We start from the raw sequence: 122,888 nt of genomic DNA, 5'->3' as shown, positions 1-122,888 counted from the left end.
ACTTGGTCTCGTCAAATATTAAAAAACACGCATGATTTCATTAAACGCGCCATAGATAAGGTTTTCCCAAATGTCCTCAAGACAGACGGTAAAACATGTTTTTGTATAGACCTTTGACCCATGCACCCAAGGAATAGCCTATAGGCTAGTGGTTCTCAACCAGTGGTCCGGGGACCACCAGCGGTCCCTGAGGGGGTTCCAGGTGGTCCCCAGCTAAATTATGGAGAGTTGGAAACCAAGTGGACCCTTGTGGGGACCCATTTTACGCGCTCGACAGTTAGATTATTGTTAAACATCTGCATTAGACTACCGGTACTTGTCTTTGTTAATTGACATTATTAAGTTATTAAGTGGAATTTAGAAAGCAAAAGGTTTGTTATTTCACATCAAAACAGCATAATTGTGGACAAAGTCTTACCCAAAGACAACAAAATATTTTACGTTTTTAATGGACCTTGATGTGGAAAAAGGTTGAAAACCCAAACCGCTGCATGGCCTATATATGCTAATAGGCCTAATTGCGAATTTTGTTTTAAACCAAACCAAAGAAAGAAAAGTTTCATATGACAATGGTCGATCACCCCAAGAAGAAACAAATAACACTAATAATCAATATTCTGTGTGGTGTAAGGTTCGACTCTACAAAGTGTGGCTTCACGCTGATGTGAGTTTGCATGATGTGTCTGACACGTCAATTAATATTTAACCATCTATTTATTTAAAGAGAGGAATCATGTGCTACTGGCGCCAAGTCCAGTGGCTTTATCAGAGGGAAACTATAAGGAACAAACCACTCTTATCCAAAGGCCCGCATCAAGGTAAACGTTGCACATAAAGCAAATGATTACAGCCTTTCTTATCTGAACAAATGCTTAATGCAATCTTCTTTTTTTTAAGGATTCCGAGGTTCAGTTTACAACATGACAAAACCTCTGTCTCTCTGACACAGGGAGCTCGTGACGTCAGCTCGTGGCCCCCAGACAGGGCGCGTGTCAGCGAGCCTACATGATGGGGGTGCGCGGACACGTGCGCAGGCACGGCCATAACATGAGCGCGGGCACGCCAGTGGGATACACGCTGAGAGCGGAGCGCTGGTCTTTCGGTAGTAGAGGAGGGTGCTCTCTGTACGGCGAACCAAATAACCAGCAGACGCAGACACAACCGACCCACGGCCAGAGCAGTGGTTTTTGTGGCACATGCAGTTCTGTGGCGGCTGGCTGGCTGGGACCAAGATCCTTTCTAAACCATCATGCTGGATTGACTGCACAGAGAGGCAACTACAATCAATGGCTCGGCTTTGAAATCGTTCAGAATTTATCGGAAAGGAGTGTGTGAGAAAGAGCGAGAGTGAGAGGGGGAGAGAGAGAGAGGGAGAGGGAGAGACGAGAGCGAGAGAGCGAGCGAGCGAGTGGCGAGAGAGAGGGGTGGAAATAAAGATTCTTTCAACGATGGAACTTACAATGGAAAACATTGGAAATCTGCACGGCGTGTCTCACTCCCATCAAACGAGTGACTTAATGAACTCCCCGCACGCGCGACAGTCTTCGGCGTCGCATCGGAACTTGGTGTCGCACGGGCGGTCGGCGATGGTGTCCAGTATGGCCTCGATATTAGAGGGCGCAGGGGACTACCGCACGGACCACGCGCTGTCCGGTCCCCTGCATCCCGCCATGACCATGTCGTGCGACTCCGGCATGAGCCTGAGCAGCACCTACACCACGCTGACGCCGCTGCAGCACCTGCCCCCCATATCCACCGTGTCGGAGAAATTCCACCACCATCCCCACCCGCATGCTCACCATCACCCGGCGCATCAGCGGCTCACGGCCGGGAACGTCAGCGGCAGCTTCACCCTGATGAGGGACGACCGGAGCCTCGCCTCCATGGGCAACCTTTATGGCCACTACCCCAAAGATATGTCCGGCATGGGCCAGTCGCTGTCCCCGCTGTCCAACGGCCTCGGCTCTTTGCACAACTCCCAGCAGTCGCTCGGCGCCTACGGTCCCGGGGCTCACCTGTCCAACGACAAGATGCTCTCGTCGGGGGGTTTCGAGACCCACGCGGCCATGCTGTCCCGGAGCGAGGAGCACTTGGCACGGGGTCTCGGCGGCCACGGCGCCGGGCTCATGACGTCGCTGAACGGCATGCACCATCACAGCCATCCGCACTCTCAGGCCAACGGCTCCATGCTGTCGGAGCGGGACAGGCAGGCGGTGGGCGGCGGGCAGGGCGGCGGGTCGGGTCAGGTGGAAGAGATAAACACCAAGGAGGTGGCGCAGCGGATAACGGCGGAGCTCAAGCGCTACAGCATCCCCCAGGCCATCTTTGCCCAGCGGATCTTGTGTCGGTCCCAGGGAACGCTCTCCGACCTGCTACGGAACCCTAAACCGTGGAGTAAACTCAAGTCGGGCCGGGAGACCTTCCGCAGGATGTGGAAGTGGCTCCAGGAGCCCGAGTTCCAGCGGATGTCGGCGCTCAGGCTAGCAGGTGAGTGAGGAGACAGCTCTGAATCTGACTGATGTGGACGGATCAATTAGAAGTCAATGTGGCGAGACTGTCGATAGCTGCTCAAACACACATTACTAGAAGTTATTAGTCGATGGCATCGAGTAAAACTTCATCATGACAGTTGGGGTGTTAAATGTTTAAGGAAATCTATATTTTGATTGATGCTACAATCCATGATAGTGTAAACAGGGCGCTTTACTTTGGCAAGCGCATGCTGTGGGGCAAGCGTTGGATTGTAAAAACAAAGGATGGAGGGTTGCTATACTTTCAACCAAACAGATCTCTGCAAAGCCGAAGCCAATTCGGCTATATGTTTTTAGCATATAAGCATCCCCACATCCGCACAGACCAGATCAGCCCAGACAAGACAGACAGACAGACAGACAGACAGACAGACAGACAGACAGACAGACAGACAGACAGACAGACAGACAGACAGACAGACAGACAATATACACAATGAATAGGGAGGGGGAGAGACACAAGAGAGACACAAGAGAGACAGAGAGAGAGAGAGAGAGAGAGAGAGAGAGAGAGAGAGAGAGAGAGAGAGAGAGAGGAGTACAAACAAAGGAAATCAAAGCGAGCTGCGGATTAAAAATGATTGCATCTGAGACCTGTTACTTTAACGGTGAAATAATACTACATACATGATTGACCTTTTAGCAAGCCCCCCACTTCTTACATTGTGTAATCATCAACCCCCCCCCCCCACACACACACACACACTCAAACACCTAGTGTGACTTTTGGGCCTGTGAGCTGGTATATACTGTGTTCCCCTGTCAAATGCGCGAGGCGCAAACAAGATACGTCTGAGGCGTAAGGGCCCGGCCAACGAGTCAGAGGAGCGTGACCTCCTGTGGATCAATACTCCAGGTCCCAGCGTCCCTTTCAAAGTAGCGCGCTGCTGATAAATGATCGATTTGAATGTGAAAGACAACGAAACAAACAGATGCGTCTTCCTCTCCATAGTCTGGCCCCGTGCTGAATATTATATTCATATAATGGCACACATGCTGTCCAAACGCTGGCGCATGCTTATGTCCATGTGTTTTATATCTGCTTGATGTGGAAATGTGCTGTGGTGTGGGTTGTGCACTGTGAAATGAACTATTTCAATTACAGCAATTACAACAGGCTGCAGACTAGGCTACTACGGATTAATAAAATATACAATATATATTGTGGGGCATGCAGCCAGCCAGCCACACACACACACACACACACACACACACACACACACACACACACGCACGCACGCACGCACGCACGCACGCACACACACACACACACACACACACACACACACACACACACACACACACACACACACACACACACACACACACACACACACACACACACACACACACACACACAAATAGCAATTTAAGGATTCCAAACACGTTTGTTATAGTTTGTGACAGGGCATTCGGAATGATGATCGATATCATTGGGTGTCCAGACTCACTGGGATAACTAAAACGAAATGCTGCTGCTATGAAATCTCAAAAGTCAGACTAGACAGCACAACTTCAACTTGTGGTCCACAACAAGAGATTAAGCGCACTCTGAAACCGATTAATGGGACTTTAATGAAAACCAAAGACATTACAATTGGGATAAAAAAAAAAAAAAAAAAAAAACAGTATATGGTTGCGAGAGAGACTCTCATTGATGTTTGTGTAAAAGGCCCCGTTTAGACATGCGATTCCAAACGTCAATCAGCGCTTCTGCGTCGTATTTCAGCGGACAGTTCAATTAAGCAGATATAGTGGCATATTTTAGTTCCAGTCAATGCCCTATTGAAAAGCACTTAATGGAATGTAAATTGTTCCTTTGCGCATTTAGTGGGGTTCTGGTAAATAAAGATTTAAACACTCCACAATTGTCTCTTTAAGTGCCACTGCTGTTAAAGCTAATTGGGCAATGGGGTTTTATATCTTCCACACCCCTGCGCCGGGATAAAACTCTGTTTCAGTTGACATGATGCTGCCTTACAGTGGCATAGAACCCAAATAGAAAACAGAGCTGTTATCTGTGGAATATGGGGTTGCTAGGGAACTGCTTATTTGGTCCAGGTTTATTCCCTGTCATATTCACAAACACTGCAACAGAAAACAAAACCTGGACCCATTTATAGGATGTTTATGTGGACAAGTATATGAAAAGGTAACCATCATCATCTTAGATGCTTATTACAACTGCTGTTTAATTAATGTTTTCTCCACTTTGCCTTTCTATTAACCACTTTTCAACATTGCACCTCTCTTTTGGGCATGTCATTATAGACAAAAACATCTTCACAAAAAAAAAACAAAAAAAACATAACGACTACAAATAAAAAATATAGCCTAAATGCTTAAGTGGTAACAGGAGCACACGTCTTTGTTGTGTGCATGTGAGCTATACCTGCTGTCAGCAGCTTTGAGGCAGAACACAGCTGGGCAAAATGACAAATGACTTGTATGTAAATGGCTGGAGCTACATTTTACTTATTGCATTTAAAATCGCCATTATCCGCGGTGCAGCATGTGGGCTGCATGGGAGGGGAGTGGGAGTTGGGGAGGTTTGTGATGCTGAAAGGGAGGCTGGGCAATACTCGGTCGGCCACATCAATCAATAAATTCAAATTACTATTCCAAATTCATCACAGTCACACAAATCAATGCGGGCTGCCCTGCTTAGCTAATGTGAAAATGCCAGTGTCTGCACACTCACATGACGATCCAGTCGCCGGAACGAAAAACAGAGTAGGGAGAGAGAGAGATAGGCCTATGGGCTATCATTGTGTTAGTGGTGCATGCATGGGGGGGTTCTGACATGCAGGGAATGTGGACGCGTGCCCTTCACGCTCGACGTCTGCTATAATGGAATGAGGCCAACGCTTTTCCCCACTCACCCTATTCTCTCCCTCCAGGTCCAAATGGAAGGTGCAAATATGGATTAGTTGGCCTAAAAAAAAAGAAGAAAAAAAAATAGGCCAAATAAATAGCCTCTGTCCTCCTCGCACCTCGCAACCAGTGGCGTCAGTTCAGAAAAAGCTAAGGTATGGCAACATGACTGGTGTCAAGACACCAGTCATGTTGCCATATACCTTAGCAACAGGCATGCGATGAAAAGCTATGGCAGCTGCCAAGGTATGGCAGCTGCCATAGCTTGCCATACCCAATTGACGCCTCTGCTCGCAACTGCATTGGTTAAGTATTAATAAATAGGCTACCTGTACTGAGCTAACCTTTTGGTAAACAAGAGAGGCTATGTGAGGAAGACGTAGCAAGGTATGGGGCCTAGGAGGCATTTAAAGATTGCATTAACGATGAAAACAATTCGTCTTTGCATCTGTGTTGAATTCCACACTCCATCTCAATGTATTTGGTCGGGTCAATAAAGCTGTGATCGATAAGGATAGCCAGTGCATCTATCAATTATCCCGCCTCAGCACTCTCTCCCATTGGTCTCTTCCCCCGGAGTAGAGGGGGAGGTTTGGTTCAGCAGGCAGGAAAGGAAAGGCGGAAAGAGGGTCGCTTAAAAAAAGGAGAGGGGGGACAAAAAGAAGCCTTATTGCACACCTTTTTCTTTCTCTCTGCCTGTAATCATGTTACATTTGTTGAGTGGAAAGCTAGCTCACTCTCAATATGCCCTTTGGGGTTTCGGTTACACAATCATCAACCAAGTGAACATGTGTTGTTCACTATATGCTATTGCAGACAGATTCTAATAAGAAATCATCGATGCAACATCTATTATGATTTTATGAACACGAATAGTTCAATCTCAATGCATAAATGGTGCAATATGTTATGCTTATATAGTATTATGAAACACATTTTTTTCCATTGAATCTGATTAAGTCTACACACACATATAGCAAATCCAAAGCAATGCATTGCCTGGTTATTGGTTTCCTGCATGTTGTGGTATAATGTGTATAGGACTGCATGCATGCATGCCTTGATATGCCAAGGAGTCTTTCCTCCTGCATGCACAGAGAAAAGCGCATGCAGTTGGTTCATTATCATTTGAATGGCCAGAGCACGTGCCAGGGTGTGTAGGTCAGACCCACACAAGACCCGAAGAAGGGGAAAAAAAGACGGAGCGCGAGGCTGGGCCGCCTTTATTCATGCTTCAATGGGACACACGCCGTTTACATATAGGCCTGATACTATAGGGCAGAAAGCCACCCCCACGCACCCCCCCGCCCGCCATAACTAACAATGCTGCGTACGTCCTTTCTCCTCGAAGCGTGCATCAGTGCCCATTTCCATTTATTCAATAGTAAATACATTTTTATTGACCTGCTCAATAATTAGTCGTTTCCTTGGCTTTTCTTTACTTCGCCTTTAGACGTGGCGCTGGCCATGGTGCTGAAATGTTCCCTGTGCGTATTGTGCTTTCCGCAGTGCTGAAAGGTTCGAAACTATGCCTGTGCACAAACATGGCGCTGTCTAGGGTGCTGAAATACTCCAAACTGTATAGAGCAGGGGTCTTCAACGTGTTCAGGCCAGGGACCCCTTATAGCTGAGAGAGTTATGAAGCAGGGACCCCCACAACCTTTTCTTAGATTCTATTCATTGTTTGACAGTCAATTTGTGTTTTCCAGATATTTAACCACTTGTCTTGAACCGTCAATACTTAATAAACTTGACCTTTCACTCTGTACCTCCCTACACCAAAGCTCTTTGCCGAAAATAGACGATCTACAAGCTTGTAGATCGGCTATTTTCGGCTAAGGTTCACGGAATATGGATATATGGATATGGATAGACAGATAGATAGATAGATATGAAAGATATAGATAATATCAAAAAGGAGGGAAAAAACTTTCTCTCAAAGATTTGAAGACCCCTGGTATAGAGCATCTTCCAGTTTATTTTGCTAATAAGCCTACAGACACTTCTTGTATAGGCCAGAACACCGTATTATTATCCAACATGGCTTCCATAGATCGATATCAGAGTTACGTCAGCCTCACAACCCTATCCTTATAGGATTATATCTCTGAGTCCAAAACCAACTGAGAAATCAAACGTCGCTCTTTGGGGGTTTGAATCAAATGATACGAAATGGAAGACGGTTTATATTAGGCCAGTGGCAAGCCATTCACCAACACAATAAAAAACATAAATAGTACGGAGTAGGTCACTTAAGCCAAGGATAATGGTTTTAATTGGAAAGGGCATTAAGATTTGATTGATGTGGGATCATCTAAAACAGGCTTTTTCATGAAGAGATGGCTTGATGTTAGCCTGAAATGATCGATTGGTACTTTAATAATTGATGTGTAAGGGGGAAGACTGGGGAGTGAACGGTGCAGCTGCGGTTTCAGACTCGCTGTGTTCGTTAAGCACAGCTATGTGCTGTAAATACGGAGACGCAAATGTACACAGAGCACAGACTAGGCCTACATGTACTGTACATCCTCGATGCTGCTATAGGGGCACTATTGAACAGACCTTTCTTAAGGGCTTTTTTCTTTAGGCTATTCTGCTTGAATCTCGGTCCGAAGCGATAGCCTATAGATAAGATGAGATATAGCAATTTGGGGTTTGGAACATTATCCAGAATGAAAAACGGTATGCATGTGCAGCCGCATGGCGCCTCATGGTTCGGCTCTCCCCCGTCCCGTGTGTATGTGATCGGGATATAGAGTGCGTCTGCGCCATATACACATTGTTAAAGCCGATCTGGCGAGCCCTGAATCTGTATCGATTTCCATTCCCCGGCCTCTCCTTTCCATCTCTGGAGCTGCGCCATGCAGCCACACACACAACTCCCGCTAGCCCCGGCCCCCCACCACCCCCACCTCTCCACTGTGCAACACCATTCCTCCCATTAACAGCACACCCTTCATAACACAAAACAGAATGACTAATAAACACTTGCTCTTACACTGGTTTGTTGCACAGCAGGTCGCTGCATGCATGCTGCATGCAACCACATCGCTGACCTTTACCTTTGATAGTAGACACACTATCTCCATATTTCTGGAATCATGCATGATGGCGCAATAGAATTATAGCCACGGCATGAAATCACTTAACGGTCACTCGACCATAAGCTATAGTCGTTGTGCAGGTATTTCACGCATGAAATCAAATAGTAGTGCAGTTGCTATTGCTGTAATCTGGAAGAGTAACGTGAGTAGAATTCAAAAATAGTAAAGTTGCCATATAGCCTATACTGTCCCGCACCTATGCACAGACGTCATCACCTCCTTTGTGTTACTGGAAACGGCCAGCTGTTGGACTCACACGCACACACACACACGCGCACACGCGCACGCACGCACACACACACACACACACACACACACACACACACACACACACTTTGCAATTATAAATGCAGCAGAGCAGAGGTCTGCGCAGCATGGCTCTGTACAGTCTAGAACACCGTCTATTCTATTTTAGATGATCAATTCCTATGTTGCTCCGTCGCCCCCTCGCCAAACCGGATCGATAGGAGAGAATGACCTTTAAATCAAATTGCTCACAGACTCGGCTGAATACGCGAGGCTATATAGCACCAAAGAGTTAAAAGGCTTGGCGTGGTGCACGGTGCACCACATATTATAATCTAAATCTGGAACCGCGTGCCCACTGTTTGTGAAGCAATTGGCTTCCAATCATAAAGAGATTACGTTCAACCTATGGGCTATTAGGCGATACGATACAGCACCCGATGGATTTTAGCTATAGCTGCAGTGTATTATTTAATGTTGAATTACAAAACAGTAAACGATGGCTTTTATTATGGCTATAGCTAACTTATCTGTGTATTATTTCATGTTGAATTATTCAAAACAGTAGCCTAGGCTAAACGATAGCTTTTGACCCGATAGTCATCAAAGGCTATCATGGATAAGCCATTGATTGGTGTTATTGTGCATTTGTTGACCAAAAACAGTGAAGTGACTGACGGCATACCACCAAAAACTAGGCTCCTTGTTCCCCCAAACTGCATGCCCTCAAATTATAAATCTCTGACCAGCACTGGCGCTGAAACACCAAAGTATCTACTCTATGGCGCTTGGCTGGCGGTAGCCGCTTATCTGGAGCCCTGACAGGCCATTGCTTATTAAGGCCCGATAATGGCTTGTTTAATGCGCATGCTAAGAAACACGCGGCAAGGACATTGTCAACGCAATTAAAGGAGAGAAAAGGCGCATATTCAATTTAAGAGTGACTCACCGAGGTAGATTGATAAGAATGGTTTGTGTTGGCCTGATTAAATCAGGTTGCCCATAGACTGTAGGAGAGTAGTGGCGTGCTAATCGTTGCTTATCCCTTTGGTGGAAAATAAAAGAAATAGCATATAATGAGTAAAGCCTTAAGTGGGACACGTTTAAAGGTGTCCGCACTTCATTTTGTTGAGAAGGATGCAGGACAGGTGGGCACTACTGGGGAGTAGGGACCTCTGGGCACCTCGGTTTAGCTATTTTGTCCAAAATGTTAAGACATTTTTTATTTGAACAATGTCTTAAGTAATGTAAAGTATACTGTATACTTTACATTACTGTATACTGTATACATGATGTGAACCATGCACACACGCAGGTAGCCTACATCATTATCAGACTTAATTATCCATCAACTTCTTGTTTATGTGCCTCACAATGACTGGATATGAGGTTTTGTAGTAGCAATGTGTAGCAATTGTAAAATATATACCTTATTGTCGAATGTTTAACCAAGTAATCTTGTTACTTTAAAAGGATTCTCCAAATATTTAGTTATTTAACATTTTGGAAAAATTGCCAATTTTACATCGAGGTGCCCAGATGTCCCATATAGTGCCCACCTATCCTGTTACCGAGGATAAGATCATGTCGGGATTTGAACGTTTTAATTATTCAAATGCACCGCCAACCCAACCGCAGGTAAGACCGTGTTTATAAGATGTCTTATTAATTGATCAGAGATGTTTTCTATTTTGTGATGGAAGCAAGATGGTTTGATATGGAACCTCTGACTGTAAACCACTCTGCACGGTCGATCACAACAAAACCGCAATCACTGTCTCGCTCTCGTTCTCTCACTGACGCACGCACGCACGCACGCACGCACGCACGCACGCACGCACACACACACACACACACACACACACACACACACACACACACACACACACACACACACACACACACACACACACACACACACACACACACACACACACACACACACACACACACACACACCTTGCCGTACCCACAGATGTAACCTGAAACTCCAGTTGGGCAAACCCACACAAATCAACAAAGGAACAAAACGACTGTGAAATCAATTGATGAATTAATCAATGTTAGCCTATATATGTCTTTTGCATAGCATGCTATACATACTGCGAGCACCAGGCCGTTCCAATTTGAATAATCACACAGGCTGCACTGATTGATTCATATAGCCAATTTAAAGTACTAAATTGTTTATTAATTTTATGATTATTTTCACTATTACTGATTTTACTATCTATTTCAATTATTGATGTGTATATGCGCTTGATTGATGTGTGTGTGTGTGTGTGTGTGTGTGTGTGTGTGTGTGTGTGTGTGTGTGTGTGTGTGTGTGTGTGTGTGTGTGTGAGTGTGAGAGAGAGAGAGAGAGAGAGATCCATCACGGAACACATTTTTCTAAATACCAAGAAAAATTAGGCTTCCTAACATTACTTCAAAAAATAAAAAATAAAAATGAAATACAATAATTTAATTTAAAATGTTAGTAATTTAGAATCTACTGTTGTAAACCATCCGTGCACGTTATATCGTTCTATTAGCCTTCCTTTCGTTGCTGCATCGCTATTATTGCTCAATTTATATTATCGTGATATTTTGGCTATAGCCTAAAAATCCCTTCTTGATGTTTTCATGCTGATAATACAGAATGTACAGACTATATCAGACGAAATGCCCCCGCAGTGAACACTCACCATAAACATGAAAATTGATAAAATGCCGTTGACCCACATATTTTTATAATAGGCCTATTGATCTTCCGAATTTTATTTGTTAGTGCATGGATTATAATGATGGCGCTCGTGCGAAAAAGAAACGATTTGAGAAATGAAGACATTAGTATTTTGTGATCCACTGTCCGCAGAGGTGTCTTTTAGTAAAAAAAAAAAAAAGAAAAAAGTAATCACATTTAACTTACCCTCATGAAACTAAATTCAAATAACACTATACAAGTTGAAGCCGTTAGCCTACTGTGTGGTAGCCGTTGGGTAGCCTAATAAGTTTCACCGACTTGTTGCTGATGCGCAAACATAGCCCAAGTCGTAACTGTATAAAGGCCTAAAATATTGTGAAATATTAAATATTATCATTTTTGTTATGACAAAAAGTTATTCCGTTATCCTCCACCCCTATTAACTCTGTTAGCCTACACATTAGCATGATGGAACAATAATTTGGAAAAGCAGTCTATAAGTCCGCAAACTTTCACTCCCACAATAGCCGAGCCCCAGTGGCTCAGTCAGTATTAGCCTGTGTGTCTGAAGGCGCTTATCAATAGTAAGTAGATATTAAAAAAGTAGTGAGGTGGAGGTTGAGTCCCGCGGGTGACAGGGAGACTGTTTCTCACAGGCAGTAGCCTGGCCTTTGCGGGGAAAGGAGTCGCACCGCACCCAATTTCACATCAGCCCCGTTCAGCATCGATCTCTGAGGCCGGCTGGCCAGGCCTGTGGTGCGGTTACCTATCGATTCCCCCCCATACCCTTTACCACCCTCTACTCTCCCACTTCAAATCCAACAGCACACCTACAGCCCCGCTGCTGAGGTAGCTTTCACACGCTCTGATATTGCTTTATTTATTTGCAACCAGGATGTGTTGTCGCTTTTTTTTGTTTTTGTAGCAATGTAGCACGAGTGTGCATGCAGTGCATTGTCTGTTTATTGACTCTTATATAGTAAATGAAAATTACTGGCATTCGAATTACATACATTCAAATTATTTGCAAATATTTTTAGGTCTCTTCATGATTTGCCTACATTTTGTCAAATGACATCTCGCAAAATTATAGGAATAGGCAGGTCTTTGGTTCAACAACCAAAAACAAACACAAAAAAGTATGTATCCATATCTGTTAGTTAGAACTTAGAAGCAACACGAAAAATTAAGAAAGTGAACCCGCAAGCTTAGAAAATAAAGCATTATAATTATCATCATCAACACGCATAACTGGTTCAAGCAATTATGAGTGGAATCAATGATAATCTTAGATAATAGCATATCATGGCTGGACTCACTGCAGCGCAGACTATAGGCTACTACTTGGCAAAACAAATAATGCAGGTTAGAACCCAGTCATACAGTTCTCTCAATCATGCTCTTAAATGGCTGAATGCTTTTCATTATCTAAAAAGTCATAGGCAGAGAGATGATCGCAAACAGCCATCTTTATTGATTATCGAATCGTTGACGCGCTGTAATTTCTCTGGCTTTATCACTATAGGCCACACAGAGGCGTGTATAAAACATAATAGCATTGAATAACACCATATATATATACATATATATATTCTTTTTTTGGCCCTCAGATGTAGACCCTAAAATATAACTTGCGATCTGTGAAATAGATTCAATTATTTATATTTTTGATGATGCTGCATTGGCTGATATAATACGTGTTCACTTTGTAATCGTTCACTGTGTATAATCGTGTTCATTCAATATTAAAATTGTAGGCTGAGAAGGACAATAGAAAATGATATAACATTATAAAAATACAAATTAGACACATTGCAGTGAAAATAGACCTGGTCATATAGGCTATATCTGGACTATAGTGGAATGTATAGCATGGGGGAATGTGAGCTGCTGCCTTCAGATTGAATGTTATCGAAGTAGTGGGGAATGCCTTGCAGCTGAGTAGCGAGGAAGGCAAACAAACAAATTGTGTCACTTTATCAGTATATTAACACCAATTCTCTCTCATTACATTAAGGAGTATTGAACTGGAAGTGTTTTGGACTGGGGGAGAGAGAGAGAGAGAGAGAGAGAGAGAGAGAGAGAGAGAGAGAGAGAGAGAGCGAGCGCTTGGCACTGCCCTGCAGGTTGAACGGAATAAATACTGTACAAACAGCCTTTTAAATTGTAGCCGTGTCGATACCACACTATCAATCTTCATCTAGTAGTCTGAGGATGTTAAAACTATAACAGCGATTGCTGAGAAAAACATAATCCCGTGCCTTTTTTTTCCTTTTGAAGTCACAGGTTTTGACATGGAAACTGGCACATGAGCAGCTATCGGCCTGAAATGCTGATGGTAGGGTAGCCTGTATACTAGCTGAGAAATAACAAGAGCATTAACACGCCGAAACGTAACCAGTAAACTTGTTTATTGGTAGCTTAATTAAATCAGTCGTTAGGGCCGTAACCACTCACCACACGTGTATACCTTATATAGAGTACATAAAAGGACAAAGTATAGGCATATACAATTAACATGGATTGAATTTGAAGCCCTGTGGCGATTTTGGGAAGCGCAAATGAATAGCCTACCATTTGAGAGATGATCACAAATACAACGTGGTCATGTTTTTTAATAGAATGCAAATGACGATCACAAATGACCTGTGTTCAAATCCCTAGACAAATGACATCAGTGCAACATATAATATATATTTTGCAATTATCAATTCAGAAATAGGCCTATGTCTTGCCTATATTGTATATTAGTGATTGTAATAGTGGGTTATGCTGCTCCATTCCATCGTGTGCCAACCAGAGGAGGGCAAAGAAAGGTTGATGAGCAGCACAGCTTGCTTTCCATAGTGTTGTGTCTCCACCCCTCCATGAGTGTGCACTGGGCCTATATAGCCTACTCCCCCTGCAAGGCATAATTAATTGGACGAACTGAATTTCACACACGAATTATTCACGAATCCATCGATCGATATTGAACACACAGGGCCTTTCTCTTAACCCCTCTTGGCGTGTTGTGATGCAAGGAATATTAATGCCATCGGATAATATATAACATAATATATTATAGTATTTTAATTTGCAATATGAACTTACATTTAGGCTATACAGTCGAGTCTACAATTATAGGCCTAAAGTGATGACACATATTTTTATGATTTATATATTATGTTATTTAAATCAAGATCTTTGAGCCTAATTTATGGCCCCAACATTGATGTAAATAAAATAAAATAAAAACTATTAAAAATGCTATATTCCTATACAGCCCCAAATTATGCCTGAATGAAATAACCCAAAAGTTAACAGGCGTAGTAGGCTATGTTGTTTATTATAGCTTAATATGAATGACTCGCTTTCTATAATGAATGGCCCGAGTTATTTTCCTCAGCAGTTGCAGAATATGACCACCGCTCTCTCCTTGTAGCGTATAGGAGTCTAGGAGAACTAAGAAAACACTCAAACACCCCAAATAGGATTCCTTCTAGTCTGGCGTGGGCTGTTCTTTGTGCATGAGTTTTGTGTCGGTCTCTGCGCGCTCGGTGCCCTACTGTAGCTCTAAAAGCTGCAATGATCGATTTTTTTTTCTTTTCTACGCCGAGCTTGGTTCAGTAATCAGGGCCCCCTTCCTCACCAATCGATCGATATTGATTACTAAATCCAGCGCCTGTAGCAAAGGCAGCGCACTGTGGCGCGCCCCGTGCAGCCAGGGCACAGCGAGAGTGACACCTACCGACAGACAGACGATAGAGCACCGTTTCCCAAACACTGGGTCGGGACCCCATTTGTGGGTCGCCGACACATTTGGGTCCCTTCATCCTGTTTTCTACATTTTGTTTTTTAATTATGATTACTCAAAATATTTTCAAAAAACATTCCCCCCCCAAAACCCTTTTTATGCATTAAAAACGAAATTCAATGTTCTTTTTTTCCCAGTAATTTCATGAAGAAATAAAAGGAAAATCAAATAAATTCCATAAATTAGAACACAAATGTTTAAGAAGTAGTGAAAATAGACAATATACAAGCACACAATGCGGCATGAAGCGAGGCGTTGTAAGCTTGTAGATCTGCTGTTTTCACTATAGTTTGGGTCCCGGGGCAAATATCTAATTTCTCTTTTGGGTCACAATGCAGGCTAAAAAGTTTGGGAACCACAGCCTGCGATAGAGCACCAAGCTGGACTCCCACAATGGTTGCTTATATGGCAGGGCATGACTCACCATTGAAATAAGCTGGAGTCTGGAGAGAGAAGAGGAGGGGGAGGAGGAGGGAAAAGGGGTTGTTTTGGCAGAATGTCAGTGGAAATGCACGAGTTTTGTGAGCCCAATATGTTGGCAGAGTGTCAGGGAGCAATACAGTGTTCTTGGAACTGGAACAGTCTCATCTGAGGGTGAAGGTGTGTTGTTTTGAAACATTTATAAACGTGGAAAAAGTATGACAAATGCTGCCTATAATAATTACCTGAGAAATATTTCCTTCCCTATATTTGCAGTTTAGTCATAGATTTGTGAAATTATATATTATTTATAGAATATTATTATTATAGATTAAAATAATCTTTTGTCCAGACATGAGAAAACAAGAAAATGGATGTGTTGCATTTAGACTTTCCTTCCATCAATAACACACATCTTATTCCTTCCTTGTTTTTTCTAGATACACACCATGACCGTAGTAAAATTACCGAAAAGGTAAAAACAAATTATATATTTTCTTCTTAATAAAACGCACCACAATCAAAAGTAACCTTTATAAGGCTTCTGGCATGCATGCTTTGTCATAACAGCTTTGCAAGAGGACAAAGGGCACAACAACAGATAACGGCAAAAGATATGAAATATATAACAAATATTAGGACATGTTGAGTCAGGGTGTGTGTATTAAGTGACCTGCATATCATATAGTGAAAACAAAGGCTCCATCTGTAGAAGCAAAAAGTATAAGTCAGTCACAGAATGTTGGAAGGGAAACCAAGAGAATGCAATTGGTGGCAATATGGTTTTATCACAAGATATTGTTATTTGTAAGAGATACATTTATCACATGATTCAGTACCAATTTCATTGTTGGGTTCAATTCTTATTGATTGTCAAGTTGCAGGATCTTCACCACATTAACCCTGGCATCCCTAATTTGGGCACGTTTTCAAACAAGCTTTTTTGAGAAATCTTCAAACGTGTCAAAAAAATAGCAGAGCTACAATCCCACAGGTCAGATATTTTTGCCAATTGTTGCTCTCACACGCGACAATATCCAGTGGATGTTACTATTTGAGCAAGAACAAATCCACAATCGAGGTCAATAATTCATTCATTAGATGCACCTTTTTGAGCACAGATTGAAGTGAAACATTCAATTCTGATGATACGCCACCACACATTTTGAATCACTTTAGGAAATAAACCACGCAATAAGCTAATCATCTTCATCATCATGGCCAGTGTCAATATTACCTTCACACAGTCAAATCCATAGTGTTAATTTAACTCCTAAAGTAAATAAACAGCATTTTACTGTGCACAGCAACACTTCATCCCCTGCCTTCATTAGTCTGGTCTCCAAAGATACACGTTAGTGATTGATTTGATTCTGCTGCATATACATATACAAGATGAGCATGAGAGTGTTTATTTTTGTGTGCATATCTCTGTGTTTGTGTACAGTATGTGTCCTTGCATTTGTGTGTGTGTGTGTGTGTGTGTGTGTGTGGGGGGGGGGGGGGGGGGGGGGGGGGGGGTGAGAGAGAGAGACACACACACACACACACACACACACACACACACACACACACACACACACACACAGAGAGAGAGAGCTGCAGTGTTGATGTAAAATATGAATATGATGGATGGGCCTGTGCGCAGGTTAGACATCTGTAGTAAACAGATTGGACTGCGATGGCTGATCAATGGGCTCTGCTCCACTGTAATTAGACACACAGCGCCACTGCTTGGCTCCAGCCACTTCAGCACAATCACACGCACACACACAACCACAGACGACAGTCACAGGTGCGTGTGCGCAAGCTCACAGATTCTCTCTCTCTCGCACACACACACACACGCACGCGCACGCGCACGCGCACACGCACACGCACACGCACACGCACACACACACACACACACACCAAATTCATGCATATGCTAGGAAAATTACACATAAGCTTTAAGTGCTTACATGCAGTCATACACACAGCATAAGAGTGACAAATAGTCTAGCGTGAATGATACAAGGCGTAAGTCGAGAAGACAGCCATCTTGTCATCTTGTCAGTGACCTATAGGGATCTGAGAGGGACACACAGTGCAGGACAGAGACACTGGAGAGATGTCTCTGGTATAGGATTAGAACCCAGTAGGGCTGTCACGATATGCCTAATCCACGATTCGATTCAACTTTCGATTCTATGGTCACGATTAGATCCGATTCGATCTTCACTACAATTTTGGATATACTATGTTCTTGAAACCTTTTTTCAGTACTGAGAGCTATATGACTATTCATTTAGGCTATTGACTTGATTTATAAAGAAAAACACTTCTCAAAAAGTCACTTTTATTTGAATAACAAATGAGAATGAGAATAACAAAAGGTTTAACATAAACAATATAAACTTTGGATGTTATGCCCTAACAACTGACATTTTCTTGCACGGAAGTGAATCATGATTCGGCTTGTGATTTCGATTCAATGCGATTCGAATCGGAATCGTGACAGCCCTAGAACTCCAGAACTGGGGTACAGTCTGAACTTCTTCACACCATCTCTGAGCACCGTCTCTCCCTTTCATCTCCACACATCTACCTCTACCAACCCCTCCACCCAATCCCCTACAAATACCGCAACTTATAACAACACACACTTACACTCCATGCAACATTCTATTAACTATTAATTTCTCTGTTCCCTGGCTACAACCCCGCCAACCCCACCACCAACTCCCACGGGGCCACTCGATGTGTTTTCTTTTGAAAATTGCTCTGTGCGTGTTGCGGGCGCTTCATAGCCGAGTCCACGCACGCATCTCTCTGGTGTTTGCGGTGGAAAAGGAGTGGGTTATAAATACCCTCTCGGAGCTCAATAGAGTGGGCTCCAGTGGGGTTCTTTTTGAAGTAGCAGACTGCAGAGCTGCTGGGGGGGGGGTTCTGGCCTACGTCCCCGCGGAGAACACTCCCCCCCCCCCCAATTCCTACAGCAATGTGGGTCAATATCTCCTTCTCTTTCACTCCTCGTTCCTCTCCCTCCCTCCCTCTTCTATAGCTCCTCTCTTTCGGGGTTCTGAGACACACAAAAGTGCTCACTTTGACTCGTTCTTTCTTTCTTTTTTCTTTCTTTCTTTCACCAAACAACCCTTTCTTCCTCGTCTAAAGCTAGTCTCCCTCTCGTCTTTTTCCACATGTACAGACACACACAAAAAAAAAACGTTCAATTTTGTGCAACAGTCACTCAGTCCCCCATTGCGACTCAAACTGCATTAATATTGAATCAAACAGCAGCAGTGTCTCCAGCTAGCAGCCCCCCTTCCCCTTCCCACACGCACGCACGCACGCACGCACGCACGCACGCACGCACGCACACACACACACACACACACACACACACACACACACACACACACACACACACACACACACACACACACACACACACACACACACACACACACACACACACACACACACACACACACACACACACACACACACACACACCTATCTCTCTCTCTCTCACCGCGGGCTGGCTCCCTGTCTGCACTCTGCAGGATGGAAGGAATAGTCCCACTGGGCAGAAGGCATGGATTAGCTTTAAATCAAGTTTAATATACAACCATATAGATGGAGCCGTAGAATCTCTCTTGGTGTATTAACTTGTTACATGTTTAAGCACAGTCTAATAATGTGTGCAGTTGCTTTTCACGCTCGCCCCATGCACCAACCCCATCCCAAAGCTTTCTCCTATACGAACAGAAACAGAAGTGTGTATATTTACCTTGATGTCTGCTTTTCTTCCCTTTCTCTGCTTCCTATCCTGATCCCCATTGCCACCCCTCCCACCACCCCCACCCCCACCACCACCCTCTCCAAGCCTGCAAGCGCAAGGAGCAGGAGCAACACAAGGACCGCAACATGGCGCCCAAGAAGCAGCGCCTGGTGTTCACCGACCTGCAGCGCCGCACGCTCATCGCCATCTTCAAGGAGAACAAGCGCCCGTCCAAAGAGATGCAGATCACCATCTCCCAGCAGCTGGGCCTGGAGCTCAACACCGTCAGCAACTTCTTCATGAACGCCCGGCGCCGCTGCGTGGACCGCTGGCACGACGACCACGGGACGAGTCCCGGGCAGCCGGGCACCTCCGCCACCACCTTCTCAAAGGCCTGAGAGGAGCAGTAGGAGAGGGGCCTTTTATCCCTGAGAGCCACGGGGACACAGGTTGGGAAGGCAGGTGGGGGGAGGGATCGGTGGTTATTTGTCTAGATCCGTTGCCCCCCTACCTGGCCTGGACCATCTGAATGTGTCCTCTGCCTCAAGTTTCATTTGTGCCATGCAATCACCTGGTCAGTGACAAAAACACAATAAACCACAACCTCCAGCTCCTCCATCCACGGGACTGTTATGAAAACCTAAAGGTCAAACGTAAAAAAAAGTCAGGTCCACTTCACATCACACACACACACACACAAGGACAATCATTGTGTCTTTAAAAAAACTAAACTTCAGTTTATGACATCTGCGTTGCTAGCAATTAAAGAGTCACCAAAGATATGACATTTTCTTTTTGTTATTTTTGGACACCATCAGACGGCAAATGCCAGCCCTCATGTCCACATTATTTCCGTCCGATTCCTCTTGCTTTCCTCCCAACTCCCCTCTTTGTGTCTGCCTCTCGACTCTCTTTCTCATCCCTCTGCACCCGGATGCAACAAGGGCATAGAAGAAGATGATGAAGAAAAGAAAGAGCGGCAATAAACCCGATGGAACAGCACATAGCCCTGTTATCAAAGCCCCATCCCGCACACACAAGGCCATCATAAAGAAAACAACAACGCATCCCATGAAAAGAAAATAACAAGGCTTTCAGATTCTTCTCTTCCTCCTCCTCCTCCTCCTCCTCTCCATCTACCTCCCCCCTCCCCTCCTGTACTCTCCTCCACTGCTCGGCCAGAGGTATTCCCTGCTGGCCAGCCATTTCAGAGAGCAGCTCGGTCTGATCATACTGCAAACTAATGAATTGAAAAATGAATCGATGCAGACAGAGAGAGAGAGAGAGCGGGACCTCGACCCCTCCTGAAGGTGAAACTCAAGACGCTCGGCTAGTAAAGATACTCAGGTCTGCCCGGACGAGGTCTATATTTTTTGCACAGATGTCGGAGGCCTGCAGGGAGACTGTCACTGTCGTCGACGACGACGACGACGCTCTCGAAGAGAGAGAGAGCGCCCGAGAGCCGAGGGTCTGCGTTTCTCTTGACCGACATGAGAGGCGGCGCGATATGTCTGGACATGCTCTTTGTTCTGCTGGGAGCCTTTTTCTTTGATCAATAACTGAGAACCAAGCGACAACAACCGCGCTCGGGCATCCAGCCAACTGCATTACAGCTGCACAGGGGAAGCGGGAATGTAAGAAGAGCACACAGAACCCAGTGGAGATGGGGACACAATGGCCTCACAGCAGCAACAGCATCAGCAGCAGCAGCAGCAGCAGCAGCAGCAGCAGTAGCGGCACCTCTCCCTCCCCAGTGCTGTCCGAGCTGGCGGAGCAACAGTGCCCCCTACTGTTAATAGCAGAGACATGTAGCCAGCAGCAGAGCAGAGTGGAGGAGGGAGGCAGGATGGGAGGGAGAGGGAGGGAGGGAAGAGCCACTTGGAAAAGTCATGGCACAACACGTTCAGGCCCTCACAGCTCTGTGAAGGCAGATCAATAACAAACCATTATCCTATTGTTGTTCTTCATCCAACCAGCACTGGTGAAGCCAGAGGAGGGGGGATGGTTGAACTCCATGCTGGAAATGCTGGGAAGTAAAAAAAAAAAAAGAAAAGCAGGGATTTAGCTAAAAACACAAACATTACATGGTTAATAGACAAAGGAAAAATTGACAGCTGTATCTTATAGACGTAGTGCGGAAGATAGGACCCTCCCCCCCACCCACACACCGTAAAGCTAATAACTGATAGATAGAAGGGCACTGAGGGTATTACTACACTGACACATCCGAGGAGCTGTGGAGATTTAATTTCTTACATGATTTCAATCACATTTTCTTTGGGAGGCTTAATGTTTTGACAAATCAAAGGTTTCTGACCCAAATCCCATCATCAATGTATTAATATTTATTAATTTAATGTATTCATTCAGTTATCCTTCTACACACACATACAAATCCTCAGTGTTAATTTATCCATTATGTAACTGAGAATATACATTACAGACGTAACCAAATGGACCCTAATACCGGTCCATTCGGTTACATGTGTACTCTCTCGGATTGAAGTTAACAATCAGGATTTGCAGTGAATTATGACAAAAATAATAGATTTGATCTAATGCAAATCGCCTCCTGAACAGACCCCCCCCCCCCCCCCCCCCCCCACACACACACACACACACACAGGTTTTCAGTCAACTACAACACTCTTGACCGTCAAAATGCTACAAATAATGTGTGCCAATGCTAACTGCCTTAATGCTAATCAGAGAATATGGTACAACGTTCACACACAGCTATACAGTGTGTCCCCCACTCCCATACTGATGATGACGGGCGGTATGTGCCATAGCAACCAACAATCAACTTTTAACTGAATTAGAATATACTTTTTTAGTAAAAACAAAAGAAAAACAACGAACAAGATTTTAAGGCGTACAATACCAAACCTCAACTGACAACAAAAAAGGTACAACAACAAGTATGTGTTACCAAACAACTGGACACACATTTTGAAAACAGAAGAAAAAATCTTTCTCTCATTCTGTCTTTGGTTCTACCTCCTCTGACCCTCTAAATAATCCAATGTTCCCCCCCTCTCTTTCTCTCTCTTTCTCTCTATAATATTGATGCGGGTATTTAATTAGTACCATAGACACAAAGTTTCTATTTCTTGTTACTATTGTGCTCTGTTGTGCAGAAGTAAGGCACCTTGTTGATAAATCAAAAAAAAAGAAAGGACTTTTTAAAAGGAAAAAAAAGGAGGGGAGAGACAAGGACCGAGGCCAATGAAGGACATATTTTTTTGCATTCTATGTGAATATTGACTCGGAGGAGACATTTCCCATGAGAAAGAAAGAAAGAAAAAGAAAAAAACAAAAACAGGGAGCTGTGGAAGAGAAGAATGAAAGACGGATGTGTTCTCTCTCTCTCTTTTGGCATTCTATGTCTGAACTGTGGTCATTTCAGCCGCCTTTTAAAGCTGAGCTCCAAAAAAACGGGGAATAAATGAAAAGGAGGGAGGGAGTGGGTGGGTGGGTTACAAAACACGACCTCCAAATGTCCTTGCTGATTCAGTGTGCATTGGGGGGAGGGGGGGGGGGGGGGTGGTAGGTGAGGGGAGGGGGTGAATAAGGGAGGGATTTAAAAAAGCTATCTGTATGGTCTTAAAAAAAATGCAACTGTAGCATTTCTAACAATGTAGTCAGATCAGATTAGCTGTGCCGATTAGATAAGAGATGGTCATTGTAAAAGGGGGTGGTGGGGGGGTTGATAGAGGGGGAGGGAGTGCTAACTAACTTCATGTTGCTGTAAGCAGTGAGTTAAAAAGTCACCAAAGGATGATGATGAGTTTAAATAGATTTGTGGTATGACGCCGTTCAGCAAGCATAATAGGTACATAGCTAGATTTCAGCTCTAGATGTTATATAGGCTGACAAAATGACATTTGTTTGTAGTGAGAACCAATGTGGCTACCTCACTAAGCTGAGTGGTTTGTGAAACCGCCACCGATACCAAAGATACTCCTGCCTACCGGTCCCAAACTGCCTAGGGGGACAGACACACATACCAAATAGAGAGACCCCCCCCCACCACCACCCCTGTCCAATACCATAACTGATAGACACACTGATTATAACCTAAACCTGCATAGCAACATCCTTAATGTATCCATTTGGTTTTATTTTATTCATTTTTAGCTCTGAGTGTACAAATGTACATGTTATACTCTCACATAGGATTTTAACCACACACACACACACACACACACACACACACACACACACACACACACACACACACACACACACACACACACACACACACACACACACACACACACACACACACACACACACACACACACACACACACACACACACACACACACACACACTACAGTGCAGTCAGACTGCATCGTGCCATACTGTACAAGAGGAGGTGGCTACCTTGCAGATAAGAGTTGAGTGCCTTTTCCCTTCAACCACGGGTGGGACTGCACCGGATATACACACACACACACACACACACACACACACACACACACACACACACACGTTGCATGCGCACACACATGCACACCCATTTATAAACACACATTTAGACAATACACCCCATAATTAGATGGACAGAAATGGGGGGTGAGGAGGGAGGGGGGGCGCAAAGAGAGGGACGCAGAGTGGTGGCTGTGTCAGCATTTTCTCCATATTGACTTTCCATCTTCATACACTAGAATACAAGCACTTTATCATGTAGAAAGTCTATAAAACATTTTCTATACACTATTTATTTGAAACAAAAAATAATGTTACTCCTTAAGCTGTCGATTGTCTTTGTTACTGTATAGTTGACCTTATGGTAGCTCACAGCCTTTAATTATTTTCTTTTCATCGTCCAGTGTTGCTTGAAACGGTCTCTCGGCCACCTTAGCTCGCTCTCCACAGAGATATTTTTGTGTAACAGAAGAGAGAGGAGGTAAGATGGCAGAGGCTGTTGAGCACATTGTAGTTGTTAGTACTTTACCACTAAAAGTATCTCCCTCCTTCTCTCTCTCTCTCTATCCTAGGGATGGGACGATAATCTTTATTATCGTTTATCGTGATAAAAAAAACACTCACAATAATCATTTCGTGGAGGTTTAAATTTATTGTGAAATTATCCTCCGTCACGCACTGGGATCAATTCACCTTTTATTTGCAGAGCTGCATATCTGGTACCAGTTAAACACTCTATAATTGGAAATAACGTACTTGATACAGTCTTTTTTCACTCTTTATCAAATCTCTTTGCCAAAAAGTAGCCTATCTACAAGCTCACAATGCGTCACAGCGTTGTGAGCTTGTAGATCTGCTATTTTTAGCAAATGTTCTGCCCCAGGATAATGGATGTTGGGGATATTTTTGATTATCGCGATAATATCGTAAATCACAATTTCTGGTCACAATAATCGTGGCCATGAAATGTTCATATCGTCCCATCCCTGCTCTCTCCACCATGTGCAAGCACAGAGGCTGCACTAGAATAGTGTGGGACAAGTCATTGACCATTAAAGACACAAATCCTCTCCTCCCTCCACATCATCTGTTCAGTTGAACCTCCATATCCCCCTGGCTAGTGCTTAAGACTCGGTAGGCGTGTGTTGACAATTAATTCTGAAATACCTCAAAAACCTTTCAATGTAAAGTTTATGTAATTTAACTGAAAATAATAACTGCTAATGATAACAATGATTATGAAACTATGATACTATGATAGTTAGTTTTGGAACTTGTGACTTGAAGCTTTATACTGTTAAAAGTTTTCTTTTTATCCGTTTGCTCATTTCTTTTTTCTCTCGTATGTTCTCTCTCATTTTGTTTTGCTACGGCATGTACTTAACTGTTTTCAAAAATGGAAAAGACATTGTGAATGTTTCTGTGAAAGGTAACATGAGAAAAGAAGAGACAGAAGGCATGCTATGAGAGAGAGAGAGGGAGGGAGAGGGAGCTAACCCTATTACAATTCAGACGATATGCTTGTTGCTCTCAAAGGCAGGGATAGTCAGAATGAATCAGACTAAAGAAAACTAATAATAATAATGGATTTGGACTGAATTAAAAACATTTCAAAACATTTGAAGAATAACCCAAAAAAAGGAGGAATAATCTTTGACTCATCGTAAGCTTTCTTCTGCCTTTAAGTCGTCTTTTCTCTGAAGAAAAAGAAAAAAAAAGATTTCACAGTTACTTTTGAAGGTTCCTGGGTGTGTACAAGTGCTCCTGATGTTCTTAGACTAAGACCAGCGCCTCCTACTGGAAAGGAGGTGCACCTTTTTCTTTTCTGCATGGATATTGTATAACTGTATAGACAAACAGGAATGACCTGTGATTTTTGTGGGGAGGAGGAGGAAGGAAGGAAAGCCCTGGGAGTGGGTGGAGGTGGGTTGGGGAATATTTTGGTTATCAAAAAAAGAAAAAAGAAAAAAAAGAAGGGGGGGAAAAAGTGGGTGGGAATTTGGGTTTTAGGCGTTGGGAGGGGTCCTTGTTTTTTTTTAGAATTTCTGTCACTGTTCGATTCACTGGTTGTGTGCATGTATTGTTGCAACCCTCTCCCCTTCCTCCCCCCCAATGTTTCTTTGATGTATATAAATCCAGACAGTAGGGGGCAGTGTGTGCTGGGGGAGGTCAAATTCCTCTCCTCCAATCAATAACATTCAATCTTCATTCCTCAGCTTGGGGTCCTGACTTGGGTTCCTGAAAATGTGTGTCTTGCTTTTCCAAGGACGGGTTGTTTGCTTGGAGTTAATCAGAGGGACACACACTCACACAGGCCCGGGCAGCCCCCAAAATAACTGTATGTCTGTCTTACATGCTTTTTTGATCAGTGTACGTGTGTGCATTTGTATCTATATATGTGGAAAACAAGTGAATTTAATTTATTTTTTTGATTTATGTTTTTTCCTTTGTTCTTTTTTTAATGTTCCTTTACTTTGGGTTGCAATATTTGTCATGCGAAAATTTGCGATAAAACCATTTCTTACTAAATGACTGAATGACCGACCAACCACAGTACTACTTGGCAACTGAGACCCCACCAACCAGAAATGCTCTCATCATCTACTGTCAAACAGCATATGTATGTGTGTCATTTCCCTGTGGGGATAGAAGGTTGCCAAAGAGGACTGATGTAGACACCCCCAGTCGCACTGTGCTCTCCCTCTTCTGTTACCTGTTAATCAATCAGAACCAAGTGTCTTTGTGATGGTAGAAGACAATCAGTTTCAAAACAAGAAAAAGGTAGAGAGAGGGCAGGCCAGTAGGGAGGAAAAAGAACAAACCAAAAGAAAAGAAAATAATAATCACAGGAAAAGAGGCTCTCTGCGTTTGTGCCAAGCTGTGGTGGTGCCCGACTGCCAAAACAACTGCCCCTCTGCCATTGTCACTTCACCAGCCCACACACACTCAAGTCACACACACACACGCGCGTAACTTCCATCAGCTCATTGCCGCCCGGCTCCTAACAGAGCCATCATCAGTTTCCCTGAGCCTACTTGAACGCCCCATGCTAATAACACCACTAACACTCCAGAGCAAAACTCAAGACACGCTGAATCCCATTCCCCTCCCCGTCACATTTCCACCGTGCACTCCTGTGCTCTCACTGCCTATAGCGCTGCGTCAAGGGGACGCAGTCCGGTCCATGCAGTGCATGAGCATTACAAAAAGCCCTGCGGTACAAAGACCACGTTTCCCACCACCCACCCACTGTTTCCTGCTGATCTTACGATGATGTAGCCAGCCGCGAGGAATAAAGAGTGGCTCCGGTTGGTGGCTTTTGCACAGAAAACTATGCAAACACCTGACCCCCCAATCTTAATCGTTGCTGCTGGGTCAGAGTGTACAACCCGTCCCCCCCACCCCGCCTCATCTCAACATACACTTTAGCCTCCATTACCCCTACACTTCTACATCACCACCCAGAAGCCCAAGGTGGGTGGAGCAGTCCCAGTCACTCAGGGTAGAGTAGATGGTGTCTGGGATAGAGAGAAGCACTACAATGCCCAGTGTTTCATCAAACCAGACTGCTGATGTCGTATTATATTAGCTTTACATAAATGTCCCCAACTGCCATCGACATCAAAATGGAGTCCATGACCACGCTTGCATACAGATGAACCCCTGCTCCCCCCCCCCCCCACTCTCGCTCATGGCTCCATTATGTTACAATGTTTGCTTGTCTTTGTCCCCAGAGCCAAGGAAGGGCCACAATCAATGCAAAGACACTTACATTGTATACACTTAGTTTACAACGACATTTGGAGAAGGTGGCTTATATTGCACACAGACAGACTGACAAGACAGACAAGACAGATAGACACACACAGAGGCACATGCTGAAGCAGTTGAGTCTGCCTTTTGAGAGCGTTTTGCTAAAAGAAAAACCAAAGATGAAATCAGAGGTATGACAATCTGGCTACCGAACCAATAAGACAATGTTCAATGCTCTCTGGGCTGCTCTACGGGTCCTGTGATTCAACGGGCATGTAGACATTCCACTTATTGCACTTAGAGAACACACACACACACACAACTTAGGTACACAAACACATGCACAACATACACTGTCCGACAAGATATTATGAAGGATGGACACACACACACACACACACACACACACACACACACACACACACACACACACACACACACACACACACACACACACACACACACACACACACACACACACACACACACACACACACACACACACACACACACACAGCGTATGGACAGAGAGAGAGCCTCTTTTCCCTCCTCCCTCTGCAGAAGCCGGAGAGCCTGTGGAGGACTTTTAGGTTCGCTTCTAGTTGAGACTTTTGAGAAGGAAAAAATCTGAGTAATAACTGTTACAGAAAAATAAAAAACTTAAAAGGATAATATGGGTAAAAATTGCGTGTTTTGAAATAAATTAACAAATAAAAACAATTGTAAAACAACCCTGCCCGGTTTGTCTGATTGTCATTTCAACTTTGTATTGTATATTATTAACAGTTACATTTAGGGAGCAGGCCTTTCTTTATTTTTCTACACAGCTGAAAACTCTTAGTTTAACTCTAAAGGGGTCCAGGTTTTACACTCTGAGATTAAGGAACAACCAGGATTTTACTGTGGATGTATTTTTATTTGTCCAGCATCCACTTCATATTGTGTTAGTGTGTGCGTTGTTTTCGTTGTGTCTTGAAGATCTCAAATAGTAAAGAAATGTGCCTTACGAGAGGAACAAATATGACATGAGATAACCATGTGTGATGGTGAACTGCCTGTATATGAAAATAACGAAATAAGAGTCCCTTTGTGTGTGTATATTTTATGATTTACTTAGAAAATGTGATCATACAAAAGATTGGGAAGAATACACCGTTAACAAATCTGCAAAAGACCGGTATGTCAATAATCTGTTCCGTATCAAGTTAGTAAATCAGATTACATAAGAACATTAAATATCATATCATGTCATATCATGTTGTCACTGTCGGGCGGAAACCTCGTATCTCCAAGTTTCAAATGTGTAATTTTTTTCGCAAAGCAAAGCCCTGCTTCATCATACAAGGCCGTCACACAAAAGTAGTGAAAACAGCAGATCTACAAGCACACAACGCCTCGCGGTGCGAGGCGTTGTGTGCTTGTAGATCGGCTGTTTTCACTAGTTTAAATAATTTTTTTAATGAAAAACGCAAAACGAACGGTTTTGTCCATACAAGGTTTTCACCCGACAACGACGATGTCATATCATGTTTAAATCATCTATTCATAATGCACGTAGTATTGGTGAACCAGTTTTCCTGTGGCTTGGCGCATCCCCGTTCTCCACAGAGTGAGTTTGTCCTTGTGAGACGGTGGGATCATTACTTGCAGGCACCCGTTTCTCCTCTGCAGTGCGGAAGCTGAGCCCTGAGGTGATGATGCGTCCCATCCCTTCGTCCTGAGACACGGCAAACGTGGAGCGGCGGTGGCGACCGCCTTTTTGGAAGGCCTTCGACTTCGGCTTCAACTCCACTCTCTTCTGGATGTGGACCTGCGAACACAACGGCCCCAAGGGGACAAACGGGATCAGTTAGCGGTTCTAAGCAATGCCTTAAAGGGATATTTCACTTTCAAAAAAACGTTTTGTTATTTTATCGTCTAATCATGCTTTTGGGAACACCCAGGACAGTTTTTGAATTTCTTTATTCAGCATTTAGATATTTGATATTCATTTCCCCCCATTTTCCCCCTTCCAGGACCTTCCTATACAAACCCATTATAACTTCAAACTCCATTTAAACCATGATGGATTCAATTAAAACACCTGTCCTTTTTTTCTGGTGACTCCTGACACCCTCCGAATACGTGAGTAGGCCGTGTTTTTTCGATAACCTTTTTCATTTATTTTTTATAGTCTTTTATTGAATTTAATAAATCTTATTTCCCCAAAAGATTAATAGAAATCAATGAAAAATGTTATCGAAAAAATCATGGTTAAATATTTTATCGAAAAAATCATGGTTAAAATTGAGTTTAAAGTTATAATGGGTTTGTATAGGAAGGTCCTGGAAGGGGGAAAATGAGGGGAAATGAATATCAAATATCTAAATACTGAATGAAGAAATTCAAAAACTGTCCTGGGTGTTCCCAAAAGCCTGATTAGACGATAAAATGACACAAGGTTTTTTTTAAAGTGAAATATCCCTTTAATATGCAACACAATGGCGGTGCTTGACAACACACCAAGTATAAACGAGGCTTAAAGGAGTAGTTCACCCCTAAAATGACTTTTTTTCCCATTGATTACTCACGCCACGGAGACTTGTGTTCAATAATTGTGGGCTCGCTGAAAGCGAGCACACGTACTGTATGTTATCTTCATTATTTATCTATCAAGTTCTCCTCAAAATGACGTAATCTATCAGTCAAGTTCTCCTCAAAATGACGTAAGACCTTTGTACCGTACAAAGCCAATGAGGTGCAGCCAAAGGGTAGATCTTTGTGCCCATACATGCTGTTACATGCAAGCCCACACTGTTTAGTAGGAACAGTATTTATATTATTATTTTGTATTTGTCGCATTCCTAAGACAATAATTTGATTACAATAAATGTACCCCCATTGATTCCAGATGGGGACCCAACTGCATTTGGGTCCCCATCCGGAATCAATGGGTGTACATTTACTATAATACATTTACTATAATAATATTATTGAACTCAAGTCTCCACGGCGTGAGTAATCAATAGGGAAAAAAAGTCATTTGGGGGTGAACTACTCCTTTAAGGCAGTACATGTACACAGCACGGGTCGGGCACCACACAACCATGGGAAGAAATCAAATGTTGGCCAGTTATTACGGTTCAGTCCGTTAGTCTCTCTTCCACTAGCTTTATGTTAGACGCTGGTTTTGGACACCGTGCCGATTGGTGATGAATATTCATGTGCATGTTTTCCCATTGAACAACGCTCGTAAAACGCAATGGTTCTCAACCTGTGGGTCGGGACCCCCAGAGGAGTCCCCAAATTATTATAATTGTTTTGGGGGGGGGGGGGGGGGGGTCCCCAGATGTTTAGCTTAATGTTAACATTCTTTTCTCACTCAAAGAAAACAAATAAGTGTATACAGGGTATCTGCACATTTCTAAAGTGACAATTTAGGGACTTTAAAGACCTTTTTGGTTCCTCTGGTTAAACACTGGCAAAATTGTCAAATATTAGAGGCATAAATTGTGAAAATAGCAGCTCTACATGCCCACAACGCCTCGCATTGCGAGGCGTTGTGGGCATGTAGATCTGCTATTTTCACAATGGAACAGTTCGAGTCAAACTAAATGTAATGCCTACTCCTACAATTCCAAGTACATGTTAGGGTGGGGGGTCCCCAGTTGAAATATGGTTATTTTGGGTGTCGCGGACTGAAAAGGTTGAGAACCACTGGTGTAACGGAGTATAAATTCTGCATCACACACACACACACACACACACACACACACACACACACACACACACACACACACACACACACACACACACACACACACACACACACACACACACACACACACACACACACACACACACACACACACACACACACACACACACACAGAGGTATTACCTTGTGTCTACTGCGAGTGAGGAGCATGACAGTGTTGACCAGCACAGAAGGCAGCACAGCCACCCAGGCAGTCAGCATAGCAGTGAGCCACACAACTGGATCAGTGAAGGTCTCAGTAAACACACCTGTCCAGAAGCGCACACACACACACACACATAAGAATACCCCAATCAGCTGAAAACACAATGGAAAACATGTATTTCAATAAATGGCCAATATACCGCAACATATATCGTCTCTGTCGGGTGAAAAACTCATACGTCCAAAACTGAGATTCAAATTCATGGCAAAATTAGCAGATATACAAGCTCAAAACGCGGCACGAACTAGCTTGTAGATCTGCTACTATTGATACTTTTTTGTGTGACGCCGTAGTAAGATCAAGTAGGGCGTTGATTTACGAAGAACACACAAAAAAGTTAAAATATAGGTTTCTGCCAGACAGCAACGATATATATGTATGTATATCATTTTTTGTTCGGAAAAGTTAGAATGCTTAGAAATAATCACTAAGAAAATAACGGACAGTTGCAGTTGTTGTGTGAGTGAAGGAGAGACGTACCAACAAAGAAGTACTCCCTGGGTGATCTCTGGAACAGCACCTCGGTCTGAGTGATGATGGTCCCGATGAAGAAGATCAGTATACTGAGGACCACAGCCGCTATATTCCAGCCGGTCCAGTGTCTGGTGTACTGTATCGCCTGTACACAAACAATCACAAACACCACAGCAGTGTAAAGTAACTAATAAGTACGTTTACTCAAGTACTGATCTACAAGCTCACAATGCGATGCGACACATTGTGAGCTTGTAGATCTGATATTTTCACAAGATCTTTATACATTTGAAAACTTAAAATGGGACATTCTGCCTAACGAGTACTTTTATTTTTGTTACTTTAAGTAATTCTTTTTATGCCAATACTTTTGTACTTAAATGTTTACTGATACACGCCTCTGATTTTGATATCTTCCCTCTCTGGTTATGCATTTTTATCGAGTGGGGTTATGTTTCATCACTGCTTCTGGTCAGACTGAAATTAAATACATGATGCATTTCCTTTTTGGGAAATGTAGACTGTCTGAGATATTTATGTTTGAGAAATGAATATCACAATCTAATTATATAAATCATAATCTGGTGGATCAGCTATTTTTTTTTTTATCCCACAATTTTGTAACGCATTTTTCACCCAGTGCCAATTGCTTAAGCTGTAATCCTGGGCGCTGCTCTCCCTCTGACAACCTGGGGAGACCCCCGAACTGAGCTCATGCTTCCTTCAGTGCATGAGGAGTGGGCAAGCCGCTTCTTATCACCTGACAGGGGGGAACTTCCCTGGTTGGACGTAGCACGTGGAAGGAACGCGTTATTCGAACCAGTTCCTTTCCCCTCCATCAGGCGCCCCGGCTGGCCAGGGGAAGGCATTATAGAGACCGGGATTACTGCATGTTTTCAGCTATTGTCAAGGAAGAAGTATTTAATGGTTAAGCTTGTAGATCTGCTATTTTTGACAAATGTTCCCCGTACAATAGGCATGTTGGGGTTCAACTCGTTAACAGCAAAGCAAAACTCCTTCGCAGAAGCTTCAGTCCAACCCAAGAAACAGTTTGACCTCTGACCTCAGTGTTGGCCGTAAAAAACGCTGACATGGCGACGGTGAAAGCCATGGACTGGTATTCACGTGCTTCGTCTTGCCAGACTCCATAGGGGATGAAGAAGAGAGCGAGGGACGTGTAAACGGAAAACAGGAGTGTTGCTGACATTATCCGCGCGTTGAAGTGCCCACTTTTCTGGCCAACATGGTACAACTCTGGCCATTTCAGGCTGCTCTTCGCCCCAACATCCTGAGAGAGAGAGGAGAAAGGAGAGGGGAGAGGGAGAGAGACAGACGGAGGGAATGGAAGATAAATGAAGCAAAGCGTTAGTTTATGCAGGACACGTGAGTCTCGCCCGCCTCAGCTGTAATCAGCTGTCAGTCAGATCCTTACCTATTCCTCATTCACAGATCTGCTGGTCATTACGTCACACTGTCATACTCCAATCAGAGCACACGCTCTATAAGGGAGGCTCCTTTAAATATGGCTTGCATTCACTATAGCTCCTCTTGTCTTGGATCCGAAGCTTTGGATCCGCTATTGCTTAGCTGCCTCCTCCACCCCAGCCTCCACCTTTTGATCAGAATCTGGCATAGGCTCAAATACTTGTGATTTTATGTCTGCTGATTCAAGCTAACATGTCAATGTATTGCTATTGTACTACTATTGTAGTATGGGGGATGTGCTTAACGTTCCCTGATTTTGCAGAGCTGCTTGAACAAAATTCAGGGAACATCTGGTAACGCAGAGTAACTGTATTGCATTTGTTGCAATAAATGGTTAAATCTACTTTGACGTGAGTGTTCCTGACTAAACTGGTCTTTTTGTTGTGTCATAGTTCATGTTAACACTAATATATGTTAAAGACTAGTGAATGTTCAGTGAGTCAAAAGGGGACACAAGGAGATGGCCAGTGCAGTTGGACCTTCTCAGTTTCTGTCTCACCTGATCAAAGATGGCCACGGCCATAATTGGATATGACGTGTAGAAAGCTGTGTAGAGAGCAATGTACCAGAACTCATACATGGTCTGCAGGAGAGGAACAGAGGAAAGTGGTCAAGGTCAACTTGACTGTACCCATAACTTGTACTGCAGCAGTCAGTTTTTAAATTATTACGTCCTGTTAAGTCCTGGATATTTGCTCCATGTTGAATCTTTTCGCATTCTTGAAACATTTCACTTTCGGCCTCTTGTGTTATCTAACCCAGTGGTTCTCAAACTCTTTGGGCATCAGTATCCCTTTTCCTGATTGCTGAAGTACCCCCTTTAATCGACAACAACATTTTGATTAGGAAATACTGACATCAAAAGTCCAGTTTTTATGTCATGAAAACAAGTAGCCTCTTTTCTATTCAGTAACAGTTGTGCTAGTCAAAATTCTTACTTAATTTGGTTTAAAGCTTTAATGTTTTCTAATTAAACATAACAGTAAAATACATTTATTCCGTTTTTCATTTTCTCAAGTACCACCCCCTGTACCCTTAGGGGTACACGTACCCCCCATTTTGAGAAACAAGGGTCTAACCTGAGCACTGAAGCCGTTGTAGAAACCATACCAGATCTGGACCAGACAGAAGCAGGAGGTCTTATACAGGAAGTAGCGCAGGAAGAAGGAAATGCGACGGTACGACCAGCGGCCATGGACCAGTAGCAGCCTCTGTAGGAACCTGAACTGGGCCAATGAAAAGTCTGCATTCTGTACGGCCTGACCTCCCTCCACCCCCATCAGCCCTACACCTATATGAGCCGCTAGCAGGCCAGAGAGAGAAATTACATGAACAATTTTGAGTTACTTTTACTTTACTGAGTATTTCAACATTTCCGTACATTTTACTTATACGCCACTACATCTCAGAGGCAAATGTTGTATTTTACTCCACAAAATATTTTGTTATTAGTTACTTTGTACAGTACATTTTGATTATTATTGCAAAAGTAACAGTAAAAAAATTGCGAAGTAACCACTTCAAGCTCACAATGTGCCACGATGCTTGTAGATCTGCTATTTTCAAAAGATGTTTAGACATTTTATACAATTGAAAGCTTGTGAATTCCAGACTTTTACTTATATCAGAGTATTTCTACAGTGCAGTATCGATACTTTCCCTTAAGTAAAACATTTGAGTACTTTTTCCACCACTGATTACATTTGATCTAGGGCTGTCACGATTATGACATTTTACATGACGATTAATTGTCACTCAAATAACTGCGATTAAAGATTTAATTGTGTTTTTGTCGTTGACAATTACATTTCTGTTTGGCTTTTAGGCTTTGAAGTTGCACATGGCAATTATGACACTTAACTTAAATATACAAAGAAATTACTGACATATTTAACTTAATACTTAAAAAATAACATTGATAGATGCGACGCGTTGTGAGCTTGTAGATCTGCTATTTCCACTACTTTTTTAAAGTGTTTGAAACTATATATTAACATTTCTCAACATGGAAACGATTATGACTATTATGCAAAATAATTGCAATTACCTCAAATAATTGCGATTAGAAGATTATGTAATAATTGTGATAACCCTAATTTGATCCATTCATCCGACTTACTCTTTATCATATTGACATCGTTGGCACCGTCTCCGATGGCCATGGTGACTGAGTTGGTGTGTTTTCTGATCAAGGTAACGATGTCAGCCTTCTGACCAGGGGTTACCCTGGAGCACACAACCGACTGGCACTGCTCCGCCAGCTTCATGAACATGGCACCCCACTCTGGTTGGCTGTCAAAATCATGCTGGGAAAGAGCATCAAAGAAAAGAGAGTTAAAGTTAAAGGGATATTTCACTTTTAAGAAAAAACAACGTTTGGCCATTTTATTGTCTAATCAGGCTTTTATGAACATCATGGACAGATTTTAATTTGCTTGATTCAATATTTAGATATTTGATTTAGTAAATGTTACCAGTCCTCCTCCTCCAGAGGTGGGCCCCATACACACCCATTGTAACTTCAAACTCCATTTTAACCATGATAGATTCATTAAAAACACCAGTTATTTTTTCTGGTGACTCTTAACACGTCGACTGCCCACCAGGTGGCGCCAGTCATCCCCTCTGAGTGCCCCCATAGCACTTCCATAGAAGAATACGAGGCCCTGTTGCGTCAATGCATGTGTGATGACGTCACTTGGTCACATGAGCGCAGACAGGATGTTATTGTGTAACTTACTGTATGGGCTAGTGTTGATCATAGCTGTTCACTGCCGATCAAAATTTGGACATTTTGCCGCACGCGGCCACAGTTTTAGCCATAAAACAAACATCGGAGATAAAGGGCTTTAAAGATGGGGAAATGCATTGGAGTATACGGAGAAAAACGGCCGCGCGATGCTCTCAGCGTCGACTCGAAGCGACTAGCGGCTAATGGGCTACATCCAGGCGTAGCCCCGACCTAACGGTGAGATATAAAGTTATACTGTAATTACAGTAAACGCGTCTAACGCGTCGTGGGCCTCCAGCGACATCAAAGAAATTGACGCGTAGACACCTCGTGGGCACCCGCTGTGTTAATACGCTCCTAATACGTGAGCAGGCCATGATTTTTTTGATAACTTTTTTATTTTTATTTTTAATAATTCTTTGGGAAAATGGAAAAAAATGAAATACAATAAAAAGAATATTAAAAATAAATGAAAAAGGTTATAAAAAAAGAACACAGCCTGCTCACGTATTAGGAGTGTATTATGAGTCACCAGAAAAAATAATGGGTGTTTTTAATGAATCTATCATGGTTAACTCATACAGTGCCAAACGACTTTTAGATCAACTTTCTCACTATGGACTTCCCTGCCAGACGACTTTTGGCGACTTTTACTTAGAAAAAACCCCAAAAAAAACGTTAATAGTTGTGTTTGTTACATAGCCACAAAGCGATGCAAGGTGATTGTAATGAGGCTATCTGTGTGTGTGTGTGTGTGTGTGTGTGTGTGTGTGTGTGTGTGTGTGTGTGTGTGTGTGTCTGTCTGTCTTTATGTATATTATGTCAATGTAAGTACAAGGATCTATACTTCCCTCTATATCACAAAGAATAGCTACAAGCAAAAATAAATATGCTAGGGTTCATGTGGTTAACTCATTTCCATAAAAGTAAGGAAATAGCCAGCACACTTTGAATGACCTTTTCACAACTTTTATTTATGTTAAAAGGACATTCATTGTGTGCTGGCCATGTCCTTACTTTCATTAAGCCGTGCACCTTAAGACTTAAAGGAGTAGGTCACCCTCAAAAATATATTTTTTCTATTGATTACTCACGCCATGGAGAGTTCAATAATACTTTTAGTTTTTTGTCGCATTCCTAAGACAATAATTTGATTACAATAAATGTACCCCTATTGATTCAGAATGGGGAAATTTACTATAATAATTTGGTGTCTTAGGAATGCTTTCAGTGGGAGGCTAAATATGTCTTTTTAGACATAATAAGCCGGAAATGTCTTTGTTTCCATTTACAACAGCCCCCATAAGTCACATCTGCCCATGAAAGATTGCGGTGCATCTTGGGAATGGGCTTATTGTGTATACACATTTAGCCACTTGCAGCATGCAAATCAAAATCAAATCAAATCAAAATCGTTAAAATCACTAAAACGATAGAAAGAAGTGAATGAAAACATTTTAACACTCATCTTTTCTTTTCTCTAATGACTATAATGAAACCTTGTTGTAAAAAAACAAAGTTGTCCTTTAAGAGTGAAGAAGGCCTGCTTTGCAGTAATTTCTCTCAGGTTAATTCATCCCCATCCTGCTAAGAAATACTTCTGGACATTTTTAACTATGGTACATTCATTGTTAAATGCAGAGGTCAGCGTCACATCACAATACAAATGAAATATTAAGACTTGTGACGATTGCGGTGCAAAACTGTTGCGTCTGCATTTTAGCCATCGTTTTCTGGAATTCTGCTAACTGTCCACTCCCCTCTCCCCAACACCATGCTCAAAGGTACTTTGATCACATCGAGTCATTTGAAAAATATATGAGCAGGCTATTTGAAGCTCACTGTTTACCAGCTGGTCTCCGGTGAGAACGAGAGCAGTCTTCTCTCCAGCCGTCTCCCTGTCTACACACCACATCTCTGTCTGCCGGGTTTTAGACAAACTGACCCCTGGGTCTGAGGACTGGAGGATCTGTCTGTGGAGGCAAACACACAGAGATCAATGTGTGTGTGTGTGTGTGTGTGTGTGTGTGTGTGTGTGTGTGTGTGTGTGTGTGTGTGTGTGTGTGTGTGTGTGTGCGTGTGTGTGTGTGTACACGTGTATTTTTATCATTGCTAACCTCAGCTCCTGCCCTTCCAGTAATCTGGTATCAGGATCCAGTAGTTTGCAAGAGTATCCAATATTCACTGCCGTCTCTGTGTGGAAAGACAGAGGGAGTGGGAAATGAGAGAGAGAGAGAGAGAGAGAGAGAGAGAGAGAGAGAGAGAGAGAGAGAGAGAGAGAGAGAGAGAGAGAGAGAGAAGAGAAAAGGAGGACAAGAAAGAGACTTTGTTTGTTCAGACACAGGACCCGGTGTGTATAATGATACTGCAGACTGAGAACCTAAGCCCCTTGTGTGTTCCTTTCCTGCTTCTTTTACAGTACCTTTTTTGTCCCCAGTCAGCACCCATACTTTTATCCCAGCCTCTCGCAGCAGAGCGATGGTCTCAGGAACCCCCTCCTGAAGCCGGTCCTCTATGGCCGTCACCCCCAGCAACTACACCCGAGGATAAAGCACAGGGGTATGGTTTCCTCTGGGGACTGGACAACACCATGTTTTTGTGCTACTGTCAGAGAAAGGACATCAAAGGGGGCTTGAGCCCCTGCCCTTTTACCCGTCTGTAAAAAGTGCCCTCTCCAGACCATGAATGCAGTTTTTACTATGGTGAGAAAAATTGAAATGCCCCCTTTCCATGCCATGCGACGCGTTGTGAGCTTGGAGGTCTGCTATTTTCGATATTTTCACCAAAAGGTCCTTTTAGAAATATCAGCCCCTGCCTCTCTAACATTCTCTGCACGTCCCTGCCCCCACATCATTGAAAAGTAAAAGCATAATAGTTAGCTGCTCATATTATGAGCAGCTAACTTCTTTTTGCAAGGGTCTTTTTCTAAAAGAACATAATATATTTCTAGAGGAACAACTTTTAAAAGACAAAGATGATGTTCTACTTGACTACTCTTCATCGTCTAACACCAGTGGTTCTCAAAGTAGGGTCCTCGCACGGGGTCCCCAGCTAAATTAGTTAACGTGGCATTGCAACCACTTCAGCTCTATTTTGTTCTTCAGATATTTGAAAATAGCTGATCTACAAAGCTCACAACACACCGCAATGTGACACATTGTGAGCATGTAGATCAGCTATTTAAAACATTTAAATAAATGTAAATAACATTGAAATATTTTAATATAAATCTTCTCTTTTGGGGATCCCTGACACAAAATATTTTAAGGTGGGGGTCTGCGGCCAAATACGAGGGTCAATTCGAGGGTCCTTGACATGAAAATGTTTGAGAACCACCACACTTCTGCGCATCCTACTCTCATATTTATAAGACAAAAAAAAAGCACAGCGCTATAAGCTGAGCACATGCAGGGTTCACACCACAGATGACCATCAGACATGTTGTATCACGGTAGGCATGAAGGCTACCTCCAGGTCTTTCTCCATGTCATCATACAACTCCTCCAGTGCCTTATCACGGTCAGAGGTTATCATGGTAGCAGAGGAGGTGAGGGTTTTGCTCCATTTCCCCCACAACGCCTCGGGCACGGATCGAACCGCCACGCACAACGTCCTCAGGCAGACCTGGGCAAATAACTGAGACGAGAAAATATAACACATTATATTGATATGTTACAACTGTAAATTGTGCTTGGTTACACTGTGGGATCTCCTCTGAGGTACTGAGTTTTATCAATAGAAAGAGGGGGGAAAGAAACAACAACGCGTGATAGGTCTTCAATATGTTATGCAGGTATGCATCAATTGCCTCAGTGGGAGTGCTGATCAGGGATTACAAGCCTCGTCTTGCTCTTCAAAATTGTATTGATTGTGATGTAAAAGTTTTAACTGATCCTTAATTAGGCTTTGCATACTGACTGATTGACAAGCTGGCTATGATTTGCAGGGCCCAATTTCAGCTTCGAGCACAAAGAAGAGGACAGGGAAAGATGCCACGTGAGTGTGATTTTTCTTACCACTTTGGTTTGATTCATTATTTAGGTTTTAATAAATAAAGACATTTTACTTTAGAAGTGGCCTCTATTTTCTGAAAGACGCGCAAGATAATTTGGGGGATTTTGGCACCTACAACATTCATTCGTCCTTTTTTATTTTAATGTTATTAATCGTAGTATTTTGCCAATTGCTTGGGGGCCCACTTGTAACAGCAGTTTGAGAATCACTGGTTTCACCTCCAGGGATTTGTCGGTGCTCTCCCGATGTGGATCATCTGCCTGGAGTCTCTCGAAGATCACATGGTCAGCCCCTTTAGAGTAGAGCTTCAGCTGTCCCTCTGGGTCCCGCACTGAAAACAATGCACAGAGCACCGGTCACTGTGCTACACATACATATCAATACATTATGGACTATTCATCAATAGGAAAAGATGATTGACAGAGAGAGGGATCCATTAGCATGATTGGGAGATCACAGATTAGAAGAGAGAAATATGATTTGAAATGAAATTTCCTAAAGATCTGTGAAAACACAGTAATTAAGGATACAGTATTTTATTAATTGCAACCTCTATGTCGCAGTTTAGTATGAGAAACGGCACATCTTGTCTCCGTGTCACTTTTTTTACGGTCTATGGGTTTGACGCTATGATCATCACTGTGATGTCAGGAGAACCACACTAACAGAATGGGGATGCCCATATATGGAGGCCACATCGGCCACATACCACACTAACAGAATCCATATATGGCCAAGACAGATGGCCAAGACAGCCCATATCTGTGTGGCTGGATCGAAACAGTGTGGGCTCGCTTCAAGCCAAAAAATAAAGGTATAAAAGTACAAACTGTCAGGATCCCAGGCTCTCTTTCACGTTACTGACGTAAAATGGTAATGGAACCACAATGCAGACAAGCAATGTTATTACATGAACTGAACAGTAAGGACAATTAAGTCAAAATAAGATCAAAACATAATGTGGACATGTAAACAATAAACAACACAACCATGGCATGTGGTAGGGCATTCACAAATAGTGATTTTTAGTATTCGAATTATTCGACCTCAAAGTATTCGAATAGTCGAATATTCGACAGGACTGGCCAAACTGTCAAATATTAAGTAAGCAGGAGGCGAACATTGTGAAAATAGCCGATCTACATGCTCACAACGCCTCGCGTTGCGAGGCGTTGTGAGCATGTAGATCTGCTATTTTCACAATAATTATCTGTGGAACTGAGTCACATTAAATGTAATACCTACAATTCCAAGTGCTTGTCAGGGTGGGGGTCCCCAGTTAAAATATGTTTATTTTGGGGGTCACGGCCTAAAAAAGTTTGAGAACCAGCGAATATTCAACTTCGGTGAACAACGTCGAATAGTGACTTTGATATTCGAATATTCGAATATTTGGTGAATGCCCTAGCATGTGGCAAGATATATGATCCACAATAACAACAACAACATATTATCTTCTTGGTCCTCTCTCACCCAGTACAGCCATGCGTCTCCTCTGGCTGGTGAAGTCCAGCAGTGCCAACAGCTGGTACTCCTTAGTGACTCCCATCTCACTCATGGTCATTGTTTCTCTGGTCCGGGAGAGAAAGACGAAGCCCAACTCTCTGGCTGCCCCAACAAGAGCCTCCTCGTCTGGGGACGCAGACTGGTAGACCAGTTGCCCTTGGAACAATAGACATATACAGTATAGTCAGGGATGCAGACTGGTAGACCAGTTGCCCTTGGAACAATAGACATATAGTCAGGTGATGCCGACTGGTAGACTGGAGCAAGTGGAACAATAGACATATATACAGTATAGCCCGTGGTGGAAAAAATACTCACATGTTTTAATTAAGTAAAAGTAACCTCGCCCACCAGGCTTTCTGAGAGAAAGCCTGGTGTTCGTTCACATTCACAACAGACCGTTTGGTTTCCGCCTAAAGCGCGGAAACCACTAGAAGAAGCGGCGTCGCTTTGATTTGGTTCCCTTCGTTGGTTTCCCCAATCCCTATCAATACTACAATGTAGAAATAGTATTTTACGAGTAAAAGTCTGGAATTCAAAATCTACTTGAATACAAGTATGAAAGTGTTAGCATCAAAATGTACAAAAGTACAAAAAGTGCAAAATAGGGCTTAAGTATTTTATGTATGTTTTATAATATTTATATCTGTATTTATATCAATATCTATCCAACTAAAGTTTAAAAAAATATAGTGGAGTAAAGGTACAATATTTTCCTCTGAGATGTAGTGGAGTAAAAGTAAAAGTATGGAAAACTGGAAATACTAAAGTACAAATACCTCAAAATTGTACTTAAGTAATGTATTTAGTTACTTTACACATGGAGATGAAGGAGAGCTACACAGCTCAAAACTTCACATGTAGCGGAGAGTGGAATTTATCTCCTTTTGTCGAACTCTAAATGCCTGAAATACACGTGCACACATGAGCCCTCACCTTGCTTCCATTCGGTCATGATAGTGTGGCAAAGAGCCAGCCCATTGAAGAACTCTCTGGTGAGGTGACACTCATTCTTTCTCAGACACTCCACCAGGTTGGGAGCTGAGAAGGCCATTCCTCCGCAGGAGTAGGGATTCCAGCTGAGGTCCATTGGCTAGGAGCAGGATGGAATGACACATTTAGGACTGACTAGGGCATTCACCAAATATTCGAATATTCGAATATCAAAGTCACTATTCGACGTTGTTTGCCGAAGTCTAATATTCGTTTTTTTCTCTCTTTAAAAAATATATACTTTATAAAACTTGGCTAGATAGTAAGTCATAAGAATGACACAGAATGACACAACGCCTCGCAACGCGAGGCGTTGTGAGCATGTAGATCGGCTATTTTCACAATGTTCGCCTCTTGCTTACTTAATATTTGACATTTTGGCCAGTCCTGCCGAATATTCGACTATTCGAATACTCTGAGGTCGAATAATTTGAAAACTAAAAATCACTATTCGTGAATGCCCTAGGACTGACAGATGTTTGTCACTATACTGGAGTAAAAATGTAATACAATGAATGAACCAATATATTTTTCAGTGAATGAATGAAATTCTATTCTTGCATGCTAAGCCCACATAAGCTAATGATACCATAAATCCAAACGAAACCAGGGCCAGAGTATACTGTCAAACAACAACACAAAGAAACTAACGAAACTAAAACATCTTTCATTTTCAGACCATCATTGAGGATGGCGGCTCATAAATCAAAATCACTGACAGAAGCTTAATAAGAAAGAGAAGCTGAGCATCAGCAATGGGTTTTCTCAGTGGAGTGCTAGACCCAAAATCCAGTGTCTATACATAAAAAGTAGGAATTGAAAATCCCAAAAAGCACATCTATTTAAATCAATGGAGGACAAAGTACTCACGCTTTTCGAATATGAGCCTTCATCAGAGAATTCACATCACATAGATTACTTACTATTATTGGAGCTGTGTGAAACACAGGCTCCCTATACGTGGCCGTGTGGGTCTGTGTGTGTGTGTGTGTGTCTGTCTGTCTGTGTGTATGTAGCCTGAACTTCCTAAACTTCGGCACGCCACTAGTCCCACAGTTTTGCCACCACACACTCGCGCCATATGTCAAATCGACCAGCTTACTCAGGAATCGTGGGCTATTACTTTTCTAAGAGAAAGGTTCTATAGTTTAATTGATATTAATTTATTAGTGAATTAATTTTCCCCATTGACTTATAATGGGAATTGCAAAAACTCACATTCAATTATTTGTCTCTCGCAAACCATAGGGGCTAGAGTTTCAAGACTTGGAGAGGAGGTTCATAATGCTTTCAAGGATTAAATAAAAAATAATTGTGTCATTTGGCCGCATGGTGGCGCCATAACACCCCACTTTACGTTTTGGCCTGTAACTCTTGAACCGTAGGTCGGAAAATTAAAAATATTTTTTCCCTGGATTCCTTGGGTCATGACGCATCTCCCCATATAGGCCACGCCCATTTGCGCCATGATAGATTTTCCGCCATCCTGAATTTTCTCCAAAACACACTTTTTGCTCCTTTTCCTACATATTTTCTTCAAATGTCACAAAAATCGGTACACATGATCCACACACACACACACACACACACACACACACACACACACACACACACACACACACACACACACACACACACACACACACACACACACACACACACACACACACACACACACACACACACACACACACACACACAGCTCCACTTCACACGGGTGTGATTTTTTTTTTCTCCAGCCTGTAACTACTATTAGGCATACGTGATGTTTATTCCATTCATTTTTTAAGGTATGTTTACAATTTAAAGGTTTTATTTTTGTCAAAACAATTTGAGGAATGACTGCTTACAACGCAAAATAACAATGCACAAAGTACATAAAGTGGAAGTGTAAAAAGGTGGTAGAGAATATCCAAAATAAATACTAATGGATTGTGACTTTGTGAGATGAATTAAGTAGACTTAAACATACAAATTAAAGTCAATCCTGTTTTTTCTAATCATAAAACCATAATTTTTCACCAAGTGGAGCTTATGGAATATTAATCACTAGTAAGATGCCCTAAGGGCGAGAAGCGACCTCACCTAAAGGGCGAGGTCGTGTACACATGCACATGGGCATGCATACAAAAAAAACATTTTTATTCTGTCCTCTGCTATTTTGATTAGATGGTTATATAATGGGATCATACAACTGTGGCATACATATACTATATGTGTGATAATGATGAGAGGGGGGAGATACAAAGTAGTTGAAAAAGCAGAGGGTTGAACAAAAAAGTCAAGGCTTGTGGTCAATGAGAAGTCCCTTACTTCCTCACTGACTCCATGACTCAGGGACGTGCTGGGCCCCTGATTCAGCCCGGGAAAAAGAGTTGGAGTTTTTATTGAGTTATATTTCGTCGTTGTCGGGTGGAAACCTTATATGTCCAAAACTGTTTGTTATGTATTTATAATTTTAAAAATGATTTAACAGCCGATCTACGGGCACACAACGCCTCGCACCGCGAGGCGTTGTGTGCTTGTAGATCTGCTGTTTTCACTACTTTTGTGCAACAGCCTTGTATGATGAAGCAGGGCTTTGCTTTGTGAAAAAATGTATAAATTTGAAACTTGGAGATACGAGGTTTCTGTCCGACAGTGACGATTTACTTTGTTGGCCGCACAGCCCCCAAAATGGAACGAAGGCCGACATTTTATTTTGTATTTTTTTCCTAATGGCCGGCCTGGACAGGCCGGGAATGAACCGGCCGTTCGGGAGTTGGCCCGCTTTTCCCAATGGCCAGCACGTCCCTGAGAACAGGGAATGAGAACCAATGAGATGCTACGCAGGTTGGGGGGCCGGATATTGTCGGTAGGGCAGAAACCTCGTACTATAGTATCTCCATATTTCAACTTTTTTTCCCAATAAAGTAATATCCTACTTCATCATACAAGAGTGTTGCACAGAAGTGCAGATCTACAAGCTTTTAATAATAATAAAAAGGAACGGTTTTGGACAGATGAGGTTTCCAAACAACAACGACCATATGTTTTATGCAACCTTTGCCTTTCTAAGGATGTCATGGAGTGTGCACCAATGTGAACTATTATTACCTTTACTTCCTCAGCTCTGCAGCATGCATCACCTGTGAAAACACTAAACATTAAAAGTGCCTGAAATTATAACGATAAAATGTTGTTAAATTGTCTTGAGTCAATGATGGCAACACAATAAATGCAACAAATCTCTGTGAATATGTGCCCAGCTTATCTCGAGAACCGTTCGTCCCACCGGCTTCAAATTCGGCACGCGTGTTCCCCGCCGCAGCGGGGAGTGCAGGGTCCGGCCTCGACCCACCCCGATACACGGTTTTCCGGAACCGGTGCGAAAGGTTCGGAATCTCCGTATGCGGAGCTGATGTCTGACTTCAGGCTGTTCCGGAACCGGCACAAACGCTGACTCATTCTGACATCACTTCTGCTGACTCATTTTAAATTAAAAATGAAAGAAAACAAAAATAGCTGGATGTGGTGCAGACACAGGATAGATGGTTGATGTGATTCTCACAAGGTTTCAATTACACGTTGCCTCAGTGGACTGAGCCATAACATTTAAATAGTGGTCTCTGTGTTGGCTGCTAAAATGCAGAATAGCCATCAGCCCGTCTGCACAAGGTCTACAACCGGCTACAAATAACTGTGTTTCTCCCAGGGATGGGTCAGAATAACCAAATATTAGAATAATCGTTTTTGTTCAAAGATGAAGTCGATAATTAAAAGAATAGGTTTTTTAGGTTGTATCTTTGCAATGGATAGATTGTCATTCATAGCTAGTATGCATGTAATATTTATTCTCTTTTCTTCTGCATTAGAGTTGCCATGTTAGCTAGTAGGCTTCTTTTTTTTTTAAGGGTGTGATTTTCAGTTTTTTGTTATTGTCTTTTTTATGGATTTGTCTTGTGTTTTTGAACGTATTGTCTGAGTGGTTGTATGTAATTAAAAAAGTTTAAAAGAATAAAATTATATAAAATAGGAAGAACAAATTCACGAGGATACCAGAATAAATTCACCGTTGAAGCTTACGTTTTCTTAATGGTTTAGTTACAATAATGTAAAAGATGCACATGCTACTGTCTTTGTTTATTTCTGAAAACCAACCCAATGCCGTTATTGTAACCTAGGATGGTCATTTGATTACGGTAGTCCTATGCTCCATATTATAGCCTACAAGAGAAGTGAAGATTCAGTGCATTATCATTGATCTCACCCTTGTTATGTGAGCATCTGTGTTAATATTTTAGGAGGCACATCAGTGAGGTGAGGTCAATTGTTATGGTTCAGCGCTACGCGCCAAAATAAACATGTAACTGGAGCCACAAGTTGTGTGCCTGTCCGCACGTGCACAGGCAGGTGTCAAACAAGCATGCTTGAGCAACAATGATGTCTTGTCCTCGGTGAAACATTGTGCTTTAGTGTTATTATAAAAACATAATTGGCACTGGACGAGGGCGAAGCCCGGCTGAAGTGCAAAGAAGCATGTATTATTTGATGCACAAATAAATATTTGTGCATAATAATTTGAGGGTCAAATAGTGGTGCAACTTTGCACACGCATCAGAAGTGGTGAAAATGTTTACATTGTATGGCTCTTGTAAATGGACAAACAAAATGGATCAATAGCAAAATGTCAGAGTTGAAGCCTCACATTACGGTTTCACCGACATGTGCAAAGTTCGGGACGCACATGATATGAACGGTATCATGTCTTCTTAAAACGTCAGCCATTTTTGTGTATTTCTTTCTCATTTACATGTGCCGTAACAAAATCCTATGAAGGCCTACTCCTAGAAATATTTATGTAGGTAGAAAAGTAGCTAGGACCCTGCACAAATTCAAGTTCAAGAGTGCATTACTAACCGCATCTCTAACCCCAACCGCACGCGTAGCCACGTAGTCGACGTAATGAGACGTCGATAGCATGCGTGCATGCCATTGTTTGTGCTTGTGTGCTTGTCATTTGTGTCTGTGAATGCAATGCAGTTCACATTTTGAAAATTGCGGTCTGCAGCCGAATACAGAGATGATTAGATGATTTGAACAATCATAAACAAATGGCTCATCAATGGCAGTTTCAGTACATGATGGCAACTGAATTTCCCCCGCGGGATCAATAAAGGTCTATGTATCTATCTAGTTCATTATGCCACCTCGTTTATAATGTAAATGTTTTATAAGGCGGTCTGTGTCAGAGTAGGTGTAAAAGAAAATAACTATCAATTTCTTAAATTATCCTTTGATTATATGTTCTGGGCCTTGATATAATGGCTTAGAAACAAAATTGTGTTCTTGTATAGGTTAAAAACTACATCAGAGTAAAACATGGCAGGCAGCTAATAAAATATTAATAATAATGGGTGTGTTAGTGTTAGATAGATAATAGGTGTGCAAGCGTAAACAGTACTGTCTGCTTGCACATTAGCACCCTTTAAATCTGAAGCTGCATTGCTTTAATACAACACAGAGTACTACGGTTATGCAGCCTGTCATGTGTAATACCCTTCTGTTGTTTCTAACCTGAACTGGAAAACCAACTACAAAAAAATCAGCCTAGGGTTTCCTTTAAGCTTAATTGATCTCATCTCATCTCAAGTTGCCTTAAGAGGCAACACTTCTGCCTCTTTTAAGAGGCAACGCTTCTGCTTCTTTTAAGAGGCAACTAAAAACACACCTTTATGACCTTTGTTTTAATCGATTTCCTTTGGACTGATTTTATCCCTTCTTAACATTACTGCTTTTAATTTCACCTTTTAATAGGTCCTAGCCTTTTATTGCTGTTATTATGTTTCATTGTAAAGCACTTTGAACCGCATTTATTGTTTGAAAGCTCTATAGTAAAACATATTATTAAAGCTCATTGTCATCATCTCATACCGTAGACTTCCCCAGCAATGCAGCACTGTCTGAAGAGCAGCCGGTTCTGCGTTAGCGTCCCCGTCTTGTCACTCAGCAAGTGACCGACCTGGCCCAACTCCTCATTCAGGGACGTGTTCCTGGCCTGAGCGGGTGACTTCGGGTCCAGGCGCATCTGCACATCCCAGCCAATGAACTTGCTGTGTATCACGTGGATCACGTCAAACCTATGGACATTTGCACAGTATACAACAACTCACACAAGTGTACAATACAACACACACACACACACACACACACACATAGCATGTGCTTGTGTAACCAAACATGCACACACATATAATGCTTTACTGCGTGCATGCACACGTGGTCACGTTCTTAGATACAGTATATGCATGCATGCGTGTGCAGCCCACACACACACACACACACACACACACACACACACACACACACACACACACACACACACACACACACACACACACACACACACACACACACACACACACACACACACACACACACACACACACACACACACACACACACACACACACAGTACAAAAGTACTCACATTCTTTACTTAAGTAAAATTATCAATACTGCAATATAGAAATATACAAGAAGAAGTCTGGAATTCAAAATTAACTAGTGTAAAAGGTCAAAAAGTACTTAAATACCAAAAGTAGTAAGGACTCATGCATTTCACAATGTCTAAAAATGTAAAAGAAAAAATGTAGATCTATAGGTGCACAATGCGTCGCATCATGAGCCATTTAGAAATGGGCCAAATGCATAGGGCTGAAGTGGTTAATGTATGTTTTGTCATAATCAGTTTTCAAATAACTGTATTGGAGTAAAAGTACAATATTTGACTCTGAGGCGTAGTGGAGTAGAAGTAAAAGTACAAAAAAAAGTACACTATTTGAGTAAATGTACGCAGCAACTTTACACCACAGCACACACACACACACGTACTGTAAACAACTGCACATAAGGGTTGGTCAACTAACGTGATATAGAGTGCTATGGGCATAGCAGGGCTTAACAGCATGATGTAACTGAAGAAGTTAAGGAAGCCGGTGAAGATGGGATCGTCTCGGATCCAAAGGCCTCTCAGACTCTCGATGTTGGGCGACACGTTGCTCTCAAACCATCCAGAACCGATAGACAGGAGCAGGGCAGACAGCAGTATGGTCGCTACTATCTGAGGGTGTAGAATATAGAGTTGGACACGCGTACGTCAGAATGCTCACACATGCGTTAACATGCGATAACACTTGCACATACTACATGCCCTTGACAGCTTAGAAGTCTTGAAATACTTTTGCACTAAACATCTGGATTTGAAAACAGTTGTGCATGTCCTCACTCACCACAATTACTGTTTTGTTAAGAGTTTGTTCAACTTGCGTCCTTTTCAATCTCAGTTTGCCACCGTTCCTCATGATTTTGCTGTCAGAGCCTAAGAGGGAGTAAATATACTGTAGTGTTATTTCATCGACCTTTCTTCTTCTTCAGTGAAAATAGGTGAATTCTGCAAAAAGATTTGCACATTTATAAGCTCCCAATGTCTCACAACGAGATACATTGTGGGCTTGTGGATCGGCTATTTTTGGAAATGAGATTTGTGTGGAGGGGGAAAAAAGAGGTGTCAACTAATAGACAACTGGGGGACCACAAAGTACAGTATATAGAGTTTAATAAGAGTGATTGTTACGACAGCAAAGTAAAACTGAAAGTACTGGCCTTGTGTCTGCATTTATCTTTGGGCTCCCCAAGGACAGAGGGATAGAGCATGCCGACTTACAGGCCTCCTACGACAATCATTTCTCAGAGTCTTTTAATTGTATGTCAGCCGTGGCCGTGCAGTCTCGGAAACAGGCCGTGTCAGTGAATGTGATAAGGGTTAGAGTTATGGGGCTGAACCGGGGTCACACCAATAGACAGCTTCTGATGATTGGTATTAAACCCCTCTCTGCATGCGTTTGATCTATTGATCCACCTTACCAGAACTGAAAGGGTCACTGCTGTGGGCTCCATGACACCTCTCACCAATCCAGTAATATCCGATCAATGATTACTTAAAGGACAAAGGGAGGGGGACGGTCGGCCATCAGCTTGATATTAACATAGGCCCCCCGTTTGGGACAGACACAAGAGTTAGTACTGTTCATAATTAGCAGTACAAAAAAGACAAATTTGTCATTGAAATGACTGTGTAGGCTAATTCAAGAAGGTGGAATGGACAGAACGCACAGCAAGAAAATGTGTTCAAGGATATAAAAAGATTAGATTTAGATAGCATGTTATGTAGATAGATGCCAGGTCATGGCACCCCATCATTTCAATGTACAGATTATATTTTTTGTTGTTGTGGATATTCTAATGTTACGCAAATCAGTACACAGTATGTCTACACTCATCTCATCAACATGGATCTGTCCCATATAGCGCCACCATAAGGCCGATTTTTTCAAACACATTTTTGGACACTGCTCCTACACATTTTGCCCTAAAACCACACTGCGACCTGAAAGTCGCTTATCTCCCGATTAGGGAGTCTTACTGGTGTTAAGACTGACAATAGGCTCTTGGTTTACTTACAATCCTAGATTACTAATGCTATGCATTTCATGTATTACCATGTGTTGTCCTTGCTTACTGTAAATCGCTCTGGATTAAGAGCGTCGGCTAAATGCCTAAATTGTCAATTGCATAGATTACCTTTATGAAACAGCTGTGAGCCCAATGCTCATCTCTCTTTCTGTTTCCGTATCCCATTCTCTTTAGACCACTGATTCTCAACATGTGTCCAGGGGACCCACAGGGTCCAGGGGGTCCCCAGCTAAATTATTGACAGTTAGGAACCAAATTAGACCCTGATTGTTTAGCTTGCTTCCTTCTTAACATTAACCGTTTTTCACAAATTCCTTCCGGCTGTACCCAGATAAATGGCCAGGCCGTAGACGGTTTCTGTGTTGCGTAGCGTGGTTCCTCTCAGCAGGATGTGTCCCGTGTCCAGAGGCAGGAGCTGTCCTCTCCAGTGGAGTTCTCCTCTGAAGGTGTAGAGACGACTGTTGGGCTCCTCACAGAGCAGAAAGCCTAGGGAAGGACAAAGGTAGTTTTTTTTTTTTTCAAATCCAAATCTGTGATTCATTAATTCGTTGTTTTTTTTAGTTTCACTTTGGTACTGTAAATATATTCTGATGCCAACATTGCTATAGTTTTGTAGTAGGGCTGTCACGATTATGACATTTTACATTACGATTAATTGTCACTTAAATAATTGCGATTAACGATTTAATTGTGTTTTTGTCGTTGACAATTACATTTCTGTTTGGCTTTTAGGCTTTGAAGTTGCACATGGTAGATATGACACATAACCTAAATATACAAAGAAAGTACTGACATATTTGACAACTTCATACTTAAAAAAGAACAAGCTCACAACGCGATGCGACGTGTTGTGAGCTTGTAGATCTGCTATTTCCACTATTTTTTACATGGAAACGATTATGAAGATTGTGAAAAATAATCACGATTACGTCAAATAATTGCGATTAGACGATTATGTAATAATTGTGACAGCCCTATTTTGTAGTAACATTTTGAATAAAGGCATTTTACTTGTAAGGGTGCCCTTACACCAAAATACCTATGAGAGTGGAATCCGCGTTCCGCCAATGCATTTCAATGAGAGTGAAGCGGTTTCATGCCAGCAGAGGATTTCTGCAAAAAACGCTCCCTTCTCATTGAAATGCATTGGCGGAACGCAGATTCCACTCTCGTATGCATTTTGGTCTGAGGGCACCCTAACAGAGCATTTCTATCCGGTGGTGTTACTGATACTTTTACTTAGGTAAACCACCCGAGTACTTCTTCTTCCACCACTGGTTATCTCATTAAAGGTCATCAGTTTGTGAGTGCATTACCATCGAAGGCAGCAAGGCTCTTTTCGGAGGGTTGAGAGGTCAGTTCATCGTGCGTTTCTGTCAGGGCCTGGTGGAACTTAAGGTTGGTCTCTCTGTACACAGAGAATGATCGAAGTAATGAATTAATGAATTAATGAATTAATAAAAACTGTAGCCACACTTCATATCCTACTATGCTAATGGAAACAGTGTTATATTGGTGTTTTGATCATACTACTTGATCATACTACAGCAGGGGTCTTCAACATTTTCAGGCCAGGGGACCCCTTAGCTGAGAAATAGATGAAGCAGAGACCCCCACTACATATTCTATAAAATGTTGTTGCAGATTAAAAATGTTCATAGATTTCTTAGACAGTTGAACCGTCAAATACTTAGTCTGCCCTTTTCCCTCTACAAACCTCTTTGTCAAAAATAGCAGATCTACAAGCTTACTTTAGATCTGCTATTTTTGGCTAATGTTCCACTCAGAATAGGGATGCTAGGGTTCAAGTGGTTCATGTAAAAAACATGATTCTATCACACAAAGATTCGGCGGCTCCCCTGTAGTAACTCTGAGGACCCCCTAGGGGTCCCGGACCCCCTGTTGAAGACCCCTATACTACAGCGTCACACAAAAGTAGCAGATCAGCTTGTAGATCTGCTACTTCGGAATTTAAATCCTGAGAGGTTTTTGACATTTGTCCACACGACAGAGACACATGGCGTGCGTGCATATAGACATGTTCATCATGCACGGGTCCACTGTGACACTCATAGACATTCAAAGTGTTTAATGCAGTGAATGAAATTTCACAATCAATTCCTGGGGTTTCAGCCCGGCTGGCGTTGTGTCCCTACCCATCAATATCAGCTGTCTCCACATAACACAGGCTGTGAGCCTCCGAAGTGCACAGGATCAGAACGTCTGCCTGGAAATGAGGAAACCGGACACAGCACAACACGACAACATGACACAACAGAACAACACGACGCAACACGACACATTGGGGAGATGAGGAATTTAATCGAACATTATGAAATCACGCTGTATTTAACTATTGATGTTCTGCACTTCTCTCAGTGGTATTGTACATACTGCGCGCATCAGCGATTCACAACCTTTTTCCCCCATTTCAAATACCGACCAGTTTGATATGCATTAGGCCACGGGTCCTCAATGTTTTTCAGTCCAATTAAGGACCCCTTAGCTTAGAGGGAGATGTTAAAATTGTGTTGCAGATTCTGTATTTTCATCAATTTAATTAATGGCTTCATAGACTTGTTTGACTGCTCTATCATCAGTGTTGTGTGAATTAAGTATTTTTGTTACATAGTATACATAGTATATTTTCAATGAATATATGGATTCATGTTTATGTGCATTTTTTTAACCACTTAAACTGTCAATACTTAAAGGGCCAGTTCACCTCTGGGGCAACCAGATCTTATTTTATTGTTGTTTGGGACACGACCAACACAATCCTGAGTTATTTCTTATGTTCAGTCTGTGTTTTGAGATATTTTAGTATATCATATGATGCAGCATGCATCATCATTCATGCTGAAATACTAAAATATCTCAAAACACAGATTGAACACAAAAAATAACACAGGATTGTGTTGATCGTGTCCCAAACAACAATAAAATAAGATCTTGTTGTCCCAGAGGTGAACTGGCCCTTTAACTTGACCGTTGGTTCTGTATTTGGACAGCTCTTTTTGAGTGGTGCTCCTGCTCCAACATCTGGCTTTGTCCGTTTGTCCAAAGTTTGTTGTACGCCCAGCCCAGGGTCACACGAAGCTTGGCCTACATCTGGCCTACATCTTTGCACAAAGCGCACAAAGTGTACACCCAGGCCAGGGTCACATTGGCCACGCTTTGCAGGACGCTTAATGAAATTAACTCATTAATAGCACCGCTCACTTCACACTAGGTGTGATTTCTTTTTAACCTCTACACCAAACCTATAGCCAGACCCCATGTTGAGAACCAGTACTGTATCAGCTCAGTGGCCAGGTCACGTGGGTGAGTTTCTTTATGAATGAAGTACAAAGGACCCCAATGCAAACAAGTCATTGTGCTTTCTTGGGTTTAAATCCTATTAGTAGACCTTGTATCTGAAATGCACTGCCCTGTGCTGTGCATTATATTCATAATTCTCACTCCCAGCACCATATATTTATGCCATATTTTAATATTACTTTAGCATAACAGTATGATCTAACATTTTTTTAATTAAAATTATTATAAGATGATGACAACATCTGAATGAATTTGTGTTTAATTAAGTAAATAAGTATCGCGTTGTACATTAAAATAAATTCACCTCCCTATAAGGGCATTTTGTCATTATTCTCCCCGAGTATATGTTGCGAGGAAAACGTTAACTTGAGATAAAAGCCATTTTGGTCAGAACTGATCCCTGACCCCTCACCCACTTAAAAAAAACCTGGATATCCAAATATTCTTTACATTGAAACTGCCTGATACCACGTAAACAATTAACCCAGCTAAGTAACATGCTATCTAAATCACATTCTAAACATGCTATCCAAATATTCAGTACAATAAAACAACAGGATACCAGGTAAACATTGAACCCAGCATATGTCTACATAAAATCTAAATCCCATTCTTAACAATTGTGGTCGAGAAAAACAAGTCTCCGCCAGGCCGGATTGCCCACAAAGGCCTGCGAAATGTGGAAATTTGGTCATAGTGAATTGGAAAGGAATCTGAAAATCTGAAAAGCTTTAGCCCAAAACGTGAATGGGGCTGTTATAACGCCACCATAAGGCCCATTGGGGTCCATTGGGAGTGTGTGTGTTCAACGTTTCAAGGCAATCTGACACTGCGTTCATCCTTTCTGGTATTTGTGCAAAACGGGTCCCTCAAAGAAGGTGTAAAGGGAGACACAAAGTGAAGTTCACAGCCAGAGCAGCTTACCGGGATGACCTGATCTTTGTGGATCCGCAACACATCTCCTACCAGCACATCCTTCCATTTTGCTGGGCGGAATCTGAGACGGCAACAAATGAGAAGAGAGGAGTGGGGGCGACATACGAGAACAATCAATACGAATTTCATATAGTAAAAGTCCATATCATTTGCTAGTTACAAATATACTGAATCTGCGTGCAAGAGAGGATGCAAGTGTGTATTTATAACACAGATTAGCCTTCACTAAATGAAGAAAAACATTATCATTACTCTTCATTCATCGGAATGAATCAAAAGAAGCATAAGTTAAACGAAAGGTCAAGGATTCCCAATAGTGATTTTCTCTCGGCTTAGACTAATTCTACAGTATACAAACGTAACCTGGTTACATTCACGCCGAAAAACACGTCTGTTGCATATCAGACTACTGCTGCTGCTTCTACGGTATATTATTAAAAAAAGAGTTATTTCTCTTCTTACGTATTACCTGAATTTCGCAGCCAAGATACCCTGAATCTTGACAATTTTGAGCGAACCATTTCCTTGAAGTGAGTTACATTCGTATACTCACACAGTTTATACACTCTCAGTGTTAAACTAACACACATGAGTTTACTGTGTAGGTGCCTCCTCTTGTGGGAGCACAAAGTGACCATCTAGGGACTCAGTCATCCACACTTCATTAGCGCCTCATTAAGGGATTTGATTCAGAAGGAGTCGAGTCGAGTCCTGAGAGAATAAGCCAGCCAGCGCCTTTGGGCTCACCTCTGAGTCTTGTTGACGAGCACGTCACATTTTCGAGTGTTAATCTGTTTGTCACTGCGTCTCCTCCCCTGGACGAAAGAGATGGAGAGAGATAGAGAGAGAGAGAGAGAGATAGGGGGAGAGAGAGGAACGAGATAGAGAGGAGGAGGAAGAAAGAGGGAGATAGATTGAGCAGTGGTACAAGGATGGAGAAAAAAGGGAGTGAGACAAAGAGTGATAGACAGAGCCTACATTACAAGGGGGTGGTGTGCATGCGTGAGTGTGTGTGTGTGTGTGTGTGTGTGTGTGTGTGTGTGTGTGTGTGTGTGTGTGTGTGTGTGTGTGTGTGTGTGTGTGTGTGTGTGTGTGTGTGTGTGTGTGTGTGTGCGCCGTGCACATAATATGCATGTTGCGGGGGAGTTGGCCATGAAAGGTTGAACTGTGGAGAGGAGAGAAAGGGGAAAACGCCATTACGGGGCTCTACAGTGACACCAGCCGGGAGATTTACACCCACCACTAAATGATTAGTCAATAGAGAGGGGTCAAGCAAGCGTTTCACCCAAAGCTGTTAACGACCGTAACTCAGTGATGCACTTAACCAGAGAATTCTCCATGCAAAACATCACGCCTGCATTTAAAAAGGAAAAGCTTTAATGATAGGAGAGAAAATTAATGCTACTGGGATGACTGGTTTGTCAATGCGGAGAGGACAAGGAGTCAATGAGGACGATGAAGGAGAGGAAACGGGGGAGAGAGAAGGGCACGCAGGCCAGGCCGTGTTGTTGAGCGCGCCGGCAACCCTGCCATTGAGTGCGCGCTAAGTTAAGGGCATGTGTGAGCATGTGCATACACAGCTGTCATACATCTCTCGGCGACGATGGTGTGTGTGTGTGTGTGTGTGTGTGTGTGTGTGTGTGTGTGTGTGTGTGTGTGTGTGTGTGTGTGTGTGTGTGTGTGTGTGTGTGTGTTGTGTGTGTGTGTGTGTGTGTGTGTGCAGGGGTGTCACACCAAATTCTGGGCCCTGGGTACAAGGATTCACTGTGGGGCCCCTGTGCTTTAACAATTGAAAAATAGCAGATATACAAGCTCACAGCGCGGCACCGAGTGCCGCGCTGCGAGCTTGTAGATCTGCTATTTTTGAAAAATCGTGAAAATCTTTGAATATTTCAAATCCTTTTATGTTTCTATGTCAGTGGTGCTCAGACTTTTTCATGTCTATTTGGCCACGGACCCCCATCTCAAAATATTTCGTTCCAGGGACCCCCCCCCCCCCCCCAAGAAGCAAAATTTGAGTTACAAATGTTGTCTTAAAAAATACATATATTCAAAGATTTGCACACATTTTCACGACTTTTCAAAAATAGCAGATCTACAAGCTCGCAGAACGGCACTCGGTGCCACGCTGTGAGCTTGTATATGTGCTATTTTTCAATAGCTAAATAGCTATAAAATAATCAAGGCCCCTCCACCTTGGGCCCTGGTAACTCAGTCACACTTCCCCTCAGTGTGTGAGAGAGAGATAATCTCACCAGGTCATTGAGCAGGTCCTTCAGTCCTCTCACTGACAGGACAGCGATCAGAGGGATGAGCGCTACAAACCAGGGGACAGCCGAGATGACGGGGATACTCTGGAACACAGCATGTACAAGTTGGGCACATAATATACAATTATATGCAATTTGCAGAATAATAAACAAGAGTTCCAACTGCAAACATTAGGCGACAAACGCGCATGCACTCATGCACACACACAGACAGACACAACACACACGTCTCGTAAGATTGGTTGTCACAGAAACCTCAAACATAAGCTATCCTGAACAGATGTGTGTACTGTATGACCTTTGCGCGACTAAATTATTTTGTCTTGAAGGGATTTATTTTTGTCGCATTCCTAAGACAATAATTTGAGGAGACTTCTTAGGGCAGGGGTCTTCAACAGGGGGTCCGGGACCCCTAGGGGGTCCTCAGAGTTACTACAGGGTGTCCTCCAAATCTTTGTGTGATAGAAACTTTTTTTCCCTCTTTTTTATATTAACCACTTGAACCCTAGCGTCCATATTCAGAGAACTTTAGCCAAAAATAGCAGATCTACAAGCTCACAACGCCTTGCGCTGCGAGGCGTTGTGAGCTTGTAGATCTGCTATTTTCGGCAAAGAGCTTTGGTGTAAAGGGGAAAAAGAACAGACTAAGTACACGGTGAAAGGGCAAATGCATTAGGTAATGACGGTTCAAGTGGTTAAATATCTGAATACACAAATTGACATGAATCCAAAATACACTGATGATTGTGCTGTCAAACGATGAAACTATGTGGAATCTACAAAAAGGTTGTGGGGGTCCCTGCTTCATCTCTATCTCAACTAAGGGGTCCTTGGCCTGAAAACGTTGAAGACCCCTGCCTTAGGGAACAAAGGAGGTGCTTTGTGTCTCCACAGGAACCACTGCTGGTCATCGCATTATTGGCTTAGGACAAACATGTGACCAAACCTCAAAATATCCATGAATTCAAGTCTCCATAGGGTGAGTGAAAAAAGGTAATTTTTGGGGGTGAACTATCCGTTTAACCACGTGGTTCTTAAACTGCAACTTTGTCAAGGATTACCAAATTGCTATGTATTTGGACAGGGACCCCCCCCCCCATGCAAAAGATGTAGAAAAGAAGTAGATGTTGTACCTAGGGCTTTCACAATTATTACATAATCGTCTAATCGTAATTATTTGACATAATCGCAAATATTTTGTCATAATCGTCATAATATTCTGTCATAATCGTGAATGTTGAAAAATGTTCATACATTGACAAACATTTTCAGAAATAGTGGACATAGCGGATCTACAAGCTCACAACGCGTCGCATCGCGATGCGTTGTGAGCTTGTAGATCGGCTATTTCCACTATCAATGTATTTGTCGAGTAGAAAGTTGACAAATATGTCAGTAATTTCTTTGTATATTTAAGTTATGTGTCATATCTGCCATGGGCAACTTCAAAGCCTAAAAGCCAAACAGAAAAGTAATTATCAACGACAAAAACACAATTAAATCGATAATCGCAATTATTTGAGTGACAATTAATCGTCATGTAAAATGTCATATCGTGACAGCCCTAGTTGTACCAGGGAACCTCAGAAAAAAACTTGTCTTGTAGATGGTTTAGTTTAAAAATAGATTTAAAGTCATTTTCCTGAACTGATCTGACAAAGGTCGAAGTTATAAAAGATGTTTTGTTCATAAGCTGGTCCAGCCGGCTCTCATTGACATCAATGCATTCCATCAAATTCCAGCTCCAGTTTGCCTTGGCTAGGAAATGTTTGATTGATTGAAAACTTTATTTACAAGTACAGCAAGTACAATTGCACAAGCAACAAATGCTAAAAGGCGCTATGGCAGGGGTCAGCAAGTAAGTTTGATGGTGGGCCAGAATACAATCAATGGCTAATTTAGGACCAGGAACATGCAACAAACAACATTAGGCCTATATAAAATAATAATAACTACCGTATTTTGTTACAAAAAAAGAATGTGTGTGGTATAACAATTAATAGAAAAGCATGTGGAATCAAATGTTACAGGTGCACAGAGAACTGCTAATATAATCTTTTTTTTTCTTTTTTTGTGCAGTTGTCATCCTTGAATGTGGCACTTTAAGAGAAACAATGTATTATTTAAGGCATGTGAAACACAGCTTCGGTTTGTGAAGTTTTTTCCATCCAAAAGTCTCAAGAGGAAAGATGACAGTGAAAACATAACATTCAAAGAATGGAAATGGAACTATTTGTACATCCTACCAGGTTATCATTTTAAAGATATGGCTGTCCATATCCTACCTGGACTGTCAATCAGCTATTGTAAATGATTAACAAAATAATTTGTCGGGCCAGATATTATCACTGGCGGGCCAGTTCGGGCCCAGAGGCCACCCATTGCCTACCACAGTGGTTCTCAACCTGTGGGTCGAAATTATTTCTTCTGATCCAGGACATGCGTTTTTGTGGGCATGATTTATGTTGGTTGAAATCAGGTGATATTCTCAGATGATTAGCTTGTTCTCTCACTTAACAGTAAACAAACGAACAAGTTTAAGTGTATAGAGGCCTAGAGGGTATATGCACATTTCTAAAGTGACAATATAAGGACTTTTTAATTCCTCTAAAATGAAAAATTAAACATTGGCCAGATTGTCTAATATTAGAGGCAGAAATTGTGAAAATAGCCGATCTACATGCTCACAACGCCTCGCAACAATAGAACTGTGTTATTTCAAATGTAATGCCTCAACTCTTAGTGCTTGTCAGGGTGGGGGGGGGGGGGGTCCCCAGTTAAAATATGATTATTTTGGGCGTCGCGGCCTGAAAAGGTTGAGAATCACTGGCCTACCACTGCCCTATGGGCTTGTTTCCATTGTGGTGGTCCTATGTATTACATTCATAATCAGGACAAACAATACAATAATACAAATCGTCATCAATACCAGGAGCAATATTGATGATGATTCCACTTCCTTCTGTAAATAACCGTGGTATGAAGTAACACCAAAATGACCATAAGGTTGCGATGACAACCCCACACTGCCCAGTCAGAAACCTACCCAGTCAGAAACCTACTGAATTAATCTGACAAAGGTCGCAATCATTAAAAAATATTGTTGGTTCGTAAGCTGGTCCAGCCGGCTCTCATTGACGTCAATGCATTCCATCCAGAGCCAGAATTCCATTCTGGCTCTCATAGTGTCAATGGCGCATGCCACGACTAGAAGGTTTCTGCTCCTTCTTTACATAGAGTAAGAAACCAAGTAAAGTAAGTACCCAGCAAGCACGGTCAGGACCTGGACCAATCAGTGACGGTGCCATGGCATTGGTCCGAAGGTTCATTAGTCCGAAGGTTCATTAGTCCGAAGGTTCATTAGTCCGAATTTGTTAAGAATACTATGCCTAAATCAAACCCTAACCCTAACCTCAGTAACCCTAACTAAATTCGGACTAATGAATCTTCTGACTTATGGGCAGTCCCCTCAGTGACGTCTCGATTGGGGCCAGATCAAGTCAAACCATAACTAGTCAGATCTGGCCTAGAATATCACCTGATTTCAACCAACATAAATCATGCCCACGAAAACGGATGTCCTGGATTAATCAGAAAGGGTCCGATCAAGGCCAGATAAATATCATAACTAGTCAGATATGTCCCAGAATATAACCTTACATGCTCATATTTCAACTAATATTACAAACAATAATCCTGACAAACAAAAAAGTCAATATAACGTCCTGGTAATGACATCAAGATCATCCCCATATGGGCTGTGATCTGGCCAAGTTCTGAACATCATCAGAGTCACCAGAGGAGGACATTATCATCATAACGTCATTTGGCTTGCAGGGTTGGTATGAGTAAGCAGCCAAGTAAGTAAGTAGCCTTGGTATGAAGTAAGAGCAAAATGGCCACCGTGTGAATAGGGTCAATGCAAGGGCAAACGGACAAGCAATATATATATACTGTAGACAGAGATCTGACCTGTATCACCAGTAAAAAGAGGAAGTAGAGGTTGGCCAGGCGCTGGAACTGTTCATATAGTGACAGCGGCAGGAAGGTCAGGAGGGAGTACTTATAACTGCGCACCACATTGTCCTGGCAACCCACGAACACAGCGGATGAAAGAGATACGAGGGAGAGAGAGAGAGAGAAACACAAGGGAGAGATGAGTGTTATCAGTTATCCTGCTCTGGAGGAGTACATCAACGTGCCAACAGGTGTTAGGTTACCAGCTCCTCCGTGCGCCGTGAATCACTCACCGCATATCGGCCCCAGCGGAAACACAAGAAAGATTTCTTCTGTTTGTGTTTGTGGAAGTGGCGGTCGTTGGCTCGCACCTCCCATGTGAGATCTGTCAGAGACATGTAGTCATGTTAGCCGGGCCCGGAGACAACGCCGTGTTTTGGTGTATCGTTTTCACCAGACGGAGCAGAAGGCCCAACACAGTAAAGTCCTTAGTGTAGATTTAACCCTGAGTGTGTTACACGTGGAACCGTAAGGGTCCATTTGGTTTCATTTGTACACAAATGGATAAATGAACACTGAGGATCTTATTGTAATAGGGTGACTCCTTGGGTTCGCGTGTTGTGTCTAGCGTGTGTCTCTGTATATACTGTATCCATATTAACTATTCCTCAGGGGGTATTCTTATACACCACCCCCCCATTCAGAGCCTCAAGAAGGCAGAAGTGACCCCAACAGCATCTGCCAGCGTAACTCAATCCCTTTAAAATAAGCAATTTTCAATCTAGGTCAAAGGTGACACGTGCGCCACCCAAATACACAGACAGTGCACGTTAATGGAGGCGACGGGCGAACAACGTACATTTGAAAGAAATGTCATCTCAAGACGAAAAGCGGAATTCCCTTGTAGTAATAGTATAGTATGTGTGTAAGATAAACAGAAATAGGACAGTGTATGCTATTGAATCTGCCTGTGACGGTGAGTATTAAAATAAAGACTGAATTCTGTTCCAAGCTGTAAATACAGTGAGTTAAAACAAACAAACAGAAGAGGTGTCATGGTCTAAAAACAGTGTGGCTCCCATGTGTATCTCGGACGTCATGTGGCCAGTCTATGATGTAATGGGCAAGGTTTTGAAAGTTATAAAAAAGTCAAGAAAAATATTCAGGGATTGACTTTGATGGTCTGCTGGCAGTGTGCACAACAAATCTGGCACCTGTCAGCGGGGAATGTCGAACAAGAGGAGTAGGATGGAGGGGCAACGTGTACAGTACGTCAGGGGCTCCTCGCTGGCAGGCAGGGGGTGTCGCACCAAATTCTGGGCCCTGGGTACAAGTATTCACTGCGGGCCCCCCATGAATGTTCTTCATAGGGGGAGGGGATTTAACCCATTTAGACTGGGAACGCATTATTACGCATTATGTCGTGCTTTAACTATTGAAAAATAGCAGATCTACAAGCTCACAGCGCGGCACCGAGTGCCACGCGCGCGCTGCGAGCTTGTAGATCTGCCATTTTTAAAAAATCTTATACATTTGTGCAAGTCTTTGAATATTTCAAATCCTTCTGTTTTTTTGAAAAACCTATGGTTCTATGTCAGTGGTGCTAAAAAAAACTTTTCATGTGAAGGACCCCCAAAATTATATGTATTTGGCCACGGACCTCCATCTCAAAATATTTAGTTCCAGAGACCCCCCAGAATTTTTTTTACAAATGTTCGCTTTTGCACACATTTTCAAGACTTTTCAAAAATAGCAGATCTACAAGCTTGCAGCGTGGCACTCGGTGCCGCGCTGTGAGCCCATAACCCATAAAGATTAAGAATTTGGCAGACAGACAGAACATCTTCTGCAAGGCACAGCCCCTAGGAGCCACACTGAAAACAGAAAGATAGGAATATCGTAGAGACATACCGTCATCGTTCGTAAGGCGTTTTTTGAACATGGTGATGGCATCCAACTCAGACAGTTGAGATTATTCTAGATCTAGAAGGTCAAGACAAGGCAAAAAAGATTTTTTTTAAAGGTGTTTGCACTGCAGCCCCTCTAATCAGTCCCACCCATGTGACTTATTCCATTGTTTCCATGCTTACTTGCAGAACACAACACAACGAGAAGTCACATCTCTAGTCTTCTCTACAAATCATTTACAAAAGACATACTCAAGGGACACACTCAAGCCACGCATGAGACTTGCTGCCCACTGCCCTTAATAGTTAATATGACTTACAGTAGAGGACAGCTAAAACCAATTCTCTCTACTTTCACTCTGTATTATTTCTCCATCACTGATAACTTTACTTTGGACTAACTACCGGTACTGTTAGACGCCTAAGGGCGAAAAGCACGCAGGACGGAATTCATTTGCAAGTGTGATTCGAGTTGCGGTTGGTTGTTTAAGTTGGACAAAATGTGGACAAAATATTTTTCCAAATATGGATATGACTGACGTCTGACATCATAGATGTCTTATGTTATAGACCACATGAGACTCACACAATATGTCCATATATGGGCATTCCAAGCTATGGGCTTAATATTGATGACATCAGGGATCTCCATATTAGAGTTCTCAACGGGCCTGAAAATGAAGGCCCGGCCCTAACTGAGCCCGACAGGGTCGGCCCGAGGCCCGGCCCGACCCTAACTAGTTTCATCATTTTAAGCCTGAAGCCCTAAAAAGCCCGAGTGAAGGAAAATAATCAAATTTAAAAACGCCTCCAGGTGGCGCCACGCCGCCACCGCGGTGACCGTACCATGTGTTATTATAGCGAGTAGTAGGCTGAGAGAGTGAGATTAGCCTACCTTTCCACTTTTGGTTCGGCAATGTTAGCATGTTCTCTCATGAAGAAAAATGTAATCCTTAATCCTCCTCATCTTGTTCACACGGTGCAACGCATGCATCTGTCTGCTCTGCAGTCTGCATGTGCCGTCTCTGTCACTCAACTCTCAGTGAGTCTCTCCTCCACTTTCTTTCGTTTCGTTTCGGACAAATTCGACCTGTTGTAACCCCACCATCGTAAAGCTGCTGCTGTCGCTGATTTATGACCCTCCCTGGCCTGGAGAGAAGCACTGATCTGCAAGTTCTAAACAAGTCAGATCGTGATGCAAAGCAGACTTCAGTTGGTTTGTAGATTGAATGGTGTTGAGAACGTGTTGGTTTTGGTGCGCAACACCAGTCTGCTATTATTAGCAGCCTGTGCTGCCAGCATCGCTGACCGCGGCTCTCTGTCCCTCACTCACTCTGCTCTGCCTCGTCTTGTCTGCCACTGCCAGTGGTGTGCTCCGAGTGATCGTGCGGTCACATAGTAAATAAGCGAGTGAAACGCCAGTCAGCGCCATGTTCTTTATCTTTATTAAATATGAAGAAAAAAAAAATAATGAACTTTTTTTTTTTTTTTTTTTTTCATTTTTTTTTTTTTTTACTGAACCCGAGGCTCGGCCCGACCCGACTAATTAGCATACATTTTGAGCCCGGCCCGGCCCGAATATGTCGGGTCGGGTCGGGTAGGGTCGGGTTCGGGCAGAGTTTGAGAACTCTACTCCATATACAGTATGTGCATACAAGGGACAAGGACGGAATGTGATGTCACAATGTGATGTCACAACAATGTGATGTCATAGGTCAGCTATAGACATCAAGGCTATGTTGATGAATTGAACCACAATGGAAACAAGTTCCCAGGACTGTTTCTGGTAGAGCAGGTTCTTTGTATTTTTTGTGCCGTATGTTTACTTTAGCCTAAGGAATAGTATGTTCTTCCTCTTATGTTTGATGTAAGGCCTCCAAGAAAACTGGCATGCCTGTGCATTCCTAATGGAGATCCAAATTCCAAGTTTGTGCTAACATGCATTTGGCAAATAATAAAATAATAATTTTACTCCCTTTACCAATCAAAGTACAGCTACAGTAATAAGGTGATTAAACCTCATTCAGAAATCGTCACGTAAAAAACGGGTCAATATTATATTTCCAAATTATTAAATATTTTGAAATGCACCTACTACTGTTCATGTTCTTTCTCTTCAGGCTAAATGGTGTCCTTGGATGAGAAACAATAAATCCACCCATTTGGTCCAAGTCTACAACGACATCTAGACAGTTACACCGTATATTGTGCAGTACAAGGCTGTAACAACCACACTCCTTTACACGTGCCGTTCCTGGAAGAGAAGAGGGCACTCAGAAAATGCTCTGAAACCATTTATTTACATTCTGACACCGTTTATTTACTCGAGTACTTGAGTACAAAAGGACCCCAATGTAAACAAGCCATTGTGCTTTCTTGGGTTTAAATCCTATTAGTAGACCGTGTATCTGAACTGTACTGTCCAGTGCTGTGATTTTCCTATGAGAACTTCAAATAAAGTATTCAATCAATTCAATCAAGCACTCTCTTTTTACATTTCTTGACCTCCTGGGGGTTTGTCCTCAGTCTCCTCACTCTTCACAAACATATTGACAGAAATACAAACACACCTTATGTACTGTACACTATATAATTGCACCTCTTGTCTTTTTGAAACGGAAATGATAATAATAATACTAATAATACGTCCAATTTGGGGGCGCCCGCTGGCCTACTGGTCCAGGCACATACCACTTAGGCATTGCCACATAGGCATGGATACCTGGCCGGTTCGATTCCCGATCCAGACGACCTTTTCCGCATGTCGCTCCCCATCTCTCCCCCCATTTCCTGTCAGTCTATTGTCCTATCCAATAAAGGCATAAAAGCCCAAAAATAAATCATAAAAAAAAATAATAATAATAAAATGTCCAATTTATATAGCACTTTTAAGCTTGATAGAGCTTGTAAGACAAAGCATTTCACCCAACCAGATTTACACCTGTAAACCAGTGAGGTGACAGTAAACGACCCAGACCAGGACAGAAAATACTGGCAATCCAAATTGTTCCTCTACAAACAATTTAGACGAGTCTACGGGTTTGGACAATAAGACAGATTGCGGCGCTCACCTATTAGTTTTCAGCTACGTCAAAGGACAAACCTCTGATGCAGATGCTCGATCATGGAACGTACCTGTAGGGATTCCTTCCTGGCTGTACTGTGATGTTAAACAACACCTGCAGCCAGGTAAATCTTAAGCCATCAATTCCCGAGCACCGCTGACCACAGATAGGCGTGTTTTTCCAAACACTGCCTGCCTTGCCTCCTGAAGGACAACCTGTTTTCTGTCCTCTTTTTTCTGCCCCCCCATTTTGCGCCAGTGCCCCATGGCTCCGCCTCCTTTGATCCCAGGTGGAGGAGGCTCCTATATCAACACACTCACCTGAGAGACCGAGAGAGCGAGAGAGAGAGAGAGAGAGAGAGAGAGAGAGAGAGAGAGAGAAAGTGCTTGTGGGAGAAAGATACATTTGAGTGTGCATATAAAGTACTGTATATTCCATTCAAAGTACATAGAAAGTCATAAACCAACACAAAACTAAATAACAGACTTGTTTTTTTTTTCTTCTATGAAGAAATGAGCCATGAAATCTTTGTCCCCAGAAAACTGTTAAAAACTAACATAGCCTACTGTAACAAAGAGGAACCTACTGTTCCGCTTTGTTATATTATGTTACATTTTTCATACAGTATAGTAGCCTTGTGGACCATTATTTGCGGATAGGCATTTTCTAGGCAGTGAAAGTGTCTATGTATTTGAACCGAGCACCTCCGACGCCAATTTATGTGTCACATTCAGATTGGAATCTGATTTGTTCCATGTGACCATTTAAACCAATCAGATTCCAATCTGAATGTGGCACAGATCTGAGTCAGGCTGGATTTGGCTGCCAGTGTAAATGGGGCCTTAGTAGCAGTAGCCTTTTCAGTCACTTTGTCCAGCTGCACAAGAGTCCTAATCACTTCCCTATATTGTCCAATCTTCCTTTATCTCTCCCCCTTTACCTCGATCCACCCTCTTGTTCTAAAGGTCCCCGTGGTCACTGCAGTCCCTCTGGACGTCTCTCTGTGCTGCATCCATCCAGCAGGCCTATTAGCGCATTCCTAGCAGCAGGGGGTCTGTAGGGGACTTGATGCCTGCTGAGTGATAACACATCAAGAACATTATTCATCCCTCGACAGTTATGTCAGCTCTCTCTCCACAGGGAACTACTGTTACCATGTTTTCACAAAGAGCATTTACATAAAACGTTACCATTAAGCATTTATAACCGCTATTATTTCTAAAGTTATTGGTGGCAGTTTTCAGTCTCGTTAATCATAAATGCAATCAAGCAGCTGCATTAGCGATGCAATCCACGACAGAGAATAGGTATATAGTCTAGCTAGTTCTAAATTAATTAAGTTGTAACGGTAGTAAGATTTGTATTATATTGATGGCACTGGCATGCGGTTGTTATACAGTATTATACACCAAGACCAAGTGTCCTTCCCTGGTCTAAATGTGTGCATCTAAACAGAGACATGTATATGTGACCAACATTAATTGTGATTAGGGTCTAATTACTATGTTGTAAAAATTGGAAGATTAGTCTAGTATTGCTTGGCCAAAAGGTTTGACATTTTAATATAGCTATTAAAATGAAAACAAAGCTATTTGCACCTAGATCAAGGAACAGATGTTTAAAAGGGCATTATTAAATGGTTGGAGAATATCAATTTTATGTAGAACAAATGTGTGTACATTTTAAGCTTTCATCATTTTCCATGTTGTTTCACCTAAAATGACCATTCATTTTCTAGTAAATGTGCCATTTGTGCCAAAGCCTTGTCATCTTTTATGAATCTAATGCCACCTGGTGGAGGCAAGCTTACACTACAACATAATAATTACATCAAGGTCAAAGGGGGTAAGGCTTTCAACAAAAGGCAGTTTGGTGAATATACAAACACTCTCAGTGTCAGTTAAATGTTCAGCATTTGTGGTTTCATTTCCCTATACTTGCTTTTTTTCACCTTACCATTGTAAGCAAAAGCATCCCCACAAAGGCCCCATTGCAACACCTGAATGTGTCCGCATCAAACTCGGTATTTGTGTGCGTGTGGTTGTCTGTCTCTGTGTGTGTGGGGGTGTGTATGTGTGTGTGTGTGTGTGTGTGTGTGTGTGTGTGTGTGTGTGTGTGTGTGTGTGTGTGTGTGTTTTCATTGTGTGAATGCATATCTAGAGCAATCTCTACTATCTATTTTTACAGCTGGGCTCTCAGTGCAGCAGTGGTTAGTGAGATGTAGCGTGGCGTGGCGTTGGGAGGATCTTAGACCTCCGCATGCGACGCAAACCAATACGGAAGGCCGTGTTTTTTTCCACTACAGTTTAACTGTAGCCCAGCATGGTTGCCAACCCTCACAGCCATCAACGCTCTGAAAAAAAAAGTTGCAAACCTCGCTTTTTTTCAGCACATACACATGGTAAAATCCTGTGTTAATCTACGCGTTAAAAAGGCACTCTCAGATTAAGGCTGAGGAATTGCACAGCATTGTGCTTATTTTAGTTTCTTTAGTCGTTTTGAAAAACATATTACACACCTAAGTACAGCGCGCAATGTGTAAAACAGAAAGATGGTGTAAATGAGAAATGGGCAAAAAAAAGCAAATGCATGCAAAGTGCTTATATGATGAAAATATTAGAATGTAATATTTCAAAGGTAAAATATGATAAGCATAGAGACAAGGATGGTAAAATTAGCTTTGAGTTGACAGTTGACCCATTTTCACTGTTGCTACACTTACAAATATGAAATAACAAGTGTGAACCCATTATCATATTCATAGTTATATAGGTATTTGGCATAAAAATTTAGACTACATTTTTTTTAATTGTTAAATTGAACGGTAATTACAATTTTACCTATAATTGTATAATGGACGATTTACCTTACAGGCAAGTGGGCATGACCTGTACTTCTATCTCTCGGTCGTCCTCAGACGAGCTTCCATCGGAGTCTCCAATCTTTCCGGTTCTCCATACACCCGGCCAGCTCCGAAGAGCTTTCAGCTCCCGCATCCTTCTTCAGGACGTCCACATACGTTAACGCGGAACGTCCTCACGATCGATGTCCGCGCGTTGGTTCCCACAGGACCAGCCTGCTGGCCGGGAGCTCCCGATGTCTGTGGCAGTGGCCGGCCAGCTTCATCCTCCTAGCTGCTACCTTCTTGCTGACCCCCCGCAGTTGCCTGTACAGGTCCTTGTTGGTAATGTGGATGTTCTGGTCCACATTCAGAACAGCTCGTAGCATTCTGGTGTAGCACCCATCCAGGGACTTCTGCAGGGTGGGTGTCAGGGTCCAGCTTGTGCAGCCATACAGGAGGACAGACTCCACAGTGGCGTGGAATAGGCTCAGCTTTATGTGTCGGGGGAGATTTGAGCACCACACTCTTGACATGCCGTTCAGGGCCCTCCACTCTAGTGCCTTCCTGACCTTAAGGTCCTGTTCTGTGGAGTTCATCCAGGAACCCAAGTATTTGAAGTCATTGACCTCTCGCAGAGCGTTGCCATCTGATGTTGTAATCGGCGGATGGTCCATGTGGATGTTATAGGTGATTACCTCAGTCTTCTTTGCATTCAGTCTGAGGCCAACCTTAGCACATTCCACCTCCACTCTGTTCAGGAGTTCCTGCGCCTGCTCCACACGGTCAGACACCAGGCAGATGTCATCTGCGTAGTCTAGGTCTGCCAGGGCTACACTTGTAGTGCCTTTGAGACCTTAGTGTCAACCCCTGCCCTTCTTCCCTCATGGGTCTTTAGTCCCTGTTCACTTCACCAAATAGACATAACATTTTTTAAAACACCTCTTAAAACAAAAAACGAACACAAAATAAACCAAAAAACTAAATAGACTAAGGTAAGAAGACAAAGTGACAGTGTGCGGGACAGGTGGGGGACTGATCGGGGGGGCCCAAATCAATGGAGGGCAGCCTTGTTATGTAGCATCAGGACATTGTGTACACCGTCATGCTGCCTTCACAGTAGCAGTGACAAAGCAACAGGCTATTTAAAGTAATGTTAAGTGGAAGCCGGTGACAAAAAGTTACAAACTGACGTCCAGCACCTGTTGCGGTGTGACGGGCGTTGACGCGCTTCAAAAAAGTTGAGCCGGCTTCAAGGTTTTTCAGCGCTCCAATGACGCAGTGAAGCGTCAAACACTCCTATGTTTTTGTTTCAAGATTTCCACTCCGCTTCTCTTTCTAGACAATTCCTGCTCTGTTACGTAAAAGGAAGAAAAACAAACTTAACTTGCCGTTAACTAGTTCCCTGTGCTATTCAACCCTTTTACACAATGCAGCTTGAACAATACTTCAATGACAAGTGGCAGCAATGCAGCTGACCACGGTTGGTTGTTATGTAGCTTTTGGCCCTGCAAGAGTGAGTGAAGCATCACAGGTAAAGTAATTACCTGCGCAAACCAGGAAGGCCATTTCAGCTGCCATGGAAAGAGTGAATGGCTGGTGTCAAAAGGGAACATGATAGTGACCCCTAGCTGAGTCACCTGGGAGGGTGTCTGACATTTGTGGGTAAAGGCGACTCTCCACAAAACAGATTACAAGAGACTCTTTCCAACACCAAGATACTTTTTCCAACTCCAACAGACTTGAACAGACTAGCAATTAGTCGTCAGCACAAACGCTGTCGATGGCACATTGAGGAAATGAGATTACATAACTCTGCAGTGCTGTTGCAAGTGTTTCCAGGACATTTACATTGTCTCCCCCCCCCCCCCCCCCCCCCCGTAAAGTCGCTTAAATACTCATTGTTGTGGGTTGCTTTTGTTTGGGCTTGTTTCTGAAGTGTAGTTGCTTATTTGGGCTTGCTTTCAAGATTCTTTTGAAAGCAAGCTGATGAAATAGGGCTCAAGTGGAGATTGAGAATAGGGTATCTAGTTCATGTCTCTGGCTTATTTAGGCTTGCTTCTGCACCAGTAGTCAGCCCTGAAACATGAGGAGCGTTGTGTGATTCATGGCTACACCAGCAGACCAGAGGTCCACTGACTCTACAGTGGAGTTTTTACACACGACGGCTACCGACCGAGCAGGCTCAGTTCTTCATCAGCGGGTACCGACCCGTCAGCACGGCGATATTCCAACTTGTCGGGCAAATATCGGAGCGGTGTAGAGCTGGCTTAAGAAACCCCCAGTGACCCCACTTTATTTCACAGATGTGGTAGGCCAAGTGTAGTCAGCAGGAGATTTGTGGTATCACAATAAAACAAGTGGGGACAATAAGAATGAAACTTGTGGAGTAACACAACAGTACTGATAGCCAGGGACCCACAAGCCCAAAAGCTCAAGGAATAGGGTAGGACCTGTGATTTTCTGCCGTACGGCAAAAAGTACGGCAGAAAATCACAGGTCCCCTCCCATTTTGGTGACTGGGTCCCCGGCTATGATGTTATGCTTTGAGCAGCATCGTGAAACTTCATTCATGAGCCATTTGGGTGAGGAGCAAAAGAGGACCCCAGTACTGTGATCACATCCAACAATGCTTTTCTTCATTTCTACTCATTTTAAAAGTATGCTTGTAACCATTAAGGCCAATTCTTATACCTCTGTCAAGGCGGTTGTTTTCACCTCCGCGTGTGACCACCATATCTCGAGCATATCTTGCTGGGGCAGCCGTGGCACAAGAGGCCATCTGGTAATCGGGAAAGGTCGCCAGTTTGATCCTCCTCAGCTCGTCCAGGTTTCTTGTCGTCGAGGTGTCTCTGAGCGAGACACTCCGGGTGCTGTTAAAAAGGATGTGTTAAAGGCAGAAAATGAATTCCTGTTTATGTGCAAAAAATATGTACTAAATATGGACAAATACCCCAACAACTACTAAAGTGGACACAATTGTTATTAGAAGTAATGACTGGATTGCCATGAAATTTGCATTGCAGCTCCATGTTCCCAAGAGGAAGAAACCTATCAATGTGAGGTGAGGTGACCCCCATTAACTTTCCTCTAGCGCCTTCCCATCAGGCCAAACTTTCAAATGAGCCAATTAGGGATAGGGTTTTAGGCCGTGGCAGGTCATGCACTATACTCTACTCAGCTAAGAATAACATATACTCTTTACTCTATAGGAGCTTCAAAATGTGGTCTGAGCAGAAGCAAGATGAACATCAACTAAACCAAAAAGCTGGTGATGGACTTCTGACGGGGCAGGAAGCCCACAACTTTACTACAGCAGTGGTTCTCAACCTTTTCAGGCCGCGACCCCCAAAATAATCATATTTTAACTGGGGACCCTCACCCTGATGAGGAATAAGGTTTGTTTACTGTTGAGTGAGAAAACAATGTTGCACATTAAGTTAATCATCTTGGGACCCCCCTGGTCCCGACCCACAGGTTGAGAACCACTGTACTACAGTACCATCCAAGGGGAGGACATTGAAGTTCCTGTGTGTGCACATAAACAACAAAATGGACTCAGGTACTGTACTTTGTATGTGTGCAGCAGACAACTGAAGATGGAGGACGAGGGACAATCAAGACCATCCTGGACAACTCCTCCCATCCCCTATATACAACACTATGTGGCAGAGGGGGAGCACCACCAGTCAGGACAACAGGCTCATTCTCCACAGATGAAAAATGGAGAGGTTCAGGCGTTCCTTTGTGCCAACAGCCATCAGATCATACAATAGTGCCTCTGTCGCTGCACTAGTGCTAGATACAGGTTGGTCGGGGCACCTGTTCAGTAGGGAGCCAGTACTGTAAAGGATACCGTTTTCCTCCGACTGCGCTATACGCTCCCAGTCAAACTCTTCACTTTCAGGTGAACAGAAGTGTCTGGCAACATTGCATGAGGAGACGGTTTCCTACAAGGAAAATGGTACCAATCAGGAGTGACATGGATAAAAATGAAAAATAAAAAACATTATTAATAAAGTAAAATAAACTGTTCTAGTGTGTGTTACACATGAGTGTGATGACTCTGAAATTATAGGATCTCTATTCTCTAGCTAGGCTACCCACAGATCATCCTTTCTACAGTATTTATGTGACAGGCCTATGCTGTCGGCAGCCTCAGGGGCTTACTGATACTACTGCGACTGTAAGCTTAGATCAGACTCTATACGGCAGTCACACTGCAGCTGACAGACGAGGTAATACTCTGAGCTCACTGAGGCTCAACCTCCTGTGAATAGTGGTTAACGGCTGAGCTTCTGGCCTAGAGCAAAGTTGAACTTTGATAGAACCTTGGGTTGTGCGGCGATCTGGGCATGATACAGTAGGATGTACGATTATACGGTATGTCCAATTACTATCGATCGTCTGTATGTATCTGTTGCTTCCGTGTGCTGTGATTCATTGTGAAGCCCGAAGTAGCAATTCCAGTCACCGTCATTGCATGGCCAAACAGGTCTCAAAACCACACTTTTAGAGCAAAAACTAATGCAAACAATCAAAGAGATTTTGCCCATACTGTATATACTAGTAAGACGCCTCAGGGCGACATGCAACCTCATCCTAAAGGGCGAGGTCTCGCCAATTCTTGGCCATCTGGCCAGTGATGTACAGTATATTGGACCAGTTACCCATATATGGAGACCCCTGCATGATAGTCAACAATGTTACGTCAAAACATGCTCTTAATATGGTATGGGCATTACCAAATAGGTGCATTCCCAGATATGTCCTTAATATTGATGACATTGGGACAGGGATCTCCATATATGGGCATAAAACGTATGTTAATTAGTAAAGCCAAGCAGGGCCTTGGCGAGTTAGGGCCTGGGATTGATGCCTGGGGATCTCCATATATATGCATAAAGGGGTACCCTAACAGGGCATCATCTGGGAATGCCCATACTGTATATGGACATTTTATTTATTTTATTCTTTATTAATATAAATCCATATACATATATGGACTTAATATTAACGTTTTCAGGGAAGGTAGGGTGTAAATCAGAGTAAAGCAGGCTCTTGGGCCAGTTAGGGCCTGGGATGGATGACATCAGAAATCTCCATATATGGGCATAAAAGGGATTTTGTTTCTGGGAATGCCCATATATGGACCTTTTATTTTATTTTATCCTTTATTAATAATAATATGTATCTATATACATACAATATATGTTATGCCCATACATGGAGATCACAATCTGAACCAGCTACACAGATACAGTATGGGCAGTGTCTTGGCCATCAGGCCAGTGATATATATATCGATGACATCAGGAATCTTCATATATGGGCATAAAAGGGATACTGGGGAATACCCATATATGGATTTTTACATAGGTGATGTCACCTGTGATGTCACAGTGACAAGGGAACCAACCCATAGACTGTAAAAATGTGTACTGACTGACTGACACAGATGGAGACAAGCTGCGACATTTCTCATGGTAAACTGCGACCTTCGGTCGCAATAAAAGCATCCTAGTCCTTAGTTAGGAGAAAGTTAAATGCCTGCATTCATGTTATACCCTCAATGTAGAATAGATTCTCTAGTGCCATAGAAATCAGTAGGTCACCGATATCACTCTAATGTGAAAGTGACAATAATGGCAGTACGTGATAGTTGGGGGAAGAAAGAAGTGCGATGACAAATGTTGGTGACAATGACTGAGTCACTGACAGATGAAGTTACACCATTGGTTGGCCAGCTGAGTGTTGGGGTTTCCCAATTGACCGTTGCTTTTTCAAAATGATTCAGCACAACAGCTTATTTTATCATCAGCCAAGTTAATAATCTTTGACGGAGGTTATAGGTTATTTCATTCTTTTAAAACCAATAAAGGTAAATGTTTTGTATAAAGCTCAATCGTTTCCATGACACATCCTAATACCCATAAAATAATATTTTCCAATCTTTGGACAATCACAAGGACACAAAACTGATATTCACAGTCACTTGCTGTGACCGCAGCAGCACCAAGTTCAAGTTGTCATTTCAGTCTACAAGTTTCAACCTCCTGCTACAGTATGTGTTCATTTAGTTTTTCTTTAGAAAGACTGTTGGGAGGGATGCCTATTGGGAGGAATGCATTATTCAACTGTTGTACCTGTTGTCGTCAAGAGTTCTGTGTGCACTGTGCAGTACAGTTGGAAGGCAGATTTCAGTACTATGACGTCAAATTTGATTACACTAATCTCTGCACCCATCACATTTCAGTCCTCTTGAATATGAGAAGCCATATGAACCAGCTACTTTGATAGAAATCAGCAGAAGAGCTCATAGGCAAAACTCCTCTAGAACCACACGGTTCTTAGAATTATTACAGTAGAACCTCAACCTACATGTCTTTCTTGACATGTTTTATAGACGGAATCCTCTTTGTTTGCGTTCGTTTACAGTACAGTGTGTAGTGCTAAACTGTGATGGCGTGTAGCGTTTCACCACAAACAAGAGTGAATGGAATCTCTACGTCTCTCACATACTGTAGCATAGCATCAACAGATAAAGATGACTAACTATGTTTGGAATTTGTGCTTTCATGTGGTGTCAGATTTGCCGTCCATGGACTTTTCCAACCAGAATGTGCAACATGAAAACATTCTGTCAACTGATCAATCACGGTTCACAACTCAACAAGCCAATCACAGTCGCTTTCAGAGACAGTCATGGGGAGATCAATAAGTTAAGCCTTCCTTACAAGATAAAAACAAGTAAATTGTATCGTATTTGCATAGCACAGTTGAGTTGATTCACATTAAAAGACAACAAAAGATGACATACCGGTACAAACAGATTAAGTACAGTAACCCACCTCATCCTCCATTCCCCATCCACGATATTCATTTATGACCCCATAACCCAGCCCCACAACGGTCTCCTCACTTCACTGTCCTCGAGTAGGATTTGGTAACAGAAACAGCCCCATACTGAGCAGAGATGAACAGCACATTTGACAGATAATCACCTGCATCTTTCTTTCAGTTTGCCCACTATAAAGCACATAAACGAGTCAGCTGGCCCAGTTGTTAGTTATTCCCAACAAAAATACAATGTCATATCATGCCCAAAGAGCCTATACGGCCCAAGGTTCTTCCAAAGTTCAATATTGCTTTAAGGAGGAAGCCTCCAGATTTCAAACCAATTAATATCATCCATACGTCCCCCGAAAGACACACTGTTTAATGATGGAAGAGAACTGTATCATTCTGTACAATAATAACTGAGAACACTGCATTATGCCATTATGAAATGCCTACATACAACCTGCACTGATTTTAGTAGCAAAGTATTCCAATGTAAGACGACTCTTAAGTACGCGGTGAAAGAGGACAGTGGCTTGCATCTTTAAAACTAGATCATGGTTTTGGGGGGGGGAGTGCAATACTGTGAGGGAGGTGGAATGGTGAGAGGTGTGAGTAGGGGGATTGGCAGAACAATGTTTATGGGAACAAACTCTTCACAGTACACCTGAATATGAGGCCTGTAAATAAACTGTGACCTGGTTCTCGAAGAGAAACCTAGTTTGACACAGGGGGCGAGGAAGGCCCACACAAGCCGCAGGGTTAGGCTGTAGTAGGGGTTGACGTTACGGTGAAGGGGCCCAGAGGAACAAAGCAAAGGCTTTTTCAAAATTCTCCTTTAACTCGTCAGGTGATTTTCTTTTCACTTTGCTTTGGGATTCAACAAGGAATTTTGTGGTTTTAAATATATTTGATCCCAAGGGTACAAAAACACTGTTATCCTCTATGTATGATGCTGCTGCATTGTGGGGTTGAGCGCACAGAAGTGAACTACAGGCACGAAGCTGCCTTTCAACTATGAAACATAGAACCTGTGAAATATTGAAGATGTAACGTAATGTAACGAAATTAACGAGGCCACAGCGCGGAAATGATTGGCAAAACACTACTAATGTTATCAAAGGACAATTGTGTGCATTTTGATGTGTTGCATCCAATGCACCGTAGTGTTATTGTTAGATTTTTAAGGCAATATTTGAACAGGCCAAGCAGGCAAGTGGAACGTGCGGTCACAGAAACAAAGGGTTTGCACGAAAATGGTCATGTAAGAGTAATGTAGGCTATACCTGATACATACAATTTACATTTTAGACTTAGCAGATGCTCTTATCCAGACTGACGAATATACAGCACAATACCCAAAATATAGCATCTGCTATTGTAAAACCAACATTTTACATTGTATGATGCATATAATATTGTACTGTATGATATACACAAAGGAAAATCACCAACCACTGGTTGAGTGAGACTTGGCAGCCCTGAACCAGGATGTGGCGTTGTGAGACAATAAGAAACTGGCTGTGGTCATACTTATAGAGGCCCAACATTGTGCACCACAAAGACTTCATGACAATGAGTCATCCTCAGGAAAATAGGACAGTCTTTCGTTTCTATAGAAGCAAAGCAGCATAACTCATGCACTAGCCTATATGGTTATTAATGTAACTTGTGTCAAGGGGTTTAAGTTACCTCGTGAGTTTTGGTTATGACTCATGAGAAACATCAAAAGCAATATATGCTAAAATCACAAAATGCAATTATGTCAACAGTACAGGAAGACTTACAACTTTTGGATGTATAGGCCCATTGCAGCCTACTTTTGAAATCAGGGGGAATCATCAGGAGAATCTGAGGTTGTAGTTTTGACAGCTCATCGTGAGTCACTGTTGGAGCTCACAGTGGTGCCTGTTTGCTGTTGTGGTTTAGTTTAGTCAGAACCAGAAAAGGGAAAAGATTCGTATAGGCCCAACACAACACAACACAACACAACACAGCACAGCACCTGGCCTGGGCAACCCCGACCGTCTCTCACTCACCACGAACGGACCACGAGTCAGGACAATCATCAAGCCTGATTGAATGCACACGATTGGCTAAATTGATATTATTAGTGTAACGTCTCTGAGCCGACTGATGATAAACTAGCATATAGACTTGATTTAAAAAGTGTCTATATTAATAAACAAATAGGCGGCAGGCCTACTCTGTATAGTAGGCCTATATGCACGAACACGCCTTTTGTTTTCACACCACGGATAGACACTGAACTTGAACTGTCTTCAAGTAGCCACAATCGACGTGCAGGCAGGGAGGGCTATCCAGCAAAGTAGGGCTAACGTTACTGCAAGTAGGACAGTTAACCAGATTGACTCATTTCAATATCACCTGTTGGTTTTTATTCGTTACCGCATTCTTGACTTGGCCTTCCGCTTTCCAAGGGAAAAAGAGTAAAGTTTCCATGCGCGTTCCTTGCGCGCATCGTGCCGCAGCCAGAGCGCAGAGCGCACCATTAGAATACACAATGACAATTGGATTGGCTTACCTTGCAAACACAAAGCTTCTTCGCAGAAGATTGATTTCTTGGTGTATTTGAGATAGGCTACTTTGCATTCTGACTTTCTCTCTATACTCTATTGTTATTTATGCACCCTTTCTTCTCTCATCAGCAGCACCGTTCAGCATCTGAATTCGTGATTGATTGACAGGTAAGGCAGGCCAAAATCTAATTGATTGCTGCACATTTACAACCAAATATCTTTAAAGAAATACAACATTCCCTGTCGCCCCACTAATGAAATGTTAGATTAGTATATATATATATATATATATAGGCTATATATATTGACATATTGTTTTTCATTTAGGAGTTTAATGGGGGGGGGGATTTATAAAATCCACAATATCCTCCTGATTTTAAAATGAAATAAACACATTGACCAGTTGATTTAAAAGAAGTTATTCAAATCTGAAATAGAATAATTCTACAAGAATTCCTATGTAATAATAATAATAATAATAATAATAAACTTCTAGTCCCCCAAAACAAGCCATTGTGTTAATTAGTTAATTATAACAAAAGTCTTCTTGCACTTTGTGTTCTTGAACACTTATCTCCTCATGGTTAGTAGCCTAATAATAATAATAATAACTTCGAATAATCGAAAAATATAAATATTATTGAATTGATATACCGTATAGGTTGTATGTGTTAGACACTTCATATAGCCTACACTTTTGTAAGACACCATGGTGAGAGTGGCAGACTTTCTGTTTAAGAGTTTACATTTTTTTCTAATTATTTCAGCAAATTATTTTAATCAGAATAATAACTATAAGTACATTAATTTATTCATGCACTATTAAGTCAAATTTTGAGGTACTCATTATTGAGTAGGTCAATTTTTCGACACTTTCGGCCTATTTCTATCATCCATATTCTGGGGGGAACATTTACAGCAGATCTACAAGCTTTAGATCGGCTATGTTTGGCATAGAGATTTGGTGTGGACCGGGGAAAAAAAGCGGTCCAAGTACAGAGACAACTCTCCATTATTAAGTCTAGATGGTATAATATCTGCATCTAAACCAAACGCCGCCTCCTTATGAGCATAAGTCCTTATCTTCCCTGCAGTCTGCAGCCAGCATGTCAACTCCAGGGAGCAGTCAGAGCAATGAGCAGGGAGTCCCTCCCTGCCCATCAGTGGAGAGCAGTGGTGGCGAGGAGGAGACGATGGAGCCTACTAGTCCTGGACTCCTGCTCCCTGTGGCACGCTCCTCTCTGCTGGCACAGCGCCTCCTCCGCCTGCGGAGTCGCCTGCCTCCCAGCGTGCGCCGCAAGAGGAGGGAGATGACCCCTGCCAGCATGAAGGACGCCACCTACTGGGACAAGCGGCACAAGAACAACGAAGCCGCCAAGCGCTCGAGGGAGAAGAGGAGGCTGAAAGACCTGATACAGGAACGTCAGCTGTTGACTCTGAGCGAAGAAAATGCCCAGCTGAGGGCCGAGATGCTCACCCTGCAGTACCGTATGAACGTGGGGAGAGATGCCAACAGATCTGCCACTAATACTGCATCCTCCCCGGCTTCCATTGCCTCCGCCATGGCCTTGTCACACAGGCCGTTTCTTCTCAGCTCCGCCACACCTGCCCTCTTTCCACCGGGTCTGTGGGGCAACAGCTGGTGCAATCCAGCCTCTTTCCTGGGAGGACAGCATGGTGAAATGATGAGTCAAACTTTGGCCCCAGCTGCAGGTGCTGTTGGGGATTTCGACTCACTTGGTCCTCAGAGCAGCTTTGTTTCAGGTCAACAAAGCTCCCTGCAGTTTATGCCTCCGATCTTCTCCTCGGCATCTCTCCTCTCTCCCCACCGGGGTGCCTTGGAGATTGCGAGATCATCCGAGGTCTCCTCCAGCGACGACCGTCCCAGCAACACCCATGCATCCTCTCCTTCTGCCACTTCCACCCAAGCCTTTCTACCTAAGCCCACCTTTCTCCGTCCTGCCTCCACCCTGCCCATCACCACACAGCCACCTCAAGGTTGGCTGATGCCCCGCCTGAGTCACCCAGCAGTGCACAGCAATCTTCTTTTACCCTGGAGGTCTCATTGTCTGGGTCCGGCAGCCCTCTACTCTAGCCTTCCTTTCTACATGTCCATGGGGGAGGTACAGAACCAGGGCCAGTGTCTAGGTCAGCTGACATGAGACATGTTGAATGATATCTGGGTTAACTGCAACACAAGTAACAGGGACAACAAATATACAGTGTGACGATAGGATTAACTCCTTTAAGATGAAAACCCTGAATGCAACTTTGAGGATAATAATCACATTAATATTTGCATATGGAGATAAGCAACAAATGATGATTTGTATTGGGCTGCTTTGTTACTGATATTCAGAATTTGCGGATGTATTTCTTTTATCAGACAGTACATTGTGTGCAATCTGTGCATTGGCAAATGGAATAAATGACAAATTTACAATAAAATCATGCAAGGCCTTGTAAGCAATCCGTAAAACAGACCTGGTCTAGTTTCTCACTTTTAGTATTCAAATGTTTAACTATAGTACTAGCCAGTAGGCTAATCACACTGCTATTTAGAATGATTTGAAACCTGGTGAATAGACCAACAGACAAAACAACACTGAATGGAATTTTATTCCGTTTTTTCTGTGGTGACGCGAAAATCATACAAACGAAACTGCGTGCCTGTGCATTTGGCAATCCCCTTGAATTCCCACTGCGTAATTTCACACACCATAGATTTTTTTAAATGGACAAATGTAGGTTAGTCCTACATTATATTATTTAACAAAATCTATTTGAGTTGTAAAGCATGTCAGTTGGGACCACTGCCCCGATAGCGGACAGCCAATCGTTTTGAAATGATTAACATTTATGGAGTTCTAAGTTGGAAAGTGAAATATAATTACTGTATGTTTCAGACTTCAATTTCTACTCTGCATTGAGACGTATACAACAATTAATAGCTGGGAGATAATAAGCCTCCGAATAGGCTAAGATTGAATGTGATTCACATTCACATTCACACCATGTGCTACATTACATATTTTAATACACAAACATAATGGTATAGTGAAAGTCTAGACTACAGTATAGTGTCAGTGCCATACAGTGATATGATGCTATAGCCAAAACTAAGTAGCCTATATAACTATAGCTCTACATAATTTGCAATATCCTAAATGAACAAGCCAAAATAATTATTTCTCATCATTGAAGTAAGCCTATTATGATTTCCAAATGAACCACGATGGAACTTATTGGCTTATTATTTCTTCTCAAATAGACAAATTCACAAATCTATGAGTGTTTTTAGTTTGTTTGTTTGTTTTATGTGGAAAAAAAGAGCCTCCAGTCCAGGGGTTTGTCATAAAATAGCCTATATTTCCTACATTACTCTAGCCTAGCCTATAAACACATAATGACACACATTTGTACTTATTTTTCAACCTTTTCTACTTTGCAGGCTACATAGTGTTTTATATTTGTTGATTATATAGTATTTCAGTGTTATTTTTTATGCTATATAAGAATTAAATACATAGGACCACAATGGAAAGTCTCAATGGCTTGTTCAAATGTCTGACTGTACCTCCTGCTGTTTACATGTCTGCCTATTAAAGCCTATATTAACCTTTAATCAGCATATTTTTCTTATTTTTATTTATTTCATTTTTGGCCCAAATCAACGTCTTTACCTTGTTCGTTCGCAATATCTAGCAAAAAAGAAGAAAGAAAACACACTCGCACACACATCACGCACAGCTAACATAAAGACAGCAGCACAGACATATCTTTATTGAATACTTTATTAGACAGAAATGTAAACAGCACAGACATTTGAGCTAAAGGATAGTCTAACACAAAATAGTCCTGGGGACTTGTTTCCATTGTGGTAGGCTTTCTGCTAATCTATTGTAGTAAGGGGATTTTATAAGATATTTGACCAATCTGCGAAGTAAATCGTTACCAAGAAATTTCTTCACCAATGTGTTTCTAAAGGTGTGTAATAATTTGTACTAAAAGGTTGAAATTCAACTCCCGGGGGAAACCTCATAAAAAAACTGATTTGTGTTTGTGTCCCATTAATTTACAATACAGGAAATAAATATGCTTTAAGTAGCATGTGAGGGGTCAAACTAGGGGTTTTTCATGATGCTGAATCCATTGCAAGCATTGTTTTGCATGAAAAACATTCCTTGGGCTAAAAACGGACCCACAAAACGATGGTTTAGTGATGAATCATCACTTTTCACCGTTCTGTAGGGGCCATTTGTAGCCCACGGAATGTATTTCGTGCAAAACAATGCTTGCAATGGATTCAGCATCATGAAAAACCCCTAGTTTGACCCCTCACATGCTACCTAAAGCATATTTATTTTTTGTATTTTTTTCCTGTATAGTAAATTAATGGGAAACAAACACAAATCAGTTTTTTTTATGAGGTTTCCCCCGGGAGTTGAATTTCAACACGGTCAACTAAAAGGAAAAGCTTGGGTAAGCCGAGGTTTGTTTCCAGAAGATATCATCAGAAAAAAACAATTGTAAAGAAAGACAGTTGTAAAGAAAAAACTATGAAAAATAAAAGGTATTTACAATGGAAGGGCCAGGGGAAGGTAAGAGAAGGCTAGTTATCCCCTGCTAAAGTAACTAACCTACATATTAAATAGCAGGTGACCCAGGCTCACCCAAAGAAACATTCTCAATAAACATAGCTAGGCCTACTAGGACTTTCACTTGCATGGTTTATTGTCTCAGGCTGTTCAATTACTGCTATTCTCAAGTCATTCAAGCACGCGCAGAATTTTAATGAGCAATAAATTGGTTTGAATATTTTTTTAATATATAAATGAATTCATAATAATTTTATAATACTAGATTTGATCAAATAGATTTGAAGGGAGAAAGTCCATTAAAAAGTAGCTACAGGACAGTCACTACTTGCATGCTCTTCAAGTACTCAACAGAGGGCGCTACAACCTAAGAGTGGACGTGGTGGTATCAAGCTAAACCAACTAGGCCTATGTACTGTATGCATTATAGATTGTTTTCCTTCTAAGTGCTTTTTATCTCATCCATGTTTTAAGTGACTGTACATTGATCGACTCGAATTATGGAACAGATTGTAGGCAATCCATGATAAAAATAAAAGAGTAAAGCAAATAGATACAAGCTGGAACTTTGCCTCTGGAACCTGTCATGACATCACCATTCGGTACAGTCCCTTAAAGCCTTGACAGGCATTGTCCTTATTTATTTCCATTCAGCAGATCTAGCCTACTAGCCTATTTAGGGCCAAATTCATAAAGTTGCAGGCAGCTACAGCCTACTTCTAGCCATGCATAATGATGGTAATGATGGTATGGATTATCATCTGAGGTTGTAAACCACTACATGCACAGGATATGATGTAACCACCCCCCATACAGTATGCCATTTATATTAAAGTGAGACTGTACTCCTCAGACAGCTCACAGTGTGTAGCCCAACTGCCGAGTGGACGTGAGTAATTTACTATTTCAATCATGTTTAGGCTACTTAAAGGAGTAGTTCACCCCAAAATGACTTTTTTTTTCTATTATTTACTCATGCCATGGAGACTTGAGTTCAGTAATATTGTTTTGTATTTTTTGCATTCCTAAAACAAAAAAATGATTATAGTAAATTTAACCCCATTGATTCCGGATGGGGACCAAAATGCATTTGGGTCCCCATTCGGAATCAATGGCGGTAAATTTATTGTAATGAAATTATTGTCTTAGGAATGCGACTAAAACAAAACAATATTATTGAACTAAAATCTCCATGGCATGAGGGGTGAACTACTCCTTTAAGCTTACTTACATTAAAATGTGTGTATGTCAGAGGTTTAGATAATAAGTAGAATGTATATGTCAACAAAGTAAATCATCCATTCATATGGAAGACAACACAATGAACTATCAAGGTGATGGGTTATGATTCCATATTTATTATTTACCCATGAGGTTAAACCATTAACCATTGTAAAATCACGTACATCACGTTTGCATATTTATAAAGACAGCTTTCCATAGGGAAAGTTGCAGTGCTTTGTATTGAGCAGTTCCCTCCATTATGAAATTGATTGAACACTTTCATGCTTTTTATATATTTATTTTCTAATTACAATTCACCATTTTTGGGCCTTCTCTGCAGACCAGCAGTATATTCATGAGCTTGACTGCTGTAATTTGCAGACTCAATAGAACATCAAGGTGACCCACGGCCAATGTAGCAGCTCCAGTAACATCACTCCTCTGTGACTGCTGTAGGTAAGTTGCTTTTACCATAGTTTGTATCAGGGCTTTAAATTGGGCTTGACTTGGCTTAACTTGTTTGCATCAAACCTTTTCATGTCAAGGACGGTAAGGAGGACCCCTAATGTAGGCTATTTGGCCGCAGACCCCCATCTCAAAAGATGTTGTGCCATGGAGGCACCCCCAGAAGAGAAGATTTGTGTTGTAAAGAAAGTATAAATATTATTCAAAACATCTTTTAAGATTACAAAAATAACTTGAAGCAGTGCTCTAGTCAGGCGTCCTGGTGGTGCTACTGTATTAGGCCAATGTAAAAAGGGTGGCATATGTTCTTCACCTTAGACCTTTCATGGCAATCGGACACTGCATGCATGATTTGAGGCATTGTGTTCCAAAAATGTGTTTTGCTAAAGTTTACCTGCTGGTGGCGCTATAACAGGCCAATGTGAAAAGGGTAGCATTTGTTCCTTGACATAGTGGGAATATGTGTGGCAAATTTCACGGTAATCGCAAGCTGCGTTGATGATTTGAGGCATTTTGTTCAAAAACGGAGCAATCCTGCAAACTTTGGAAGCTAATATTAGCCAATCAGGATGGAATATGAAATATCAGACGGATCAGACTTGATCACATGACTATAGAGATAATGTGTACTGATTTGTGTTATTTTTGGAAAGAATCTGAAGGAGTAATATCCAAAAATGTGTTTTACATAAGTCGGCCCAAAGGTGGCACTATAAAAGGTTTTCCTTGGCCTCTAGGGCAGGGGTCTTCAACGTTTTCAGGCCGGGGACCCCCAAACTGATGTGGAGATGGAGCAGGGACCCCCTACCACCTCGTAGGGTGGGGGGTCGGGGCTACGACATGTTTTTTATTTTAAACATGTACAAGTTACAGCGAGCAGGGTGGGCCGTACCACTACCATTTCTCTCTAACTGAGAACAAATGTCAATAATATCAACAATATGTCAATTGCATAGTAATCATGTATTCAAGCTATTCAAAATGGATAGAATCATTATTTATTTTTTAACATAAATGTGGAAAATGGCAAAAAAGAAAAAAGAATTTTTTTTTTTTTTTTTTTTTTATCAATAATTTCGAGGACCCCCTGCAGTACCTCCGCGGACCCCCTAGGGGTCGCGGACCCCCTGTTGAAGACCCCTGCTCTAGGGAGTGCGTGTACAAAGTTTGACAATGATCGGTGGAGTTATAGGTAAAACCACAAATCGGCCTGTTCTAGCGCCACCATGAGGCTGATTTAAAAAAAAATAAGTTGCATTTCTTCCTCGGCCTAGTGGGAATGTGTGTGTGCGATTTCATGATAATTGCACTTTGCGTTTGTGATTTGAGGCATTTTGTTCAAAACGGCTCAATCCTACAAACTTTGGAGGCCAATCTTAGCCAATCAGGATGAAATATGCAAAATCGGACAGATCCGTGTTGATCACATGACTGTCGAGAGACTGCCTACCGATTTGTAGGATTTTTGGACAAAATCTGTAAGAGTAGTGTACTGAAATGTGTTTTGTGAACATCGGCCTCATGGTGGCGCTAGAACCGGCCCATTTGAAAAATGTGGGTCAGAGGTTCTGAATTGGCATCCAGGGAGTGTGTGTGCTCATTTTGGCAGCGACCGGGCCAACGGCGACTGAGATTAGGTGGTAACAAATTGCGAGGACACACACACGGACGGACGCACGCACAGACGCACGCACGGATGCACACACGGACAGACGGAGGGGAAAACATACTCTCCCCCATGCCTTCGGCTGGTGGAGACAATAATCTAAAATACTATAGCTACGTGAGCTTGTAGAATACACATATTTTTGAATAGTGAAAACTATAAAATATGGTGGTTACAATTATTGTGATGCTATATTAACATTTTCACAATGCGACACGAGTCACGACACATTGTGAGCTTGTAGATCTGCAATTTTCAAAAGAAGCACATTTTGAATTCCGGACTTTCACTTGTAACAGAGTACTTCTACAGTACATTGCAGTATTGCAATACTTTTACTTAAGTAAAACATTTGAGTACTTTTTCCACCACTGCTGCCTTTCACATCAGTGCGAGCCAGGCATGGAAAGATCCACATACTGTACTCTACTGTGTACATTACTAAACAATCTCACAAAATTGGAGGTATAGTTTTTTTTCCCTCCTGTTCAGGAAATGTACTCTAGGTGGACAGAATTAAGGGAAGGAAACAACAAGAGAGAGTGAGACAGCAGAGACACAGACAAGGATGGTGGTTGAAAATTATAAGTGACTGAGCAAACACAACGGTAACAACTATATAATCTAGATTCTAGCAGGGAGAGGCCAGCGCTTCAGGGTTGCATATTCTTATATTGGTGGTTGTCATCTCTGTCCATGAGGTCATTGACACTTCAGCACTGTAGCGTTCCGAGTGGGCTGGGGCTGCCTGCATGCATGCAAGTTTCACAGTTGAAGGCCTTTGCACTCCTTTTCACAGCAATAGTGGTTAGGACCAAGCACAGTATCATAATGGTTACAGTAAATGTAGAACAGATAATAAAGGAAATGGGTAGTTGATCTCACCACCCTTACACTGTCATAACGTATGCTGCTCAAAGCAGCACAGCACAGTTATAAGTGCCTTATACCGGGTGTTCTCAGCCTGTGGCTGTGGGCTATATAGAACATTGCAAGAGAGCCCCCAAGGCCCAAAATAATTGGCAAAACACTACGATTTTAATGATAATATAACATTAATAAATTAAAAAATAATTTTGGCATATGTTAGAAAATCACACAAGTGATCATGTGAGCGGTGCCATTTATGCGTTAATTTCATTAAGCATCCCGCTAAGCTTGTCCAATGCGACCCTGGGCGTTCAACAAACTTTGAGTGCTTTGTGCCAAGATGTAGGCCACGCTTCAGAGCCCAGACAAGGCCAGATGTTGGAGCCTAGCTCCTTCCAGGAGCACCGCTCAAAAATAAATTGTGGTATTTTTTCTTTAAAACCTTGAAAACATAATTTTCATTGTGAAGTGTATACAATAGTTACATGGATCCAAGCCAGAACACAATGGATTGATTGATCATTAAAGGAAACATGCTCTGAGAAGCATTAACACAGCAGCCCAAAGCTGCCCATAGAACACCATTGTATGGGCGAAATATAAATCATGAAAGGCTACAGTCTTGAGAGCAAACTCGTGCCATGGCTATTTCTGTTAAGGTCTGGAGATGTGTCCATGGAGCATTTCAATTATTCATATATATTGCTTTCATAATTATATACTACTAGAGATAGGTTGAGATTGTTTGATATGTTAACTGTTTCCAAAAGCTTCTTTGTTCATAATATATGCAGTGCACGTACACTCAACCTCTACTGATTAACAACCTTCTTGCAGGCAATATTCTAAGTGCTAATAGATAGTTTGTTACCTAGGAGATCATTGGCAGAATCTACTGGTCTTATTATTTTCTTAACAGGCCTTTTTAAAATAAACACAATTCCTCAGACCACTATCAATGGGAAGGGAATACATGACTGGACAAACATAAAAGGACAATTGAAAACAAAAAAGAAGTACAAATAAAACTGAAAAATAAGAGATGCAACAAATCGCAAGTGAGTCATTTGCAAGTACAGTATATGTGGAAGGATGGAATATATACCATGTGGTATAACTTACTTACTTGCCAGTTAAGGAATTGCAATTCCCTAGATGTGGAAATATTTCTTATTAGTACACTCACTCACCACCACACAAACAGTATATCCCTGTGATCACTGTGTCCTGTGTATTTGGTTGCTCCTTGCACTCTGGACTGGTGCATCAAATGGTCACAAGCAGGCAACCCTGAGAAACCTGAGAAAGGCAGACCTACTGTGGAGGACATAATTATTAATTATGAAAATACATCTCCTAATTGTATTTAGTACTAAGCATCTCTAATAACACATGCAATATACTATAAGTAAACAAACTGGAGAGCAAAGTAAATTATGTCAAATGATCTACAAAAGCAAAAACGTAAAACTTCTGTAGAAGTTGTCCTGTACAAACGGGTTTGCTTTGCAATCAGTGTGTGAAATCATGGACAACCGTTTTTCAGCCATGTGAAGTATCAAACAACTGCCAGTATTGTGATGTCTGATTGAAAATGTTCTTCGGAGATTCAATGGTTGACAGAGTAGGGTATAACCAATAGGGTATATGCATCTCTTGTTTTGCTAGTCGGAAATGTTTTTTTTTTCTCCACACCTTATGTCACACCTTACATCTCTGCCCGCTGCTGTGGTTTCTACACGTTTCTTCTTTCTTTCTCCCTGCACAACTTACCTTTTTAAACCGCACTCCCATAGTTTGCAGAATTGTCTTTACTCAGAAAAGTTAGGCAATCTATTTTATATACATGTCATGTACATAATATGATATAAATATCTATATATAGTTTTCCTGTTGGTACACTCCATAATGCTGTGGCCATGGCTAAACTTGATTGTCAAATCAAGTCAAGACTAACTAAAGCTAAAACCTTGGTTAACAATCAACTCCATGGCATGGGACACTTAATCAGGGGTGAGATGCCATGGGCTCGCGTGGGCTCGGCGAGCCCAAACTTATTTTGCTGCACGCACGCGCGCCTCATATGCACACACTAAGCACACACTTAATAAAAACAGCATGCGCGCATGACGTCATGAATTTAGAGGACCCACACTTCTAAAATCCATATCACACCACTGCACTTAATCCAACATAAAACAAATAATAAGCTATAAAATAGAAGTCTAAAGATACTTGATTCATTAACATTTACTCTGTTTGAAACAGCAGGGACTGAGAGGGTTTCTTTTTTTTTTTTTTTCTGTGAAGAGGAAAGAACAGAGAAGTTGCTGTGATAAATTTAGAATGAGGCTGAATGACGAATATCAGAATAAGGTAATCTGTTATCTCATGTACTGTAGGCTACATCAGTTGTGCAATCTGAGCTCTTCGGTTAGCTCAAATGCCCAAGATATGAGAACACAACAACCATGTGTACCTGATCCTGTGTCTTCAATATAGGTTCCAAGTATGTGTATGCATCATGGGGTGCCATGATTATGAATAATTCCATATGATATTAATGCATATCAATCTTATCCATGGCCTTTTATTGTTCAACATCATGCAAGCTCATGGCAAGTATCGTTCTAGACCTATACCTACACCTACCGTATACCATCTAGAATCTAGACACTATACTGTAGGTGGTGAGTTTGAGTGTGTAAGAGGATTTTAGGGGCGAGTCTACAGGTTGATTGGTGAGACAGAGTGGGTTTTACAAGGCTTGTGTGGCCTTTTGATATCTCTGCCACCGTTGCCCCTATCCATGCCAAACTTTGCAAACACACTCCTTGGTTACCAAACCACAACCTCCACCACACTAATTTCTCACATGGCCCTCTTCTAGCGCCACCATGAGGCCGATTCTTGCAAAACACATTTTTGGACACTGCTCCTACAGATTTTGCCCTAAAATCACACACCCCTATCCATGCCAAACTTTGCAAACACACTCCTTGGTTGCCAAACCACAACCTCCACCACACTCATTTCTCACATGGCCCTCATCTAGCGCCACCATGAGGCCGATTCTTGCAAAACACATTTTTGGACACTGCTCCTACAGATTTTGCCCTAAAATCACTCAAAGCAGGACACAGTATCTCTAAAGTCATGTCATCAACATGGATCTGTCCCATTTCCCATATTCCCTCCTGATTGGCTACCATTGCCTTCTAAAGTTTGTGTATGCGGTCGCTTATCTCCCGATTTAGGGAGTCTTACTGGTACAATTATATCGGTACTGTATATAGGTAAGTGTTCAACGGTAGGCTATATTGTGTATATGTTTACAGGAAAGGAAGGGTAAACTGAATGTATCGATAACTATCGATAGCCTCTGACTGAACTGCATCTTACAAAGACAGCCCACTCAAATTGTAGATTGTAATAATATATTATTAGTATGGAAAATAAGTTGATTTTCATACACTTTTCCTCCCACAGGCGACAGCTAGGAACTCCAGAATCCACAGTATTTGAAGATACATAAAAGAAATTCTCAGTGCCAGAGCTTCAAACTATCTCTGCATTCACAAAGACCATAGAACTTTCTCTGCTGACAAACCAATTAAGGTAGTAAAAACAACAAAAATTAACAATCCAGACAATGAGCAGTACATTGGCACCACAACAATAACACCATTCACCTCTTTTTCACTTGGCTTCAGATCTCTCTTTGCTGTCACACCTCTCATCCATCCATCATGGAGCCACTGCCACGGTCTCCTCATGGACTCCAAGACAGCCCTCCGATGAAACAGGACTCAGAGCAGGAACTGACACCGCGGGGCCTCCGACGCAAAAGAGAGTTCATACCTGATGAGATGAAGGACCCCGTTTACTGGGAGAAGCGCCGCAAAAACAACGATGCGGCAAAACGGTCACGACAGAAGAGGAGGGAGATTGACTCTATGTTGGAGACGCATGTTGTCGCCTTGAAAGAGGAGAACGCCAGACTTAACACTGAACTACTGGCCCTCAGGCTCCACATTGGCTTGGCTTGCCCTGCTGCAGCCTACATTACCCACCAGAATAACCAGTTGCGGCTCCATAATCAGGCCCTCCTCTCCACCCAGTCCATCTCAGCCACTAGTGCCAGCCACCAGCACCTGCAGAGAGACTTCAACCAGGGTGGCAGAGGCCTCTCCCCTGCTCTCCTCACCAGTAACAAGCAACCCACAGTCCAGCCTTGCCACACCGACCCTGCTTTGTTCCCTGCTTATGCCCTCCATACCATACGAGGGTACCCATATTTAGATATGGCAAGCAGCACTAGCTCAGGACTCCTCTCTCCCGTTCTCCTTTCTTCAAGTCTCCAAAGTGGCCAGTCATCGTCATGGACTGGAATGCCGCTTCTCAAGCCCATTCCTCAGAGAGGCCTCTCAGAGGAGGTGCCGGAGCAGCGGGCTCCAGGCGCGCCACCCTGTGCAGCTCTGCCCAAGAAAGCTGGCCTAAAGAGAAACTCCGGAGCAACGCCTTCACGCCAGGCTGGAGGAGAAATCGCCTCCTCTCCACAGCGTCAGTGTGTGCCAGAGTGGCTGATGAGACACAGTACAGAGTCCTCCTAGCTTTAATAAAGTGTTACGACCCCGGGCTCTTCGTAGCCTATATGAGTGTAGGTCTACTGTTTAACATTCTTTTCCTGCCTGCTGTAAGCCTGTGAGGTGATCTGCTGAGTGATGTGTGACAGGTGTCAGGTGTGTGAGCTGAGTGAGTGGCACTGTGGCAGAGGTGTGAGTGAGTGAATTAGTGAATAATTGTAAAAGTAGGTTGTGACCAGGGTTCCCTTTTGGTATTGTTTTGATGAGCAGGAGTTATGTGAAGTATTGTGTTTTGGTTAATTTGTTAGCTAAGCTAGGTTCTATCTTCCAGTTGTTTGGTTTAGTATTTTGTTACATAACCCCACCCTGAAGAAAAAGAATAAACCCCCATTTCATGGCTGAAGCCCTGTTTGCTGGTGATTCCTTGGAGGTTTTGCACAAGACAATCAAGAGGTACAATATTTCTGGTTATTGACAGTTTTAAGAAGACACCCTAAGTCTACTTGCTATTGAGTTATTCATACAAGTACGTCCATTGGAGCGAGAATATTACATGAAACCGATTCTCATATCACAGGTACATAACAACAAATGTCTGTTTTCCATTTCTGGAAAAAGAAGGTAAAGAAAAGAAAATGCTGCCCAAATGCCAGTGGTACATCCATGGCTCTGAGCACACTTATATCTAATACTACACCCATTATTAGCTGTCAGCTGCATTGGTTACTAGCCTTCCAAGTTATACCATTCTGCAGTAACCTGAACTTGAAAACAAACTCAACCTAGGGTTTCATGCCCCCAATAAAAAAACCTATAACCATCAGTGCCGCTAAGCAGTTCCTGAAGAACCCCCCCCCCCCCCCCTCCCCACACACCTTTCATTTATCAATAATGTCTCTTAAGGTCTCTTCCGTGGAACTATAAGTGAAAGTGAAGTGGGTTAGCGTAACCACTACACTGGCATGAGCTCCATAGACACCACCCACACACCCTTGAAACCACTTGCTTGTGGCTGACGATCTCCACCTCCTTTCTCTGTAAATATGCCCTAAGATTCTACTGAGCTTTATTCCAATGTGGTTTGTAGTATATTTTGTATTGTATGTATTACTGTATGTATTACTGATGAATTGAGAACAATGGACCACAATGGAAACAAAGGCATCCTGGTGCTGTTATCCTTTTAGCATAACTTTTGACTGTACTACCTGTGCTGTTAATAATCATGTTAATAAAGTATTCAATCAATCGATCAATCAATCTCAGTGTTTAATACTAAGTGCTGGGAAAATAATGTGACCTTAATAGCTACTTGGGTGTGGGTGTGAGGATCGGTTCCATTTAAAAGGAAACCTGCACAAGCAACCACTTCATTCTGTCCTCAGGCTCCACAGTAGTGAGATAGCTCTCCCCTGCACTGAGGCCTGGTCACTGATTTTATTTATCATATTCAATCACCTCACAGTACTTCACCATAGCCTCAAGTGGTTGGTCAACATTCTGAATGCGACTGGTGATAGCTAGTATAGATCCACTACATGGCACAGCAAGAGTATATAGTAGTTATTAAAGATCAGCCAAACAGTCCTCTATTCTTAAAAAGATGCTGCTTTCATCACAGTAAAAGAAGCTGCCTCATTACTGGCTCCTGCAAGTTGTCACCTACAGAGTAGGCCTACATTAAAGTATAGCTGTAAGAATTACATGTCCTTCTGCTAACATTTTTAACCAGAAAGCGTTCAAATTGCAGAACTGAAACTCATCCTGATACGCTGAATGGCATTGCATGGGCACTTCCTCTTTGAGAGGTTTCTGAAGTGCATCATTGAAAACCACAAAACAAGAACAAACAAAAAGTGCTACGCCCGCCCCATATTGTACAGGGGATTTCTTTTGGCATGCTAGAAAACTTGTCTAGGTCCAGTTGCAAGGTCTAGAGCTCTTTTGTAGTGGGTTTGAAGGAGGTATAGGAAGATATAGGAAGGAAGTCACACATTTTTGTGTTGTTGTTGCTATGTACATAATTGTTTGGTAAGTTCTGAAAAGATATTTGAAGTTTTTCTGAAAACCAGGATTTAGAAGGCATTTTTAGAATGGGCCTCCTGGTCTAAATGGGTTAAAGGGTTCTTGTCTCTGTAGATTCTCAAACAGCCTCTGAGTCATGCGGTGATCAGTGATCACTGAGACACTTGGAACACACAGTAACGACAGGGTTCTTGATGTTACATGCTTTTATAAACAGTGTGCTTCATTTTTATAAAACAACACAATTACAAAACAGTCTAGAGAACAATGTCCAAACACAATGGTTTTCCATACATAACAGGATGACAACATCTGCAAAGGACAATGAAAGGTCACATCAACTGATTACACATCTTTAAAATGCTAATAGGAAGCTTATCAATTTAGATTAGTCCATGAACATACTGCATCATAGTCCGTAAACTAGATAATTGATACATGGATATTGTGCATATTTGGTGTGCATTTTTTAAAATTGAATCCAAATATATGTCTAGGCTGAATGAGGTTAGAATAAAGCTGGCATCTTCTTTAGATGGTGTTAAACAACATTGACCAAATTGATGGGTCTTGTGAGCCTGACAATGCTAGACCTTCAACCTTTTCAGGCCGCGACCCCCAAAATAATCCTATTTTAACTAGGGACCCCCCACCCTGACAAGCACTAAGAGTTGAGGCATTACATTTTGTATAACACGGTTCTATTGTGAAAATAGCAGATCTAACGAGCATGTAGATCGTCTATTTTCACAATTTCTGCCTCTAATATTTCACAATTTGGCCAATGTTTAATTTGTCATTTGTCAGAGGTATTAAAAAGTCCTTGTCACTTTAGAAATGTGCAGATACCCTCTATACACTTAAACATTATGTTGGTTTGTTTACTGTTGAGAGAGAAAACAATGTTTCACATTAAGCTAATCATCTGGGGACTCCCCAAAATAATTTGGGGACTCCCCTGGGGGTCCCGACCCACAGGTTGAGAACCACTGTGCTAGACCACGAATTGCATAGCAATCTGCCAGATTTAGGCTGGCTATGCAAGGCTAGGAACTTACTGCATTAGGATGGTTGAGTGTCATTTAAATTGTCTTGTGAGGAGATCACATTTACTTTCAAATTTCCCAGGAGCAAACCTTCTAATGTCAGCTGTTTAGCAATGGAATAAACCACCTGTTTTAAAGCTATTGGGAGGCCAAACCTGCTCTATTAATATTGTGAATTTGAGTACCACCTGTGGCCAGCAGAGAGCAGCACCCCACAGAGCTGTACTTTTACAATAGAACTCCATTATGCCATATAAATGATCTACTGATAGTGCAGAGATTATGTCAAACCGGGGCATAGATATGTCTACGAAAATAAATTAGTTCACTTAGTCCTTTCTCACCTTCAGCTTAATGGTCGATGTCTGAAGTTCAGATATGAGGATTGGCATTAATCCCACTCATTTTTGCTGGTTGGCTCAGACATGGTGGTTTTATAGCACTGCAACATACACATAAGGTGTTGAAACATTTACTGTATATGAAGTTCTGTGGTTTTGTTGACAATGGATCGATGCTGTAAATGCTTATTGATTTTCACATTTCTATTAGCTTTGTGTCATTTGTACGTATGTCCTGTATGAAAAGCTTTTCATCTAGTTGCTGTTGAGTAATCTTCTGTTCAAGTGTGCCATTTTTTGCATAAAAAAAAAAAAAAGTCAAATTATGAGTAGATCTAATTTCATTTGAGCAATTTCGCAGAAAATCACTGAACAGGTTGTCTTATTGAACAGGTTGTATTATTTTACTCAACTCACTTTTGTGTATTCTGTCTGTATTATGTTTTATGCATTATTGCACACCACTTAGGACAAAATCCTAAAATGTCAAAACTATGTACAATTTCAAAGTTATGGCAGTGTCCAGCCCTTTGTGATTAATTATAGGGAGTTGATGGCCTCCTAATGCAACGCAATTCCCTCTGCTCCCTGGCTTATAGTGTTATCGTGACCTTTCTTCCAGCATCCAAGGTCTCCAACATATTAGCATTTTGCTAATGTCATGTCAGATACGTTGGTGATATGTTCCCTCCCCGGCTGGTCCCAAGGCCTCCCCCCAACAGTCTGCTGAAGCCCAAAATAGGAAAGTGAACTGAAAGTGGACACGAATGCCCAGGGACGTGCTGGGCCCCTGATTCAGCCCAGGAAAAAAGAGTTGGAGAGGCCCTCATTGCGCGCTATAGAGAGATCTCTCTCTATAGCGCTGCTGCTACAAAGATTTGCCATTTCAGATCATGACAAGTGACAAGCCAGTGGGCCAATTACATGAATTAGGCCTATATTTCGTTGTTGTCGGGTGGAAACCTTGTATGTCCAAAACCGTTTGTTTTGTATTTATCATTTAAAAAATTATTTAAACTAGTGAAAACAGCCGATCTACAAGCACAGATCTGCTGTTTTCACTACTTTTGTGCAAACAGTTTAATTTTTACTTTTGTGCAAACAGTTTAATTTTTTCCTAATGGCCTGGACCGGCACGAGAATGAACCGGCGGTTCGGGAGTTGTCCCGCTTTTCCCAATGGCCAGCACGTCCCTGCGAATGCCCTTCGCCAATGTATTTGTAGAGAGATAACGGACTAAGCATAATAAAGCTTCATTTATGCTCCGTCGTATGCCGGCGTCGCTTGTCAACAAGAAGTGATCTTGGCAGCAGTGGACGCCACAGTACAAATCGAGCTTAAGCACTGCAATGCCAGCAATAATGGACACTGGAGTGTGGAGGTTATAGGGTCGGGGAAGGCTCTAATTATCACTGGACATCACAGATTCATACCACTGATTTAGAAAGTTTAACTTTAACAGCAGAATTACCCACATGGTGAAATCACACAGTACAACATCATTAATATAAACAACCACAAGTATTGAAATGTTCAAGCATTACAAAATATATATTACATCTCATGTAATGTCCTATCTACAGTACACGGTATGACTGCTTTGACTTTAGGATAAAGGCATCCCAAACGTAATACCCGGTTTACAAAGTTTAGTGACTCAAAGTACAATGCTGACTCGCACGTTGTTTTATTTTTATCATACAGTATGTTCAGAGGGTGATGGTGTTGTTCACTGAGAGAAAACAGAACGAAAGGGTAAATCTAATCTGTATCGCGTGTCTGCATGAGTGTTCGTCACCATACGATTGTGCATCGGACCCTATCATTTTTGCTGGACGGACAGAAATCCTATTACCTGTCCTTGAAATAACTTGACATAACAGCTACAGGGAACGGCTTTTGATCGCGTCTAGCGTCAAGTAACACCTGGTGCGTTACGGTCAACTTGGCAGTGTTGTGCAGAGAGTGAGTGCATACCGCTGCTGTTCTCTAGGACAGCGGTCTTCAACGTTTTCAGGCCAAGGACCCCTTAGCTGAGAGGGAGATAAAGCAGGGACCCCCCATTACATATTGTGTAAAATTCTGAGAGGGAGATAAAGCAGGGACCCCCCATTACATATTGTGTAAAATTCTGAGAGGGAGATAAAGCAGGGACCCCCCATTACATATTGTGTAAAATTGTGTTGTAGATTTTCATTGACTTGTGTGACAGCACTGTTATCAGATTATGTTGGATTCATGTTAATGTGTTTTTAAATCGTCGATACTTAGTAAATTTGACCCTTCACTCTACTTGGTCTGCCAAAAATAGGTGATCTACAAGCTCTCAACACCTCGCAGTGCGAGGCGTTGAGAGCTTGTAGATCGACTATCTTTGGCTAAAGTTCTCCTCACAATAGGGATGCGAGGGTTCAAGTTGTTCATTTAAAACAATGATCCTATCACACAGAGATTTGGCGGCCCCCCTGTAGTAACTCTGAGGACCCCCTAGGGGCCCCGGACCCCCTGTTGAAGACCCCTGCTCTAGTCTAGGTATCTGATCTGATCTGGTGTGTGTAGCCCTGCCGTGAGCGCACACACACACACACACAAAAAAAGAAAAAAAGAAAAGAGTTCAGAGTTTAGCTTCAAATTACCAGTTCATAGCATTTGAAAATCCTGACCAGGGGGCAAGTCAGAATGTGCAGTGAATAGCTGTACTATTCAAATAATTATTGGCAAGTCCTTGGCATTCTATGAGCAGCACCCTGTTATTATGTATTCATGAATTTGGAGATAGAGTGCTAGAATCACCTTAGGTGAAGCAGGGAAGTGGTGTCCTTAATAGGAAGGGGATGAAGCACTGTGTTAGGAGAAGGATGTGGAGACTCCCGGAGCCAAGTGCCGGGGAGTGGAGAGAATGGGTCTGGGTCTGTTTAACAGTCTACTTGAGACGGCATTCACTATAAGCCACATTTCTTCTGCACAATCATGTATAATACAACACAGAACAGAGACACCGAAGAATCGTGTGCATATCAAATTCCCACACTGCCTTCTGCAGATACACACAGTATATTTTAGATACCAAAACAATGCCCCGTCATATATTTGTTTCCTTCCTTCGATAGTCTATGTTTCCCAGCTTGAGGCAGCTATTAAACAATCCCCTGCCCTCAAATCATTTTCATGTTGAACTTGCGTGCCCCTCCCTGTCCTCCACTGGCAGCGGGTCCATCTACCTTCCTGAACGAGTATTCCACTGAGAAGTTGTTCTTGTGCTGTCCTCTCCCTCGACTCCACACAAAAAGCAAAATAAAACAGAAGAGAACTACCCCCAGGAACATGATGCAACCCATGGCTGTGGATATGAGGATGGTCTTTAGGTCCAGTGTGAACTTCAGTAAGACCCTTGTGTCATTCAGATTAGTGTCATTAAGGTCCCCAGCGTAATAAGTACGGTTGGCCATGAGAGCAGCGTCTAGCGGAAGCCCGCTAACTGTCAGTGTAGCGAAGTAGGTGTCATTGCCACCGGCATTGCTGGCGATGCAGATATAGGTTCCAGTATCTGCCACCTGGGCGTACCGGATCTCTAGCGTGCCTTCTGCTAGCACCGTCAGGCGACCACTGCTCTTGGTGGTGATGCGGCGGCGCTGCGGCGAGATCCAGAATATCACCGGCGTGGGCTCGCCATCTGCGCGACACACGAACGACACCACCTGCCCCTCACGAGCCGATATCTGCTGCAGCTTCCTGTTGCGGATCTTGGGCTTCTGACAGGTGAAGTGGTCAAAGAGAGCGGAGTCGGAGAAGCCGCTGAGTGCCCGGCCTTGCACCTCGACGGGTGCGGCGCACACTGGCGACGCGCCGTCAAAGTTGAGCGTCTTCCTGCGCTGCAGGATCCAGAGCAGGCGACAGTCACAGGCCAGAGGGTTCCTGTCTAAGCGCAGGGTCTCCAGGGTGTTGACCGACTGAAAGGCCGCCTCCTCTAGCGTGACCAGGCCGTTAGTGGAGAGGTTGAGCAAGCGGATTTGCCGCAGCCCCCCCAGCGCGTACGGCTGCACCGTCGCAAGGTTGGTGTTGACCAGATGCAGCTCTTTCAGCCTCACCAGGTCACGCAGTGCCCAGGACTCCAGGACGGAGATGGGGTTGTGGGAGAGGTTGAGGCTGGTGAGATGGGCCAGGCTACGCAGGGCAGAGGTGGGCACGGAGGTGATGTTGGTATGAGTGATGGACAACCAAGACAGATTGAGGCCCTGCAGACTGTGAGTGGAGATGTACTCTAGAAAGGGCCAGTGATCGATCTCCAGGCCCCTTAGGGCCCCCAGTTTGCGGAAGTTCTGGTCCTCCAGGGCCGTGATACTGAGGTGGCGGAGCCGTAGAGTCACCAGGTTACGGAGGTAGGACAGAGACTGGCTGGAGATGGACGTCAGGTTGCATCTCTCGATGGTCAGCTCTCTCAACCCTACTAAACCCAGAAAGGCCTTGTTGGAGATATACACCAGATCATTGTCTCCAACCTCCAAGTTCCTCAGGCTCTTCAGGTCCTGGAAAGTAAAGTCCAGAAGAATGACAATTTTGTTTCCACTGAGGTCCAGTGACGTGAGGTTGGAGAGGCGCGAGAAGGCCCCCATGGGCACCAGCTTCAGCTGGTTAGCCCTCAGAGACAGCACGCGCAGGTTCCGCAGGCTGGAAAAGGCATTCGGCTCCAGGGTACTAATCGTGTTCTCGCTCAGATCCAGTTCTTCTAGACGTGCGTATGCGGAAAGGTCATTATGCTCTACCCAGCGAAGTTTATTCCCGCTCAGGTCCAGGACTTTGGTGTCCAGGGGGATGCCTTGTGGGAGGGTGGACAGGCGATTGCCTCGACAGGACACAGCCTTGAGCTTAGCCATGCAGTCACAACGCTGGGGACACCCCTGGCTCTGCACAGCGGACGCCAAGACCAGCAACAGCAGGAACAGGCCGGGGAAAAGCCAGAATGCATCCGTGCCCAGGCACAGTGCCATGGCCCTTCCTTTCCCCCCGGTCCTGTCTGGGGCTGGATCTCTGGGCCAGACACCTGAGAATACAAAAAAAGCAGAGGATATGGGCGTTAGACGAGTGAAAATATGAGAGTCAAAGGGGAGCGAGAGAGAAAGAGGGGAGGAGGGGTAGGGCAAGAAAGAGGAACGGAAAGGAGGTTCAGAGAGAATGAGCAAGAGAGACACAGAGAGAAGAAGAGACAGAGAGGGTCAAATGAATGCAACTCAATTCCCCTTCAATAGCAGTGATCAAACACGCTAAATGGGTGGAATTACAATTACAGACTCTAATTAACCTGGCACAGAAGTGAAATTAAAGCCAGAGCCATCTCTGAGATTAGTCCTCAGAGGACTTGGGCTGAACACATTGTGCTGGGTTTAGATTGAATTACACTTCCTGGCATGTAGTCATATGGTACCTTTCCTGCAGATTGAGACCGTGATGAAATAGTTACATTTTAATGTCAATGTTTCAGGTTTTCATTTTTTGTGTGTTTTGTTTTAGTTAATTACCTACTTTGTCATGCTACAGTGTTACACAAAATTAACAAAAATAGCTGATCTATAAGCTTGCAATGCAACACGTTGTGGCTTGTAGATCTGCTATTTGTTCACAATATCTGGGGAAGAAGCTGTAAAGAGAAAGTGGTTAAGTGTGTCTGTGGGTTTTATAAATATTTAACCAATGAAAAGTATTTGCAAGAGCGTATGACTAAATAATAACTACTCCATTGGAATTGTTTTAACTCATCGATTGCCACGTGACGAGTTTCCCAAGTTATTCCAGTCCAGGCCGCCACCCCCAAGTTCCCAGAACTTTTATTTCATTTAATTAATAATCGCGATGGTGCACATCTGCTGTAAAAGAATGGGACCCGGTTTCCAACAGGAAATAGGAAGTGATTAAAAAAAACGGATCTCCATTCACTCCCATGTTACATTTTGCAGGAAAACGCCCATATCTCAAAGTGAAAACATGCTTACAAATTAGCTCATAGCTTTCGAAACGGATTGACGGTTTAACGTGTGGATGTGCACGGATATGCACAATCTTACTTGACATGGATATGCTGTGACTACTTTTAAAAGGTAAGAAAAAGAAAAATAGCTGGCAGGGAACGACATACAAGGTTTCCACCTGACAGCAACAATATATTATTCTGTATTATTGTCACAGGCTTGAATGAAACATCACAGGAAACAGTCAGCCACAGTCAATGGTACAAATCAAAGATGTCAAGGAAATGGAAAACTGTCAGGCACAATGAAAACTCATTTTTTTTCATGTTGTCAGAATATATTATGCATTATGCATGTAACCAAATGTGACAAGATCTCAAAGGCAAAACAACACTCAGCTATTCGCCCTTGTACAGTATATTCTCTTCAGTGCATCCAGATGTTTCAGGAGGACAGGGGGGAGGGACAGATGACTTTGTGTACAGTACAGTAGGTGTCTGGCAAGGTCATTCACCATACAGTAGCACGTGACTGCAAACGACTGCATCACCATAACTCCATCCATCACATCATCCATTGAGCATACTGTACGTAATGGACTCGTAATGGGAGAAACCTGCCTGGACTGCCTATCCCACACACGCACAAACACACAAGGTTGTGCGCGCACACACACACGCACACACACACACTATGAAGCTCCATCCGTACAACGTTTGACGCGTTGTGTACTTTTCCATTGACCCACAATACACACACACACACACACACACACACACACACACACACACACACACACACACACACACACACACACACACACACACACACACACACACACACACAGCATGTGCGCAATAATATAAAATCCATTATGAATTATTAACTAGAGTGAGGGGGAGCACCTTATGAAAACATGTTCCATATAACGTCATAATAATTGAATGCTGAACGCGGCAGTATGGTGGAAAAGTATTAAAAAGCCATGAGACCCGTCACTCTCATTAGCTTACGCATGAGGAGGTCCCCCGAACTACCGGTATGCGTTGCGATATTAAATTCACAGGCGCACGCAAGCACACATTTACGCGCATTTACTCTTACGCGCGGTGAAAGATTCATGTGCCCGCCCACGCATTACCACAAACGGCTTTGCATCTCCCAAAGGAATCGTCTGCACTTTCTCTGCGACAGAATCAGCACATCCATAAACTCTATGGAAATCCCTTTTCTAACGCACCAAAACTCCAATGGGTTGTGCTGTCATGAATAAGGGAAAGAGGAAAACAAGTCAAGTAAGTCTGCCAAAACTGAATGCTAGTCTTTGTAAAAAGTTACCAAATAACAGCAAGTGGTGGAGGGGTGGTGGGAGAGGGGTACTTTTCTGCAAAACTTTTCCCCTGCAGACATAATAGTTAAGAGTTGAGCCGGAAGGCAAAGCTCTCTGTTTACCGAGCAATCTTCGTCCCTACTCTCACCTATGGTCATGAAGTGTGGGTCATGACCGAAAGTATAAAGTCGCGGGTGCAAGCAGCCGAAATGGGTTTCCTCAGACGGGTGGCTCGTATCTTCCTTAGGGATAGGGTGAGAAGTTCAGTCACCCGAGATAGACTTGGAGTAGAACCGCTGCTCCTACACTTGGAAAGGAGTCAGCTTAGGTGGTTCGGGCATCTAGTACGGATGCCCCCCGAGCGCCTTCCTAGGAAGGTCCTCGATGCGCGTCCCACTGGGAGGAGACCCCGTGGCAGACCAAAGAACAGATGGAGGGATTATATCTCCAAACTGGCTTGGGAACGCCTCGGTATACTCCCTGAGGGAGTGGAGTAAGTTGCTCAGTGTAAGGAAATCTGGAGGTCTCAGTTGGAACTGTTACCCCCGCGACCCGATTCCGGATAAGCGGTTGAAGATGGATGGACCCACAGGCCCAAAAGCTCAAGGAATAGGGTTGAACATTCCTTGGGATAAAAACGGCCCCACAAAACTGTGAAAAGTGATGACTCATCAAAAAAAAGTGAAAGAAAGTGATGACTCATCACTTTTCCCAGTTTTGTGGGGCCGCTTTTAGCCCAAGGAATGTTTTTCATGCAAAAAGAAATGCTTGCAATGGTTTCAGAATCATTAAGAACCCCTAGTTTGACCCCTCACATGCTACTTAAAGCAGATTTTTTTTAGATATATTTTTAGCTTTTCCTGTATAGTGAAGTCAATGGGACAGTGAATATACAAATGGCCAACCTTTTTTCGCAATGTTTCTGGCAGAGAAGACCACTCATTCTGTAGACCTTAATGACCAAACTAATAAATAAAACAGAAATAAAAAGTACGGCATGACATCATAGGTCATCTCACAATTTGGGTGACTGGGTCCCCGGCCAGGTACACAGATACAGAAACTCCACCAAAACTATAGCGAAGAAATGCTGAGAAATATTAAGAGTTCAAAGGGAGAGTTGAAGGGAAACATGGTGTCAGAGGGGTTTCTAACCCCACCTGCTCCAGGCTCAGATGACTTAATAAGTCCTTTCATGTCCCTGAATTCTACACATGCTCCGATTACCACCACCCTCCCCTGATTAGGGAGTGAGAATTCCCATTAGTCAATCTGCCACTGCATAAAACTGTCTAATTAATAAAGCAATAACAAATGGTTGGCCGAGATGCAGGTAAAAAAAGGCAAAGGATATGGCTTAAAATGTCATTCTGAGAAATGGCCCACACCCACTAAAGCATACTATTCTCAATAGAAATCCGAGCTAATATGACCGTAAAAGAAAAAAGCACACTCATCGGGTCTCTTAACGATAGACAACTACCGGACGAGTGAGGCAGATTTTAATTTGCATAACAGACCTGCAGGTTTTAAAAAAAACTCAAAACTTCCATCTTGGCATGCAGCAGCAATTTCGTACAGCTACCCATCTCTCTGACCTTTCCTCCTCATCAACATTATTCAGGCAGCATGTCACTACTATGCAGCCTAGAGAGAGAGAGAGAGAGAGAGAGAGAGAGAGAGAGAGAGAGAGAGAGAGAGAGAGAGAGAGAGAGAAACTTAGCCTAAGAGAAACTCACCAGATGGTTCACAGGTTTGAGATTTCTTTCCTCAAATACTACTGTATGTGGGCGGTTACCGCAACAGCAGGATTTGAGCTGAGTAACCACACACCTCCATTGCCTGACACCCCCCCCCCCCCCACCCCCCCACACCAGCCCCTTGCACACACACAAAAAGAAAATATCTCCAATTTCCCTGTCAGTCACGTGGGCAGCTCTCAGTTCCCATATCTGGTAGCAGTCAGTCTCTAAACAAGCCCCCAGGCCCCAGCCATCAGGCAGGCCAGCGCGCCATAGGTCAACAGCAGGTGGCTAGCAGCGCAATGCCTGCAACACATACCTCACATACGACCTCTGTCATTGGACTCACCCGAGGCGCAAACAGTTCCAAATAGACCTGTTCAAACGAGGGCCACCGTCGCACGTGCCAGGGTTTAAGCAGCACACAAATAAATCCATCAATGTCAGACCACCATAGCTGCTCTTTAGTAGCTTGTGCACATCCATAATTACACCGCACAACAAGCATCTAAAGCTCTGCTCTCCTGACTGTGCGTCAAGCTCTGAGATTCTGCCGCTGCAGGTGTCAGAGGCGCAGAGGAGAGGGGTGGGGTCGGGGTTGGGTGGTGGGCGGGAGGTTACAGGTGCAGCCTGAGTGGATGAGGGTCAGGTGTGTGGAGGGATGCGCTGTCTCATCTCTGACGCTGTGAGAAGATTAATTGTTGACCACTTGCCCTGTGTCCTCACACGATATTTCAACTGCCCTTTAAAAAAGCGTGTTTATTTCACCTGCCCTTTTTAGAGAGGTGTGTGTATGTGCGTGTGTGTGTGTGTGTGTGTGAGAGAGAGAATTATGTAATATGCCTTAGTAGTAGGTGGCAGTGTAATGTGCACTCAGTACAGGATCAAATATTGCCAGTCATATGTATTATGTACTGTCAGCAGCAATGCATTGACTGCCATTGAAAGATGAAAGGACAATACTGGAGGTGTCTAATGTCACATGGCAGCTGTCCAAGACAGGGTCTATGTAAAAAACAATGAATAATATATGGAATCATTGTGTGTGTAATCTGTGTATATATATATATATACCTGTATATATATATATATATATATATATATATATATATATATATATATATATTTTTTTTAAGGGTGCAACGGTTTACAAAATGTACGGTTCCGTTCGCTTCGATATTTTGGTGTATGAATGTATTTTTATAACTACGTATTTTTTTGTTTTAACTTTGAACAATATGGTACTCAACCTCTAGGGTAGTGGTTCTCTAAGTGGGCTCTGCGGAGGGGGTTCCAGGTGAATGTGGATGTGGAGTGGTATTGTATTTTTCGGTACCGGGTCATTCGGTTTGGTAGTCTATCAGTCTGAGCCATAGTTGAGGACTGATGCGGACAGAATAGCATTTGATCAACCATGGCAGACCTGTTTCACTGCGACAATTATTGGCAGTGCAACAAATCATTTTAAAGGCTCGATACTGAAAAATTCTCAATAATAATATTCTCATAAATAATGTTTATATGTGTTTTACATGTGCTCCCAAAATTCAGTAGGGCAGTTTTGTGATGTCGGGCCATGCTATATACTGTACAGTAAAACAGGGTTTGTCTTTCCCCTCAAAAGTAGACCTACCGTACTATCACATATCACATTGCTACGTGTATGACGTAACAAAACAGAGCCACCATAACTGAACGCAGTAATATGAACATTCTGCAGAACCAAGAAGTGCCAAGAAACATTTGACTTTCAATCCAGCAGCGTTGGATTGGATCTTAGTTGACATACAATGCAACACTTTTTTTTAAATAAATATTGTTTTTTCACAATGCCCACAAGCAGCCAGTTTGTCAATGTGGGGACAATGGACGCATCTGGGTATTTTTCACGTAGCGCGGCTTCGCTATTGAACAGTGAGTGTCACCGCCTTCATTCACAAACTGCATACATAACAACTTAATATTGACAGCTAAATGTTGGACGGGGAAGCCACGCTGTTAGCAGACTATTTGCTTTTCATGCACCTGTCATGAACCTAGCCAGGTTTACGGTTACATACTTGGCCGTCTCTGCTGTCAACAGACTGTAAACCAGCAGGCTTGGTGAGATACAGACATCGTTGCAAGCATTTGGCTGCTAACCCGTGAGTTCCCGGCTTGCCTCGTATGAAACAATAGATTGTATAGATTCATGCAGCAAGGCAGGGGACTGAGTGCATCACTCAAAGCTGAAAGCCCGATCCACAGAGCCAGTCAGTTGGTAGAATGTTCTCTTCCATCAACATACAGCATGGTACTGTACTGTATACATCCTCGTTTACCTGAAATTACAACATCAAAACTGACAACAGCATATCGTTGTTGTCGGGTGGAAACCTTGTATGTCCAAAAAATGTTTTGTATTTATCATTTTGAAGTGAAAATAACCTATCTACAAGTAAGGCGTTGTGTGCTTGCAGATCTGCTATTTTCTGTATGATGAGGCAGGGCTTTAATTTACGAAAAAACTTGAAAATTTGAAACTTGGAGATACAACATTTCTGACCGACAGTGACAATATAATCTTTTTTTTTTTTTTACCAGTTGAGTTTTCATGTTATGGTAACACAAATTCACTTAAACATTAACGCATCAATTTACGTTTAAGCGCACATTATAACATACAGGGCACTTTCCATTGCGTCTACGACGTACCTACATGGAATGCCTCATGTCTCATATTTATTCTCACATTTCGCAAGGATTCGTTCGTTGTATTGTTCGCCTCCTGGATAATTAGATGGAGTGAGAGTCCTGCATTTCTATACTAGGCTGCCATTCTAGATTGGCCCCTGACCCCGTGAGCCCATATAGCCTGAAAAAACGTCCAGATTTATTCTTGGTTGCTCGTGGTATCGCACTGACTCGCACGCCAGGCCAAAATAGATCTACAGTACAAGCCCACAATGCGTTGCATCGCAGCCTGTTATGAACTTGTATATCTCTTATTTCCGCTACGTGACGCGATGACCAACCAAGTATACTGTAAATCAGGCAACACAGACAGTAGAGTGGGCGGACCGACTGACCCTGAATGCATGTGTTCTCTGACTGCAGCCCAATTACCCTTCAACCACTGTAGCCACCAAATGCGAATGGAATTGTGTGTGTGTGTGTGTGTGTGTGTGTGTGTGTGTGTGTGAGCATGTGCATGTGCGTGTGTGTGTGTGAGCATGTGCATGTGCATGTGTGTATGAGCATGAGTAAGCTATAGAAATATCGTCACAGAAATGTTCTTTCTTTCACGCAGCCAAAGACAACCAGGTTCAGGTTAGCTAGCAACAGAGCCAGATTTAGACGGTGGAGTGGGCTGTGTGAAGACGTAGTAAAGGGTAAGGGGCTCGATGTTCATCCACTCCCCGCCGCTCAAAAGAAAGCCCTTTGCACACAGGCGCGTTTAACCGCACGGATAAAACGGACAATATAATTTTTTGAAAAGAAAACAATGATTCTCTATGACCTCATGCACACCGGCTCCGAATTAGCCGTGCGACGAGTGGCTGCCGCCGTGCGTTTTTTTCTCGATCGAACCCAGTTCGATTCGTGCGTCTTGTCGCATGCGGTAAAAAACTCATCACTCCTTTTATGACTCCTTTTTGGATCCGCAGCGCCGATTCCGCACAGCCTTGCACACCAAATCCAATGCGTTTTATTCATGCCGCAAACGAAAAAAACGCAACTGTCCTGTGTGCAAAGGGCTTTAACTCTGGCAACCACCTCTGCATTCATTTCCCTCACATCTCTCCTCTTCTCACTTCCTCCACCTCCTCTTGTCTCGTTCTCCTTGTCCACCAAACCCGGGGGGTTGAAACCAAGGCAGTAAATTAAGCTAATGAGGCTGTTTAATGCAAATTATGTCCTTTTCTTTTGCTATTTTAAGTTTGACGGAGCCCCCGTCCTGTTGCAACGCGGCCGACATTTAGGCAGGATCAGACAGAGGCCACGCCGCTGATGCCCGGGCAAATCGAAACACATTTATACCCCCGGCCTTCAACAAACCCTGGTAATGTATGCAAACAGTAAAGTCTGCCTAATAATCCAAGACACATTTGTCTCTCCGTGTCTGCCTGTGTGGGTGTAATGTACACGGAGCAAGGGGCGGGAAATACATACAGACTGTGAGTGTGTGTGTGAGTATGTGTGTCTTGATGCATCAGCCCACATATTAAGTAGGTATAAGCCAGTGGTGGAAGAAATACTGTTGTTACAAGCAAAATATTGGTATCAAAATATACTTAAAGTACCAACAGTAAAAGTACTAAAATATTTCAGAATAGCAGATCTACAAGCTCAAACACGTCACATCGCGAAGCGTTGTGAGCTTGTACTGTAGATCGCCTATTTTCAAAAAGCATAAAATAGGGCTAAACTAGTGGCTAAAGTTTTCAAATAATTTTAGTGGAGTAGAAGTACAATATTTGCCTTGAGGTGTAGTGGAGTAGAAGTAAAAATATTGAAAATTGGAAATACTCCAGTAAAGTAATTTTTTTTTTTTACCTTTAAGTACAGTACTTGAGTAAATGTACTTAGTTACTTTACACCATTGGTGAAAGCGAACGGAAATGGAAAATCATTTTCCCAAAGAAACCATCCCATATGATGTATGCCCCCCCCCCTCCCATCCTAACGGCCCCATGCGGGCCTTAGGATAAATCAAGTACACAAGTGAAGAAGGTGAGGCTGCCAGAGTGCTATGACGCAGGTGTAGGACACAGGTGAGAGATAAGCAGGGAGCGTGAGCATGAAAGAGAGAGAGAGAGAGAGAGAGAGCGTGTGTGTGTGTGTGTGTGTGTGTGTGTGTGTGTGTGTGTGTGTGTGTATGAGCGCGGGGGTGTAGCTAAGTACTCTCCAGGAAGCCATGCAGGCAGAAGCACACTCCTGAAATGGATGGACTTACATTGATTTCACTTTCCACCGTGCCCACTCATCATGCCTTATATAAGCCGTAAATGTGTGCGTTAAAGGTGCCTGCTAAGTGTGTGTGTTTGTGTGGGTGTGTGTGTGTGTGTGTGTGCATGCGCGCTGAATACAGTAGCCTATGGTCACAGCTGGGAACATGGCACTAATTCACGCTGAGGGGAACCGTCACCAGCCAAGCGCTTTACTCTGTTTAGGGAGGCCCTGAGCAGTACCCTGGGAACCACACACACACACACACGCACGCACGCACACACGCACACACGCACACACACACACACACACACACACACACACACACACACACAGAGAGAGAAAGCAAGAGAGGGAATGAGAGAAGGAAGATTGATTCACCAGATAGGTCCTGTTCCCATCGGTGCCCCTGTACCTGCCACCTTGTAGCCGGGTGATGGATCACCACTACGGTGCCAAGGCCACGCCACCCACCACCCTGCAAGGACACCCAGGCACTGGATAGAAGACAGCAAAGTGGCAGACAGAGGTGGAATGTGTGTGTGTGTGTGTGTGTGTGTGTGAGGCATGTGCTTGTGAGTGTGCGCACACACCCATCTGTCTGTATGACTGTGTACTGTATGGAAGATGAGAGGCGTAAACAGCTATGGGTATTGTGTGTGTGTGTGTGTGTGTGTGTGTGTGTGTGTGTGTGTGTGTGTGTGTGTGTGTGTGTGTGGACATTGCGTTGACAGGGGAGGTCAGCAGAAGATGGACTAGGGGCGGAGTGCACAAACAGACCACTTACAGTATTTGTTGTGGTTTTGCCCTCAGGCTAGGGCTGTCACGATTATGACATTTTACATGATGATTAATTATCACTCAAATAATTGCGATTTAATTGTGTTTTTGTTTCTGTTCGCCTTGAAGGCTTTGAAGTTGCTGACATATTTGAATGAACTTTACACTTAAAAAAGAACATTGTAAATAGCCGATCTACAAGCTCACAACGCGTCGCATCGCGACGACACTATTTTTTTAAAGGTTTGAAAATATATGCAACATTTTTCAACATGTAAATGATTATGACGATTATGATAAAATTACGTGAAATAATTGCGATTAGACGATTATATAATAATTGTGACAGGCCTACATCAGGCACCACAACAAAAGCACTATTGCTATTGTATTAACTCATGAAATACACCTGGAAGATCCATGATATTATTACTGTACTGTATGACTGTTCATGACAGTCTCGTCTCGAACAGTTTGTGTAAGTGTTGATGATGGCCCTTTTCCACTATAACAACGGCTCTTTGCGTCGCAAAAGTTGTCCTGCGTCTCACTGACTATCCTATGTCCTAGCTGCGCGTCTCACTAACCGTCCTATGCTAAAGTTGTACAATGAAACCAAGGGACACAAAGAGGGGTGAGGATGAAGAATGTGACTTGCCATGTGCGATGAATTTTTCACGAGAGAACCGTTCGAGGGCTTGTGGACACGGAGGCCTCTACGAGCGGGGCCTGAATAATTGACGACGTCACGGTCCACGGTCATGACCCACTGACATAGAGCTACTGACCTTACTTCAGCAGAGCCCTGCCTATAGACAGAGACACGGTGCTCTATCTAAGATTCTATGTGCACGGAGAGCACTTTCAGAAGTGCTTTCAACCAGGCATGTGCACACATAGACATAAAAGGCCTTTTATCCATCTGCCCTTTTATCCATCTGTAAAAAAAAATCCTCTCCAGACCATGAATGCAGTTTTTACTATGGTAAAAGAAATGCAAATGCCCCCTTTTCCGTGCAATACCTGAAGGCAGCATTCAAGAGAATTGCCTTGTCCAAACTCTCCTGAACCTGAATGCAGCATGTTGAAAGAGTCTGAAATGAAGGCACCGCTCACTTCACACTCTGTGTGATTTTCATATTCCATCCTGATTGGCTAAGATAAGCTTCAAAAGTTTGCACGAGTTGTCGGTTTTGAACAAAATGCCTCAAAATCATGAACGCAGCATGCAATTGCTGTGCAACTTTGCACACACATTCCCAATAGGTCAAGAAATTTCATTTTTTTCTATTCAGCCTCATGGTGGTGCTATGACAGGCCGATTCACATTTTTACCTACAGTATAAGCGGACTGATCAGTGTGAAACATTGCAAGCACACTCCCAGGAAAAAAACTGCATTTTTCACATCTGCCTTTTATAGTGCCACCAGGAGGCAGATTTTTGAACGATTTTTGTCCAAACATCAGGCAAATCGGTACACATTATCTCTATAGTCATATGATCAACTCAACATGGATCTGTTCCATCCTGATTGCCATCTACATTTTGCAGGAGTGATTCACTTGGAACAAAATGCCTCGAATCATGAACGCAGCGATTCCACTCACTTCTATAATGACTGAATTCCGAACATTGTTGTCCCACTATGACCTAAAGTACCTGGCCTGGCAGAGACCTGTGCTCTGAGGAGCATTTATTTTTCTAGTTTTCCTCTCCTTTCCAAAACCACCACCTCCATTACTACCGCTGCAGTAATGAACTTTGCAGAAAAGCTGCAACCGCAAAAGAGAGAAAAATGTGCACGGTTCTAAATTTAGTTTAAGTTCCTATTATTAAGCATCCTCCTGACACTAGATTTAAAACAGTGCTCTTGCTTTTCATTTAAGTTATTTACGTTGCTGCCAGTGTCTGGGAATAGGTGGAGCAGCCATGTCTAAACTATCTCATTGTCTCCACAGCATACACACTGTTGTTTTATCGGTATGGGCTGTCACCCTGCATGCAGCTATGTTTAAAGACTGGTTTATCCTCAGCTGCGAGTTGGTGTTGCGCGCCGAAACTAGCAGATCTACAAGTTCGGAACGTGTTGCGGCGCGGCGCACTCTGGTCTTGCATATCTCGCGACGCTGACACGCGACTAAGTACAATTGAGGATTAAAGATCCTTGCACAGATTGGGGTAGGGAAGGTCCCACACAAACACTCCCAAACAATCTAAGCCCCTGAAGGCAAAGTCAGTTTGAGTTAACACAAAGGAGGGCTGTGGCTCAAAAGAACATTAAGTTAGATGCCACTTTGCGAGGGGCCACGGTCCATCAGGGTAATGCACTGTGGCACATTCTCCCCTAGTCACACACACTGACTCAATGAAGCCAGTCAAGGCTGATAAGAACACCCTTTGCTGTGTTAACTTAACAGTCCACAGCCTCACACATCATTCATTATCAACACACTGTGACGTTAATTCATCATTGTGCCCAATCACTTTAGGGTCCATTATGTAAGTGACAGGCTTATTTATTATATATATTTTGGAGCCGCATGAAAAAACACTGCTAAATAGAATATTATTGAATATCTAATGGTTGAAAGTTTGTTTTATTTGACAGGGACCGTGCTCATTAATGGACATGTCAGTTTTCACTTCAATGTAAATGAGCCAGAGTTAGCCAGCCGTAGGCTAATTTTCATCTGTGGTCCCTGGACCCCCCTTGGTGGTGATCAACCCCCCAATCCAACCCTTGATGCTGAGTGCCAAGCAGGGAGGCATTGGGTCCCATTTTTATAGTCTTTGGTATGACCCGGCCGGGGAATTGAACCCCCGACCTCCCAGTCTCAGGGCGGACACTCTAACCACAAGGCCACTGAGCTGGTTTCCTTAATTTACTTTTATTTACTTTTTTATTTTTTTACATTCATGTTTTCTATTAGCTCAAAATGAAAATTTCTTCCAATATGACAGACACAATCCATTTTTTTCATAGACGGTAAAAGAAATTGACGAATGGACCGTGACGTCACCCACTGTTTTTTACTGATCAGTTCTGAAGCCTCAAGTTCAGCGTTTTTCACTCAGTAGAACCCCGGTATACTTGTCTTGTCAACCACAACGTAGCCACGCCACAAAAGCATACCCTTCTTTATAATACATTTTTAAATGAATGGGATAAACGCATATCATGGCGCGTGAATGAAGACTTGAAACAAGCGATTGAACACATAATGTCTTTAAGCCGACGTCAGCAAGGGGGAGAAGACGACACGACAGCCAGCCCCATGGCCTCCCCTAACTAACAAGAAATCTTGTGAAATAAAATGTCGTCAACCAATCATCAAGGACGATGATACACAAAAGAAGAAGAAAAGGTTTACTACGGTATTAACATCTACTGTACGTAACATCCAGATTTGATTGGCCAAGCTTTGTGTGATGTAATGCTATGATCAGGCTGCATACTGTAGCTGCCATGGAGATCTAGTTGGGAGCGAGGCTGCAGAGCGGTCTGATTCATCAAATCCCAGTGATTCTCAAACTTAATCATTTCAAAGATCCCCAGTTTGATGCAAGGTTTTAAATCTCTGGGACTGCAATCTACATCCTAAAATCCTCAGTGATCATTTCACTCTGAGTGGATGGATTTGCACATTCTCTGAGTTACAGACCCACAAGCATCCAGTTGGTTCCTAATCCTAAATATCAAATAGAAAGATGCAATTGGAAATTGCGAGTGTGGTTGCTGACGGTTGCTGACTGTATTCTACAGTAAGCTAACTGTCATGTGAAGCTCGACCAATTGATTCCCTATTGATTCCCACTCCCATTGATTCCCAATCCCTGCCATTTCCAATGGCAGCGGAAAAGTTACCCTAGTAATCAATAAAGTTTCTGGAAAAGTTACCTAGTAATAGATAAAGTTTCCCCAGGACTATAATGTGTTGCCCTGTTGGGCAACCACACTAATAATTTAGTTGGCGACCCACTGGAACGCCTTCAAAGACCCCCGATATGTCCATATATAGAGACATAGATATTTAGGGGTCCATAGCCGCCGATCCAACCGATATGTCCATATATGCATGGCAATATATGGGCATATACTGATGACATCAGGGATCCCCATATATGGGCATACAAGAGACACAGACTGACAGACAGATAGAGAGATCTCCATATATGGTTACAAAAGGACACAAACAGACGAGTACAAAAGGTTACTCTGACAAAGCCTCGGACACTATGACCGAGACATATATTGGTTGGATCGGCGGTGCGGCGTAGGCGTGAGGGCCACGTTGCGGTCCGAACTCTAGACATGAGTGCTGCATAGTGGCCCAAAAAGGACAGTACAGTTCATTGATACAAATGGATAAAGACCCCAAGAAAGCCCAATTCATACACAGATCCAGATTTAATCGGCCAAGCTTCGAGTGACGCAGATCAGCTCAGCGCTCGCTCAGCTCAGTTCGGCACTACTAGATTTTCAGGCCGCAAAGCTGCTGGGAAATCTAGATGTGAACAACAACAAAGAAGTAATAATAAAGAATAATAGCAACAGTACCAAAAAACAGCGACAGAAGAAAATCATGACCGATCAGCTGGTCATAACTGGGAGAACTGGGAGATGGAATCTTGGCAAGTACATAAAACAGGGTTCCCACACATTTTTACCAGTGAATTTCCAAAACCTTTCCAGAATATTTAAGCCAATTTCCAGGACTATATAACAATAATTCAGCGCAATAACGAGTCACTTACTCCTATGTGCAATGCCTAAACACAGGCAATGTAGCAAAAATAAAGTGTGCACGCTGCAAACGGGCCGTGGCGTGCATGCGAATCGTGCACAATGGACACGATTTCATATCACGATTATTGTGACTAAAGATATCGCGATTTACGACATTATCGTGATAATCAAAATCCATTATCCTGGGGCGGAACATTTGCCAAAAAAGAGCAGATCTACAAGCTCACAACGCGTTGTGAGCTTGTAGATCGGCTATTTTTTGGCAAAGACATTTGATAGAGAGTGAAACAAGACTGTTGCCCACGTCAAACGGTTCGAACCCTTAAAGTCAATTTATGGTGGCAGTAAATGAGTTCACAAAATCAATAACCAAAAACAACGCATAGATATCTTTTCCAGGACCCTTGATCAATTCCAAAACTTTTCCAGTCCTGGAAAAATATTTGTCTAATTTCAAAATATTTCCAGGAATTTCATGACCGTGGGAACCCTGATAAAAGTCATTCACCTGTCATTGTGAAAAGCTTGTGGACGCTGCTTTAACAGTGGAGGAGCATAAAATTGGATTTGTTATATGGAGGTCAGTGTCCTTTAGTGTGTTGCATTGTGGGGTAATATTGTTTGGAAGAGAGCCGACGGCACACACCTACTATACAGGGTTGTGTGCCCTTGAAAAGCGACCGGATCAATTACCAAATGTAATGACTTGAAACATTCATTACTCTGTGGCCGTTTATGAGGCACCACAGCAAATGGCTCTTTGTCACCTGTTCCGGGCCCCGCTGGATGTTTGGGTATGCACGGCATCTGCTCATCCTATTACAGTTACAACACGCTCAACTCCTTCCATTAGGATCTGGTGAGATGAGGAATCAGGGAAATTATAATACTGAATACATCAGGGGTCTTCAACAGGGGGTCCGCGACCCCTAGGGGGTCCGCGGAGGTACGGCAGGGGGTCCGCGAAATTATTGCTTAAAAAAAAAAAGATTTCAAAAAATGTTTTTTTTTCACATTTATGTTAAAAAATAAATCATGATTCTATCCATTTTGAATAGCTTGAATACATGATTACTATGCAATTGACAGATTGTTGATATTATTGACATTTGTTCTCAGTTAATAAGTAGTATGTTTAGAAATGGTAGTGGTACGGCCCACCCTGCTCGCTGTAACTTGTACATGTTTAAAATAAAAAATATGTCGTAGCCCCGACCCCCCCACCCTACGAGGTGGTAGGGGGTCCCTGCTCCATCTCCCCATCAGTTTGGGGGTCCCCGGCCTGAAAACGTTGAAGACCCCTGGAATACATCAATCATTCCTCTCTTCTATACTTTTAGTGATTCATGTAGCTGAACCGCTCCCCAACACACGCACGCACGCACACACACACCCTCCTTCAGGTGTTAATATAATGTGATCTCTTAATTGGGCCTCTGATTGGATAGCTCATAGAGACACAGAGATAGACAGACGCAGCGGTGGAAGGTGACTCGGGCCAGTATCTCTTGGCTTTCATTACTTGCTTGGCTGGCTGCTCTGTCCTGTCACCAGCCATCACTTCAAACCCTGGCCCATCAGATAGATGCCTGTTGGCCTCACTCCTCTACACTTTCCGTCACATTACTGCCAGAGATGGGGCGTGTGAGGCCAGCGAAATCCTACATCACAGCCGTCTACACGTACATCGTTTCCCTTTCTCTCTCATCCGCACGCACAGAAATGGACAGTGACACTAGGGGTGGGTGTTATGGAAAAATACAATATCACAATGTTCTTCCGGTCTAAGCGGTCTAACAATACACAATCTTATCATGATTCTCTTTCATGTTGGTTTTTATGGTTATTTTTCAAGTTGCTTAACAGTAAAACCACATACAAGGTAACACAAACTAAAAGAAAAAGATCCTTTATGTAACTCTGACAGTATACAAATGAAACCAAATGGATGACGGGTCCATTTGGTTTCATTTGTATACTGTCAGAGTTAAAGGGAGACCTTGACATTGTTAAAGGACAACTTTTGTTTTTTACAACAAGGGTTCATATTTTAGACTGTAATTAAAGAATGTAAAAGATGAGTGTTAAAATTATTTCATTTACTTCTTTCTATCTAGAGAATCTAATTTCAGTGGCTGGGGGCATGCGTACAAGTGGCTAAATATGTCATTTTACATATACAAGCCCATTCCCAAGATACAACGCAACCTTTCATGGTTGGATGTGGGCTAGAAATGTTACTGTAAACAGCAATAAAGAAACTGCTGGCTTATTGTGTCTAAAAATACATATTTAGCCACTTGTACGCATGCCCCAATGCGTACGCATGCCCCACATTTTAGAATGGTGAACACGATAAAACAATAGAACGAAGCAAATGAAAACATTTTAACACTCACCTTTTCTTTTCACTAATTACAATCTAAAATATGAACCCTTGTTGTAAAAAACCAAAGTTGTCCTTTAAGTTTGAGAACTACTGGTTTAGACCAAAATGCAGATTTAAATGAATTCTGCAATGAATCCCTGTATTAACAATTCAACAGAATTTTTTATAAGGCTCCCTTATTCTATCACAATATATACGATATCTCTGAAAAGGCATATCGTGGAGACATTGCATCGTCTCACCATATCGCCCACCCCTAACACACGCACAGAAATGGACAGTGACACACACAGAAATACAGAAGCAAATCTACACACAAACAGATATGCATATATACAGACAATGACATACAGTACGTAGGAGAGTGCCAGGTCAACACCACCCACCACAGGCGCTGTGTGTTCTTCCCATCTGCACAGAAATGAGCACGAGCGGTAAATCAAAAGGTCAGCATGGTACAGTCAGTCTCGAGGGACTCCGTTTGTTTACCAGCAAACAATCATGATGGATGGAGGGAGAATGATCTACACAGTAATCCGACCTTTTTTTGTTTTTTTCCCCGCAGCTTTCAGAGTTAAAGGATCAGAATGCCTCGTATTCCGTACACAAGGGCCTCTCATTTATTCCATACTTGCCCGGGTCAAACAAACATTCTCTTTGCCCTTATTGGTCCCAGAGTGCAGTGACTGATAAGGAGGTATCAAACAATGTATTTGTGTGCAGGGGCCACCCTCTAGCTCTAATCCTGCTTGAAGCCCCAGGCTGCATGTGTCCTTCTCAATGGTTTCATTACAAGGATCCCTGTCCTTTAGACCTGCCTGTCACTGCCTGACCCTTGCTAATCAACCAGCCCAATTACAACCAGTTATCTGGAGTGAATGAGCATCTACACGAGGGGTCTCTCTCTCTCTCTCTCTCTCTCTCTTTCACACACAGTGGTGGCAAAATAACTACATTTTAAAAGTAAAAAAGTGTCAATACTGCAATATAGAAATACTCTGTTACAAGTAGAATTCCGGAATTAAAAATGTACGGTACTTGAATAAGCAAATGTACTTAGTTTATGTTTAAGTTTGTTAAAGGATCCCCATTAGAGACACATGTATGAGCCTCTAGTCTTCCTGGGGTCCTGAATGAAGCAAATACAATACAGATATACAATTAAATAAAAATAATAATAATAAAAATAACCACTGACTGACACACTCATGCACGCACTCACGCGCGCGCACGCACACACACACACACACACACACACACACACACACACACACACACACACACACACACACACACACACACACACACACACACACACACACACACACACACACACACACACACACACACACACACACACACACACACACACACCTCCTTTATCCCTTCCATGCGTACGGGAACGTGAGAAGTGAGAACTACTTACTATCCTCATCAACAACGACACTGACAGAGCAGTCAAACAACTAGCAACTAGAGGAGACATTGTGTAACTATACACAGCGCAGCGAGAAGATCCACAGAGATTCCTTTTCTCAAACTTTTAAAGGTGATTGGTGGGTATAGAGTTATTTCGGCTGCAATCCCTCGAGATCGCTTGAGATAGAAAAGTCTGACAAGAAGTTGCAAGCCAGCGTGGGAGCTACTGTATGTGTAAAATGAAAGCAATCATATCTGGCCCGGGCCGACGGTGCTGCTGGATTCAAAACTATTCATAATTCATCACTCGACAGCAATGAGGTGGAGAAAGTTTCTTCCCTTTTAATAAACCCGGCAGAGAATGTCTCCGCAAGGCCCTGTTCACATCACACAGAACGACCTAGAAGGTGCTGCGGAAGATCCCAGGGGGAAACCATGTGTTGGAGGCAGAAAGAGACTGGTTATGTGTAGTACTATTGTTTAAAGTGTATGACTGTTTCACCTCCAGTTAGTTCTTGGAGCAGTGGCGTAAGGACATTTACAAGTACTGTCCTTAAGTACACTTTTGAGGTAACACCACGTGAATAGCCACTATTTAATGGTTTTGTAAGCTTGCTGCTCCAGTTCTTGCCCTGATGAAGACCGTAAGGTCGAAACATGTTGGTTTTTTGATGCCAACACTTTCATACTTTTACTCAAGTACATTTTGAATTCTGGACTTTTACTTGTAACAGAGTAGGCCTATTTCTATATTACAGTATTGATACTTTTAGTAAAATATGTGAGTACATTTTCCACCACTGCTATTGTGTAAAGTGTATGACTGTTTCACCTCGAGTTAGTTTTCTGGAGAAATCCCTCCATGATGTTCATAAAGAGATTAACACACTGAGCTACTGTCAGTCTGTCTATCCTGTATCAACGTGAAAATCCCAATTAGACAGCTTCTAAGCCATGCTAGCTAAGGTTCCTGGAGACATGGCAAAGAGGTTCATGTCCAATGGGGCCCATTTAAGTAAGTAGCATTTATACTAGGCTGTCCATTTGGGACTTAAATCCGCCGGTCCGCCCACATGAATGTCAAGCAAAGCTACATAAGCAGTGAACTCTCAAGCACCACCCTGCTCACACTGGTCACATCAATATGACCCTGGTAGAATGCACACTGCACAGCGTTTATTTCATTGATTTGTAAATGGTCTACATTCCAGTACTGCCTTTTACAATGTGTTTTACATTCACCCATTTGCACAATGCACACACATTAACACACCAACGGAGGAGGCAACCATGCAAGCCACCAACCTGCTCATCGGGAGCAGTTAAGGGGTTCCGCCGCTCCTCCTGAGCCACTGCCGGCAAAACTTTTCTGAATAAACGAGCAGTAGCTGTAATTACGGTTACTTGTACAGAGAGATTCAGTGGCACAAACATGAACTCGCTGGCACATGGAGTATGCAATTAAATTCTTGTGAAATATTTACCATGACACTTCTGCAAGATGAGGATGAAGTCGCTCTCTCTGGGTTCAGAGATGGCTCCAGAGAATTGTGACGGGGGGGGGGGGAACAAACTGTCCATATTGTATGGTTTACATAAGAGTCAGTTAATTGTGTTTCAAATATTTATATATATTTTATTTTATTTATTCCATAATTGGGTTTGTGGGGGCTTAGGGGGGCTAATCCTTCACCGGAGGTTGAACTGATGTACGGAGATTCACACCATACTGTATATTCCCCAGTTCAGCAACATATTTTTCTTCTTTCCTTTATATGTAATTTTGTAGAACATTTAAAAAAAAAAGTCCTTTATGTTTTTTGTTCACTATTTCAACTCTACACTCTCTAATATAATCTTTTTAAGGTAAATAAATGGTAAATGGTGCATTTATATAGCGCTTTTATCCAAGGCGCTTTACAGAGATTGTGCATTACATTCACCCATTCACACACACATTCATACACCGGTGGCGGAGGAAACCATGCAAGGCACCAACCTACTCACCGGGAGCAATTAGGGGTTCAGAGTCTTGCCCAAGAATCCTTCGACATTAACTCAGGGGGAGCCCGGATTTGAACTGGGAACCCTTCGTGCTCTAATAACGGTTTCTCTACCCCCGAGCTATGCCGCCCCGAAATGAAAACAAAGGCATATAGTAAATGAGAGGACTCTACTCTGAAATGCAATTTCCTTTGACTAAAACAAGTTGGAGATCTTCCACACAGTAAACAGTCAATGAAAGTCTAACTTCAAAAAGTACAGCTTGTCAATGCTGACACACGCCCCAGAGGTGACTTTTGTTTGTCGGAGGGTGTTATATGTTCCACGGCAGGCAGTCTGGCGGCCTGCAGTTCTTTCTGGCCAAGGCACTGACCTGAAGGTGACAAGGATAGGGAGAGAGAGAGAGGAAGAGGAAGGCTGTGGCACACAGGGAGGAGCAGGCGGGGGAGAAAGACATGACTTGTAGGAAAAACACCACAGTGGAGGGCAGAGAGGAGAGACGAGGACAGCAGGAGGGGAGGAGGGGAAAAGCAGTGTTGGAAAAAGTTCTCACATGTAATACGGGACTTTACAGACCTAAATGCAGGAAGAATGTCACTTTGTTATTATTATTATTATATAATAAGTATCAATACTGCAATGTAGATAGAGCTTAAGAAACACTCTGTTACAAGTAAAAGTCCGGAATTCAAAATGTACAGCACTTGAGTAAAAGGGCAAAAGTATTGGTATCAAAATGTGAAATTGTAGATTTTCAAATGGCCGAAATATTTGTATACTGTAGGACTGAAGTGGTTATGTATGTTTTGTACTAATAATCAAAAAGTAACTAGATAATAATCTGGAGTAAAAGTGCAATAATTGGATCCGAGATGTAGTGGAGTAGAAGTACAAGTACTGGAAATACTCAAGTAAAGTACAAATACCTCAAATTGTATTTAAGTACAGTACTTGAGTAAATGTACTTATAGTTACTTTACAGTTACTGTACTGTACGGACGTCAGGACAGAAGTAAAAAAAGTGAATAAACCAATATCTACCACAAAGCTAATAATGTAATGTGTTGTGAGAGGGTGATCTAGCCAACACTAACTCGGGACACCTGAATCGCTGCCCTTCATGATCTCCTATCCAGCATCAGGGTCTTGAGCTCTACGGTGTTCTTAGCTAAGCTGTTGCGCTGCAGTGCCTCTGCGTAGGTAGGTGGTGCGCTTCCTGCCTTTCCTGGCTTTGCCCTGCATGGGTTGGCTCCCACCGTGTCAGTTTGCTTGCCTCTAGTTCCGGGCGCCTGACGCAGTGCCCTGCCGGTCTCATCCTTCTCTCTCTGACCTTGTCTGTGATCCGTGGTAGCAAAAAATAAAATAAGAAACATACACTAAAAGTGTAATTCGAAAATAAAACGAATTGAAAAAAAAAAAAAAGACAGGCTAAAAGGTTTTACGTTTTCTCCAAAAGATGCTAAAGAAATGAAAGCAGACAGTCATTCGTGATTTCTTGAAATTTAGTAATGTTATATTAAAATAATATTTTCTAGGACCAAGGAATTAACTGTCCATAAAAAGTTACAATCACTTCACTCAACACCACGGACCAGGTCCTTGGTGACATTAATATTGCTCGAGTTCAACCATATCTCATGCTGATACTGCAAAGAAAATGCATAGTTTTATGACTAGCATTGATTATTGTAATGTTCTCCCGTATGGTCTTCAAATAAAACAGGCGTGCTGACAAAGACCAGACGGAGAGCCCACATTAAACATGTTTGGAACATGCTGTCAGAGGACGCGGCATTGAATC

At 42.7% G+C, this 122,888-nt stretch overlaps 3 protein-coding genes across 3 annotated transcripts; 1 reads left to right on the top strand and 2 right to left on the bottom strand.

Moving 5' to 3' along the window:
• Positions 1-1,448: 1,448 nt before the first annotated feature.
• onecut3a (one cut homeobox 3a) lies at positions 1,449-19,818 on the top strand (the record flags this gene model as incomplete). The annotated part of the gene is made up of 2 exons (XM_080724200.1): positions 1,449-2,487; positions 19,487-19,818. The coding sequence occupies 2 exons, from the start codon at positions 1,449-1,451 to the stop codon at positions 19,816-19,818; spliced, it is 1,371 nt and encodes a 456-aa protein (XP_080580326.1).
• A 7,477-nt stretch (positions 19,819-27,295) lies between these two features.
• atp8b3 (ATPase phospholipid transporting 8B3) lies at positions 27,296-63,712 on the bottom strand (the record flags this gene model as incomplete). The annotated part of the gene is made up of 27 exons (XM_080730211.1): positions 27,296-27,372; positions 29,252-29,417; positions 31,488-31,612; positions 32,050-32,188; positions 33,107-33,331; positions 34,028-34,111; positions 34,608-34,831; positions 35,648-35,834; positions 38,109-38,232; positions 38,377-38,452; positions 38,682-38,793; positions 39,728-39,895; positions 40,492-40,604; positions 41,747-41,935; positions 42,716-42,872; positions 48,693-48,891; positions 49,681-49,874; positions 50,044-50,132; positions 51,614-51,772; positions 52,603-52,694; positions 53,443-53,513; positions 55,532-55,604; positions 56,291-56,358; positions 57,799-57,897; positions 61,786-61,899; positions 62,064-62,155; positions 63,682-63,712. The coding sequence occupies 27 exons, from the start codon at positions 63,710-63,712 to the stop codon at positions 27,296-27,298; spliced, it is 3,447 nt and encodes a 1,148-aa protein (XP_080586337.1).
• A 35,225-nt stretch (positions 63,713-98,937) lies between these two features.
• On the bottom strand, positions 98,938-100,770 carry lingo3a (leucine rich repeat and Ig domain containing 3a; the record flags this gene model as incomplete). Its single annotated transcript, XM_080723612.1, has 1 exon — positions 98,938-100,770. The coding sequence occupies one exon, from the start codon at positions 100,768-100,770 to the stop codon at positions 98,938-98,940; it is 1,833 nt and encodes a 610-aa protein (XP_080579738.1).
• Between the last annotated feature and the right edge of the window lie 22,118 nt (positions 100,771-122,888).

Source organism: Nannobrachium achirus (assembly GCF_963921795.1).
Source record: "Nannobrachium achirus genome assembly, chromosome: 1".
Classification (NCBI taxonomy): Eukaryota; Metazoa; Chordata; class Actinopteri; order Myctophiformes; family Myctophidae; genus Nannobrachium; species Nannobrachium achirus.
Note: the sequence above shows the minus strand (reverse complement) of the source record. Positions and strands in the feature narration are given on the sequence as shown.